At 33.9% G+C, this 144,179-nt stretch overlaps 1 protein-coding gene across 1 annotated transcript; it reads left to right on the top strand.

The window, feature by feature from the left end:
- The first annotated feature begins 55,517 nt into the window (after positions 1–55,517).
- On the top strand, positions 55,518–109,211 carry LOC120187691. The gene is made up of 5 exons (XM_039191349.1): positions 55,518–55,687; positions 56,497–56,555; positions 108,642–108,705; positions 108,802–108,912; positions 109,113–109,211. Exons 1-5 carry the CDS (start codon positions 55,571–55,573, stop codon positions 109,209–109,211), a joined length of 450 nt encoding a protein of 149 aa, XP_039047280.1. The 5' UTR covers positions 55,518–55,570.
- Positions 109,212–144,179: the final 34,968 nt, after the last annotated feature.

Below are 144,179 nucleotides of genomic sequence, written 5' to 3'. Positions count from 1 at the left end.
CGATACTACTCATTTGGTTTTGACTTCAAATTTTAACAGAATCTCATAATGGTATTGATACCACGGTCAGTAGTATCGATACTCCTTGGGCGATATCGATACCGTTGGCTTCCAACGGTCAAAATATTTGAATTTATAACAGGTAGTATCAATACCCCTTAGTGGAGTACCGATACAAAGATGCTCCCAATAGCTATTTCTGATGGTTAGAGGAGGTGAGCGTGTTGGAGGAGATGAGCGTGGAGATGTAGTAGAAATTGGGGAAAATGGAAGTCAAGGGTTAAGGAATAAGGCAAGAGAGGGGATTGAAAATGGGGAATTAAGGATTGAAGATCGAGAAGGGGAAATGATGTACTTACCCTCTGGAGCAGATCAAATCGTATACCCAGTTCAAGTTGAAGTGGAACAGCCTAAGTCTTCAGCCCAGAACGAGTGGAGCAGCCCAAGTGAGATGGCCCAAGTACCTGAAAAGTGAATGAAGAGAATATTAGTCTGTTATAATTTGTTACAAGGACAACCAGCTGGTATCATATCTATTTACGTTTTAGCCCTGTAACTAAATAAGACTGGATGAGATGTAATTGAATTCTCAGATTATGAATGAAGTATTTTTCTATTCTCTAAAATTCTATCTTCTTCTATTACCTCATTCTATCATTCTCCTTTAATTCTCTCAAACTACAACAAATTGGTATCGAGAGCCTCGGTTTCTGGCAAGTTCAGTGGGCATGACCAAGAAAAATCAGAACATGGCTGAAGCTGATTTAGCTGGTTTACAGAAACAGATGGACGAGTTAATAGCATTGGTGAAACATGGTAAAGATGACTCTAATCCACCTAAATGGTGGGAAACCCAAAAAAAATATAATCATGGCATTGGAATCAAGGATGAATACTAATCAAGGGTATGTAGAGGAGCCGTTAAAAATATTGACTGGCAGAAATAGTGAGTAGGAAACTTCTATTGGTGAACAGGTACACACCCCTAACAACTCTAAAAATGAAGGGAAGAATCCTGTTTTGACAACTCTAAAAATGAAGGGAAGAATCCTGTTTTGGTTACTGTAGTGAAGGATAAATCCAAATTTACTTATAAGACTGATGAACCTGGAATTTTAAAAGCTAAACCTAATGATTGTGTGGTTCTTAAGAATGATAATCAGATAGGTGAAAATATTGAATCTATACATGTTTTGTTGGGGTCTGAAATAAAAAGAAGAGGTCTAGGGAGTTCTTTCATCAGTTCAGGGTCTATATGGCATATACCTAAAATTGATTTTCCATTCTTTGAAGGGGTCAATCCTAGGGGGTGGCTTCAAAAATGTCTCAAATATTTCTCTCTGTGTAATGTTCCTACAGAGCAGAGGGTATAAGTAGCCACTATGTACTTAAATGGGAAAGCAGAAGTTTGGTTTGATGGGTATATTATGCAGAAACACCATGTCACATGGCATGAATTTAAAGCATATCTTTGTTATAGATTTAGTGACAAGTCTTTTTCTAATATAGTAGAGGAATTTACTAAGCTGACTCAGAAGGGGACTGTTGAGGCTTACCAATAACAATTTGAAGAGTTACAACCTTATATGTTATTACAAAATCCTACACTAAATGAGGATTTCTTTGTGTCACTCTTTATCAGCTAACTTAGGGAGGATATTAAACACATGGTAAAGGCCTTAGATCCTATAAATTTACCTGAGGAATATAAACAAGCAAAACTTTATGAATTATCTGTTGACTTTGAAAATAGAAGATGGAGACCTTCTTTCAAAAACCCACTCTACCCAAACCCCATTATTAATTCTAAACCAGTTTCACTGCCAGTAATTACCAAGAACACATCAGTTTCAAATCCTAAACAGAACCTTATGGATTATATAAGACAAAACAATCTTTCTTTCAAATGTGGGGAGAAGTTTCTTCCAGGGAATCAGTGTAAGAAAAGGAATTTAAATATAATGATTGAAGAAGAATCTGTTGTTCCTACAGATACAATTCCTATGGAATTAGATCAGCATATGATGTAGGAAGATGAGAGTCTAGAAATCTCTATGAATGCTATTACTGGTTGCATTAGCCATAATACACTAAGGATTGAAGGAACAATTCAAGGCAGACCACTCAATATTTTGATTGACAGTGGGAGTACTCACAGTTTTCTCACTCCACAGTGGGATGATGCTGGTATACATTTGCTTACCCCTTATCCTTTGGCCATTACAGTAGCCAATGGATAACAACTTTATAGTTCAGCAAGGTGTAATAAAGTGAAGTGACAGATGCAAGGGCATTCTTTTGTACATGATTACAGACTCCTGAAACTAGGTAGGAGTGATATGGTGTTGGGGGTGGATTGGATGAAATTATTTAGTCTTATTTTGATGTATTTTAATCAAATGACACTGAGTTTTCAATATCAAGGGGAAAATATTATTATACAGGGACAACAACCATCTAATTTTTACATCAAATTTCAGGGGCTACTCTATTGAAAATGACAGCTTCAGATTCATTTATTTTGGGACATGTGGTTTTGTTGACTATGTCTGAAGAATCAAAACATATTCCAACAGCTCTTCAACCTCTTTTAGAGAGGTATCAATTTATTTTTGCTGAGCCTACTAGTTTACCATCTACAAGGACTCATGACCATGCTATTCCTCTAAAGTCTGATCTATTCCTATTAATTTGAGACCTTACAGATTTCCACACAATCAAAAAGAGGAAGTGGAAAAACAGATTGCTAGTATGCTTTTATCCTCTATTATTCAGCCTAGTAGGAGTCCATTTGCTTCTCCATGCCTTCTTATAAAAAACAATGATGGTACTTGGAGATTCTGTGTGGATTACAGTAAATTAAATAACATGACTGTGAAGGATAAATTTCCTATACATGTGGTTGAAGACCTATTAGATGAACTACATGGAGCAGTTTATTTCTCAAAGATTGATCTAAGATCTGGATATTGACAAATCAGAATTAAGTCTGAGGACATATACTAGACAGCATTCAGAACTCATCAAGACCATTATGAATTTAAGGTAATGCCTTTTGGGCTTACTAATGCTCCTGCTACAATTCAAGCCTTAATGAATGAATTATTTAGTTCATTCCTTATAAAATTTGTCTTGGTATTTTTTGATGATATCCTAGTCTATAGTACTTCTATGAATGATCATGTTACTCATTTACAACTAGTTTTAGAAGTACTGCAAAAGAATCAGCTATTTGCCAAGTTGTCCAAATACTTCTTTGGACAGACTCAAGTTGAATACTTATGTCATATTATTTCAGCTGCTGGAGTATCTACTAATCCTAATAAGGTAGAAGCTACGAGTAATTGGCCAGTGCCTAAATCATTAAAGTCTTTGCGTGGATTTTTGGGATTAACAAGCTATTACAGAAGATTTATAAAGGATTATGGGTCAATCAGCAAACCTCTGACTCAAATGCTTAAAAAAGATAGTTTTAAGTGGACTGATGTAGCTTTGACTACTTTTGAAGAATTGAACAAGGCTATGTGTGTTGCTCCAGTTTTAGCCTTACCAGATTTTGGTAAGAGTGTTTATTTAGAAACAGATGCCAGTTCAGGGGGTATTGGAGCAGTTTTATCTCAAGATGGTAGACCTATTGCCTATTTAAGTAACGCTCTAAGTCCAAGACATGTAGCACTCTCTATTTATGAAAGAGAGTATCTTGCTATACGTTTAGCAGTCTCTACGTGGAGGCATTACTTAGAGAGTAAATCTTTTGTGATTAAAACAGATCATGAACCAGTAAAATATATATTGGAACATAAACTTACTACTGCCATTCAAAAGAAAGGATTGACTAAGTTAATGGGGATGGACTACAGTATTTAGTACAGGAAGGGCAAGTCAAATGTTGTTGCTGATGCCATATCTAGGCAGTGGGAAGATCATGGCCAGTGTCTTTCTATGGGCACTACCCTAATCATTCTTAGTTGGGTTCAGGATGTGGAAGGAAGTTATAAGGAAGATTCTATAGCTATGCAATGGATTTCAGTCTTATCTATTAATTCCTAATGTTGATCTTAAGTGGAAGTATTCAAGAGGTATCCTTATATTTAAGGATAGAGTATATATTGGGGTTGTTGGCTCTCTTAGATTACAAATACTTCAGACACTACAAGAATTACTATGGACTTCATTGAGGGTTTACCTACATCATTGAGAAAGAATTATATTCTTGTGGTGGTTGACATGTTTACTAAATATAACCATTTTTGGGCACTAACACACCTTATACAGCAGTTGAGGTGGCTAAATTATACCTAGCTCATGTCTATAAGCTCCATGGCTAGCCTAAAATGGCTATTTCAGACAGGGATAAGACTTTTACTAGCCTCTTTTGGAGAGAGCTAATAAAGCAATTAGGGACTAAGACCTTATTTAGCACTGCTTACCATCCTGAAACTGATGGACAGTCAGAGAGAGTAAACCAATGCTTAGAACAGTATCTAAGGGGTCTTTGTTTTTTCTAACCTAAGCAGTGGGCTAAGTGGTTTCCTAATGCTAAATGGTGGTATAATACTACCTACCATATTGCTCTAAAACTGACACCTTTTGAAGTTCTATATGGCTATAAGCCTCCTACAATGGTATGGTAGACAGATAATCCAGTGCAAGCAATATCATAATTAATGCAAAGCAGAGAAGATATCAGGCAATTAGTTAAGTTTCAGTTAGAACAGGCTCATAATAGAATGAAGCAGCATACAGATAAAAAAAGGACAAAAAGAACTTTTCAGGTGGGAGATTCAGTTTACCTGAAATTGCAACCGTACAGACAAACTTCCCTTTCCCTGCGAAAGAATTTAAAGTTAGCAGCACAATTTTAGGACCTTACAAAATTATTGAAAAAATTAGAGAGGTGGCCTACAAACTGGATTTACCTGAGCACTCGTGTCTACACCCAGTTTTTCATGTGAGTCTTCTGAAGAAATACGTGGGTAACTTAGTCGTTTCTTCAATGGAGCCTTCTTCAATAGACGAAGAGGGTCAAATTCGAATAGAGCCTATAAGGTTTTGGGCAAACGAATAATAAATCGACACAAAACTTGTCAGTTAGTGTGAAAAACCTTGATAAAACCAGTGATACGTTACATTGTCCTCAGAGGTCAGTTTCCAGGCATTGATCCTTAGGGACAAGGATCGTTTCCACGGTGGGTACTGTGATGGTTGGAGGAGATGAGCGTGTTGGAGGAGATGAATGTGGAGATGTAGTAGAAATTGGGGAAAATGGATGTCAAGGGTTAGGGATTAAGACAGGATAGGGGATTGAAAATGGGGAATTAAGGATTAAAGATCGAGAAGGGGAAATTATGTACTTACCCTCTGGAGAATATCAAATCATATACCCGGTTCTAGTTGAAGTAGAGCAGCCTGAGTCTTCAGCCCAGAACGAGTGGAGCAGCCCAAGTCAGATGGCCCAAGTACCTGTAAAGTGAATGAAGAGAATATTAGTCTATTATAATTTGTTACAAGGACAGACAACTGGTATCCTCTCTATTTACGTTTTTAGCCCTGTAATTAAATAAGACTGGATGTGATGTAATTAAATTCTCAGATTATCAATGAAGTATTTTTCTATTCTCTAAAATTCTCTCTTCTTCTATTACCTCATTCTATCATTCTCCTCTAATTCTCTCAAACTACAATACTATTTTGAGTGGAAAACATTACCCAAAGGCTCTATTGACTACAACAATAATTCCAACATTCATAATTGATCAAAGAAGTATATAAACAAGTTTTTGAATCCATTGGTGATCAAGAGAATAACAAGAAATAAGAGAAACAATTGAGAAAGCCTTAAACATCAAGTTTGAGCAAAATCAAGTTAATATTCATTCATATTCATTTTGCTTTCCAAAGACACTACTTGTGCTTATTTGTATTCATTTCTTGAGTGTTCTTATTTGTTCTTGAATTGTGCAAACAATCTTTCCTTGTGAGGTTTCTAATAAGTTTGTAAATTTGTAATTTTCTCTTTGAGAGAGAGTGTCTCAAGAATTTGGGTATAATTCTTGAGGGAGTTGTAAGGTTACTCTTTGTCCTCAAAAGAAAGACAAAATAGTGAATTAGTGGAAATCCTTAGTGTGGATAGCTAAGGTAGTAGACGTAGACTTTGGTTGACAAAGTCGAACCACTCTAAATTGTTATGCAAATTATTTCTATTTTTTCTGTCAAGCTTCCACAAAATTTTTAATTGCCAATTCACCCTCTCTTGGCTATTTCATCCTATTGATAAACTCAACACTTTCAAAAATCAAAATTGAAGATTTGGAAAAAGAAAATATTGATTTAAAAGTTAAGTTTAAATGCTTAACAAAAGAAAAAGAAAACATTCTAAACAATTCATCTTGTTTAATAATAACAAAATGTTCACATTGTCATTATCATGGTCATAGTCAACATTCGTGTCCTATTAAAAATATAAAATATTTTAAAATAGACAAATATTATTTCCTAAGGGAATTAGAGACATTATTACTAAATCACAAAGACATAAAGTAATTTGAGTACCAAAATCCAAATAAATGTCTCTTATAGGTGTGTTAAAGCAAAGAAGAGAAATGTTAAGACATTTGAATGCTCTGGTCACAGAAAATAAGGAAGGTAACCTCTAAACTTAAAGTTTATTGTTTTTGTATATAGGTTGCCTATTTATTTTTATGCGTGCATGAGTATTAAGACATTGAATATTTTTTTTAAATAATTTTCATTACTGTTTTATTCATCATAATGATTTTTTTCAATTTATGTTTTTCATTTTTTTAAATGATTTTGAATATCTTGACCTTAATTTAAAATGTCTATGCATGTGCTTCCACTCACAAATAATATATCTATAACAACTGATATTCATTTTCAAATGCATAACATTTTATATTGCTTTATGCATATGAGTTATAATATTTAATTTCTTGATATTGCATAAAGTATGATAGACTTGGATTTATTGAATTTCGTATGTTATTAACATGTTTATTCGTCTTTTCTAAAATTCAATATATTTTAAGCGTTAAAGTTTTTGTGACAAAATTCTTAATGGAATGCTTTTATTTTGGGGAACTTTGATTTTCAACTGGTTTTTCATTAAAATGTTTTCTTTACTCTCTATTGTTATTTTAAACCAAAAAGTTTAATTTTTTATAACAAAAAGAGAAGTATATGTTTGAAAAATCCAATTTCAAAAGGAAAAAGGTGAGCCAAAATATTTTTCTTTTTCAACAAATATTTTTTAAGGGAGAGCTTTTGACAAAAACCATTTTTCAAAGGTTTTGTTATATAAAAAGGGAGATTGTTAAACCTATATTTTGATATAACAAATTAATGGAAAAATATTTTTGGACTTGATTGAATTTGCTCAAATATTTCAAAAATAATTCAAAGTCCATAAAACTAGAATTTGAACATAAAATATTTTTTTTGGGTAAGTAGTACTGATACTAATCTTACAGTATCGATAGCGTATGAACAATATCGATACCACAAGTAAGATAAGTAGTGATACTCTCTTGGTAGTATCGATACTACATGTTGTTTTCTAAATTGTTCAAGTTCCAGAATGCAAAACCGATACCGATACTCTAAAAGCAGCGATATTGTTTTACATAGTAGTATCGATGCTATGAAACCCTAGTATCGATACTGGTCAAGCCCAAAGGTAATTAATGACTAGTTTATTTAAATATTATAAAGGAAGTACCGATATTTCCTTAGGCAACACTAATACTTCGTATCCTTGATAGTTTTATTTTGTACAAAAAACAAGTCCTCAACGGCTAGAAACAACCACAAACACATTCCAATTTATAAAAACAAGTCAATGGCACTTGGAGAATGTTCCAACACCTATCCAAGCAATATAGATAAAGAGAAAAGTCATTTCACTTTTTATCTTCTATTTTCTCTTGTACATAGTGTTTTTAGCTTAATTGCAAATCTTTAGGATTCATTCTTATGTTCTCAATTCTTGTAAATATATACCGTTAGAGGGTTTTTTGTTTACATATTTGTATCCTTTATAAAAGGAGTTTGGTTTTAGTTTAACCTTTGAAAAACTAGAGAATTTGTAAAGGTTACTCTTGAGCCTAGAAAATAAAGAACAAATTAGTGAATTTGTTAAAAATCCTTTTTAAAGAGCCACGATAGTAGATGTAGACTTTATTGAGGATGTTGGACCACTATAAACTGTTGTACAATATTTTATCATTTTACTTCCTTATGCAAAGGTTAATTCATTCCCTCTTGACATTTTCTTAGTTGTTCATAGAGCATAAAAATCTCAATAGCTTCAATTTGATCCTTAACCAAGATACCATATTTTTAAAGATGATTAAGTTTGTTGTGATAATCATCGTACGAATTACAAATTGATGGTATGACAGTGTATGTGCAAACCTTTTTAAAATTTTAGAAAGCCACCTAAGCATGAATATAAGTTATGATTTGTTAATGATTAATAAGTATGTTGATTCTCTATTGAATTAAATATACTATTATTTCTTATATTATGTCATTTGTTTATCTTTTTTTCTTTAAGTTTTTTTTTTATATTTTGAATAAGAATCTTTGTCCTCATGATACGCTTTTCTCTACTCATGTGGTACGTGTTTTCTCTAGTCTTGTGGTACGATCCTTATGGCTTTTGGTATGTTTTTTGCATACCTTTGTGGTCTTTTTGTTGCTCACACAAACGATGTTATTTTTCTGATTGGTTTGTTAGTGATCAAGTATAGTCAGATTCCCTTTGGTAAAAGGTTGTTTGCCGATATAATCAAAATTGTGTTGCAAAGCAGTCTGCAAGATAATTTGGTTCGCTCGCAACTCCTTTATCATTTTGTAAATTGTCTCATTAGACAGACAAAGAGTTTTTTATGAACGTTCTGGATTCTTTTGATGGTACTCGCCATTCTCAAGGGAAGATTTCATTTTTTTCATATCTTTGGGCTTAATTTTTATTTTTGTTTGACTATTGTTCCCATTTTCTCTCTATGATTAGGTGCAATGTAATTTTGATTTCTTCTTGTAATTTTGATATATATATATGGCTCAGTTCAATTCCTGTATTAAAATTTCAACTTTGGTCCTTGAATTATCATAAGACTTCTGTCGTAACCGATTTTTATTCGGGCACAAAATGTTTACTTGGCGAGAAAATAAAAATGAATAAATAAATAATTTTGATTTAAAATAAAATATTTTGGGAGTCGCTATTGACCCTTTGGGTTAGGTAGGTCAAATACTTAAAAATAACCTTTTAAAATAGTTTTTAAGAAAACATAATTTAAAAGATAAACTGATCTGTGTATAACCTAAAAAATTTAGTAAAGAAGGGATTCGTGGTCGATTACGTTTAGGGAAGGATTAGCACCCTATAACGCCCAAAATTGGTACTCATTAATTATAAATTGCCTCTATTATTGGAAATTTCAAAATTCAAAAATATATTTAATTCATAATCCTATTATTTCAAATTTATTAATATAATTTTAAGAAAATATATTAATATCTATATATATTTTTATTTTATAAATAAAATATTTATTTACTTAGAAATATCAGAAAATAATTTCTACGTGCTTTAAGACATCCAATTTCTTAATATTAAAAAATAACTAAATATTAAGAAAACATTTCTCTAAAAATAATTAAAATAAATTAATATATAATTTATAGAAATAGGATATTTATTTATTTAAGAATATTAGAAAATGACTTCTAGGTGCTTTAAGACAGCCCATTTATTAATATTAATAAATAAATAAATATTAAAATATGACTATTTTTCTTAAAAATAATTTATATAAAATTAAATTTATAAATAAGATTTTTATTTAATAGAAAACAAATAAACAAATAAATATTATTTATTATATATACATATATATTTATATTTATATGACTAAATAATAATAATAATAATTAAATATATTGAAAATAAACATATAAAATTAAAACAATAACTAAAATAAATGAAATTAAAACTATAATATTAAAATATAAAAAGCAATAAAACTAGTAATTAAATGAAAGTATTAACATTAGTGATTAAATTTATAACATATTAAAATTAAATATCCTAATTTGTAATTAGTTATTTAAAATTACAGTTACTAAATATGCTATTTTACCCATTTATTAATTTAAGGACTAAAATAAACTTATATCAAATTAGAATATTAAATTAAAACAAATTAAAACATGTTGTTTGTGATTAACAAATTAATTAATAAAATTACAAGGGCTAAATAAAGTATTTACTATAAATATATATAAATATTGATAATGACTAAATTATAATTCAATAAAATTCAGAAACAAAATCAAAATGCACAAAAAAATCAATTCCAGTGTCTAAAATAGAATTTTATAAAACATGGAGTATTGCGGGTATGATTTTTCCAAGGGGAAATTACTCACAAGCCCCTCCCCAAAACGACGCCATTTGGGAGGGGTATTTAAACCCATTAATCGGCCCTAAAGGGCCATTAAGCTTCATTTCTTCTCTTTGGTTCTCTCTCTAAGAGAGAGAACACTCTCTCTTCCCTCTAGACTCTCTCTCCATAGAGAGAGCCGGCCACTGGCTGACAACCATGATACGCCATGATACGGTGGCTGGAATTTACAAAACCATACCAAATCAAAGCTTTTTTAACCCTAAAGCCAAATCTGGTATCCTTTTCTCCTAAAACCCCCTAGTATTTCCTAGATCTAGGAAATTACCTTCGAAGTCCGAAGGTTTCCAGCGATGTTTCGAAAGCCTCCGATGGTAGAGTAAGCTCTCTCTTCTTCTTCTTGTTTTCTTTCGAATGGTTGCTGTGTTGCTCTCTGTTGCTATATTACTTGTTGAGTTTCTCTCCTTTTTTTTTCTTCCGTTCTTCGTTGCTGTGTTGCCTCTGTCTTACCCTCTCTCCTCTTTTTTGTAGGTAAGTCGAGGCTTTTATAGCCTCATTGAGACGTTCATCGAACCGGGTAATGGAGCGGTCTTCGGTGAGTCACCAAGCTATGGTGGTAACTCACCATAGATCTTCAATGTGGGTAGCCATTTGGGTCTTCTGGAGCATTCTGGCGAGGCGACGACGTCGTGGCTGAAGCGGGTTGGGTCACCTGGTAGTGGGAGTGTCGGCAGTGTGGACGTGGGGCGGCTGGAACTCGCGGGAACTCTTGAAGCGACGACTGGGACGTTGCCCTAGGGTATCATACCCTAGGGTTTTCATCGTGTGCATCTGGGGACCCTTGGATCTAATCAGATCCAACGATTGATAGAAGAGACGACTGTTGGAATGAGACATAAAACCTAATTTGGTTTAGGGTTTCTCTTGGGCTCCTGGATTTGGGCCGGTCACTGTTGGGCTTCGGGATTGATATCTTTGGGTCGTGTAACTGGGCCATCTGTTGGGCTTCCAGATTTGTAAAATGGGCCTGTAATATTTATTTAATAAAAATAAATAATAATAATAATAATATAACAATAATAATAATAATAAAATGAAAAAAACTAGTGTCTTCAGCTGCCCCTCTTTGCTCATTCTTATGTTAATAAGAATAGGGCAAAGACGAAAAGACAATAAGTTTTTTTTTTCATTTGACTTCACTTGATTAGGATGGAAATGTTGAACATGTTCTTCTTCTTCGGGATTAGTTCTTCTCATTACGAACTTTTCCATTGGGGATGATAATTTATCTCCTTCTGTGATATAATCTAGAAAAAAGTTGAACAAATTCTTCTTTTTCAGATGAGTTCTTCTCATTATGAACTTTTTCTGGAAATGCTGATTTTTAAAAAGAGGGGTTGTTAATTTGGATTCATTTGTGATGAATTAAGGCAAGGTTGAACAAATTCTTCTCATTATGGATTTCTTCTCCTTCTTTAGATGAGTTCTTCTCATTATGAACTTTGTCGGAAATGTTGATGCTGATCTATCTCCTTCTGTGATAGAGTCATGCAAAGGTTGAACAAGTTCTTCTCATTATGAACTTCTTCTTCCTCTTCAGATGAGTTCTTCTCATTATGATCACTTCTAGAAATGTTGATGCTGATATATCTCCTTCTGTGATATAGTCATGCAAAGGTTGAACAAGTTCGTCTCATTATGAACTTCTTCTTCCTCTTCAGATGAGTTCTTCTCATTAGTAACACTTCTGGAAATGTTGATGCTGATCTATCTCTATCTGTGATAGAATCTAGCAAAAGGTTGGACAAGTTCTTCTTATTATGAACTTCTTCTTCCTCTTCAAATAAGTTCTTCTCATTATGAACTTCTTTTTCTTCTTCAGATGAGTTCTTCTCATTTTGAACTCTACATGGCCATGCTGAAAACATTCTGCCCAGAGGTCTTATGAATGGCCCTGAGGTCTTATCATCTTGCACTATAGGTCTTGCAGATGACCATGAGGCTTTAAAAACATCAAAAAGCTCCCGAAGGCTTTTTGAAACATCCCGCAGTGTAGGTCTTATGGATGACCCGTAGGCTTTTAAAACATCATGCACTGTAGGTCTTACAGATGTGGGAAATAGTTTACTAAGTAAGAAACTATGGAAATTGTTTTCTTACTATTCAACAATTTCATTTTTAGAAAATATTAAATGAGAAATTTTGGAAATCGTTTTCTCATTGAGATAACTTGTTGATTGGGTAACATGCCCCATTTCAAAATAATGCTTCTTTTATGGATTGTGATCATCTATTCTTCAAATATTTGTGTGATTCTTATATTTGAGGTTTTGAATTCTACCTTCTTCTTGTAAGGTATTTTCCATAATTAATCTTCTTTTTCAAACGAAGATATGTAAAACTTCATGTTTGGATGCAATCAAATGTATCGATGTAATGAATTATCTATTATGCAAATGATGTTCTTATGAATGCATGAATGTTGATGCAATCTTCATTTGACTTCAAAATAGTGAACTTGGCATTCCTTCACTTGATTATTTACTTCTAGGGTTACCATTGGATATCAGTATAGCAACCTATGCTATATTTATGAAGAACCATCTGATTAACTTGTATCTTTGTGTCTTCTTTGCTTCATTTAAGTCTCATAAGAAATGTTTCATTTATGGAACTCTTGCCGTAGTCAGAATTATGACCTTGATGCCCCATTTTTGTCTTTGATAACATTGACTTACTTTGTCTGGACTTGTGTAGAAATCCAATAAAGCATTCATCTTTGAAAAGAGAATCTATCAACTTTGAAGAGAAAATCTATCATCTTTGAAGAGAAAATCTATCATCTTTGAAGAGTGTGGATTTAGATATGCCTGACTTAGCAGAGATTAATCAGGAGATCCGCGTCTATTCTGATTTGAATCTTGAAACACATCATAAAGAGGATTTATCCTAATTCCTTTAATATCTCCATATCTAATCAGATCTCGAACAAGGCAACTTGGACCATATCATGTCGAGATTCTTAACAACAATTTGTTGTTCAACCTTAGTTGGCTAAACTAGTTTCTTATTGTTCAAATTTCTGCTTCCCTTCTATGGAAAGAAATCTTCATCATGTCTCACTTCTAACCTTTGGGTTGAAAAAGAAAAACTTTATCCTGGGTCCATAAATGAAAACACCATATGATCGTAACATTGTTTTAGCACCATAATAACTGGTTTGTATTCTGCTCAGATGTTCGTAAAAAATTTGACAACACATTCATCCTTTCCTGTGATTTCTGCACAGATTTCTGTAAAATATTTGACAATACATTCATCCAGCTGTGGCTTCTGCACAAATTTCTGGTCAATGAAGCTCTTTGCACAGTGTTCAAAGCTTTTGTATGATGTTACAAGACCACTTGAGAACAAAACTCAGTGGGAATAGAAGTGAGATATTGGTACGTTTCACAACCAAAATGTTGGTCAAATTCAGAAAATATGCTATTTCCGAATTGAATAAGAGATACTAATTGATCTTGATATCATCTCTGGCAAGGGAAAGTGTGATACCGATCACGTTTTCTTCCATAATGAGCATTTTTGGAAGTAGAAACACATCAGCTATAGGATCCATGTACAGAGAAAGAGGTTCATGGAATTTTTACTACTGATAAACAAAATAGATGAAAACTCATTTCACCCTGGCTGGCAATGATAATCCTAGTAACAACGGGAATAACATAAGCTAAGCCTCTTTCTTTGATGTTATCAAGTAAACAAAAACTGATGTGTAAAACAGCTTCGTAATCCCAACAGTATGGTTGAAACTAACTGCCAGGAATCTCAAAGAAATATTTCCAATCATCACCGACATAGAGAATACAAAATTCAAAGCCGAGATTTTGAGGAACTGAACCTTGGATTGAATGGTCTACCTGGGGACCATCTTTATTCATGTAACCGTGACGTAGCTTAACAAAGAACATACTGTCATGTGACACATGGTTAAGAAGAATGGGTATTTGAAACCATACTTGCTGAGTAAATATTTGTTCAACAACATGACCCTAATGTAATTGTTTGGTGAATGAAGCAGTTATGTATAGTCGGCTCCACTGTCAATGTTTTAACATTTTCATTCTTCATTCCTTTCTGTCTTATTGGAAATATTTGCTCAAAGCAATGACCTTTTCATAAGATGATATGGGCCTTCAGCATGCCCTAACATTTTGATACATGCACCACACACCCTAAAGCTAAGGATGATGAATTTACTATACCACTTGGCCCTATCACACGAGGCCAGACCAAAACTTCTTAAAGACAAGCTTCAAATCGCAGTTCAAGCATTCATCCGTAAGGGTCTAATAGTAGAAGATTTGAAATAACGTTTTGAAGGGGATCCAGTTGTTATCCGGTCAACATGTATTCTGGAGATACAACCGTATGTCTCTTATCTTTCCAACGGTTCTTGAATCGCATCAATCCTATATCGGGAACTCAAGATATAATTTTACTGAAGGCGGTGCATGCAGGAAATCCAATACGGGATTAATACGTGATTTTGTAAATATTACGAATTTTCAATATTTATATTGATTATTTGTAATATGATTTAATATAGGATCAATTATCTTTTAGGATCAGATTTGATATTTTATTAGGAATTAAGGTTGGGTTAAAACAATATTTTTAGTTATTATTATTTTATTAGGAATTAGAGTTAAAACATGTTTAGTTTATTATTATTTTATTCTCTAGTTATTTAGAACCTTTAGGATTCAGCCCCTATATAAAGGAGGCTTCATTGAACTTTGTAAATCAGATTTCTTTGATCAATAATACAACGAGAGTTTGTTTTTGCAAGTGCTGATTGCCTTGTGCCTTCGAAACTTCTTCTCCTGGAGTTCTTCAAGTTCTTGTGAGGGAGATTAATCTTCACACTCCAATTTGCCTTTTCATTGCGACTAGGAGGGTTGGTTAGAGCCATATTATCGTGTTTTCCTTTTCATTGCGACTAGGAGGGCTCGATAGGACATTATCCATCGATTTTCCACATATCCATCCACACCATCAATCATCTTTACCGTTCACTTTCACAAGGGAGATCTTTTGATTTCTGGGTTATTTTTTTATTTTCAATTCTTTTATCTTTTATTTATCTTGTTTCCAGCACCAAAAAGAAACCCTAAAGAACCTTAGCTATTACCGCCACCTTCCCCATTCATCCCTTATTGTTCTTCATCGAGTCTAGATCTTTTCTAGTTTTGATTCTTTAACAAGAGCAACGTTCATCAATCAGCCACCGCTTCCCTATCACATTTGCTGATACAAGCGTTCAAAATGCGTCAATATTCTTGATTCTTATTGAAAAGAGCTTTCAGTATGCCCCAATATTTGCTTCTTATTGATGTGAGCTTTCAAAATGCCTTAATGTTTTTTTCTCATACTGATGTGGGCCTTCAAAATGCCCCACATGGATCTGTCTGAAGTGGCTTTAAAAATGCCCCAACATTTTACTCTGATTCACTCTCAATGTCTGTTTGACTTGAATATCATGATCCCTACGAGGTCCAATTTTGACAATGCACTGTTATAGGTACTTGTAGCTTTATATGTACCCCAATTTGTTAATCTTGAATGCTCTCCTTTTGGTGTTACAAAACAACAGTGTTTTCAAGTAATTTGAGAAATTCTCTTTATGTTGTCACAAACTTAAGAAATAATCAATCATTTTGACGAAAATGTCTGAGATATGTGCCTCTTCTGAATGAGGTGCCCATTTTTTGATCTGGAGGGATCTAGTCGGACAGAGTGGTATAAATCACTTGGTAATTTATTCTAGGCTGACACAGTGAACATTGTTTTCAGTGAAGGCTATTTCTGAAATATACTTTTCTGTGGGAGAGAAACCAATTTATGTGAACAGTAATCTGATATAATAGCAAGACTACATATACAGTGGTACATGCTCTTGAAAAATCCGCACCCATGCAACATGTTGATTCTTATAACTACTCATCTGATTATGAAGTAATCTTTCAAGATGATTTCACATATATTGATAGTTCTTCAGATACCGAGGAAATCCTGAATTATAATTCTGATGAGGAGAATAAACTGTTATACTTGATGAAAATGGGGTACTCAGAGGCTGAGGCTTCAATAACCATAGAGAGATGTGGTCTAGATTTATCAATTGTAGAGTTGACAGATTTTATATGTGCTGCTCAAATTGCTAAGGCTACTGACGCACTTCTTCCAATAAAAAATAGGAAGCCATTATGCAATGACCCTAATTACAAGAAAAAGCAAAACTCGGGCTATGATTTTTAGAAAGGGAAGAAGCAGAGGAAGCTTGAAAAGAAGCTTCTTAATGACAACGATCATTCAGTTCATCTTCCAAATCCAATGATTGGTTTTGGGGTTCCTACCTAACCAGATCAGATAACTCAAAGAACACTTCCAGAAGATGCTATTGGGCCTCCTTATTTTTACCACGAGAACATGGCACTTGCTCTAGTTGGTGCTTTGATCGAAATGTCACGGTACTTATACGATGTAGAGCCAAAATTTGTAGATTCGAAGTATTTTTGTGCTGCTGTATGGAAAATGAACTATATTCATAATCTGCCAATTGAGAACATATTTCCTCTTATTTTGCTTCCTTCACGCACCATACATGATGTTTTTCCATTGAAAAAAAATGATGGCCTTCCTGAGATCCAAGAACAAAGTTAAACAGTTTATGTACAGGAAGTTCCAAATTGACAGAAAGGATCCGTAAGGCTCTTGAAGCTTATGACGATGAGCCGCCTTCGAGTGTCCAGAAGTATGTTCTTGATGAGTGCCGAAAATGGAATCTGGTATGGGTTGGAAAGAATAAAGTTGTTCCACTTGAACCTGATGAGGTGGAAATGCTTCTAGGTTTCCCTACAAACCATACACGAGGAGGAGGATCTGCTAGACATGTTCCCTGGTGGTATCAATGTCATGTCTCTTTTCTCTGGGATTAGTGATGCAGAGGTTGACTTCTACTGTCTTGGCATACCTTTGAAAATAGATGCGCAAGAACTGAATGGTGATCGGTTGGAGCAATTAACGAGTAGATTTGGTAAATTCGACCTTGTTGTCAGTGGTATTCCGTGTAACAACCTTACCGGAAGAAATAAACATCCTCAGGATGAACTATAAGATTTTTATGGGTGCATTTTCTTGCAATGGCTGCTACAACAACTTTCTTTTCTGTAACCCCAAGATACGCATTGCCATGTCTCACTCTTCCTGAAACATGGAAAGGTTTAGTTGATGGCAAAACTTGGTTATCTCTATTTTTGAAATCCTGTAACTAAGGTTATCCAATATGAAATATCTATAAGTGTAGAATTTGTTCTAATGTCTTATTTTGTGCCATAAGTTCTCAAATTCAAGTTCAACAATCTTCTGAAGGACATAATGGATATAATCCTGACAAAGAAAATGATCGACATGGAAAAGGCAGCAATGATGCATCAAGATCTGAACCAGAGTGCAAGTGATGACTTGTTCATTCCCATAATACACCTTAATGGGACTTATGACTTTGTGATTGGAGAATCTGCTAGAGACATGGATTGATGGCTGGGGAAAATAATTTGTCTGGTGATGCTTATCGCCCTCAGCATGAGATAAGTGATAATCTTTCTTGATGGATTGCTAATGATGTCACATGAGAGCGTTAAAAGTTCAATTCTCCAAACTTTCTGGCTTCTTGGACCACTTACTTTCAAGAAAGTGAAATGCTTCATCATTCTGGCCTCGTTCATTCTTTTTCTTCAATAGAGGTAGAATAAGCAACAACTTGCTTCAATGACCTTCCTCATTTGAGACTGTTTTGTTTGAAAATGTTTTTCCTCCTTTCTTTATCGAAGAATGAAAGAATTTTGTAAAATGTTATCTTTCAAAGAATATCAAAAGAATCATCAACTCTTAAATGTTTGAGAATTATAGCTCTTCGACAAATATCAAAATTTGGGTTGGTTTCAGGATGGCTTTCCTATTTTCTATGGTTACATCTATTTAAGATGTCACTCCTCTCTCACTCTTTGTGAACCTTGTCACATTCCTCACTTTAAGGACTTGGTATTTTAACCGGATGCGTACAAAATGACACAATCTAGCATAATGGTTACTAGACCTTCTAGAATACTTCCATTTTAATTCTCTGAAATCCTTGATAAAACAATGTGAAAAATCGATCTAATAATGAAATTTCTGAGTGCTAGTGTGAAGTTGACTATAACATGTGTGAAGTTGACTATAATAGGTGTTTCGCAACTCCCTTAGTCAATTTTTATTTAGTGATTTTTTTCCATTTTGGCTAGCTGAATTCAGCTTTATTGAATATAATAATATAATCACCTTTATCAGGCTAGTTGAAACTTATCTATAAAGCCGGGGCAATTAACCAATTGCTCTAGAGGGGCAGTTTTATTGCATATAATATAATAGATTAGTTGAATATTATCCATAAAGCCAGGGCGATTAACCAATTGCTTTAGGGGGATAACTCAAGCATAACAAACTAGCTGAATATTATCCATAAAGTCGAGGCTATTAACCAATTTCTTTAGGGGATAACTCAAGATTTATTATATATATAATAGTATAACATGGGTATCCAAATTTCTTAAGCTTGTTAAGAATAACCTGTTATAGTCTAGGTATTTTGGTGGAATTCAGAAAATCTTATTATTTTAGACTAGATTTGTCAAAGTTTCATCATCGAACATCATCAATAGAAAAACAATCTAGTCAGCTTTGCAATGTTACATAAGATGCCCCACATTGTACACCTTTATATGTAAATACCAAGCCTTTTTATAATTTCTTTCAATAGTAGAAGGTTATCTCATATTTGTGGAAAGGGTAGTGTTTGGGTATATTTTTTCTGAGGTAAGGTCAAGGGTCCTTGTTTTTCTGGTTTTCAATCCTGATATTTTGTCAAAGATTATAACTCTAATCATTAAGAGCTTTTTAAACTAGTTGATATTCAAAGAACTGCAAGATTGCAAAATTGATTCAATGCTCTAACCTTAAAAGCAACACAAATTTATTTATTGCACAAAAGGCGGAGAAAGGAACAAAAAATAAGCTTAAACAGGATGCTGAAAATAGGAAGATACTATAGTGGTAGATAACAACTTCCACTTATTTATTTAGCCTACCCCATCATTCCAGTAATGTTGGGTGTGTAATTGTGCCAAGATTTTTTTCCCTCATTTTCCCCCCATTTCTTGATTATCTTTGTGTCAACTCCTTTGGGTAAGCCTTCAGATACACAACTCTTTGCTTGATTCTAAGCAGTCTCCATCGTCATTTTTTTCTTTTCTAGCTGGAAATTGAGCTCATTTTTAGATTCAGAACAACTTTTACTAAGGATGATAGCCTTGTCCTGATCCTGAACACATATTGCGGCTGTAATTAGAGTAGTATTCACCAGACTCTTTGTATCCAGACCATTTGTATTGCCCACTGCCTCATTGGTCTTTAGAAAATCTGATACAGGTGTTTAAGGTTTCTTTAGAGTTGCATCTTTCCCATTCATTCTTAAATATGTGGGCGGGTATCGAATTACCTCTCATTTTACTTTTTTATCATTTATAATCAGAGAGGTATTAAAAATTGAACGTTTTATCTTTGGCTCAAGTACTTTGTTTTCCTCGTTCTCTACGGCATGTACTTCCTTGTTTTGATATTATCATCTCCACTTTAGGGTTTACTTCCAGATTGGTTGACCAAAACAAACTGACTAACATCCACTTCTATGATTCCCTAAACCAAAAGGTCTTGAACCACTCGTTTGAAGTTACCACAATTCTTAATGGAGTACCCTCGTGTTCCAGCATGATAGTCACAGAAGACTTTCTCATTATACCATCTCGAGTAAGGAGACAATAAAGGCTTAGACTGATATGGGGCAATAATTGTGGCTTTGAGTAACTCAGGATATAACTTGTTGTACGAAATTGAAGGAAACTTGGGTAGAATTCCCCTTGACATGACTGTCTCCTTACAATTGTCTACTTTGCTCTCTTGAAGACCATGTGACTGATGATCAAAATGTTTGCTTTGAATGTTCGATTCTTGACCATCATCATGAGACAGATAGTAATACAAACATTTCTCTTTTTCTACCAGTTCTATGTTTTTTAGGAGCTTAGGTTTCCCATCTTCAAAACATAAGAATCCCTCTGTTATAAGATCTTGGACTTTTAATTTCAAAGTTATACAATTTTCTGCATAGTGAATGAAATATCCAGAATGATAATTGCATAATTCTTTGACATTTTGCCAACTTGGTTGCCAAGAATAAGCTCTAGGAGGAATGGGTGTTATGAGATCATTTTCAAAGAGAAAAGGTACCAAGTCTAAATATGAGATTGGAATTGGAATGAGAGGTATCACTTTATTTTTGCCTTTCTTAGCTTTTTTCAATGGCTTTTGAACCTCTTCTATACTTCACTTCAGCTTGATCTCTATCGCTTTTTCTGGGAGCTTTATTGGATTTCCATATCTCTTGACAAGTTCTTGGTCATATGTTTCTATTGCATCAGCATATCATTCATAATCTCATTCAAATCTTTCACAACAGGATCCTCTAAGGGTTTTTCTCCATGAATTACAATATTCACCAGGTCCATCAATTTGGTCAGTTGTTCCTTTGAATCATCCTGGAACTTTTTTACTTGATCAGTCATCTCTTGTTGTGTCTCGATAAATTGCTCTTGCAGTTTCTCGATTCTACCAACCCTTGCTAAAATCTCATTCACGGCTATTATCCTTCTTTAGGAAGACCAAGTTAGCTCCACTTTGATTTCAAAAATTCTAGCATGGAATTCTCCACGAATTATTCCACGTTGTCATGATTAAATGCATGTAAAATAGTTTGAAATAAAATGTAATTATGCAACGATGCAAATGCAAAAATGAAAATATAAATACAAACGTAAAAATGAAAAAATGCAAAATGCAAATGCAAATGTAAATATGTTAATGTAACAATAAAAATGCAAATTGTACAATACAAAAGCAAACATAAAAGTATAAATGAAAATACAAAGATGCAAAATGCAAATGCATGTATGAAAAGGTGTTACTCAAGAGTGATCATCTTAGAACAGATTTCATTGAACACAAAAGTTTATGTGCATCAAACAAAACTTTACATATATGGGACAACTTTCAGTCCTAACTTCAACAAAACTTTACATATAGGGGATAACTTTCCCTCCTAACTTCTCTAAAGCCAAGTTAGTTTCCATTCATGCTCAACAGTTGAATTATCAGTCTGCTTCAATTCATTGTAAAGTCAGTTTGGTTTATCAGCTTATGGGCCATATTGCTTGTCTAGACTGCAACTTCTTCCATGACATTCTCTTTTTCCTTCATCTTCTATGTAAATTCTTGGAGTTTCTCATTTTCCCTTGTAAGAGAACCTTAATGTCCAAGAAGTTCTTGGATAAGATCTTTATATATGTTGCAGTTCTTTTTCAGTTTGGTAACCCCTGTTATCCACTCTTCTGGAGTATTTCCTATGCCAGCTTTTTGAAAGGCTTGACTGATCTTTTGGAAATCTTCATGCATGATTTCCATTTCTGTGCTCAATTTCTTATTTTGATCCTTCAAATAACATACTTGAGCTTCATAAAAACCTCATCTACTCTGCGTGTCCCGACTGATACTCTTACCGTAGACTGCTTTTGGTATCAATCTGGCAGGATCTTTGTGTAATACTTTTGGTATTAATATAACAGGATCTTTTAATGCATAACTTGCTTCTATCCTCGGGGTTTCCTCAGGATGTCTTTCCTTGGTCGCGTCATATTTTGTTTGATCATAAAACTTTTTGTCCATTTATGAAGTCTTTCCAATTTGATGAACAGTCTTTCAAGTCAACACCTTTTGGTTATGCCATGATCATGCAATGCAAAAAAAGGAAATCAATATAAAAAAGTTAAAGTGTTGATAACATTTTGATATTTCAATATAACAAATTAAGTTAAATGAATTTTAAGATTTTCCAAAAAGATTTTCTAAGTATATTCAATATAATTATTCGAATATCAAAATATTACTCCAAATCTTTCAAATGTCATTTTTAATCCTTACTCAAGTGTAAAATTAAGTTTTAATCTTAAAATAATTTCAAAACAATTTTACAAAATATTTCGAACCATTTCAAAGCCAAAAATTCCAGATTGCTCAGAGGGAACCGATTCCCCCTGAATGGTTTGGCTCCGAGAATTCCAGTATGCTCAGAGGGAACCGATTCCCCCCCCAGGGGGTACCGATTCCCCCCACTATTCAACGGTCGAAATATTTGAATTTTACACTTAGGGAACCGATTCCCCCTATGGGGTACCGATTCCCCCATGCTCCAAGTTGTTTTATTAATTGATTTCACACTAAAACGACTATATTATCTTCATTAATGATCCCCAACATTTAGAAGTGATTCAATGTGTATTTAAGCAAGCTTAGAAGCCATTGATCAAAAATAAGAAACATCAAGCAACTAGAATCAAGAGAGAATCAAAGAGAAAGCATCAAACCTCAAGTTTGAGCATTTCAAGCCTATTTTTCATTCAATATTCATTTTGCTTTCAAGAACACTTATTGTGCTCAATTGTATTCATTCTTGAGTGTTCGTTTCTTTGTTCTAGAATTATGCAAACAATCTACCTTGTGAGGATTTCCTTGTAAGTTTGCAAATTTGTATTGTTCTCTTTGGGATAGAGTGTTCTCAAGAATTTGGGGTATAATTGTTGAGGGCTTGTAAGGTTACTCTTTGTCCTCAAAAGAAAGATAAATTAGTGAATTTGTGGAAAATCCTTAGTGTGGATAGCTAAGGTAGTAGAAGTAGACTTTGGTTGAGAAAGTCGAATCACTCTAAATCGCTGTGCAATTTCTTCCAATTTTCTACAAAAGCTTCCACCAAAAATTTTATTGCCAATTCACCCCCCTCTTGGCCGATTCCGTCAATCGATTAACTCAACAATTGGTATCAGAGCCTAACTCATTTGAAGGTTTAATCGCATCTTGAGTCGATTCGGGAAGAGTTACATCGATAATCAAAGTCATCAATGGCCTCTACTTCAAACTTCGACTCCGGTCTCGATTCGATGCCTATCAACAAGCCTCATTTCTTCAATGGGGCTAATTATGCCTATTGGAAAAATAGGATGATGTACTTCATTCAAGCAAGTGACATGGGAGCATCGAATATTGTAGAAGAATGATACTTCAAGCCTCTCACTCATCCAAGATTATGGAGTGAAGGAGAGACAAAAATGTTCCAGCTCAACTCCAAAGCCATCCATATCATATTTTGTGCTCTTGGACCAAATGAATACGGAAGAGTTTCATCTTGTACAACCGCCAAAGAAATATGGGACAAACTTCAAGTCACTCATGAAGGTACCGATGAGGTAAATAAATCTAAAATTAGTATTCTAACGCATAGCTGTGAAAATTTCAGGATGAAACCAAATGAAGATATCAAAGCTATGACGGATAGATTCTCAACGATTGTCAATGGTCTCAAATCATATGGAGAGATCATTTCAAATGAAAAAATTGTGAGGAAGTTAGTCTACTCCCTACAAAAATCGTGGCAATAAAGAAGACGGCAATCATCGAGTCTAAGGATCTAACGTCCTTAACTCTTGAAGAGCTAATCGGTTCACTCCTCACTCATGAAATGATGCTTGAAGATGAGGTGGACCTTGATAAGATTGAAGAGACACCAAAGGAGAAGGAGAAGAAGAAAAACATTGGAGTTGCTCTCAAATCCACAAAAAATGAGAGTGATTCAGATGAAGATGACGATGACGATGACGAGGAAATGACATTGTTTGCCAAACGGTTCAGAAAAATGATGAGACGTTACCGAGGAAGAAAATTCAAACGAAATGAAGGCCTAAAAAATGAACCAAAAGAGAAGGACCCGATCATTTGCTATGAATGCAAAAAGCCAGGGCATGTCAAATATGATTGCCCTCAATTGAAGAAAAATAGTCAATCAAAGAATAAGCACAAGGCTCATGTGGCTACATGGAGCGATGAAGAAGGTTCTGATGAAGAGGAACAAGAACTAGTAAACTTGTGCTTGATGGCATTCGGGGAAGATTCTAAGGTAACCTCTAACTCATCTGATTTTGATGATTTATCCTACGATGAGTTATTAGAGGAATATAATGGGTTGGCTTCGGATTATGAGAAATTATTTTTAAAATATAAAAATGATGTTTCAAAATTGAAAAATGAACATAAACTCATATCCAAAACCAACAACGATCTTGAAAGTAAAATCAAATATTTGCAAATCAAACTAGAAGAGTTTGAAAAGAAAAATTTGGATTTGCAAAATTTACTTTCAAAGGTCAATGATGATCATCAAAAGAAAATTGATGATCTTAAAATTTCTTTTGATAAAGTTGGAACAAAACGTTTTGAAAATGGAGAAAATTCAAAATCCAACTTTGTTAGAAAAAAGTTCTAAAAACTACAATCATAGAGGTCCCCAAAGAACCTCTAATGGAAAAATCATTAGAAGTATATGGGTTCCTAAAGAGTTTATTACTACTAAAGATAAGGATATCCTACACAAAAAGATACCTAAGGGGACTAGGATTTTGGAAACTAATGAATATGGACCCAAAAGAATTTGGGTACCAAAAATTAGAAATTAATTTATGTTTGTAGGAAAATGAGCATTGCTACAAGGCACGGGAAACAAATCCAAATTCATGGTACCTTGATAGTGGATGTTCAAGACACATGACAGGAAACAAAAACCGGTTCATTGAGCTTAACGCCAAAAATGGAGGAGAAATGACTTTTGGTGATGATTCAAAAGGTCACATTGAAGGTATTGGTACTATTGGTAATACCTATTCCATACAAATTAAGAATGTTTTATATGTGAATGGATTAAAGCATAATCTATTGAGTATTAGTCAATTTTGTGATAAGGGATTCAATGTCATGTTTCATATTAATGGTTGTAAAGTCATTGACATTGCATCTAATCGGATTATGCTTGTTGGTCATAGAATAGGAAACATATACATGGTGCATTTAGATTCTATTGATATGACTAATTTGTGCCTAGTTGCTAAGGATGAACATGATAGTTGGTTATGGCATAGGAGACTAGAACATGCTAGTATGAGTGTTTTGCAAAGGCTAACTCAAGGTGATTTAGTTCGAGGGTTGCCTAAGCTTAAATTTGATAATGATAAAATCTGTGATGCTTGTGCTAAAGGAAAACAAAAGCGAGTTTCTTTTAAATCCATTAATGACGTATCAACTAGTAGAGTATTACAATTGATCCATATAGATCTTTTTGGGCCAACTAGGACTACTAGCATGGGTGGAAACAATATGCATTTGTCTTGGTAGATGACTATTCTAGTTATACTTGGGTTCTATTCTTAAGTACTAAAGATAAAGCATTAGAAAAATTCATCATGTTTTCAAAAGTAATCCAAAACGATAAAGGTTACTCTATAACTAGTGTTAGGAGTGATCATGGCACTGAATTTGAAAATCTTGGATTTACTGAGTTTTTTAATTCTAATGGTATTAGTCACAATTTTTCAGCACCTAGAACCCCTCAACAAAATAGAGTTATTGAGAGGAAAAATCGAACTTTAGAAGAAATGGCTAGAACCATGCTTTGTGAAAATAATTTGCCAAAATATTTTTGGGCGGAAGCCACAAATACCGTTTGTTATGTTGTAAATCGAGTAATGATTAGGCCTATTTTAAAGAAAATTCCATATGAAATTTTCAAAAATAAAAAGCCTAATATTAGCTATTTTCATCCTTTTGGATGTAACTGTTTTGTTTTAAACAACGGTAAAGAAAACCTTGGCAAATTTGATGCTAAAAGTGATGAAGGAATTTTTCTGGGTTATTCCTTAAATTCTAAAGCTTATCGAGTATTTAATAAAAGAACTTTAGTTGTAGAAGAGTCTATACATGTTGTTTTCGATGATAATCTCCTTCCGAGGAATGATTATTGTGTGAATGATGATGTAGGTATTATAAATACAAATAAAGTTAGACATGACGTTGAAGAATCATCATCAAAGGAAGAAACAAAAGATGAGGTAACTCATGATCCTCTTGAGAATCCAACCATTGAAGAAAGGGAAGTATCTTATCCAATAGAGTACAACTATGTCAAGGATGGTGAGATTATAGGTGATCCATCCAAAGGAGTAACAACTCGATCTTCTCTTAGAAATATTTGTAATTATGTTGCATTTATTTCATGCATAGAGCCTAAGAATATTAAAGAAGCATTAAAAGATGAACATTGGATTATGGCTATGCAAGAAGAATTAAATCAATTTGAGAGAAGTAAAGTATGGACATTAGTTGAAAGGCCTAGTAATAAATCTATTGTAGGTACTAGATGGGTATTTAGGAATAAGCTTGATGAGAGTGGTAATATAGTGAGAAATAAGGCTAGACTTGTTGCTCAAGGGTATACTCAAGAAGAGGGCATAGACTATGATGAAACATATGCTCTCGTAGCTAGGATGGAAGCAATTAGAATGTTATTAGCATTTGCATGTTTTCATGAATTTAAATTATATCAAATGGATGTTAAAAGTGCATTTTTAAATGGTTTTATAAAGGAAGAAGTGTATGTGGATCAACCTCCAGGTTTTGAAGATTAAAAATTTCTGGATCATGTTCTTAAATTGATAAAAGCGCTTTATGGTTTAAAACAAGCTACTAGAGCTTGGTATGAAAGATTGTCAAATTTTTTAATTGAAAAAGGTTTTTCAAAATGGAAGGTTGACAGTACATTTTTTTTAAAGCACAAAGGTAAAGATTTATTAGTAGTTCAAATTTATGTTGATGATATAATATTTGGTTCTACTAATGATGTTCTTTGCCAAGAATTTTCTAAGCTAATGCAAAGTGAATTCAAAATGAGCATGATGGGGGAGCTCTCATTTTTCTTAGGACTCCAAATCAAGCAAAGAAAAGATGGCATCTTCATCAATCAAGCTAAGTACATCAAAGATATGCTCAAAAAGTTTGGACTGGAAAATGGCAAACCTCACGACACTCCAATGAGCTCTTCAACAAAGCTTGACTTAGATGAAGGAGGTAAATGTGTAGATGTTAAATTATATAGGTCAATGATTGGCTCTTTGCTTTATCTAACTGCAAGTAGACTGGACATTATGTTTAGTGTTTGCTTATGTGCTAGATTTCAATCATGTCCTAAGGAATCACATTTACTAGTTGTTAAGAGAATCTTTAGATACTTTAAGGACACTCCTAGTTTAGGACTTTGGTATCCTAGAAACTCTAGCTTTAGCTTGCGTGCCTTTTCTGATGCGGATTATGGAGGATGCAAATTAGATAGGAAAAGCACCTCTGGTACTTGCCAATTCCTTGGAAATATGCTAATTTCTTGGTTTTCAAAGAAACAAAATTGTGTTGCATTATCTACCACTGAAGCCGAATATATTTCAGCTGGTAGTTGTTGTGCACAAGTTTTATGGATGAAAAAACAACTTTTTGATTATGGAATTGAAGTAGGTGCCATTCCTATCAAGTGTGACAATACTAGTGCCATTTGTCTCACTAAAAATCCCATCAAACACTCTAGAACTAAGCACATCGAAATAAGACATCACTTCATTAGAGACCATGTCACTAAGGAAGATGTAATTCTATAATTTGTTGATACTTTGCACCAATTAGCGGATATCTTTACAAAACCTTTAGACAAGGAAAGATTTTGGACACATATGAGAGAATTAGGTTTGACCAACCTATCTTCACTTAGTGTTTAAAATAATTATAGCACTTTTAAGACTAAATGAAAAATGCTTAATTTTTTGATTGCATTCATTGCTATTAGTTAGGGGGAGTTTATGATTCTTGATGAAAATTAATTTTATGTTCAAATATAGTTTAAAGATTAATTTGATTGTTTGAACGTGATTAATTTTCAATATATGAGTTGCCAATACCACTAGAGAAAATTAATTTAGTATTTTGTGTGTTTAAAATCGGATTTTAGCATTTTGGTGCAGAGGGAATCGATACCCCCATGAGGGAACCGATTCCCCCTTTGAAGGGGAACCGATTCCCCCCATAGGGGAATCGATACCCCCCTAGGGTTCTGGTTTTATCAGGCAGAACCCTTGGTTTTTGCTCAAAACCTCTCATCTCATCCACCGTTATTCCCCTCTACTCACTCAAATCTCTATTTTGCCTCAAATCTACGTTTTTAATCGAAATTCACTTCAAATATCATCTTCTAAACCTGCTAGCATCATTAAAATCATGCAAACAACATCAAAATCCACTCAATCTCATCTTTCAAGGTAAATTTTTCTAAACTCTCTATTTAATTGATTTTGAACATATAAATAGTTTTAATTAGTTCTAGATAGAAATAGTGATCGGGCATTGATTATTTAGTGATTAGAAACTAGATATTACAACTAATTTCATCAAAAACACAAGAATTTTCCAAAAATTTAGAAATTTTAGAAATAAAAAAAATGTTTTTCAAATTATTGTGTTTTAATTGAATTATGTTGTTGTTATGAAAACTATACATATATTGTTTTTCAAAATCTTATTTTTCAATAGTTTTCAAAAACTTTTCCCATTAGGATTGATTTAGTGAACCTTGAAATATTGAGGACTCAATTGAGTTTTGGGATTGATTGAATTGCATACATGTGTTTTCTAAATTGCAGGTTGTCCATTCAATTCCGATTTCCTAAATCATGTCCAATCCTAAACGTGCTAGGTCATCATCTAGTCTCTCACACCGTCAACCAAATCCACCTCCAAATCCTCCTCCTATTCTTGAAATTCCAATTCCTAATCCTAATCCAGTTGATCCTAATTTAATTATCCAAAATTCATGCTTCAATCATCCTGGTCCCAGAAATCATCATTTTTGGTATTATCAATATTTCGACTCTTACAAAATTAGAGAAGAACGTATCCCTTCTCGTCAAGCTATGTTAGATATTAATTTTAAATATCTTTCTCTTTTACAAGAGTGGAAATTCGATAAACTTTGTGACCTTGAACCTATTGTTTACCATCAACTTGTTCGAATCTTTTATTCTAATGCCGTTTGTGTCAAAAAACTGAGCTCAAACTGAGACCATAGAAGTTCGTTCCTACCTCCAGGACAATTCTTACATATTAACTCGTCTTACATAGCCAAGGCACTAGGATTAGATAACGATGGTATTTCAAATGAAAAAAAATTAGGTTCTCGTTATAAAAGAAGGGATAGTGCGAGTGTCTTAGACCTTCATGAACGTTTTCTTCACCTAATGATTTCTTGGTGGTTTCGACCATCCGGAGGTTGTTATTCTACTCTTAGAGCCTTGGATCTTTGGTGGTTCATTGTTTCAAAAACAGTATTAAAATAAACCTACCTCAGATCATTTTTGCTGAATTGTTGAAACCGTAAATCTTGTTCCTAACAAGAAACTCTATTCATCTCTAGTTTACGGTTGCCTTTTGAGTAATCTTTTTACTAAAGCCGGGCTTAGAGTTAGTCTAGATGCCTCCTTTCCTCTAAAGAAACAAATTAATCTTCTTTCCTTAACGAGAGCGGGATGGATAAAGGATAAGGAAACCGGTGAATGGGTTCGATTGTCTAAAAATACTCCGGGAGCTAGTTCTTCACGAGCTCCACCAGAAGGTGACGATGATCCCGAGCTTCAACAATTAATATGAGACATTGATGAAGCCGAAGATGAGCATGAACAGCCCGAGGAGCAAGCACAACAAACGCATCAAATGCCTCCATATTTTCAATCTTTTATGGAGACATTCGATTTCCGATATGCTACCATGGATTCGCACTTTACTTCTATAGAGTCTCATTTATCCACAATGGGAGCTCAACAATTAGAAATCCTCCGAAAGATGCGGACAAACAATGCTTCGATGAATGAACGTATTGATGCACTCTCACATGAGATGGTCGCTATGCGAGCTCGTTTTCCTCCTCCCGATCCGGATGTTTAATTCTGTGTTTAGCTTTAGAACTTTGAACTAAAAGATTATTGTTTCAACATTTTGAATATTTTGGAATGTTTGATTTTGAGGATTGTTAGACTTTGGATTTGTTTGGATGTTTAAATTTATATATTTGGTTTAGTTAAATTTATTGCATCATTTAAATCATGTTAGATATATGACCAATTTTGCCATGTCACATTGTTTTTTAATATTGATTATGAAACTAATGGCTAACGTTTCTCTTGATTGTGATCTTAGCAGCTTAAACTATATATAATCAAATTGGCTACATGATTTGAAAACCTTGTTTAAATTATTTTCAAATGTCCTTTTGATTTAACAAAAAGGGGGAGAAGCGTTGTTAAATGTCTTAAATGGGAGAAGTGTTAAAGTAAGGGGGAGTAATTTCAAAACTTGATTTCAAAATCTTAAAATTACTAAAATGTTTTGTTATATCAAAAAAGGGGAGATTGTTGAAAACATTTTGATATTTCGATATAACAAATTAAGTTAAATGAATTTTAAGATTTTCCAAAAAGATTTTCTAAGTATATTCGATATAATTATTCGAATATCAAAATATTACTCCAAATCTTCAAATGTCATTTTTAATCCTTACTCAAGTGTAAAATTAAGTTTTAATCTTAAAATAATTTCAAAACGATTTTACAAAAATATTTTGAACCATTTCAAAGCCAAAAATTCTATATTGCTCAGAGGGAACCGATTCCCCCTGAATGGTTTGACTCTGAGAATTCCAGTATGCTCGGAGGGAACCGATTCTCCCCAGGGGGTACCAATTCCCCCCACTATTCAACGGTCGAAATATTTAAATTTTACACTTAAGGAACCGATTCCCCCCACGCTCCAAGCTGTTTTATTAATTGATTTCACACTAAAATGGCTATATTATCTTCATTAATGATCCCCAACGTTCAAAAGTGATTCAAGGTGTATTTAAGCAAGCTTAGAAGCCATTGATCAAAAACAAGAAACACCAAGCAACTAGAATCAAGAGAGAATCAAAGAGAAAGCATCAAACCTCAAGTTTGAGCATTTCAAGCCTATTTTTCATTCAATATTCATTTTGTTTTCAAGAACACTTATTGTGCTCAATTGTATTCATTCTTGAGTGTTCTTTTCTTTGTTCTAGAATTGTGCAAACAATCTACCTTGTGAGGATTTCCTTGTAAGTTTGCAAATTTGTATTGTTCTCTTTGGGAGAGAGTGTTCTCAAGAATTTGGGGTATAATTCTTGAGGGCTTGTAAGGTTACTCTTTGTCCTCAAAAGAAATACAAAATAGTGAATTTGTGGAAAATCCCTAGTGTGGATAGCTAAGGTAGTGGACGTAGACTTTGGTTGAGAAAGTCGAATCACTCTAAATCGATGTGCAATTTCTTTCAATTTTCTGCAAAAGCTTCTACCAAAATTTTTATTACCAATTCACCCCCCTCTTGGCCGATTTCGTCAATCGATTAACTCAACATAAAGCAAAATAAAAAATAAGAAAGGAAAAAATAAATTGGTTAGTATCAATTAATAGAAAGAAAAGATCATATCTATCAAGGTATAAATCCTAACCTTATGCTTTCTAGTTCCATGCTTTGTTTGGAAAAATTAACCTAACTGCATGTTTTCTAGTTCACATGCATTTACTCAAGAAAAAATAAATAAATAATTAAAAGCTAGAGTTTATTTCTCCTTTGTGTACACCTACGGACAGAGGTTCAATACAGTCTTAGATCGGGAGAATTTCTAGGGTTTATTATATGCAGGGTTTTAGTTCTAAGAGTAAAGGTACTCGAACTGTCCTTGTTGGTGCCCTTTTGGGCTGTCAAACCCTCAATCCTAGTCAATCATAGACTTAAGCGGATTGAGTTCAATTTGAGGGGACACATTTCTCTATACGTGACACAGAGAATAAATTCTCACGAAGACATAGAGCATATGAACCTCGAAAGCTACTTGCTAGGTCTAACATAGAGAATAAATTCTCACGGAGACGTCGCTTTCACTCCCACTTAAAAGGGACAAGCTTGATTATAAAGCTTATGTTATACAATGTACGTGTTGTGTGTGAGGAGAAATTTTCAAACCTTTGACAAACAAATAAATAAAAATTTAATATTTGAAAATAAAATAAAAACATTAATAAAAAATAATATATATAAATATTATGAAAATAATAAGTATATATAAAAAATTTGAAAGGAAAGAATTATAAATTAAATATATGAATTTTTAATTTCTAATTAATAGAGACAATTTATAATTGATTTTAAAGCTTGACCAGGTCCCCAGCAGAGTCGCCAAGCAGTCGTAACCGGTTTTTGCCCGGGCACGAAATTTTTACTTGGCGTGAAAATTAAAATGAATAAATAAATAATTTTGATTTAAAATAAAATATTTTGGGAGTCGCCATTGACCCTTTGGGTTAGGTAGGTCAAATATCTAAAAATAACCTTTTAAAATAGTTTTTTAGAAAACATAATTTAAAAGATAAACTGATCTGCGTATAACAAAAAAAATTTAGTAAAGAAGGGATTCGTGATCGATTACGTTTAGGTAAGGATTAGCACCCCTATAACGCCCAAAATTGGTACTCATTAATTATAAATTGCCTCTATTGTTGGAATTATAAAAATTCAAAAATATATTTAATTCATAATCCTATTATTTTAAATTTATTAATATAATTTTAAAAAAATATAATAATATCTAGATATATTCTTATTTTTATAAATAAGATATTTATTTACTTAGAAATATTAGAAAATGACTTCTAGGTGCTTTAAGACAGCCCATTTCATAGTATTAAAAAATAACTAAATATTAATAAACCATTTCTCTAAAAATAATTAAAATAAATTAATATATAATTTATAAAAATATGATATTTATTTATTTAAGAATATCGTAAAAGGACTTCTAGGTGCTTTAAGACAGCCCATTTCTTAATATTAAAAAATAAATAACTATTAAAATATGATTTATTTTTCTTAAAAATAATTTATATAAAATTAAATTTATAAATAGGATTTTTATTTAATAGAAACAAATAAACAAATAAATATATTATTTATTATATATATATATATGACTAAATAATAATAATAATAATTAAATATATTGAAAATAAACATATAAAATTAAAACAACAACTAAATAAATGAAATTAAAACTATAATATTAAAATATAAAAAGAAATAAAACTAGTAATTAAATGAAAGTATTAACATTAGTGATTAAATTTATAACATATTAAAATTAAATATCCTAATTTGTAATTAATTATTTAAAATTACAGTGACTAAACATGCTATTTTACCCGTTTATTAATTTAAGGACTAAAATAAACTTATATCAAATTAGAATATTAAATTAAAACAAATTAAAACATGTTGTTTGTGATTAAAAAATTAATTAATAAAATTACAAGGGCTAAATAAAGTATTTACCATAAATATATATATAAATACTGATAATGACTAAATTATAATTAAATAAAATTCAGGAACAAAATCAAAATGCACAAAAAATTCAATTCCAGTGACTAAAATAGAATTTTATAAAACATGGAGTACTGCGGGTATGATTTTTCCATGGGGAAATTACTCACAGGCCCCTCCCCAAAATGACACCATTTGGGGAGGGGTATTTAAACCCATTAATCGGCCCTAAAGGGCCATTAAGCTTTATTTCTTCTCTTTGGTTTTCTCTTTAAGAGAGAGAACCCTCTCTCTTCCCTCTAGACTCTCTCTCCAGAGAGAGAGTCGGCCACCGGCCGACAACCATGATACGCCGTCAAGCACCGGAATTTACAAAACCATGCCAAATCAAGCTTTTTAACCCTAAAGCCAAATCTGGTATCCTTTTCTCCTAAAACCCCATAGTATTTCCTAGATCTAGGAAATTACCTTCGAAGTCTGAAGGTTTCCGACGATATTTCGAAAGCCTCCGATAATAGAGTAAGCTTTCTCTTCTTTTTTTTCTTTTGAATGGTTGTTGTTTTGCTCTCTGTTGCTATATTACTTGTTGAGTTGCTCTCCTTTTTTTTTCTTCCATTCGTCATTGTTGTGTTACCTCTGTCTTGCCCTCCATCCTTGTTTTTGTAGGTAAGTCGAGGCTTTTATAGCCTCGTCGAGACGTTCATCGGACCGGGTAATGGAGCGGTCTTCAGTGAGTCACCAAGCTATGGCAGTGACTCACCATAGATCTTCAACATGGGTAGCCATCTGGGTCTTCTAGAGCATTTTGGCGAGGGGGCGGCGTCGTGGCTGAAGCGGGTTGGGTCACCTGGCAGTGGGAGCGTCGGCAGTGTGGACGTGGGGAGGTTAGAACTCGCTGGAACTCTTGAAGCGGCAGTTGGGACGTGGCCCTAGGGTATCATACCCTAGGGTTTTCATCAGGTGCATCTGGGGACCATTGGATCTAATCAGATCCAATAGTTGATAAAAGAGGCGGTTACTGGTATGAGATACAAAACCTAATTTGGTTTAGGGTTTTCATTGGGCTCCTAGATCTGGGTCGGTCACTGTTGGGCTTCGAGATTGATATCTTTGGGTCGTTTAACTGGGCCATTTGTTGGGCTTCCAGATTTGTAAAATGGGCCTGTAATATTTATTTAATAAAAATAAATAATAATAATAAAAAAATGAAAAAAAACTAGTGTCTTCAACTTCAATAAAGTCTAATTATGAAATCAACTTGTTATTTGAGTAATGGATAATAAACATAGATGATTTGATTTGAATTCATGATTATAATATGATTTTGGTTTATATTGTGTTTAAAATGTGAAATTATGCATGCTTTCTAAATGTTTATGTTCAATTTAAGTTTCAGTGACATTTTCGATCTGGTTTTCGTCTCGATCGGATTGTAGGGGTTATGTTTTCATTGAAAACAAGTTTCAAAAAATAATTTTTGCAAAATGAATTATATTTCTTAAAATATTTTTATGAAAAAACCCCATTTTATGGTGTTTGGATAATATTGTGTAAATCTTTTTTCACTAGTTAAAAATTTTTCTAGAAATTATTTATTATAAACATTAAATATAATAAATAATATATTTATTATAAAAAACCATAATAATATTATTTTTAAAATATAAGAATTATTTATTTAATATGATTTATGTCCATATGATTATTAGAAATATTAATTTTATAATTTTATAAACAAAAATATTAAATATATATATAGTGTTAAAATATCGTAAAAAGGTTGCAAGTATCATATATGGTCGGAGGAACAAATAAGATTTTGGAATGACTGGTGGATGAGGGCATGTCTCAGGAAAGGTGGGTTAATATACGGCGTTACCGGATACATTAAAAGATATTTAATAAATTCGGTTTAGCGCTACCGGAAATGTTGAGTAATAATATTATAGTAGGTCTAAATCATGAAGAAATATTAAAAAAATTGGCAACCAGCAAACTTAGCTTGTCGGTTTATGTCGATACTTTATAAAAAAATATCGATCCACATCAATATAACAGGAAAAAATATGACAAAACCGGTAAAGCGCTACCGGATATATTGAAAGTGTCGATACTTTAATATAAGTATCCACACATTGTGAATTTAAAGGAGAAGCAGTTTTAGCACCTATAAAGTGTCGATTCTTTATAAATATGTATCGATCCACAACGATATAAGAGGTAAAAATATAACAAAACCGGTAAAGCTCTATCGGATATATTTAAAGTGTCGATACTTTAATATAAGTATCGACACATTGTGAATTTAAAGGAGAAGCCATTTTAGCGCCTATAAAGTGTCGATTCTTTATAAATATGTATCGATCCACAACGATATAATAGGTAAAAATATGACAAAATCGATCTCGAAAAGACAAAACCGGTAAAGCGCTACTGGATATATTGAAAGTGTCGATACTTTAATATAAGTATCGACACTTTGTGAATTTAAAAGAGAAGCAGTTTTAGCTTATATAAAGTGTCGATATTTTATAACAATCTATCGATCCACAACGATATAACAGGTAAAAATATGAAAAAACCGGTATCTAAAGGACAAAACCGTTATAGAGGGACCGGATATATTGAAAGTGTCGATACTTTAATATAAGTATCGACACTTTGTGAATTTAAAAGAGAAGCAGTTTTAGCGCCTATAAAGTGTCGATACTTTATAAAATGTATCGATCCATAACGATATAACAAGTAAAAATATGACAAAACATGTATCTAAAGGACAAAACCGGTATCTAAAGGACAAAACCGGTATAGAGCGACCAGATATATTTAAAGAGTTGACACTTTAATATAAGTATCGACACTTTGTGAATTTAAAAGAGAAGCAGTTTTAGCGCCTATAAAGTGTCGATACTTTATAACAATGTATCGGTCCACAATGATATAACAGGTAAAAATATGACAAAACCGATCTCGAAATGACAAAACCGGTAAAGCGCTACCGGATATATTGAAAGTGTCGATACTTTAATAAGTACGCGTAATAAATTATCGATACTTTCAAAAAAATAGGTAATTATACTATCGAAAGTATCGACACATGACATAAAAGTATCGACATTTTTGTAGTTGTATTGATTAAATATAAATAACATGTCCGGTGAAAATATAAAGGGCATAGTTAAATATCCTTTGAAAAATAGATAGAACGGACGAGTTTTTGAAATCGAAGCGTAATTGTTGCTGTATTTCAGAAGGCATTTCTAAAGCAGAGTTTGTTTGTTTGTTTGTTGCTGCAGTCGAATCGAAAAGTTCGTTGTCGAAACCCTAGTTTTTATTATTACAGTAATTAGAAATTGGGTTTTTATTTGTTATTTGGGGTTTTAGAGTAAAGAAGCATCTGGGACCGATTACATGTATAAAATGATATTCTAGGTAAAATATAAATATCGATACTTTTATTAAATATTATAGGTAGAAAATGATATTATAGGTTGTATAAATGTGTCGATACTTGGAGTATTAAGTGTTCTCATTCGTTTAAAGGAAATAGGGATTAGGGTTTTTAGGTTTGGTTTGGGGATTTTGAATCGAATCCAATAAGGATTTGGGACCGATTATATAATATTATAGGTAGAAAATAAATATGGATACATGTATATAATATTATAGGTAGAAAATGATATTTTAGGTTGTATAAATGTGCTGACACATTTTGTACTGGCCATTCAAATTCTTTTGAAGAAACCCGTTTTACCACAAGAGTAGTTATCTATATTTGTATATTGAATAAAGTGTATGTAACAAGTATTTGATTTGATTTGCGTAAACTGATATATGAAGGAAAAATGGAGTCAATGGGTGGAAATATTGTTGGTGGCGCAGATGACTTTGAAATTGAGGTCGAGACTCAAAAGCAACCAAAGGGTGGATATATGTACTTCTAGTAAGTATCAATGTCTTTTTTTTATTATTGTTGAAATGGTAATTGGATTAAATTATTTAAGAACTTTAAATTGATGACAAATTTTAAATGTTGACAGTATGACCGAATGCAAAAGGATGAAGGAAGGTGGTGAACACATCGGTTCGGTATGTAAATTGAAATTGACATTGAGTATTATTTTGCTTTAATGTATTGATAAAAAATGTTTATGCTTAATATTAGGTGAAAAATGATGTGATGGAGAAATGGAATTCGATTACTGATGCTGAGAACGAACCTTACATCGCACAGTCAAAGATGGATAGTAAAGAATACAAAGAATGGAGGAAAGCACATGAAAAAAATGTATTCATTAAACTTGTAAATACGTTGATACAAAATATATAAGAACTATAACATTATATATTGTTAAAAAATGTAGAAAGTGTCGACAAGGTACAGCATTAAAAGGGTGAATTCATTAATTATACACCTTAAGGAGAAGGGTCAGTTGAATGTGCTGGGACAAATAGGGTTTGGATCATTGGTAGGAGTAAGGGATCGACCTATTCGGATGGAATTGTGTCGATCCTTGATGGCGCAATTTGATGTCAAACAATGTATTGCTAAATATGGTGATTTTTCATTTCCTCTCGGGATCCCATGTGCTGCAGCCGTCTTGGGGGTAGGAAATGAAGGCAAAAGTGTTGTAGAAGTCTCTAAGAGTAAGAACTAGAAAGCACTTGCCTCCAAATATGGTTTGAAGTAGAAGGTGACATATGCTGAACTTGAAGAGGAAATCAAAAGTGGATTTTACGGGGGGATAGTTGAAGGCCCGAGTTCTATTGTACCTTGTCGGGATCTTCCTTTGTCCAACGGGTGATACGTCAACGAACAAGGACTATATGAAGCTCATTTGCGATGAAGGCTTGAAGGGTGAATTCAATTAGGCTGAATATGTCCATTTGAGATTGATTGAATCAATAATCACCTTTAAAAAGGATAGCCAGAGATACCTCAAAGGGTGCATAGCAATCTTAGAGGTAAATGAGTTGAAGAACGTTTTTGTGTTTTTATATAAAATGATAATATAGTTATTATATGAAATTATAAATTTTATTATAAATGTAGGTTGCACTGTTTGATTTTTGGTCGGGCTATAAGGCAGTGCCGGCTTATGAAAGAACCGGATGGCACGCATCCGTGCATGGGGAAAGAAAGAGGTGGTTAGAGTGATGGCAAAGTTGAAGTTGGATAGACCGAGGAAGCAAGAAAGGGTAATAAATGTAATTAAATAATATTAAGAATATAGTCAATGTCTTAATATTGTAATTTAATTTTGAAGGTTGTTGGCAAGGATGTAGTGGAGGCAGTAGAGGTAGAGGAGAAGGAAGAAGAGATGGTTGTATTGGGGGATGACGGTGAGGGAAAACAGAATAAATTCGACATTTTGATGTCTGAATTGGCTTATATCAAAAAAATCCAATTTGATATCATGCAAAGACAATCAAGAGTCGAAGAGAAACTTGAGAGAGTCGAAGAGACACTTGAGAGGCATAAGGGGGAAGTGAAAGGAAAAATAGATAGAGTGGTGAAAGAAGTTGAGGTATTGAAGGGTGAAATGGTGAAAGAAGTTGAGGTGTTGAGGGGTGAAGTGGTGAAAGAAGTTGAGGTGTTGAGGGGTGAACTTAAGATGGTGAGGGGTGAAAAAATTGATGGAGTGATGAAGGAGGTTGTGAAATTGAGGAGTGAACTTACGGGGGTGAAAGGGGTGGTTGATGAATACTTGGATGAAGGGGAAAAATTGAAGGGTGAAATAAAAGAGACGAAGAACTATGTAGAGCAAAAATACGATGAACTGAAAAAATATGAACAAGAAAAGAGGGAGGAAGAAGAAAAGAGAGAGGAAGAAGAAAAGAGAGAGGAAGAAGAAAAGATTGAGGAAATGAGGAGGAATGATGTCGATGTGATCTATACACCGGAGAGTGTTATAGATGAAGGTAAGTTGAATAAAAGAAAACTTAATTTGATCTTTATCATGTTGTGACAAAAATTTGTATGCAATATTTTAGGTTGAAAAAATGGATATTCCAAGCGGAATTGATGACATCGAAGCTGCAATTTGTGATTATTTATGGAATATTGGGTTAGAATCGGGGTAAGTGAAATATATTGCTTTTTGAGTGATATTTATATATTTCATGACAAGATATTAATCCTAATGATTCATACAGATATTATGTAATCTAAATGGGAAATCAATTCACTAATATATCCGACGTTGCAACGTTGAAGCCTACGGAATGGGTTGGCAGTGTGGCAAGTAAAAAGTACAAAATGTTGAAACCTATTGAATATGTTTTGATTGTGTAATTAATTTTGTTATGTTATTGATTTGCTATCCTGGACAGTATGCTACGATTCGAAAAAGTCACTCATGAGGATTAGCTACCTTCCATACCACTTAGCGGTGAGTTAAATTAATAAATGTCGAAAAGTAGTGTTATAGACGGTAAATTAATAATGATTATCACGTAATTACAGCAACAGGAGTTGGATGCCAACAGCAAAGTAAGTGTTGAGAGTATTGCTACCTTTTGGGGTCCCATATTGGGTAACTATGTGAAATTCACCGACTGTGAGAAGGTAAGACACCATACGAATTGCAAATGATGTTTTCGGATATATAATGTTGAATTTTGTCAAATTGGGTGTGAAATTTGTTACAGATCATGATCATAATAAACTACCTTAATTCACATTGGTATCTGTTGGTGTTGGATATGGTAGATCAAGTTGCAACAATATATGATAGTCTGTTTACATCTAAAGTAGCTAAACAGAGAGTGAATGATGCTGAGAGATTGGTATGTATAAAAGGACATTATGTAAATTATAATGCATATTTTGTTTGGATCATAACTTCATATTTTTTAATGCAGATGAAAATATTAGATAGTTCTAATAAGAAACACAATTAGGTAGAAGAATATGGATCTCTAGGAAAGTTCCCCTTGAAAAATTTCAAATTTGTAGAGTATAAGAAGAATGAGCAATTGAATGGGTATGAGATGTTATCATAAATTAAAAGCTTAATTTATGAAGGTTTCATAATTGACATGTGTGGTTTTCAAATTTTGTTACAGATATGATTGCGGCATGTATGTGATGATGTGGACGAAATTGATCGGTTCTACAGGGGTAACTGGTGATTTTGTAAGTGGAATTAAAAATTCGTTTGCGGTTAAACTGTTAAAAGTCATAGATTGAATGATGTGGTTTACAATACTTAACGTACTGACAATTTGAATACAGGTTGTTGGAGAGTGGGATCGATCGCGAATATTAAACGATCTCGTAAGCCACAATCAAAATAAACGAAGATATGAGATAAAAAAAGCTACCATGAGAAACAAGAATAACAAAATGAAGCGATGATGTAAATGTAGAGTTAATTTTGTATAAGATTTATAATTTTGTATACGATTTATAATTTTGTATGTGGATGTAATTATGTATAAGATGAGAAAAGTTAGTAGTAGGTTGTTGTACATGTTTCTTATACACAGTAAGAGTCATGTTGATACTTACGATATATGGAGATCTTTGTCTGCATTATTCCAAATGTTATCATAATTGTGATCATGTGCGGGACTGAATGGCATTCCATATAGAGGGTATGTACAATAACTACAAAATTCAATAACTTTAAAGTAAAAGGTAAATTTACAATGTAGTTGGTAAAAATAGACTTTTTTAATGAAAAATTAATAAACACAAAGATTTGTTTCCAACATTTTGTCTAGTATGGTTCCCAAATGTTAAGTTTCCAAAAAATAGGTAAGCATATGTGTCGATACAGTTATAAAAAGTGTCGATCTCAAAAACATCGTAACCCATAATTATAATGTAATAGGTAATTTTGTAATATAACCAGTATAAATATATCGGTTTTATGTGAGAATAGGTCTACATAATGTATCGACACTTTTTCAATATGTGTCGATACTTTTTGTCCATAATAAATGCCCAAAATGATGAACGCATAAAGTGTTGATACATTTATTGAAAGTGTCGATCCCATAAACATCGAAACTCATAAATATAATGTAATAGGTAAATTTACAATATAACTAGTATAACTAAACCGGTTTTATGAAAGAATAGGTCTACATAATGTATCGACACTTCTGGAATTTGTGTCGATATTGTTTGTCCAGAAGGAATGCCCAAAAAGGGTGCACGCAATAAGTGTCGATACATTTATAAACAAGTATCGATCCCAAAAACATTGAAACCCATAATTATAATGTAATAGGTAATTTTTCAATGTAACTGGTATACATATACCGGTTTTATAAGAGAATAGGTATACAATATGTATCGACACTTGTGTAATTTGTGTCGATACTTTTGGTCAAGAAGGAATGCCCAAAAAGGGTGCACCATTAAGTGTCGATACATTTATAAAAAGTGTCGATCCCAAAAACATCGAAACCCATAATTATAATATAATAGGTAATTTTGTAATATAATCGGTATAAATATATCGATTTTATATGAGAATATGTCTACATAATGTATCGACACTTTTTTATTTTGTGTCGATACTTTTTGTCCAGAATGAATGCCCAAAATGATGAATGCATAAAGTCTCGATATATTTATAAAAAGTGTCGATACCAGAAACATCGTAACCCATAAATATAATGTAATAGGTAAATTTACAATGTAACCAGTATAACTATACCGGTTTAATGAGAGAATAGGTCTACAACATGTATCGACACTTGTGTAATTTGTGTCGATACTTTTTGTCCAAAAGGAATGCCAAAAGCGTTGCACGCATAAAGTGTCGATACATTTTTAAAAACTGTCGATCCCAAAAACATTGAAACAACGCATAAAGTCTCGATATATTTATAAAAAGTATCGATACCAAAAACATCGAAACCCATAAATATAATGTAATAGGTAAATTTACAATGTAACCAGTATAACTATACCAGTTTAATGAGAGAATAGGTCTACAACATGTATCGACACTTGTGTAATTTGTGTCGATACTTTTTGTCCAAAAGGAATGCCAAAAGCGTTGCACGCATAAAGTGTCGATACATTTTTAACAAGTGTCAATCCCAAAAACATTGAAACCTATAATTATAATGTAATAGGTAAATTTCCAATGTAACCGGTATAAATATACCGATTTTATGAGAAAATAGGTAGTCATAAAGTATCGACAATTATTAAATTTGTGTCGATACCATTTTAAATATCGCGCGTTTTTTCCCCTTCATTATTTATAGATTATAATCTATACAAACTCCATAACAAGAAACTCTAAACCTAAAGGCAGAAGAGAACTTTTCCTCTTCGACGAATACTAGCGTTATAATAATAGTGACGATCAGATGTTCAGGTAAATTTATCATTATTTTATGGGTTTGATTGATTTCCACATTGGAATTTTTTTCTTGAATGTGTTTGTGTTCCAATGTAATAACATCCACACCCAAAATGGCTCCAAAATGTCATCGTCAGAAGCATGGTATTTCTCAAAGCTCTTCCCAACCCAAGTCTTCTCAACCACAACCTCCTTCTCAAACAATCGCTTCTTTTGAGGAAATCAGGTCGTTCGAAACTCTGAACTTTAGATCCGATACAGAGAAAGAAAGATGGCAGACGAGTTTTAAAGTAAGGAAGATTTGTCCTGAACGTGTCATTAATCTGGGTTTCTTGTTTGATGATAAATATGCATTTAGTTTTAAATCCATATTTACATCTTGGGGTTGACTTGAATTCCTTGGTGTAGAACCAAAATATTACCCCAACCTAGTTAGAGTCTTCTACAACAATGCTTTCTTATAACACGAGCCTAATAAGACTAATATAATAGGAATTAATACTCATGTCATGGGGAAGGATATATATATATATATATATATATATATATATATCCGAAAACTATTACGGAGGGTCTAGGTGTCGAGAATAAAGGGGATTTAGATGAAAATAATTTAGATACTACAATACAACGGGTTGCTAGAAATAGCCCAATTCACCTAGATGTAGAGTCGAGAGTGTTTCACAAAATGCTCTCTTGGTATATCCGGCCTACTGGGGGAAAACATTCAATGCTTCGAGACAACGATTATTGGTGGATAGCAAAGTATAAATCCAAAAGGGCTCCAAACATTGCTAAACTAATATTTAATACAATTGTATATATGGTCAGAAAAGGAGCAACAATTTCAACTTCACTACCATATGGATATGTCATCACTCATCTGTTGAATAAGAAAGAAGTTGATTTTTCGCATGATTCCCCTGTTTGATTAACCCGCAAGATTGACATGTTATTTATTAAAATAACAGGATATGATTTTGTTGAAAAAGTCGGTTGGAAGCGTGTCAAGGAGGTTGGATTAGATCAAGAGAGGGAGGAAATAGACCCCATTGGCCATGAAGACGACCAACCAATTGGAGACACAATGATGGAAGAAGCTCCAGTTGGAGAGGATGTCACAATTAAGACGGTGATGGAATACATGGTCAATTTTCGGGAGCATATTGATTCCCTTGTGAGTGGAATGTGAGCCGATATTTCATCATTGCGCAATGAAGTCTCCATGTTGCGTGACGAATTACGTCAACGAAATCAAATGAGTTAGGTAATGAATTATTTATGTTTCTAAACATTTACACGTTCTGAATGTATTTTATTTTCTTTTAACAGTTGTGGACAACCAAGAGGTCAATGAATATGAAGATGACGATGAAGATGATGATGATTATGAAGATCCAAACAAGTATATCATGTCTGCTACGCCGCCTGCAAGAAAACTTATAATTTTTTATGTTAATGGTGTCCTTGCCTACATCCCAAGACAGCCAAATGGTTTTAATTCTGTTCTTTAGTATCCATTATTTTAACATATAAGCGTAGAAATTTAATCTCATTTTCTTCATGTTGTAGATGTTGTCCTCATAAGAGGATTATATGAATTTATGCATTTTTGTGTAGACAATTTTGTTGTTGCCATTTGGTCTTCCAATATGAGGTTAGAACTATTGAACAATTGAATTATTGTAGCCAAAATTGTTAATATACAATTAAATGTTAACATTCAAACTTGATTTCAATCTCAGGCATAACATCGACCCTGTACTTGAGAAACTACCTTTGTTGTCTGACCATTTTCTATTCACTTGGGTAAGATGAATCTCATTAAAGTTTGCTAACTTTTATTTGTCTATGATTCCTACATATTTATGTTCGACTGTTTGTGAACATGATCAAGCAAATTGCAAAACATACGATAATGTTACCTACTGTAAAGATATCAATGATGTTTGGAACGTGTTTCCTTATTTTAACGACCTAAATACACTGTTGGTCGATGATTCACCAGAAAAAATGATTTATAATCCGGTAAGTTAAATTTATGTAATATGTTTTTCCAGTTAAATAGGTGTTCATACATTGATTGATTAACAATTTATGTGTTTATATAGAAATACAATTACATATGTCCACATTTCTTTGACTATGCTTCCCATTCGAGCGACAATGCTCTAGGTATGACACAAATTTATTCCTGCTTATGCGAATTTAGTAGTAAAATTACACCTCATTAGTTTGATAATTGAAATTATTTATATATGTCCTCAGAAAAAGGCGGTAACATACGAGAGTATTTGGAAAATTTGTTGAAGGCACCTAATGTTCCGGACTTCGTTAGAAATAACCCTTTTTCATCGGATTAATTTCGTTGTGGGTACATTATTTGAACATTGTTATGTATAAATTTCTTGTGTATGTATGTTTTGGTTTGATTATATTGTGTGTATATCTTCATTCAGATGGGATGCGATGTGCATAACAAAACAATCTATATTTATCTCTTCCATGTGAGTACTTTATTCCCACCATGTGACAAGTGTGACAACCCCATCAACTCACAACTCAGCTTTGAACTCAATCAATATTGTCTTTTACCCGCTTGATGGTTCATAACGTATGTTACTTGAACAATATGAATCAATTATACAATTTCATTTATAAGGTAACAACTTACCTTTTTCAAAACTTATTAACTTAGCTAATATGCATATTATCATTGATTATTTCATATTTGCTTCTCTGTATACAGATACATTTGAGGATTCTTGAAATATCAATACTAGTTATTAATGTATTTTACATATGCATGCAAATGTATCGAAACACATTATTAAAGAATCGTTTTCTATAATCTCCACAACAAAGTTTTCATACATAAAGTTTCCAAACTTAAAGTTTCCCATAAAGTGTCGATACAGTTTGAAAAAGTATCGATCCCAGAAACATCAAAATCCGTAAATATAATGTAATAGGTAAATTTACAATGTAACCAGTATAACTAAACCGATTTTATGAGAGAATAGGTCTACATAATGTATCGACACTTCTGGAATTTGTGTCGATATTTTTTGTCCAGAAGGAATGCCCAAAAAGGGTGCACCCATAAAGGGTCGATACTTTTTAAAAAAGTATCAATCCCAAAAACATCGAAACCTATAATTATAATGTAATAGGTAATTTTGTAATATAACTGATATAAAAATAACGATTTTATGTGAAAATAGGTCTACATAATGTGTCGACACTTTTGAATGTTGTGTCGATACTTTTTGTCCAGAATGAATGCCCAAAGGGGTGAATACATAAAGTGTCGATACATTTATAAAAAGTATCGATCCCAAAAATATCGAAACCGATAATTATAATGTAATAGGTAAATTTACAATGTAACTGGTATAAATAAATCAGTTTTTTGAGAAAATAGATATACATAATGTATCGACACTTTTGGAATTTGTGTCGATACTTTTGGTCCACAAGGAAAATCCAAAAAGGGTGCACCCATAAAGTGTCGATACATTTTTAAATAGTATTGATCCCTAAAACATTGAAACCCATAAATATAATGTAATAGGTAATTTTGTAATATAACCGGTATAAATATACCGGTTTTATGTTAGAATAGGTCTACATAATGTGTCGACACTTTTGAATGATGTGTCGATATGTTTTGTCCAGAATGAATGTACAAAAGGGTGAACGAATAAAGTGTCGATACATTTATAAAAAGTATCGATCCCAAAAACATCGAAACTGATAATTATAATGTAATAGGTAAATTTACAATGTAACCGGTATAAATATACCAGTTTTATGTTAAAATAGGTGAACATAATGTATCGACACGTTTTAGATTTGTGTCGATACTTTTTGTTCAAAATGAATGCCAAAAGGGTTGCACGCATAAAGTGTCGATACATTTTTTAAAAAGTATCGATCCCAAAAATATCGAAACCGATAATTATAATGTAATAGGTAAATTTACAATGTAACCGGTATAAATGTACCAGTTTTATAAGAAAATAGGTGAACATAATGTATCGACATGTTTTAGATTTGTGTCAATACTTGTAAATAACACGTTTTTTCTTCCTTCATTATTTATATGTAACGCTACAAACCTTAAATCAATAAACTCTAAAGGCAGTTCTCTTTTCTTCGTCTGTGACGAATACCAGCGTTCGTAACAATTACGATCAGTTATTCATGTAAATTTCTCGATATTATAGTATTAATTTCCAGATTGGACACTTTTTTCCCTTCTTGTGTTCGATAGGTATGTTGTTGAAACCCTAATTTTTTAGAAAATCTTTAAAAAGAGGGGTTAGGTTTTAAAGTTTGTTGTTTGTGAATGATTATAGGTTGCAAGTTCAATCTTTGTACGTGAAGATGATGACCTTCAAATCTCTACAGTCTTACTGAATGCGAAAGGATAAAGGAAGCTCATAATCATGTTGATAGCATAGCCAATAAAACCCCTTGCAAGGTCCAAATGGTAAGCTAGTAATTGGTAAGGAAAGCTTCTTTTGAGAGTTTAGGGTTTAGAGCCCTCCAACGTAAGGAGTGCATGATTGAACATTACGTATAATAGTTGTATTCAGTTGTTGAAGAATTGTTCTTAATTTTATATAAGGATAGTTGTTATGATATACGTTCACATTTCGGGACCAATTAGTTATATGCGTGCAGTAGCCTATATCCTCGAGGCAGAGCACAAGAAATCTAGCACTTAAAGATTTACCAAGAGCGGTAGCTTTTACTCTACATGAAGACCGAACCTAGAATCAACTTTGCAATTATGCCTATGATGCTGAAGAGAACCTGATGAATAATAGGATTTGCACACAACTGCAAGCATTTTAAACCTTAAACCCAACTACTCACATTGAAAATTATGCAACATATATGTCAATCATTTTATGGAAAATTTTTCATGTGAGGAGTTGGGTTTAACGTTTAAAATGCTTACAGTTGTGTGCAAATCCTATTTTTCAGTAGTTTCTCTTCATCATGATAGGCATAATTGCAAAGTTGATTCTAGGTTCGGTCTTCATTCAGAGCAAAAGCTACCGCTCTTGGTAAATCTTTAAGTGCCAGATTTCTTATGCTCTGCCTCGAGGATATAGGCTACTGCACGAATCTAACTAATTGGTCCCGAAACGTGAACGTATATCATAACATCCTTATATAAAATTAAGAACAATTCTTCAACAACTGAATACAACTATTATACGTAATTTTCAATTATGCACTCCTTACGTTAGAGGGCTCTAAACCCTAAACCCTCAAAGGAAACTTGCCTTACCAATTCCTAGCTTACCATTTGGACCCCTAGGTTTTATTGGCTATGCAGTCAACATGATTAACCTGGATAATCCCAGTTACAGAATTGATTCCAACCATGATTGCGGGAGACTATAGTCTACAGATTGTTTGGCATTTATGTGATGATGCGGATGAAATATTAAACGGTCTCGTAAGCCACAATCAAAATAGACTAAGAGAGGAAAATTTGTTAATGTAGGGTTATTTTTGTATAAGTTACATACGATTTATAATTTTGTATGTGAATGTAATTATATATGAGATGAGAAAAGTTAGCAATAGGTTGTTGTACATGTTTCTTATACACAATATGAGTCATGTTGATACTTACGATATATGGAGATCGTTGTCATCATGTGCGGGACTGAATGGCCATTATATTCTGTCTTCGAAAAAATCAGTTGATGGATGTGTGCTTGTATTCAAACTGAGCTTGACTTTAGGACATGTTAGTTTGTTTTTTCCCTCACCGTTGCAGTACTCACATCGCCTAATTTTCTTCTCGACCTTGTTCTTCGGTATTTCTTTTCGCTTACGTTGTTTTCGTTGAGGGTCATGAACGTTGTTTACTAAACTGTTCTGGTTGACTGAATCATTCAAACCAAACGAGTTTTCAAATTCTTCTATTAGTCTTTTTATCTCATCTCTTGCAGTTTTGAAAAATGCGTCTATCTTTGATGCAATGTAGTATAACCTACTTGACGTTGAACGTAGAGTAGCGAACCTTGCCATTTGCATCACTTCTGGAGGCACATTCAAGTCAACATAACTCGGTGCAGAATCCTTCGCATCCTTAGTCCACCTACTTTGAATAAAAGTCCCGGGAAAATATGTGTAATCCAAGTGCTTCAAAATGTGAAGTTGATGGCGACACGGAAGTCCAACAGTCTTGAATTTTTTGCAGGAGCAAATTAGGGTTTTCGTACGAGAATCAAAACTAATTTCAAATATCTTATTTTTTTCTTTTTACTTTGTCAAAATATAAAATTGACATTCATCTGACAAGGACTGAATCTCTTCCTCAATCTGGTACAATGTCTCCCGTTGAAGTTCATCTTGGAACGCACGAAAAGTTTCGTGAGTAAAAATCTCAGCAGCATGGCTTTCAAGTTCGACCAGTTTTGTGATTTGGAAGGGCTTTGTCTGGGAACTTAAGTAATCCGCTTTCAACTTGTTCATACACATTCTACTAATTCCAACTTCAATTGCACGAACAACATCTAAATATGTCTTCTTGTGTTTCAATACAATCGCTAGTGAAGCATTCATAGACTTACACCTTTGTGTTGAGCGAATATTGGCAAATAAATGACCGGTTAGATATGTTTGTGCCCATACGTGCCAAGTATTTCCCTTCTCAATCACCCATGGATGTTTTTTGACGTTGGATTCTGAAACAACCGAACGCCATTGAATATCGAATTCCTCGGTTGTCCACCAGGAAGCCATGCATTTTGAAAATGCTGCTGTAAATTTTGGGTCACCAATGTTAGCTTGTGCATTGCGAGAAAGATGCCAAGAACATAATCTGTGCTTAGCATAAGAGATAACAGATTTGATAGCCCTCTGCATTACCCTATCCCCATCGTTGACAACTGAAATAGGCGATTTATTCATCATGGCTTCTAAAAAATTCTATAGCACCCACTCGAAAGATTAGGACGTCTCGTCAGCGATTATGGCAGTGGCAAACACAATTGTGTTATGGTGATGATTGACATCGACAATAGGCATAATTTGTCAACCATAAAAATTATCTTTGTACGTTATGTCGAACGCAATTACATCACCGAAGCATGTGTAATTTGATCTCGATGTAGAATCCGACCAAATAAGATTATGCAATGCCCTTGATTCGTCTACCGAGTGTGTCATAAAAAACCAGGGATCATCATGTTTCTTATAATCAAAGTATGCAATAAGCGCATTCACATCCCTATCGACGATTTCCTTTGCTTTACTTCTTTGAAGTGCATTGTAGAGGTTTTTATGTGTAAATCCAACATTATGATAGCCCCCTGCCTGCTGCGTTAAATAGTTCATTACTTGTGACGTGCCAACACCGACCTCTTTCAATGTTGTTGCCTCATCGATATCAGCCTTACTTACAGCTCTATTAGAACGCATAAATGGTGTCATAGCAGGTGTGCACAATGCATGATTATGTTTCTGATAAGACTTACTTATAACCCTGTGATCGTTTGTATTTGTTGATGTAACTACAACTCTAGCCTTGCATCCTGTTCTTGTGACTGGCGTATGAGCACGTTAACGATCAACAGTATTGCCTTTTGATACTCGAAACCCTTCTTTGGAACAACAAAATTCTTTTGTCCTCAGATTCCCTTCCACGTCAAGCCGTGTTGTTCCCTTACGTGCACTAAACCCATGTTCCCGTGTGAATCCCTTGTAAAAGTACCAAGCTTGATCACGTGAAGAGAAGAGCTGACCAACCAATCTGTCAGATTCATCAACATTATGTACTTCATGGCATTCCTCGATTGGCTTAACATTGTCTGCATCAGTATGATACATGGAAAAAATTTTGTTGTGCAAGTTCAGTGGTCCCGAAGTTGATGGAGATGTAAGTAAAGGTTTATTCAACATGTTTCAGTCGTGCTTTCAATAGGATGTGGTATTGGTAGTGGTAGTTGACGGGTGGGTACAACATTAAATTCACGTGACATATTTAGGTGTGTACAATAACTGTCTAAATATGTGTCGATACTTTTTCTAAAAGTATCGACCCAAAAAACATCGAACCCAATAGTTATAATGTAATAGGTAAATTAACAATGTAACTGGTATAAATATACCGGTTAATTAGAAAATAGGTATATATAATGTATCAACACTTGTGTAATTTGTGTCGATATTTATTGTCCAAAATGAATGCCTAAACAAGGTGCACGCATAAAGTGTCAATACAATTATTAAAAGTATCGATCCCAATAAAATAAAAACCAATAATTATAATGTAATATGTAAATTTACAATGTAACCGGTATAAATATATCGATTTTTTTGAGAAAATAAGTCATCATAAAGTATCAACACTTATTAAATTTGTGTCGATACATTTTGTCCATAATGAATGCCAAACGGGTGCACGCATAAAACGTCGATACATTCATTAAAAGTATCGATCCCAAAAACATCGAAACCGATAATTACAATGTGATAGGTAAATTTACAATGTAGTCGATAGAAATATATCGATTTTGTGAAAAAATATATCTAAATAATGATCGACACTCTTTAAGTTTGTGTCGATACTTGTTTCCAGAATAAATGCCGAACGAGGTGTACGCATAAAGTGTCGATACATTTAAAATTGTATCGATCCAAAAAACATCGAAACCGATAATTATAATGTAATAGGTAAATTTACAATGTTACCGGTATAAATATATCTGTTTACTTATAAAACAAGTCAATATAAGCGCTATCTATTATATTATATAAGTGTTACCTAATATGTTATTTTACTTGATAATATTTCCGGTTAAATGATATAACATAACCAGTCTAAATTTTAACCGGTCACGTTGTTTTTAGGCGCCGCACAGTAAAATTACTGTGTAGATGGGGAAAGTACAATTAATAGAGGAATATCAAGAAATAGATGCTAATAAAAACGAAAAGGTAGTTCACTTCATTACGGAAGAAAAATACTGAAATCTACAAAGAGCTACAGAAATAGTCTTAGGAAAACAATCAACCAAATTCGGAGTACTCTGATTCTGTTAATGAAATCTGGACGAGAAGAAGATAAGATAAAGACACTCAAAATGAAAACTACACGGTAAAATTTTCATTGAATCTATTCTTAACAAAGAACAGCAGATCAACAAAGTTAGAATTATGATTGGATTTGGAAGGTGGAAGCCACGAAACACATCAGAGTCTTTATTTGATTAAGCAAACTAAATAAGTTAAATACGAAAGAGATCAGAGCTAGAAAAACATGACGCAAAATGCTAATTGAAAAAAATTGTCACTGTGAAACATAGACACTAGAACATATCCTAAGAACCTGCAAAATGACAAAACTCGTTTAAGAAGAAATCAAAGCACACTACAACGATGACCAATTCAACATTAGGGCCTTTAGTGATTGGCTGAATAGGAACTGTCATTCTAGAAAAATATGTAATGATGGGATTCATTAGGGAACTCTATTCTCATTAATCGTATGGGGATTGTGGAAGGCTATGAACGAGACGATTTTCAACAATAATAATAAAAACCTTGCAAGGGGCATCAAGAAAACAATGGAAACGTCACACACAAAAATTAGCAGAGAACTTCATTAGGCGAGGTGGAGGAAACCACTAAGGTAGCTGGAATTTTAACACAAATATGACTTGCAAAACGAACACCGACATGACTTCGACGGGGGCATGATTAGAGAATGAAAATCGGGATTCAATGATTCATAATGAACATCAAAAAAATTATCAGTGCCATGATTGAAATTTGGGGAATCAGACAAGGTTTGATTCTCATGAAATCCCTGGGTGCGATAAACTTAATAGTTGAAGATGATGCAAAATGAGTAGTCGATATGTTAAACAAGAAAAAAAAACAAGACCTACAAAAAGAGGTGCTTTTCAAATACTGTGAAGAAATAAGAAAGGAAGGTTGGATAACAGAAATTAAACATACATAGAGAGAAGGGAATCGTTGCGCCGATCACTTGAAAAACTCGACTTTTATAAGAGGATTCACATCATTTATGATCCCCGATTGAACTAACTCATCTACTTCAGGAATATATCAACGGATAAGCTTCTCTAAGAAGGTAGATTACAAAACGTAGTCGTTCTAATGTACCAAAATATATTTTAAATTATATTATATCTTTATTAAAATAAAAATATTATATTTTATTAATAAATAATGAATATTATTAATTATATTAAATATTTATTAAAATAAAATATTATTATAATACTGAAAAATATAATATTAAAATAAAAAATATTATATTATATTTTAAAATTTATTGATATATTTTAAATATTTAATGATTTAATAATTTTATTTTTATAAAATTAGTATTAAAATATTATTTTAAAATTAAATATATAAAATAATATCATTTTAATTATTTAAGTATTAAAGGAAAAGTTAAATTATAATTATTTTAAAAAAATATAAAATATTTCTATTAATTTAAAAAATAAATTATATTAATCATTTATTTTTCACTAATCAAACACTAAAAAGTAAGAAAAATAGTATTCTAGAAATTCAATGACAATAAACACAAATGGGTTAATATAAAAATAATTATATAAGTTATACTCAAAATTAAATTTTTGGTGTCTAAATCATTTTTGGTTAAATATAATTGTCTAATATTTTCTCTGTTACACTTTTAGGTACCTATCGTTAAAAAATATCAAGTGAAATTTGTCACGTTCAATTTTTTTTAAATAATATTTTATCTGTTAAAAAATTAAAAAAATAAATTTGACACATGTCACTTTAGAATTTTTTAACGGTAGGCACTTAAAGTGTAACGGAAAAAACATTAGACACTTATTTTTAACAAAACAAATTCTTTATGCACCAAAAAATAAATTTTGAATATTGTTTAGACACTTACAATCCGTTTGGTTCTAAAAAATATAGCTATTTTCATTTTCATTTTCCTCGAAAATAGAAAACGTTGAAGAATGTGTTTATTTGTGAAATTAGAAAATAATTTCTGAAAAATGAAAACAAAAACAAGTGAAAATATGAAAACATAAAAAATGAATTTTCAGTGTTTTAATTAAGATTATTTTGAAAAATTAGAAAATAAGAGAATATGGGACTTAGATTTTTAACTTAACTTAAATGACTTCGAATCCTTCTAACATTTTTTTTAAATTAACAGTATATAAAATTATCAATTTTAAAAAAAAAATCAAAATGGTCCCTGGATTTTTTTTTACATTAATTTTGTAGTATTCTTATATTTAATGTATTTAATATCTTAATATTTTATTATATTTTAAAATTAAATAAGTCCTCAATTTTTTTAAATAATCAATTATGCCCTCAAACTTAGCCAAAAAAACAATTAAGCTCATATATCACATAATTGTTTATCGTGTACTATCATAACAATATCGTGAACTATCACATCAAAATGTTGTAACTTTCGTCGGTCAAAAGGTTAGATTACTTTTTCTTCTTCTTAGTATAAGGATCACATTAAGTGCAAAAAGTGTGTCAGGACTACACTAGTTTTCCCCCCAAAAAGTTTGAGTGTCTTAATTATCACTAAACATATTTTTATTTTGATAACATTTCTATGTGTTTTTGTTTACAACAATATTTTTGTTATTTTTTAAATTTAATTGATGCCTAGACGCATTAAAATTATATTCTTATTAAAAATTAAAATAATTTTTATGTTATGAAATCTCTTACCAATGATAAATAATTTTGTGTTATGAAATTTCTTAACAACTTTATCATTTTATATTTACATAATTCATATGTTAAAATTATGTAATAATTTTTAACAATTATAGTTTTATTTAATTATTTAATAAGTATTTGTTCATTTTTATTTTAAAAAATTAAATATCAAATATATTTTTATCATTTTTATTTCTAGATTCAAATTTTCATTTATATTAATTAAATAATTTTTAATTTTAGAAAATTAAAAATAAAAACTATTAAAACAAAAATAAAAAATAAAAAATATTTTCTAGAATTAAAGTAACCTATTTTTATATTAAGCCAAAATAAATTAATGCGCAGTCTCAAACTAATTACCATTTGATTCGATTAATAAATTATTTAGTTTTTACACATTGGGAAACCCTAGACGTTTCAACAATCATCTTTCAATCTCCAATTCAAAATCCCGTCTTCCGCTGATACATTTTCCCTCTCGTTTCAGTGTTGCTTCCACCCTTCTACGATCAACTCTCATCATTGTCTAACACTGCGCACCTGAAAACCACGAAGATGCTCCACGGTAGTTTTCGGATCTCAAAGCTTTGGCAATCTCCGATATCTCCGCCGTTCAGCTTCCCTCATCGTTTGCTCATCAAATTTGAATTCTCCTCTTTATTTCAAGCTATGGTTCTTCATTTTTTTTCTGTTTGGTTGCCGAGAAGATATAGCGAAATCTCAAGTAGTAATGTGAATGCATTCGATATATGATTTTTTATAGCACCTGCTATATGTGTGAATATATTTATGCGTTCGTGTAATTTTTAGTTTTTTACTCGTTAATCAGGAAATTATTAGCAAAGTATTACGATAATAATATTTGTTGAAGATCATGGCTCTCTAGCTACTTGGATCTGGCTTTAAAAAACTTGAATTGACTCAGTTATTATTGAGTTGAGCTTGAGCAGCTCGAAATATTGACTGGACTTGGGTAGCTCACGATCTTATCAATACTTGAGCGGCTATTGAAAATTTTCAATTTAAACTTGAACACGAGATTAAGTAAAAATAATTGAGTTGAGCATGAAGTCTAGTGCGGAAATCGAGTAACTGAGCTCATTTTTTACTTGCTAAACGACTCTAATTCTGAAACTTGATTAAGTTTTGACTGAGCTTTGAGTCTCTAATTTCTAGTCAAGCTTGAGGTTCTTACAGACTGAGGCTCTGAGCTAGGCTCGATAGAATTGCATCCATAGTTGAAGTATTATAATCTTATATAATTGGGATAAAATTTACCGAAAAAATCTATAACTAGAGGTTTATATTATAGAGTTATGTGTCCATTGGTCATATATTGTCTAGAATGAAAATAGATACTTTGCTGATACTTTGCTGTTTTCCTTTAATCTGTTTTTTATTAAATAATTGTGGAGGTAACAAAATCGTAGGGCTTAAATACTTTGGATGAAGGAAGTAATGAATTTTTTCCTTGACTGGAGCGAAGGTCTGGGACTAAGATTTCTTCAGTGCTTTCGATTGGAAAATCCCCATATGGCAGGTTATTTCAATTTGTTTGTTTAGTTTTTAGTTCGGGGTTAACTTCATATTAATTTCAATTTGAACTTTTATTTTGTTTTTTTATGTTATGTTGTTCAATATGTTTATATCGTGTTTAGGTTGACAGTAGAGAATTTTAGAATCATACTTAATTATCAATGTTTGAAAAGGTGCATCTTTCGCTGAGGTGCAAGGCAATGAGTCCAAAACGTATAATTTTGGATAAGGCGAATTTAATAAGACACTCAAGGCATGCGAATTAGTTTAAATTTTGTTTCTTATATCTGCTTGTTTGTTTTTGTTTTAGGATAAATTATACTATTTTTTCAATTTTTCTAATTTAATCACTGAACATTAGAATTATTACTTTGAATTATTTTATTATTATTTTCGTGTGATGTGGTAGTTTTTTATTATTATTTAATATAAAAATAATTTAAAATATAAAATAAAAACATAAGGTGACTAGATGTCATCGTTGGCTGTCGTCAATCGCCGTAGATAGTGGTCGATTGGTCCCAAATTTCAATGGGTCACTTCGTCACGACTCCCTGAGTATGATTTGCTACTGCCGACTGCCCATGCTGCCGCCGACTGATTCTCCTATGCACACAGTGACTTTATCAATCAAAAGCAAAGAAAGCAGGAGTCAAAACTCATTAGATCTAGGATTTTATTCAAAGCCTTTGTATTTTTACATGGGTTATAAAAAACCGATTGAAATGTAAAGAAAAAAAACTTTTTACTCAACAATCAAAATCAGAACTTAATATTTGAAGGTATTTTATTTTTTTTCTATTTTCATTCTATGCTAGTTCGATGTTTCTAAAAAAAATAATAAGAATTTTGGTTTACCTTGCTGTCGCGGAGGAGGTAGAGATCGGGCTAGGTTGATTGAGGTCGCAGTGCCACCGTGTGTGGTGGCCTGCCTTATGTTTTGGCCCTCTCGACTAAGGAGGGAGGATTAGGTTTGGTTTTCGTTGGGTCTGCTGGCGAGGTGCTTAATGGCGTCGATGCTTATTAATCGGGGGTAAATGGCCACCATTATGTGGCGGCCGGAGCAGCTGATTCTTAGGGGGAAAGGGGCTATCGCTGTGAGTGATAGAAAAGGGAGATAGAGGGTTAGGTTTAAACCATCGGGTAGATTGGGTTTGAAAAAGGGAGATGTGTTTTATTTTGGATTTTGGGAAAATTACACCAAGGTCCTCATACCTTCAGTGTGTTTTGCATTTAGATCACTAAATCATGGAATAATCACGCATAAGTCCTCTAACCTTAAGAATACCATGATATTTTGGTCACTAGTTTATGGGTAAATTCCTTCTTCGGTCCTTGTCTTTAGCAGATGTAGCTTTTAGGTCGAATGTTAGTGGGTAAATCACCTTTAGCTCTCTATATCTTTCCCTTGTTTTAGTGTTTTAGTCACCTAGTACTTCATTTTGATTTTTTTTTCTGGATTTGACATTATGGTTCATTTTATTACAGTTTAATCATTATATACTTTGTTACTTCATTAAACTTTGCCACTGTTTTTATGTACTTTCATTTTAGTCCTATATATTTATGTTTTATTACGATTTTGGGGCTCATATTATCTAATTTTCATGTTTCATGCCTTGAAGTTTGTTTTGTTTATATTTATGATCTCAAATTTACTATGCATTTATTTTTGTCACTATGTTACAAATGAATACGTGGATATTATTTTATATTGTACCATCAAGTATGTTTTATGTATTACGTATTTATTTTACGTATATTATTATGTATTATTTTACGTACATTATTTTATGATATGTATATGTAATATTGTATGTAGAGCCTTGTGTAAATATTATATTTTACATTTTATTATATTTTAGAATATATATTATGTTCTATGTTTAATATCATATTTAGAAAACAAATGTATAGATTTATAAGGTAAAATAGAGTTTAAAAACCTAATTTTTTTTTATTCCATATGTATATTTATAATTTTTCTTTAAATGCTTTAATTTACCATTTTAATTTAATTATATTTCATTTAGTCATTCATATTTAATCATGACATTTTATTTCACCTAAAATCTTCATAAGCATAACTCAACCGATTCATAATTGTATTAAGGGTAGTATTTATTTATTTTAAAATATTAAGAAGGGACGGTCTTAAAGTAACTGGATGTCATTTTCTGATGTTTTAAAATAAATAAATACCCCACTAGAAAAACCTAAAAAATTAATTAAGTTTGAAAGGAAAAGCAAATATTCACTTATTTAAACTTATCTACACAATTCGCCTAATTTTATTAGGGATCAAGTCTCGATATTTTTAAATATTTAAATAACCCTTATCTTTTCTAATCATATAATTTGTTTAATTTGGCTTAATTTTTTTATTTGGTCGAATCAAATTATTTTAATTTCAAATTCTTGAGAGAAATTATTGTATTCCTTTTACTTCAGCTGGAAAGAGAAATATTTGTCCAAGTATTTTAGGGATTATTTTCTCTTTGATTGAAAATATTGAAATATTTTTAAATTTTTCTTTGGAATTTTTCATTCAATAAAAATTGTATGGTTGAATTTGGAATAATGGGATCGTAATTTAAATTTATATATGAATTCTTAGATTTCCACAATTAGAGACAATTTATAATCGATGGGGTACCAATTTTGGGCGTTGTGGGGGTGCTTATCCTTCTCCACATGAATCGATCCTTGAACCCTCTTTTATTTCAAAAAGTATGAATCTCTGTTACACTTTCAAACTGAATTATAAAAAACGTGTCGACAACTTGGCGGATCTGCTGGGGACTTAGTGGATCAAGCCCTAAATCGATTATATATTATCTCTATAGTTGGAAATTGAGAATTCAATTTTATTTAATTCATGATTCTTTTGATTCCTTCCAATTCTTTTATTATTATTCTTTATTATTTTATTTTATATCCTTGTATATTAATGTTTGTATTTGATTGATTTTTAGATATTGAAATTTTGGGATTCGCTTTAGTTCAATTTTTGTGTCGTTGTTTGTCAAAGGTTTGAGAATTTCTCCTCACACACAACACGTGCATTACATAACATAATCTCTATACTCGAGCTCTTCCGTTTTAAGTGGGAGTGAAAGCGACGTCTTTGTGAGAATTTATTCTCCATGTCAGACCTAGCAAGTAGCTTTCGGGCTTCATATGACCTATGTCTTCGTGAGGATTTATTCTCCGTGTCAGGCATAGAGAAATGTGCCCTCTAGAATTGAACTCGATCTGCTTAAGCCTATAATGGGTGAGGATTGAGGGTCTGGCTCGCCTAAAGGGGCACCCGACAAGGACAATTCGAGTACCTTTCTCCTAGAACCAAAACATTGCATGTAGTAAATTGTAGAAACACACCCGATCTAAGACCGTGCTGAAACTCTGTTCGTAGGTACCCAAATAAGTGTACACAAAGGAGAAATGAATCTAACCTTCGCCTTTTAATTTATTCGATAAATTCTTTTTGAATAATTGCATGTGAACTAGAAATTATACGGTAGGGTTTTAATTTCCTCTATGTGTTTCATTCATTGTATTTTATGGTTCATTTACCAGTTGAATTTAATTTTTCATATTTCACTGACATACATTTCATCTCTTTGATTATTATTTTTGCTAACATCTTTTCCATTTCCTATTGCTTTATTTGTGTATAAACATGTTTTTAATACCTAAGGTAATTATCAAAATTAGAAGGTTTTTAAAATGACAATGCCACACGAAGGGATAAATATTTTATCTGCTTTGACATGTGGGGACGTTGTGAGTTCTTTGAAAGTTGTTCTAAGATTATTTGTTTGAAATTAACATATGTTTCATACATATCATGTCATAGAAGGTATTGATTCTTGAGTTAATAGTCCCATTAGAAGGCTTTTAATACGACAATGTCACTCGAAGAGGTAGAATATAAATGCAAAAGCGCCTCAATGGCCGAAGGGTACTCCAGGAAACAACTGAAGAGCTACGTCAAGCTGGAATACATGAAGCTCAAATGATGTAGTAAAACAAGTTTTTCAAAGGTGCTACGACGATGTTGATACAACTAGCCAAAAAGAAATAATTTGTTTGAAGTAATAAAGCAACAATGATAGCCAACATGAGACAGTGGATGATGTCAATCACATATGGTTACTCAACAAATGTATTTCTGGAAAATAAGTCAAAGCGTTGGAATTTTTCCATCAAGCAAGGATAAAAAAAATATTGTTTCCTGCATATTCAATCAAAATTGAAGAAGTCGAGAAGTGTGATATGGTTTGTAGTTTCCATTTGTCTCGATGTATTGAGATATTATGTGTTCTTTGGGAGTTGTTTTATGACGATTACTTTGGAATCAACACCTTCGTTGCATTTGCATTTTTGCTTTTGCATTTACCTTTACACTTAACCTGTTGCTATATGTCCTAACTTGTTTTTTCTATCTTTCTTTTTCTTGCACCATATGGTCATGACATACACAAAAAAGTGTTGATTCTAAGTGGTTACCAATTAAAAGGTTTTCACAATAGACAAGGGGTTTCATGATCAGGTAGGCCACGATACAACTAGGAAATGGCATCTGAAAGAAGTTTCAAGTAAAGTAGAGAGTCGTACGTCCAGAGATCGTATGTTTAATGAAGAGAAAGTGAATTGCAACAAATCAGGGAGCAAATGTCCAAGATGATGGATAGAATAGTTGTGTTGACCAAAGGAAAAAAGACTTCTACGCAAAGAAATAAAGAACTTGACAAGAATAATTCTGTAATACAAAAGGCTACTTTTGAACTAGGTAATCTAAGCGAACTTGAGGATCCACGTGCAATCATTGTCTGCATTAATAAGTTGTCAGGAAGTACAAAGGAAACAGTGACAACGGTAAAATTGCAAGTAAATGTGGATGAAAGGAAACCACATGATCATTTCAAACGGGGTAAATTCGTGTTCACTAAAAATCTAGATGCCACCAAAATACCTGTGAATATGAATATAAATGATAATAGGAATCTAACGGTTCAGTGTTTGAAGCCAGCTTTAAAAACTAATGTTCGCTCAATAGAGACTCACCATATGGATGATCGAAAGAAAGAAGGTAGTGACCTTGACTTTGATCTTGCTCCTATCTCATATGGAGATTTATATAATAAGTTGTTAGAAGCACGAGAAGTGACCCCACACTATGTTTACAACCTCCATATCCGGAGTGGTATGATGCCAATGCCTACTATGAATATCACGCAGGAGCTCAAGGACATTATATCGAAACCTGTGTTGCCTTCAAGCGACGAATTTATTGCCTGCTAGTGTATGGAGTATTGGAATTTGAGAATGAGGGTCAATCGGGTTCAATAGTCGAATTTCTGATCGAGGCAAAGCCGAGTGAGTCTAAGGACAAAAGAATCAGTAAGGGTATCCAAAACGAAGAGTGTCTGTTGAAATATGAAGCCCAAATACTTCAATTGCAAAACAAAAATGACATTCTAAACAAAGAATTGAAAGCCATGCAAGATAGTTTTCAAAGAATCAATCAAACCTTTCAAAATGTTGGGTTAGGCAATACTCCAGAAGAGTGGGCAAAAGAAGCCTCTAAATTAAAGAGTGGTGTCAAACAATGGAAAAGAAATTGTAAAATGCACGAAGAATGAGCTAAGAGGTGCTCTCGTGATATGCACATTGCAGAAAATGAACGTAAAATAATCTTACAAGAGTTGGGGATATGGAAAACAAAGAACGAAATGTTGAGAACAACCCTTACAGACGCAGAAGCATCGTTTCAAAACTACAATCGTAAGAAAAATGTTAAACTAGAAACAAATAGAACCGACAATAAAATAATGACAGAGTTGGTACATGATTATAGAAATCTTGCACGAGAACTTCATGACCGCATCGAGTCTCTTACGAGAGACAATGGTCAATATTGCCTACAGCTTCAAAGGTTAAAATTTTGGATGGAGAAAAAAGACAATGTGATGAATGAGGCGATTACTCAAGCAAGCCACGTGGCTCATAATATGGTCGAATTAGTTGTCTTTGTAAGAGATTTTATGTAGATTGATGGCTCATCACCATATCAAGCTTAGAAGATAACCTGGCTCATGAACGAGATAGAAAAGCTAGGAGCCAAAGCTATTTATTAGTTGTAGTTTGGCTATTTGATGTACTGAAACTGTTTGTGTTCAAAGAAAATCATTTAAGATGGTTACTCTGGATTGACACTTTTTTTTATGCATGCATCACATTTGTATTGATTAATTTTTAAATCATGCATTAAAATATTCATTCATTCAAATACATAAAATAATAAGATAAGGTTTCTGATCATAGTTATATGAGTTCACAATAGTAGCAAGAATTCTTATCATTTGCACGACGATAGAAAATGCCTAAAGAAATAGAGGATAAGTTAGCCAGAATTGATAGAGAACAGAAAGAGATGCAAGAAGAAATGAGGAAAAAGTTGACACAATTGGAAGCTAATATCACAAACTCTCAGCTCGATCTGCTGAGCAAGGTGGAAGAAATCTTTAGGAGGCATGTGACCTCTGGAAAGAGTCTTACTGAAGACCCCACACATCCTCTAGGTTTTACACCTATCCATATTCCTAAACACACCTCTGGGCATCAAGAAATTTAACCACCAGCCTGTTTCACTGTTGAGAGAAGCCACAATATCATACTAGAGCTCCATTCCCCACTGATTATCATGCTACATCTGGGTTGAAACCATAAGTTTTTTTGCTGATAATGAGATCCCTGACCTGAATGATTTAGCTGAGAAGGAAAAATTAACCCAACGATTGAAAAGTATAGAAGAGGTGATAAAATCAAGGGAGATGGTCGGGTCAGTCTATGGGTTGGATGTGAAAAAGCTAAGTTTGGTCCCTGACATGATTTTCCCACCAAAGTTTAAGATTTCAAATTTCGAGAAGTATAATGGGACCACATGCCCTTCATCCCACATTACCATGTATTGTCGTTGGATGGTTGGCTATGTGGAGAATGAGAAGTTGATGATCCACTATTTTCAAGATAGTCTATCTGGACAAACTTCCAAAAGGTATAACCAACTAAAGCATACTCAAATTCGTTCTTGGAAAGACTTAGCTCAAGCCTTTTTGGGTCAATACAAGCACATGACGGCTCTGGCCCCTGATCGAATCATGCTACAAAACATGGAGATGAGACATAACGAGAGCTTCCGATAATATTCGTAATGAATGAGGGACATTGCTTTTCAAGTGCAGCCACCAGTGATAGGAACTACCACCAAGAATTTATATGACATTGTCATGTATGGGGAAATGATCGAAACAACTATAAAGAATGGCAAGATAAGAGGCTCTGACATTATTGTTATCAAGAAAGGAGTCGAGGTCAATACAGTGAGGTCTTATTCAGCTAATCATGGGACCAAACCTTATAGAGTGACCTGAGAGAATACCTTTATTGCTAAAATTTCGGTGACATGTGAAGAGCTTCTCCCAGTCCTAGTTCAGAGGAATCCCGTGACTCCAGTTCAATCTAAACCGAAAGAATCCCCATTTTCTAAGGGGCATGATGCTAATGTAGCATGTAGCTACCACGTGGGAAGCTCGGGGCATACCACTGAGAATTTTAGAGCATTGAAGCGCAAGGTTCAGTATTTAATTGATTCAGGGGCATGGACATTCGATGAATGATGGGGCATTCTGATGCAAATCGAGAAAAATCATTGCAACCACTAGAAACTTTTGATGCACTAGCATATTTCCTTGTTTTAACTTCTAGGATTTTATTCAAAGCGTATGTATTTTTACATGGGTTATAAAAACCTGATTGAAATGTAAAGAAAAAAAAGACTTTTTACTCAGCAAACAAAATCAGAATCTAATATTTGAAGGTATTTTAATTTGTTTTTTTTCTCTATTTTCAATCTATGCTAGTATGATGTTTCTAAAAAAATAATATATAATAATAAGTATTTTAGTTTACCTTGCAGTCGGTGTTTCGTTGGAGTAGTAGTGTCGTCAGGGAGTAGGTAGAGATCGGGCTAGGTTGATTGAGGTCGCAACACCGCCGTGTGTGGTGGTCTGCCTTATTTTTAACCCTCTCGACTAAGGAGGGGACGAGAGGATTAGGTTGGGTTTTCGTTTGGTCTGCTAGAGAGGTACTTCATATCATCGATGCTTGTTAATCGGGGGGTAAATGGCCACCATTATGTAGTGGCCGGAGCCAATGATTCTTAGGGGGGAAGGGGTTGTCGTTGTGAGTCATGGAGAAGGGAGATAGAGGGTTAGGTTTAAACCATCGGGCAGATTGGGTTTGAATAGAGGAGATGTGTTTTTTATTTTGGATTTTGGGAAAATTATGCTAAGGTCCTCACACCTACAGTGTGTTTTGCATTTAGGTCACTAAATCATGGTATACTTATGTGTAAGTCCTCTAACCTTAAGAATCCAATGATATTTTGGTCACTAGTTTATGGGTAAATTCCTTTTTGGGTCCTTGTCTTTAGAAGATGTAGCTTTTAGGTCGAATGTTTGTGGGTAATTCTCCTCTAGCTCCCTATATCTTTCCCTTGTTTTAGTCACCTAGTACCTCATTTTGATATTTTTTTGAATTTGACATTATGATTCATTTTATTGCAGTTTAGTCATTATTTACTTTGTTATTTCATTAAACTTGGCCACTGTTTTTATGTCCTTTCTTTTTAGTCATATATATTTATGATTTATTATTATTTTGGGGCTCATATTATCTGATTTTCCTGTTTTATACCTCGAAGCTTGTTTTGTTTATATTTGTGATCTCAAATTTACTATGCATTTATTTTTGTCACTATGTTACAAATGAATACATGTATATTATTTTATGTTGTACCATCAAGTATGTTTTATGTATTACATATTTATTTTACATATATTATTATGTATTTATTTGACGTACATTATTTTATGATATGTGTATGTAATATTGTATGTACAGCCTTGTGTAAATATTATATTTTACATTTTATTATATTTTAGAGTAAATATTATGTTCTAGGTTTAATATCATATTTAGAAAATATATGTATAGATTTATAAGGTAAAATATAGTTTAAAAACCTTAAAATTGTTTTTATTCCATATGTATATTTATAATTTTTCTTTAAATGCTTTAATTTACCATTTTAATTTAATTATATTTCATTTAGGCATTTGTATTTAATCATGACATTTTATTTCGCCTAAAATTCTCATAAGCATAACTCAACCGATTACATAATTGGATTAAGGCTAGTATTTATTTATTTTAAAATATTAAGAAGGGGTGGTCTTAAAGTAACTAGATGTCATTTTCTTATGTTTTAAAATAAATAAAATACCCCACTAGAAAAACCTAAAAAATTGATTGCATTTAAAATTAATTAAGTTTAAAAGGAAAAGGAAATATTCACTTATTTAAACTTATCTAGACAATTAGCCTAATTTTATTAGGGATAAAGTCTCGATATCTTTAAATATTTGAATATCCCTTAACTTTTCTAATCATATAATTTGGATAATTTGGCTTAATTTTTTATTTGGTCGAATCAAATTATTTTAATCTCAAATTCTTGGGAGAAATTATTGTATTCCTTCTATTTCAGTTGAAAAGAAAAATATTTGTCCTAAAGTATTTTAGGGATTATTTTCTCTTCGATTGGAAATATTGGAATATTTTCTATTTCTACTTAGAATTTTTCATTTAATAAAAATTGTATGGTTGAATTTGGAATAATGGGATCGTAATTTAAATTTATATCTGAATTTTTAGATTTCCACCATTAGAGACAATTTATAATCGATGGGTAACCAATTTTGGGCATTGTATCCTTCGCCACACGTAATCGATCCCTGGACACCTTTTCTATTTCAAAAAGAATGAATCTCTGGTTACACATAGAATGATTTATCTTTTAAAATGATGTTTTCTTAAAAACACTTTTAAAAGAAAATTTTTAGGTACACGACCTACCTAACTCAAAAGGTCGATGACGACTTCAAAACCTTTCAAAACCTTTTCAAAAGAAAACCTCCAAGTCGTGCTAAGTTTTTCCCCACCCGGGCGAAAAACGGTGTCGACCCGGTAACCCAGCATCACCAATTTTCAAAACTTGTAATCACCAATTTTCAACTGGCCCACTAACCCAGCATCCGACTCAGATCCAGACCCAACTTGGGATCCGACTCGGTCCCCAGGGGTTTCTGAAACCTTACCCTAGGAGTATGATTTGCTACCTTCGATTGCCCATGTTGCCGCTGACCGATTCTCCTCTGCACACAGTGACTTTATCAATCAAGAGCAGAGAAAGCAGGAGTCAGAACTCATTAGATCTAGGATTTTATTCAAAGCCTATGTATTTTTACATGGGTTATAAAAACCCGATTGAAATGTAAAGAAAAAAAGACTTTTTAATCAACAATCAAAATCAGAACCTAATATTTGAAGGTATTTTAATATGTTTTTCTCTCTATTTTTGTTCTATGCTAGTTCGATGTTTCTAAAAAAATAATAAATAATAATCAGAATTTTAGTTTACCTTGATGTCGGTGTTTCGTCGGAGTAGTAGTGTTGTCGGGGAGGATGTAGAGATCGGGCTAGGTTGATTGAGGTCGCAGAGCCACCATGTGTGATGGCATGCCTTATGTTTTGGCCCTCTCGAATAAGGAGGGGACGAGAGGATTTGGTTTGGTTTTCATTGGGTCTGCTGGCGAGGTGCTTCATGGTGTTGATGCTAGTTAATCGAGGGTAAATGGCCACCATTATGTGGTGGCCAGAGCGGCTGATTCTAACGAGGAAAGGGGTTATCCTTGTGAGTGATAGAGAAGGGAGATAGAGGGTTAGGTTTAAGCAATCGGGCAAATTAGGTTTGAAAAGGGGATATGTGTTTTTTATTTTGGATTTTGGGAAAATTATGCCAAGGTCCTTATACCTTTAGCGTGATTTGTATTTAGGCCACTAAATCGTGGTATAATCATGCATAAGTCCTTTAAGGTTAAGAATCCCATAATATTTTGGTCACTAGTTTATGGGTAAATTCCTTCTTGGGTCCTTGTATTTAGCAGATGTAGCTTTTAGGTAGAATGTTAGTGGGTAAATCACATTTAGCTCCCTATATCTTTCCCTTGTTTTAGTCACCTATTACCTTATTTTGATATTTTTTCAGAATTTGACATTATGGTTCATTTTATTACAGTTTAGTCATTATTTACTTTGTTATTTCATTAAACTTGGCCATTGTTTTTATGTCATTTATTTTAGTCCTATATATTTATGTTTTATTATGATTTTGGGGCTCATATTATCTGATTTTCCTATTTCATGCCTTGAAGTTTGTTTTGTTTATATTTATGATCTCAAATTTACTATGCATTTATTTTTGTCACTATGTTACAAATAAATACATGGATATTATTTTATGTTGTACCATCAAGTACGTTTTATGTATTACGTATTTATTTTATGTATATTATTATGTATTTATTTTACGTACATTATTTTATGATATGTATATGTAATATTGTATGTATAACCTTGTGTAAATATTATATTTTACATTTTTTTATATTTTAGAATAAATATTATGTTCTATGTTTAATATCATATTTAGAAAATATATGTTTAGATTTATAAGGTAAAATAAAGTTAAAAAACCTTAAAATTGTTTTTATTCCATATGTATATTTATAATTTTTCTTTAAATGCTTTAATTTACCACTTTAATTTAATTATATTTCATTTAGGGGTTCTTATTTAATCATGACATTTTATTTCGCCTAAAATCCTCATAAGCATAACTCAACCGATTACATAATTAGATTAAGGCTAGTATTTATTTATTTTAAAATATTAAGAAGGGATGGTCTTAAAGTAATTAGATGTCCTTTTCCAATGCTTTAAAATAAATAAATAACCAACTATAAAAACTTAAAAAATTGATTGCATTTAAAATTAATTAAGTTTGAAAGGAAAAGGAAATATTCGCTTATTTAAACTTATAGTCCCGATATTTTTAAATATTTGAATATCCATTATCTTTTCTAATCATTTAATTTGGATAATTTAGCTTTATTTTTTTATTTGGTCGAATAAAATTGTTTTAATCTCAAATTCTTGGGAGAAATTATTGTATTCCTTTTATTTCAGTTGGAAAGAGAAATATTCGTCCTAAAGTATTTTAGGGATTATTTTCTCTTCGTTTGGAATTATTGGAATATTTTATATTTCTCCTTAATTTTTCATTCAATAAAACTTATATGGTTGAATTTGGAATAATGAAATCGTAATTTAAATTTATATGATATTTTCTTAAAAACAGTTTTAAAAACTTTTTTAGGTATTCGACCTATCTAACTCAAAAGGTCGATGACAACTCCAAAACCTTTCAAAACCTTTTCAAAAGAAAACCCCCAAGTCGTGCTAAGTTTTCCCCCTCCGCAAAAAAAATGGTGTCGACCCGGTAACTCAGCATCACCAATTTTCAAAAGCTGTAAACACCAATTTTCAACCGGCCCAATAACCCAGCATCTGACCCAGATCCAGACCCGACTCGTGATCTGACCTGGTCCCTTAGGGTTTTGAAAACCTAACCCTAGGAGTATAATTTGCTTCCGCCGACTGCCCATGTTGTCGTCGACTGATTCTCCTATGCACATAGTGACTTTATCAATCAAAAGTAGAGAAAACAGGAGTCAGAACTCATTAGATCTAGGATTTTATTCAAAGCCTGTATTTTTACATGGGTTATAAAAAAGACTTTTTACTCAGTAATCAAAATCAGAACCTAATATTTTAAGGTATTTTAATTTGATTTTCTCTCTATTTTGATTCTATGCTATGCTAGTTCGATGTTTCTAAAAAAATAATAAATAATAATGAGAATTTTAGTTTGCCTTATTTTCGGTGTTTCGTTAGAGTAGTAGTATTGTCGGGGAGGAGATAGAGATCGGGCTCGGTTGATTGCGGTCACAGCGGCACTGTGTGTGGTGGCCTGCCTTATATTTAGGCCCTCTCGACTAAGGAGGGGACGAGAGGATTAGGTTTGGTTTTTGTCGGGTCTGCTGGTGAGATGCTTCATGGCGTCGATGCTTATTAATCAGGGGGTTGATTCTTATGGGAAAGGGATTGTCGCTGCGAGTGATAGAGAAGGGAGATAGAGGTAGGTTTAAACAATCAGGCAGATTGGGTTTGAAAAGGGGAGAAGTGTTTTTTAGTTTGGATTTTGGGAAAATTACGCTAAGGTCGTCATACCTTCAGCATGTTTTGCAATTAGGTCACTAAAGCGTGGTATAATCACACATAAGTCCTCTAACCTTAAGAATCCCATGATATTTTGGTCATTAGTTTATGGGTAAATTCCTTCTTGGGTCATTTTCTTTAGCAGATGTAGCTTTTAGGTCGAATGTTAGTGGGTAAATCACCTTTAGCTCCGTATATCTTTCTCTTGTTTTAGTGTTTTAGTCACCTAGTACCTCATTTCGATATTTTTCTGAATTTGACATTATGGTTCATTTTATTACAGTTTAGTCATTATTTACTTTTTTATTTCATTAAACTTGGCCACTATTTTTATGTCCTTTCATTTTAGTCCTATATATTTATGTTTTATTACGATTTTAGGGCTCATATTATCTTATTTTCCTGTTTCATGCCTTGAAGTTTGTTTAGTTTATATTTATGATCTCAAATTTACTATGCATTTATTTTTTTTCACTATGTTACAAATGAATACATGGATATTATTTTATGTTGTGCCATCAAGTATGTTTTATGTATTACATATTTATTTTACGTATATTATTATGTATTTATTTTATGTACATTATTTTATGATATGTATATGTAATATTGTATGTAGAGCCTTGTGTAAATATTATATTTTACATTTTATTATATTTTAGAATAAATATTATGTTCTATGTTTAATATCATATTTAGAAAATATATGTATAGATTTATAAGGTAAAATAGAGTTAAAAAACCTTAAAACTGTTTTTATTCCATATATATATTTATATTTTTTTCTTTAAATGCTTTAATTTACCATTTTAATTTAATTATATTTCATTTAGGCATTCATATTTAATCATGACATTTTATTTCGCCTAAAATCCTCATAAGCATAATTCAACCGATTACATAATTAGATTAAGGCTAGTACTTATTTATTTTAAAATATTAAGAAGGGACGATCTTAAAGTAACTAGATGTCCTTTTCCGATGTTTTTAAATAAATAAATACCCCACTTGAAAAACCTAAAAAATTGATTGCATTTAAAATTTATTAAGTTTGAAAGGAAAAGGAAATATTCGCTTATTTAAACTTATCTAGACAATTCACCTAATTTTATTAGGGATAAAGTCTCGATATTTTTTAATATTTGAATATCCCTTATCTTTTCTAATCATATAATTTGGCTTAATTTTTTATTTGGTCGAATCAAATTATTTTAATCTCAAATTCTTAGGAGAAATTATTGTATTCCTTTTATTTTAGTTGAAAAGAGAAATATTTGTCCTAAAGTATTTTAGGGATTATTTTCTCTTCGATTTGAAATATTGGAATATTTTCTATTTCTACTTAGAATTTTTCATTCAATAAAATATGTAAGGTTGAATTTGGAATAATGGGATCGCAATTTAAATTTATATCTGGATTCTTAGATTTCCACTATTAGAGACAATTTATAATCGATGGGTAACCAATTTTGGGCGTTGTATCATTCACCACACGTAATCGATCCTGAACACCTTTTTATTTCAAGAAGAATGAATCTCTAGTTAGACGCATACTGGTTTATCTTTAAAATGATCTTTTCTTAAAAGCAAATTTAAAAGAAAATTTTTAGGTATTCGACCTACCTAACTCAAAAGGTCGATGGCGACTCCAAAACCTTTCAAAACCTTTTCAAAAGAAAACCCCCAAGTCGTGCTAAGTTTTTCCCCACCCGGGCGGAAAACGGTGTCGACCCGATAACCCAACATTACAAATTTTCAAAAATCGTAATCACCAATTTTCAACTAGCCCAATAACTAAGCATCCGACTCGGATCCAGACCCTACTTTGGATCCGACTCGATCCCCTAGGGTTTCTGAAACCTAACCCTAGAAGTACGATTTTCTACCACAGACTGCCCATGCTATCGTCGACTGATTCTCCTCTGCACACAGTGACTTTATCAATCAAAAACAAAGAAAGCAGGAGTCATAACTCATTAGATCTAGTATTATATTCAAATCCTATGTATTTTTACATGGGTTATAAAAACCCGATTGAAATGTAAAGAAAAAAAGACTTTTTAATCAACTATCAAAATCAGAACCTAATATTTGAAGGTATTTAATTTGTTTTTCTCTCTATTTTCATTCTACTCTAGTTCAATGTTTCTAAAAATATAATAAATAATAACGAGAATTTTAGTTTACATTGATGTCGGTGTTTCATCAGAGTAGTAGTGTCGTCGAGGAGGAGGTAGAGATTGGGCTAGGTTGATTGAGGTCGTAGCGACACCGTGTGTGATGGCCTTCCTTATGTTTTTGCCCTCTCGAATAAGGAGAGGACAAGAGGATTAGGTTTGTTTTTCGTTGCGTCTGCTGGCGAGGTGCTTCATGGTGTCGATGCTTGTTAATCGGGGGGTAAATGGCCAGCATTATGTGGTGGCCGGAGCGGTTGATTCTTATGGGGAAAGGGGTTGTCATTGCGAGTGATAAAAAAGGGAGATAGAGGGTTAGGTTTAAACCATCAGGCAGATTGGGTTTGAAAAGGGGATATGTGTTTTTTATTTTGGATTTTGGGAAAATTACGCCAAGGTCATCATACCTTCAGCATGTTTTGCATTTACGCTATTAAATCTTGGTATAATCATGCATAAGTCCTTTAACCTTAAGAATCCCATGATATTTTAGTCACTAGTTTAGGGGTAAATTCCTTCTTGGGTCTTTGTCTTTAGCAGATGTAGCTTTTAGGTCGAATGTGGGTAAATCACCTCTAGCTCCCTATATATTTCCCTTATTTTAGTGTTTTAGTCACCTAGTACCTCATTTTGATATTTTTTTCTGAATTTGACATTATGGTTGATTTAATTATAGTTTAGTCATTATTTACTTTGTTATTTCATTAAACTTGGCCACTGTTTGTATGTCCTTTCATTTTAGTCCTATATATTTATGTTTTATTACAATTTTGGGGCTCATATTATCTGATTTTCCTGTTTCATGCCTTGAAGCTTGTTTTGTTTATATTTATGATCTCAAATTTACTATGCATTTATTTTTGTCATTATGTTACAAATAAATACATGGATATTATTTTATGTTGTGCCATCAAGTATGTTTTATGTATTACATATTTATTTTACGTATATTATTATGTATTTATTTTACGTACATTATTTTATGATATGTATATGTAATATTGTATGTAGAGCCTTGTGTAAATATTATATTTTACATTTTATTATATTTTAGAATAAATATTATGTTATATGTTTAATATCATAATTGGATTAGGGCTAGTATTTATTTGGTTGAATCAAATTATTTTAATCTCAAATTCTTGGGAGAAATTATTGTATTCCTTTTATTTCAGTTGAAAAGAGAAATATTCGTCCTAAAGTATTTTAGGGATTATTTTCTCTTTGATTGGAAATATTGGAATATTTTCTATTTCTACTTAGAATGTTTCATTCAATAAAATATGTATGGTTGAATTTGGAATAATGGGATTACAATTTAAATTTATATCTGAATTCTTAGATTTCCACTATTAGAGACAATTTATAATCGATGGGTAACCAATTTTGGGCGTTGTATCCTTCGCCACACGTAATCGATCCACAAACACCTTTTTTATTTCAAAATGAATGAATCTCTGGTTACACGCAGACTATTTATCTTTTAAAATGATGTTTTCATAAAAGCACTTTTAAAAGAAAATTTTTAGGTATTCGACCTATCTAACTTAAAAGGTCGATGGTGACTCCAAAACCTTTCAAAACCTTTTCAAAAGAAAACCCCAAGTCGTGCTATGTTTTTCCCTGCCCGAGTGAAAAATGGTATCTACCCTGTAACCCAGCATCATCAATTTTCAAAAGTTGTAATCACCAATTTTCAACTGGCCCAGTAACCCAGCATCCGACTCGGATCCAGGCCCGACTTGGGATCCGACTATGTCCCCTAGGGTTTCTGAAACCTTACCCTAGGAGTATGATTTGCTACCGCCGACTGCCCATGCTACCGCTGACTGATTCTCCTCTGCACACAGTGACTTTATCAATCAAAAGCAGAGAAAGTAGGAGTCAGAACTCATTAGATCTAGGATTTTATTCAAAGCTTATGTATTTTTACATGGGTTATAAAAACCTGATTGAAATGTAAAGAAAAAAAAGACTTTTTAATCAACAATCAAAATCAGAACCTAATATTTGAAGGTATTTTAATTTGTTTTTCTCTCTATTTTCGTTTTACGCTAGTTCGATGTTTCTAAAAAATAATAAATAATAACGAGAATTTTAGTTTACCTTGCTGTCGATGTTTCGTCGGAGTAGTAGTGTCGTCGAGTAGGAGGTAGAGATCGGGCTAGGTTGATTGAGGTAGCAGTGCCACCGTGTGTGATAGCATGCCTTATGTTTTGGCCCTCTCGAATAAGAAGGGATGAGAGGATTAGGTTTTGTTTGTATGATGGCGAGGTGCTTCATGGTGTTGATGCTTGATAATTGGGGCCTAAATGGCCACCATTATGTGGTGGCCGGAGCGGCTAATTCTTACGGGGAAAGGGGGGATGTCACTGCGAGTGATAGAGAAGAGAGATAGAGGGTTAGGTTTAAATAATTAGACAGTTTTGGTTTGAAAAGGGGATATGTGTTTTTTATTTTGGATTTTTGGAAAATTACGCCAAGGCCCTCATACCTTCAACGTGTTTTGCATTTAGGCCACTAAATCGTGGTATAATCATGCATAAGTCCTTTAAGCTTAAGAATCCCCTGATATTTTGGGCACTAGTTATGGGTAAATTCCTTCTTGGGTCCTTGTCTTTAGTAGATATAGCTTTTAGGTCGAATGTTAGTGGGTAAATCACCTTTACCTCACTATATCTTTCTCTTGTTTTAGTGTTTTAGTCACTTTGTACCTCATTTTGATATTTTTCTGAATTTGACATTATGGTTCATTTTATTACAGTTTAGTCAGTATTTACTTTGTTATTTCATTAAACTTGGCCACTGTTTTTATGTCATTTCATTTTAGTCCTATATATTTATGTTTTATTACGATTTTGGGGCTCATATTATCTGATTTTCCAGTTTCATGCCTTGAAGTTTGTTTTGTTTATATTTATGATCTCAAATTTACTATGCATTTCTTTTTGTCACTATGATACAAATAAATACATGGATATTATTTTATGTTGTGCCATCAAGTATGTTTTATGTATTACATATTTATTTTACGTATATTATTATGTATTTATATTACGTACATTATTTTATGATATGTGTATGTAATATTGTATGTAGAGCCTTGTGTAAAAATTATATTTTACATTTTATTATATTTTAGAATAAATATCATGTTCTATGTTTAATATCATATTTAGAAAATATATGTATAGATTTATAAGGTAAAATAGAGTTAAAAAACCTTAAAACTGTTTTTATTCCCATATATTATATTTTTTTCTTTAAATGCTTTAATTTACCATTTTAATTTAATTATATTTCATTTAGGCATTCATATTTAATCATGACATTTTATTTCGCCTAAAATCCTCATAAGCATAATTCAACCGATTACATAATTGGATTAAGGCTAGTATTTATTTATTTTAAAATATTAAGAAGGGACGATCTTAAAGTAACTAGATATCCTTTTCCGATGTTTTAAAATAAATAAATACCCCACTAGAAAAACCTAAAAAATTGATTGCATTTAAAATTTATTAAGTTTGAAAGGAAAAGGAAATATTCGCTTATTTAAACTTATCTAGACAATTCACCTAATTTTATAGGGATAAAGTCTCGATTTTTTTAATATTGAATATCCTTATCTTTTCTAATCATATAATTTGGCTTAATTTTTTATTTGGTCGAATCAAATTATTTTAATCTCAAATTCTTAGGAGAAATTATTGTATTCCTTTTATTTTAGTTGAAAAGATAAATATTTGTCCTAAAGTATTTTGGGATTATTTTCTCTTCAATTGAAAATATTGGAATATTTTCTATTTCTACTTAGAATTTTTCATTTAATAAAAATTGTATAGTTAAATTTGGAATAATGGGATCGTAATTTAAATTTATATATGAATTCATAGATTTCCACTATTAGAGACAATTTATAATCGATGGGGAACCAATTTTGTGCATTGTATCCTTCGCCACACGTAATCGATCCCCAAACCCCTTTTTTATTTCAAAAAGAATGAATCTCTGGTTACACACATACTGATTTGTCTTTTAAAACGATGTTTTCTTAAAATTACTTTTAAATGAAAATTTTTAGGTATTCGACCTACCTAACTCAAAAGGTCGATGGAAACTCCAAAACCTTTCAAAACCTTTTCAAAAGAAAACCCCCAAGTCGTGCTAAGTTTTTCCCCGCCCGGGCGAAAAACGGTGTCGACCCGGTAACCCAGCATCACCAATTTTCAAAAGTTGTAATCACCAATTTTTAATCGGTCCAGAAACCCAGCATCCGACTCGGATCCAGACCCGACTCGGGATTCGACTCAGTCCCCTAGGGTTTTTAAAACCTAACCCTAGGAGTATGATTTGCTATCACCGACTACCTATGCTACAGCCGACTGATTCTCCTCTGCACACAGTGACTTTATCAATCAAAAGTAGAGAAAGCAGGAGTCATAACTCATTAGATCTAGGAATTTATTCAAAGGCTATGTATTTTTACATGGGCTATGAAAACATGATTTAAATGTAAAGAAGAAAAAGACTTTAATCAGCAATAAAATCATAACCTAATATTTGAAGGTATTTTAATTTGTTTTTCTCTTTATTTTCGTTCTACGCTAGTTCGATGTTTCTATAGAAATAATAAATAATAACGAGAATTTTAGTTTACCTTGCAGTCGGTGTTTCGTCAGAGTAGTAGTGTCATCGGGGAGGAGGTAGAGATCGGGCTAGGTTGATTGAGGTCGTAGCACCACCGTATGTGGTGGCCTGCCTTATGTTTTGGCCCTCTCGACTAAGGAGGGGACGAGAGGATTAGGTTTGGTTTTCATTTGGTCTGTTGGCGAGGTGCTTCATGGCTTAGGTTTAAACCATCGGGCAGATTGGGTTTGAAAAGGGGAGATGTGTTTTTTATTTTGGATTTTGGGAAAATTACGCTAAGGTCCTCATACCTTCAGCGTACTTTGCATTTAGGTCACTAAATCGTTGTATAATCTTGCATAAGTCATCTAACCTTAAGAATCCCATGATATTTTGGTCACTAGTTTATGGCTAAATTCCTTCTTGGGTCCTTGGCTTTAGCAGATGTAACTTTTAGGTCAAATGTTAGTGGGTAAATCACCTTTAGCTCACTATATATTTCCCTTGTTTTAATGTTTTAGACACCTAGTACCTCATTTTGATATTTTTTCTGAATTTGCATTATGGTTCATTTTGTTTCAGTTTAGTCATTAATTACTTTGTTATTTCACTAAACTTGGCCACTTCCTTTCATTTTAGTCCTATATATTTATGTTTCATTGCGATTTTGGGGCTCATATTATCTGATTTTCCTGTTTCATGCCCTGAAGTTTGTTTTGTTTATATTTATGATCTCAAATTTACTATGCATTTATTTTTATCACTATGTTGCAATTGAATACATGGATATAATTTTATGTTGTACCATCAAGTATGTTTTATGTATTTCGTATTTATTTTACGTATATTATTATGTATTTATTTTACGTACATTATTTTATGATATGTATATGTAATATTGTATATAGAGCCTTGTGAAATATTATATTTTACATTTTATTATATTTTACAATAAATATTATGTTCTATGTTTAATATCATATTTAGAAAATATATGTATAGATTTATAAGGTAAAATAGAGTTAAAAAACCTTAAAATTGTTTTTATACCATATGTATATTTATAATTTTTCTTTAAATGCTTTAATTTACCATATTAATTTAATTATACTTCATTTTGGCATTCGTATTTAATCATGACATTTTATTTCGCCTAAAATTCTCATAAGCATAACTCAACCGATTATATAATTGAATTAAGGCTAGTATTTATTTATTTTAAAATATTAAGAAGGGATGGTCTTAAATTAACTAGATGTCATGTTCCGATGTTTTAAAATAAATAAATACCCCACTAGAAACACCTAAAAATTTGATTGCATTTAAAATTAATTAAGTTTGAAAGGAAAAGGAAATATTCACTTATTTAAACTTATCTAGACAATTCACCTAATTTTATTAGGGATCAAGTCTCTATATTTTTAAATATTTGAATATCTCTTATCTTTTCTAATCATATAATTTGGATAATTTAGCTTAATTTTTTAATTTGGTCGAATCAAATTATTTTAATCTCAAATTCTTGGGAGAAATTATTGTATTCCTTTTATTTCAGATGGAAAGAGAAATATTCGTTCGAAAGTATTTTAGAGATTATTTTCTCTTCGATTGGAAATATTGGAATATTTTCTATTTCTCCTTAGAATTTTTCATTCAATAAAAATAGTATGGTTGAATTTGGAATAATGGGATCATAATTTAAATTTGTATCTGAATTCTTAGATTTCCACTATTAGAGACAATTTATAATTGATGGGGTACCAATTTTGGGCGCTGTAGGGGTGTTTATCCTTCCCCACACATAATCGATCCCTGAACCCCTTTTTTATTTCAAAAAGAATGAATCTACACAGACTGATTTATCTTTTAAAATGATGTTTTCTTAAAAACACTTTTAAAAGAAAATTTTTAGGTATTCGACCTACCTAACTCAAAAGGTCGATGACGACTCCAAAATCTTTCAAAATCTATTCAAAAGAAAACCTCCAAATTTTAGGATTCGCTTTAGTTCAATTTTTGTGTGGTTGTTTGTCAAATGTTTGAGAATCTCTCCTCACACACAACACATGCATTATATAACATAAGCTTTATACCCGAGCTCTTCTTTTTTAAGTGGGAGTGAAAACGATGTCTTTATGATAATTTATTCTCCCTGTCAGACCTAGCAAGTAGCTATTAGGGTTTATATGCCCTATGTCTTCATGAGTATTTATTCTCCATGTTAGGCATAGGGAAATGTGCCCTCTTTAATAAAACTAGATCTGCTTAAGTCTATAATGGGTGAGGATTAAGGGTCTGGCTTACCTAAAGGGGCACCGACAAGGACAATTCGAGTACCTTTACTCCTATAACCAAAACTTTGAATGTTGTAAACTGTTGAAACCCACTCGATCTAAGATCGTTCTGAAACTCTGTTCGTAGGTACCCAAATAAGTGTACACAAAGGAGAAATGAACTCTAACCTTCGCCTTTTAATTTATTCGATAAATTCTTTTTGAATAATTATATGTGAACTAGAAATTATGCGGTAAGGTTTTAATTTCTTCTATGTGTTTTATTCATTGTATTTTACGGTTCATTTACCAGTTAAATTTAATCTTTTCATATTTCACTGACATACATTTCATCTCTTTGATTATTATTTTTGCTAACATCTTTTCCCTGTCTTATTGCTTTATTTGTGCATAAACATACTGTTAATACTCGAGGTAATTATCAAAATTAGAAGGTTTTTAAAAGGACAATGCCACACAAAAGGATAAATATTTTATCTGCTTTGACATGTTGGGACGTTGTGAGTTCTTTGAAAGTTTTTCTAAGTTTATTACTTTGAAATTAACAAATGTTTCATACATATCATGTCATAGAACGCATTGATTCCCTAGTTAATAGTCTCATTAGAAGGCTAATATGACAATGTCACTCGAAGAGGTAGAATAGAAATGCAAAAATGCACCAATGGCCCAAAAGGGTACCCGAGGAAACAACTGAAGAGCTACATCAAGCTGAAATACATGAAGCTCAAATGATGTCGTAAAACAAGTTTTTCAAGGGTGCTACGACGATGTTGATACAACTAGCCAAAAAGAAATAATATGTCTGAAGTTATCAAGCAACAATGATAGCCAACATGAGACAGTGGGTGATGTCAATCACATATGGTTACTCAACAAATGTATTTCTGGAAAAGAAGTCAAAGCGTTGGAATTTTCCATCAAGCTATGATAAAAGAAGATTGTTTCCTGCATATTCGATCAAAATTGAAGAAGTCGAGCAATATGATGTGGTTTGTAGTTTCCATCTATCTCGGTGTTTTGAGATGTTGTGTGTTCTTTGGGAGTTGTTTTATGATGATTACTTTGGAATCAACACCTTCGTTGCATTTGCATCTTCGCATTTGTGTTTACCTTTAAACTTAACTTGTTGCTATATGTCCTAACTTGTTTTTTCTATCTTTCTTTTTCTTGCACCATATGGTCATGACATACACAAAAAGGTGTCGATTCTAAGTGGTCACCAATTAAAAGGTTTTCACAATGGAAAAGGGGTTTCATGATTACGTAGGCCAAGATACAACTAGAAAATGGCATTTAAAAGAAGTTTCAAGAAGAGTAGAGAGTCGTATGTCCAGAGATCGTTTGTCTAATGAAGAAAAAGTGAACTGCAACAAATCAGGGAGCAAATGTCCAATATAATGGATAGAATAGTTGTGATAACCAAAGGAAAAGAGGCTTCTACACAAAGAAAGAAAAAACTTGACAAAAATAATTCTGTAATACAAGAGGCTACTTTTGAACAAGGTAATCTAAGAAAACTTGAGGAGCCACGTATAATCTTTGTCCACATTAACAAGTTGTTAGGAAATACAAAGGAAACAATGACAACGGTAAAATTACGAGTAAATGTGGATGAAAGGAAGCCACGTGATCTTTTCAAACAAGGACAATTCGCGTTCACTAAAAATTCAGACTCCACTAAAATACCTGTGAATATGAAAATAAAGGATACCAGGAATCCAACGGTTCAACGTTTGAAACCAACTTCAAAAACTAATGTTTGCTCAGTAGAGACTCACCTCATGGATGACTGAAAGATAGGAGGTAGTGACCTTGTGGAGATTTATACAGTAAGTTGTTAGAAGCACGAGAAGTGACCCCGCAGTATGTGACACCTTTGTAACCTCCATATCCGGAGTGGTATGATGCCAATGCCAACTGTGAATATCACGCAGAAGCTCAAGGACATAGTATCGAGACCTATGTTGCCTTAAAGCGAAGAATTTATTGCCTGCTAGAGCATGGAGTATTGGAATTTTATAATAAGGGTCAACCAGGTTCAATAGTCAAACATCTGGTCGAGGCGAAGCCGAGCGAGTCCAAGGACAAAAGCATCAGTAAGGGTATCCAAAACGAAGAGCATCTGTTGAAATATGAAGCCCAAATACTTTAATTGCAAAATAAAAAGGATATTTTGAACAGAGAATTGGAAGCCATACAAGATGGTTTTCAAAGAATCAATCAAACCTTTCAAAGTGTTGGGTTAGGAAATACTCCAGAAGATAGGGCAAAAGAAGCCTCTAAATTGAAGAGTGGTATCAAACAATGGAAAAGAAATTGTAAAATAAACAAAAAATGAGCTAAGAGGTGATCTCGTGATCTACATATTGTTGAAAATGAACGAAAAGCAGTCTTACAAGAGTTGGGTATATGGAAAACAAAGAACAAAATGTTGAGAACAACCCTTACAGACGCAAAAGACTCATTTCAAAACTACAATCGTAAGAAAAATGTTGAACTATAAACAACTAGAGCCAATAATAAAATAATGACATAGTTGGTACATGATTATAGAAATCTAGCACGAGAACTTCATGACTGCATCGAGTCTCTTACGAGAGAGAATGGTCAATATTGCATACAGCTTCAAAGGTTGAAATGTAATATGGAGAAAAAAGACAACATGATGAATGAGGTGGTTACTCAAGCAAGCGACGTGGCTCATAAGTTGGTCGAATTAGTTGTCTTTGAAAGAGATTTGAAACAGATTGATGGCTCATCATCAGATCAAGGTTGGAAGATAAACTGGCTCGTGGACGAGATAGAAAAGCTAGGAGCCAGAGCTATTTATTATTTGTAGTTTGGCTATTTGATGTACTGAAACCATTTGTGTTCAATGAAAATCATTTAAGATGGTTACTCTGGATTGACACTTTTTTATGCATGCATCGCATTTGTATTGATTAATTTTCAAATCATGCATTAAAATATTCATTTATTCAAATACATAAAATAATAAGATAAGGTTTTCGATCGTAGTAATCCAGGTTCACACTAGTAGCAAGAACGCTTATCATTTGCACGAAGATAGAAAATGTCTAAAGAAATAAAGGATAAGTTAGCTAGAATTAAGAAAGAACAGAAAGAGATGCAATAAGATATGAGGAGAAAGTTGACACAACTAGAGGCTAATATCGTAAACTCTCAGCTCGATCTGTTGAGCAAGGTGGAAGAAATGTTTAGGAGGCATGTGACCTCTGGAAAGAGTCTTGTTGAACACCCCAAACATCCTCCAGGTTTTACACCTGTCCACATTCCTGAGCACACCTTTGGGCATCAGCAAATTCAACCACCAACCTGTTTCACTGTTGATAACCCACAATATCATACTGGAGCTGCATTCCCCACTGATTGTCATGCTACATCTGGGTTGAAACCAGAAGATTTTTGTGTTGGTAATGAGATCCCTGACCTAAATGATTTAGCTGAGATAGAAAAATTAACCCAACGATTTAAAAGTATAGAAGAGGTGATAAAATAAGGGAGATGGTTGGGTCAGTCTATGGGTTTGATATGAAAAAGCTAAGTTTGGTCCCCGACCTGATTCTCCCACCAAAGTTTAAGATTCTGGATTTTGAGAATTATAATGGGACCATATGCCCTTTATCCCACATCACCATGTACTATCGTCGAATGGCTGGCTATGTGGAGAATGAGAAGTTATTGATCTACTATTTTCTAGATAATCTATCTGGATCGGCTTCCAAATGATATAACTAGCTAAAGCTTACTCAAATCCGTTCTTGAAAGACTTAGCACAAGCCTTTTTGGGTCAATACAAACACATGACGGGTCTGGCCCCTGATTGAATCACGTTACAAAACATGGAGATGAGACACAATGAGAGCTTCCGATAATATTCGCAATGATGGAGGGATATTGCTTCTCAAGTGCATCCACCAGGGACCGAAAAGGACGTCGCTGCTATGTTCATCAATACGTTAAAGCCTTGCTATATTGATCACATGATAGGAACTGCCACCAAGAATTTCTCTAACATTGTCATGTGTGGGGAAATGATCGAAACAACTATCAAGAATGGCAAGATAAGAGGTTCTGACAGTATTGATGTCAAGAAAGGAGTCAAGGTCAATACAGTGAGGTATTATTCAGCTAATCGTGGGACCAAACCTTATAGAGTGACATGAGAGAATACCTCTATTGGTGAAATTTTGGTGACATATGAAGAGTTGCTCCCAGTCCTAGTTTAGAGGAATCTCGTGACTCTAGTTCAGTATAAACCGAAAGAACCCCCATTTCCTAAGGGGCATGATGCTAATGCAATATGTAGCTACCATATGGAAAGCTCAGGGCATACCACTGATAATTGTAGAGCATTGAAGCGCAAGGTTCAATATTTAATTGATTAAGGGGCACAGACATTCGATGAATGATGGGGCATTCTGATGAAAACCGAGAAAAATCATTGCAACCACTAGAAACTTTTGATGCACTCGCATATTGCCTTCTTTGAACTTGTTTTTCTTTTTCCTACATTTAAATTTTTGTAAGTCACTTGACGTTCGAACGTTTTAAATAAAATGTTTCCTTCTTAGGAAATGAACAATTAGCAAATTTTAATATTGAAATTCCTTGAATGTCATCTTAATTAAAAGTTTTTTAATAATTGAGGTTGTAAATCTATGACAAATGACAAGATTTAACCCCAGAAAAAACAAGGACCCCTCGATCCTACTCCAGAAATACACTACAATTCATACCCTTCTCTTGAAGAGTCCAATCTAGTTTTCTCCTTGCATGCAGAGCCAATCAAGGGTTTGGCATTCAGGTATGTGTTAGGAACTGACAAAATGGGGCAACTTGTATATTAAATTCTAAGCTAGCTAATCGGATCCTACTTATGTTAATGACGTTCAATGATGATCATGATCTTCGCAGATGGAATGGTCAAGTAGGTGAATCTAGTTTAGGTCAGTTGCTTGGGAATTGAACTCTAACGATGAGTTTCTATGACCTCCAAAAACACCGGGACTATAACAGATTTTTCTTGACAAGCTTAAGAAATTGAATCCGTATACCCATAATATATATATATATATATATATATGTATATATATATATGTATATATGTATGTATACAATAAAACTGAGCTATTCCGCTAAATTAATTGGTTATAGAGGAAACTCGAAAACCCTGGCTTTATGAATAGATTACATTCAAACCATGACGTTGATCAAGTACTTGGCAATTCGGTGTTTGTTCCACTGTGATAGTCAGATCAAAGACTCTTTGATGACATGAATCCATCAGTTATCCAAACAAAGGCAATTATAATATTTAATGTACAATAAAACTGATTTCAACTAGCCAAAGAATGGAAAATTGAGTCGAATTTACTAAATAAGGAGTTTCGGTGAATATGTACTAAGGGAGTTGTGAAACGCCTGTTATAGTCGAACTCACACGAGCACTCAAAAATCTCATTTTTTTAGACCGATACTTCTTCAATACCTTTGCTAGAGGAGCCTACAAAGCTTGAACAAATAGAAGATTTCAGAGAACTGAAATATAAGTGTTCTAAAAAGTCTAGCAATTGACTATGTTAGTTGCGACATTTTGTCTGCCTCTGATCAAAATGCCAAACTAAGAAAGAGGGGCATGTCCTAATTTTCACAAGGACTGAGAAAAGGAAAAAGGAAGAATAGAGGAAACAAACCTTAGAATTTAGGTAGCCAACCCCAAAACCAACCTTTTGATCTTGATATTTTTTAAAGATTTGCAGCTATCAAAGATTAAAAGAGCAATTGATTCTTTTTATATCCAATGAACTCCTATTTTATGATTTGTTTCAATTGTGAAACTTAGAAGGAGGCAATATTTTTCAAAATCCTTTTCGATATTTTTCAAAATTTTGAAAATAAAAAGAAGAAGAAGAAAAAAAATTTCAAGCAAGATAATCTCTGGAAGCATATCTTGGAATTCAACGAATATCCCTCCAAAGGTCAAGATTGAAGCTGGGGTAAGGGAAAGCCAAATTTTTGGGCTAAAATTTGATGGGGCAAGGGAAATAAGTTATCTCATATCGAGGTTTGCAAGAGTACACCCTGGTGGTAATAAAGACAAACTAGAATCAGGGATAGACTAAATACTGCTCTCGTGACCATTCCCCTCACAGATCAACATATACATGCATCAACACATACATACATGAGACACAAAATTTGCATATTTTCATTCATCATCGTGTGTAATAAAGATTTTGATTTTCCCTCTCTTGAGGACAAATTCACTAATTCATCAAATAAAATACAAACTTCATTATGACACCCATAAGCATCCTAGATAGGCAATTATAAATACATAATTTTGATCTTTCGGGAAATAAAAGCTCGAAAATGACCAAATGTCTTCAACCTGAAAGACCAATTCTATCCACAGATTTGACTTCTTGAAGTCAACAATCAGATCTACTGAAGACATTTCCTCAACATAGAGGAGTGGGCAGTTTATATTCCTTTGAGATCACCTCTCTCAGAACAAACTCTATCTCACTTGAGAAATTTTGCCAAAATTTTGAAATATTTAGAACAAAATTAATCTCACATGAGATAGTTTTCCTAAGAACAAATTTTGTCTCGCTGGAGATAATTTTCCTTAAAAAAAAATTAATCTCACTTGAGATTGTTTTCTCTAAAAAATGAATTTTGTCTCACTTGACACATTTTCCTTTCAGAACAAATTTTGTCTCTCTTGAAACCAAAATCTTTGAATATGTTTCCCTTGTAAAAAAGTTTTTTGTCTCCCTTGAGACTGTTTCCCTTGAAACATAAACTTTGAAAACGTGTCTCTTGAAATAAATTTTGTCTCTCTTAAGATAGTTTCCCTTGAAACAAATTTCATCTCCCTTGAGACAGTTTCTATTGAAACAAAGTTTTGTCTCTCTTGATACAGTTTCCCTTGAAACAAATTTCGTCTCCCTTGAGACAGTTTCTTTTGAAACGAATTTTATCTTGCTTGAGATAGTTTCCCTCGAAGCAGAAGATTTATCTCACTTAAGATTGTTTTTCTTAAAACAAACTACACTTCACTAGAGAGACCAACATTTCATTTGCTCGATTAACAACACTTCGAATCAGCCATGCCTCACATGACGGACCAACATTTCCAGTAGAGAATTCATAAAGAAGAGCTTGCTCAACCTCAATTATTACTTTTAAAAAGAGTGAAAAGTTCATAATAAAAAAAATTCGGAGCTAGAGACTTGTTAAAAGATGAAAATTGGTGTTTTACGTCTTTGCTCTATTCCTATTTCACGTCAACGAGCATAGAGGGGCAGCTGTAATCACTAATTTTCAACCGGCCCAGTAACCTAGCATTCGACCCAGATCCAGAACTGACTCGGGATCTGACCCGACTCGGGATCCGACCCGGTCTCTTAGGGTTTCTGAAACCTAACCCTAGGGTATGATTTGCTACCATCGACTGATTCTCCTCTACACATAGTGACTTTATCAATCAAAAGTAGAGAAAACAGGAGTCAGAACTCATTTGATCTAGGATTTTATTCAAAGCCTATGTATTTTTACATGGGTTATAAAAACCTAATTGAAATGTAAAGAAAAAAAGACTTTTTACTAAGTAATCAAAATCGGAACCTAATATTTGAAGGTATTTTAATTTTTTTTCTCTATTTTCGTTCTATACTAGTTTGATGTTTCTAAAAAATAATAAATAAGAATAAGAATTTTGGTTTACCTTGTTGCCGTTGTTTCATCGGAGTAGTAGTGTCGTCAGGGAGGATGTGAGATCGAGCTAGGTTGATTGAGGTCGCAGCGCCACCGTGTGTGGTGGCTTGCCTTATGTTTTTTCCCTCTCGACTATAGACGGGACGAGAGGATTAGATTTTGTTTTCGTTGGGTCTCTACTAGCAAGGTGCTTCATGGAATCGATGCTTGTTAATCGGGGGGTAAATGGTCACCATTATGTTGTGGCTGGAGCGACTGATTCTTAGGGGAAAAGGGACTGTCGCTGCGAGTAATAGAGAATGGAGATAGAGGGTTAGGTTTAAACCATCAGGTAGAGTGGGTTTGAAAAAGGGAGATGTGTTTTTTATTTTGGATTTTGGGAAAATTACGCTAAGTACCTCATACCTTCAATGTGTTTTGCATTTAGGTCACTAAATCGTGGTATAATCACGCATAAGTCCTCTAACCTTAAGAATCCCATGATATTTTGGTCACTAGTTTATGGGTAAATTTCTTCTTGGGTCCTTGTCTTTAGAATATGTAGCTTTTAGGTCGAATGTTAGTGCGTATATCATTTAGCTCCCTAAATCTTTCCCTTGTTTTAGTGTTTTAGTCACCTAGTACCTCATTCTGATTTTTTTCTGAATTTGACATTATGGTTCATTTTTATTACAGTTTAATCATTATTTACTTTGTTATTTCATTAAACTTGGCCACTGTTTTTATGTCCTTTCATTTTAGTCTTATATATTTATGTTTTATTATGATTTTGGGTCTCATATTAACTTATTTTCCTATTTCATGCCCTGAAGTTTGTTTTGTTTATATTTATGATCTGAAATTTACTATGCATTTATTTTTTTCACTATGTTACAAATGAATACATGGATATAATTTTATGTTGTACCATCAAGTATGTTTTATGTATTACGTATTTATTTTATGTATATTATTATGTATTTATTTTACGTACATTATTGTATGATATGTATATGTAATATTGTATGTAGAGACTTGTGTAAATATTATATTTTACAATTTATTATATTTTAGAATAAATATTATGTTCTAGGTTTAATATCATATTTAGAAAATATATGTATTGATTTATAAGGTAAAATAGAGTTAAAAAAACCTTAAAATTGTTTTTATTCCATATGTATATTTATAATTTTTCTTTAAATGCTTTAATTTACAATTTTAATTTAATTATATTTTATTTAGGCATTTGTATTTAATCATGATATTTTATTTCTCTGAAAATCCTCATAAGCATAACTCAACCAATTACATAATTGGATTAAGGGTAGTATTTATTTATTTTAAAATATTTAGAAGGGACGGTCTTAAAGTAACTAGATGTCCTTTTCCGATGTTTTAAAATAAATAAATACCCCACTAGAAAAACCTAAAAAAAATTCATTGCATTTAAAATTAATTAAGTTTGAAAGGAAAAAATATTCTCTTATTTAAACTTATCTAGACAATTCACCTAATTTTATTAGGGATCAAGTCTTGATATTTTTAAATATTTGAATATCCCTTATCTTTTCTAATTATATGGTTTGGATAATTTGGCTTAATTTTTTTATTTGATTGAATCAAATTATTTTAATCTCAAATTCTTGGGAGAAATTATTGTATTCCTTTTATTTCAGTTGAAAAGAGAAATATTCATTATAAAGTATTTTAGGGATTATTCTATTCGATTGAAAATATTGGAATATTTTCTATTTCTCCTTAGATGTTTTCATTCAAAAAAAAGTTGTATGGTTAAATTTGGAATAATGGGATCGTAATTTAAATTTATATGCAAATTCTTAGATTTCCACTATTAGAGACAATTTATAATCGATGGGGTACCAATTTTGGGCGTTGTGGGGGTGCTTATCCTTCCCCACACGTAATCGATCCCTAAACCCCTTTTTTATTTCAAAAAGAATGAATCTCTGGTTACACGCAGACGGTTTATCTTTTAAAATGATGTTTTCTTAAAAACATTTTTTAAAAAAATTAGGTATTCGACCTACCTAACTCAAAAGGTCGATGGCGACTCAAAAACCTTTCAAAACCTTTTCAAAAGAAACCCCCCAAGTTGTGCTAAGTTTTTCCCCGCCCTGGCGAAAAACGGTGTTGACAGCTTAGTGACTATGTTGGGGACTTAGTGGATCAAGCCCTAAATCGATTATATATTCTATCTATAGTTGGAAATTGAGAATTCCATTTTATTTAATTCACGATTCTTTTGATTCGTTCAAATTCTTTTATTATTTTTCTTTATTATTTTATTTTATATCCTTGTATATTAATGTTTGTATTTGATTGATTTTTAGATATTGAAATTTTTGGGATTCACATTAGTTCAATTTTTGTGTGGTTGTTTATTAAAGGTTTGAGAATTTCTTCTTACACACAACACGTGAATTACATAACATAAGCTCTATACCCGAACTCTTCATTTTTTAGTGGGAGTGAAAGCGACGTCTTCGTGAGAATTTATTCTCCGTGTCAAACCTAGCAAGTAGCTTTCGGGGTTCATATGCCCTATATATTCATGAGGATTTATTCTATGTGGCATGAATATGGAAATGTGCCCTCTCAAATTGAATTCGATCCACTTAAGCCTATAATGGGTGAGGATTGAGGGTCTGACTCACCTAAGGGGCACCGACAAGGACAATTCTAGTGCCTTTACTCCTAGAACCAAAACTATGCATTTAGTAAACTGTAGAAACCTACCCGATCTAAGATCATGTTGAAACTCTATCTGTTGGTACCCAAATAAGTGTACACAAAGGAGAAATGAACTCTAACCTTCGCCTTTTAATTTATTCGATAAATTCTTTTTGAATAATTGCATGTGAACTAGAAATTATGTGGTAGGGTTTTAATTTCCTCTATGTGTTTTTATTCATTGTATTTTATGGTTCATTTATCAATTGAATTTAATATTTTCATATTTCACTGACATACATTTCATCTCTTTGATTATTATTTTTGCTAGCATATTTTCCTTGTCCTATTGCTTTATTTGTTATAAACATGTTGTTAATACCCGAGGTAATTGTCGACATCGTTTTTCGCCCGGGTGGGGAAAAACTTAGCACGACTTGGGGGTTTTATTTTGAAAAGGTTTTCAAAGGTTTTGTAATCGCCATCGACCTTTTGAGTTAGGTAGGCTGAATACCTAAAAAATTTCTTTTAAAATGTTTTTAAGAAAATATCATTTTAAAAGATAAATCTTTAGGTATTCGACCTACCTAACTCAAAAGGTCAATGGAGACTCCAAAACCTTTCAAAACCTTTTCAAAAGAAAACCCCCAAGTCGTGCTAATTTTTCCCTGCCCGGGCGAAAAATGGTGTCAACAGCTTGGCGACTCCACTAGGGATTTAGTTGATCAAGCCCTAAATCGATTATATATTATCTCTATAGTTGGAAATTGAGAATTTGATTTTATTAAATTTACGATTATTTTAATTTCTTTCAATTCTTTTATTATTTTTTATCATTGTATATTAATGTTTGTATTTGATTGATTTCAGATATTAAAATTTTGTATTTTGTTTTAGCTCAATTTTAGTGTGGTTGTTTGTCAAAGGTTTGAGAAATTCTCCTCACACACAACACATGCATTACATAGCATAAGCTATATACCAGAGCTCTTCCTTTTTAAGTGAGAGTGAAAGCGATGTATTCCTGAGAATTTATTCTCCGTGTCAGACCTAGCAAGTAGCTTTCAGGGTTCATATGCCCTATGTCTTCGTGAGGATTTATTCTCCGTGTCAGGCATAGGGAAATATGCCCTCTTGAATTGAACTCGGTCAACTTAATCCTATAATGGGTGAGGAATGAGGGTCTAGCTCACCCAAGGGGGCATCGACAATGACAGTTCGAGTACCTTTACTCCTAGAACCAAAACTCTCCATATAGTAAACTGTAGAAACCCAACCAATCTAAGACCATGATAAAACTCTGTCCATAGGTACCCAAATAAGTGTACACAAAGGGGAAATGAACTCTAACCTTCATCTTTTAATTTATTTGATAGACTCTTTTTGAATAATTATATGTGAACTAGAAATTATGCAGTAGGATTTTAATTTCCTCCATGTGTTTTATTCATTGTATTTTATGGTTTATTTACCAGTTGAATTTAATATTTTCATATTTCACTAACATACATTTCCTCTCTTTGATTATTATTTTTGCTAATATCTTTTCCTTGTCCTGTTGTTTTATTTTTGTGCATAAACATGTTGTTAATACCCAAGTTATTTATCAAAATTAGAAGGTTTTTAAAACAACAACGTCACACGAAGGGGTAGATATTTTTATCTACTTTGATATATTAGGACGTTGTGAGTTCTTTGAAAGTTGTTCTAGGATAATTACCTTGGAATTAACACATGTTTCATACATGTCATGTCATAGAAGGTATTGATTCCTGAGTTAATAGTTGCATTAGAAGGCTTTCAATATGACAATCTCACTCGAAGAGGTAGAATAGAAATGAAAAAATGCATCAATGGTTCAGAAGAGTTCTCGAGGAAACAACTGAAGAAGTACATCAAGATAGAATATATGAAGCTCAAATGATGTAGTAAAACAAGCTTTTCAAGGGTGTTACGATGATGTTGATACAACTTTCCGAAAAGAAATAATATGTTTGAAGTCATCAAGCAACAATGTTAGCCAACACGAGACAGTGGATGATGTCAATCGCATATGGTCGCACAACAAATGCATTTCTGGAAAAGAAGTCAAAGCCTTGGGAATGTCCATTAAGCCATGAAATAGAAGAATAATGTTTTCTTGTACATTCGATGAAAATGTATGAAATCAAGCAATATGAGGTGATTTGTAGTTTCTATCTGCCTCAGTGTATTGAGACATTGTGTGTTCTTTGGAAGTTGTTTTATGACAATTACTTTGGGGGTCAATTCCTTTGTTGCATTTACATTTTGCATTCCCATTTTTACATCTTTGAATTTGCATGTACATCTTTGCATTAGCATCTATACATTGTACATTGTATTATATACATTTCATCTCAAAATGTATTAATCATAGATCCTGGGAGTAACCCGCAAAATCTTTTGAGGTAAATTGAAGTTACCCCTTCATCCCTAGAAAAGAATTGAGAGCTAAAGACGTGGTGTTAGTGTCGTCTGAAGTTCGAGGCACATAAGAACAAGGTCCAGAATTTGTTTAACCTAGGGGTATTGACCTTTAACGAGTCATGAGACATCCTAGTGCGAATAAAAAATTCTTTCATCCACCGTGAAGCCTTTTAGCACTAGCTTTGTCCTTTTTTATTGTGTTTTTATTTTCTCAATAAATATTTTGCTAATTGAACTTACGTCATTTTCTAAGGTTATGAGCAATAAATCAAGTTTTAACTTATAGTTTTTTTAATATCGAATGAATAAAGGTTCTTTTACTACTTCATTAATTATATATCTTTGACAAGGGGAAATATTAGACCTTCCATACCACATCTAAAGCTAAAAGAACGACTGTTGGGTTCCATACCCGAAATAAAACAAATTTACTCCCAAAAGACCAAACCTTTACATCACTTCTCTTTGAAATAATAAAGTCAAGCCCTTATCCCTGAGGCACCAAAACATGTACTTTTACATTCCCAGACAAAGATAACATTTCCATAACATTACCTTTTTCAGAATTATGATTTTATATTCACACATTTCTCTTCCTAAACACGGAACCAACATTCATTTCCCAACCTCGATAAATCATGGGGGCATAACAAGAATCATTCCTGCAAGAAATATAGAATGGAGTGGTGCACATCGAGTTATTGAGAATTTGAATAATTGCGGCATCATAGGAGAAAAAAGAAGAAGAAATAAAGAGAATCATTGAAATAATTCTATCATGCATTAATTACATTGTTTTCATGTAAATAAGGTTAATCTTGAATACTCATCCCCCCGGGGATACCTCTTTTACAAAGACTTCCATGTATGGGATGATGAATAGCTTTGTTTCATTTATCCTTTCAAACATATGTATATATCCCTTGTTTTCCCCTTTTGAGCCTATAGTATTTTTCTTCTGATTTAACCCTAACCAAGAATCACCCTCTATATCGGGGGACAAGGTGAAGGAAATCTACTTGCAAGAATGAAAGCCATCAATCCAAACTTTGTTACAGAGGCAAGTCACATGGAGAAATAATATGATACCGCAAGGTAGACCAAATACGAAGTGCTTTAAGATCAAATTGTGTTGACAACACAGAGAGAAAGAAGAAAAGATATAGCAGAAAGACAAAAAAGAGAGATGAAAAAATATAAAACAGAAGAAAAAAAAAGGAAAAAAAAAGAAGAAAGAAAGCCGATCAAACATTTCAAGACTAGCGGTTCAAATATCTCAAATTTATTCACCAGAAGATCAGAGAACATCAAAAGAAAATAAAATAAAATACACGCAAGAATATTCAAATTAGGCAGAGCAAGAATGAAATGGCAGAAACAATTAATCCTTGGTTCGATAACCCTTAAACACTTATTTGGGCCTATTTATCCTTTTCTTTCATAACCATGAGCCCTAGCCTACATTACGTGCCTGAAAAGTCCCTTCTAATTATACATGGATTTCTAAGTGGTGAGACTATCTTCATATTTCATTCTGCCCCTCAGGGTTAATTTTATTTGCAAAAAATAGTTTTCTAAAATTTTTAATACATGATAGGGAAAAAATAAAAGGAGCGTTCAAGATGTAAAATTTTAGATAACGTCTTGAAACCAAAGAAGAATTTAAGTTGAAAACCTGAGAAGGTGACTCGAACACGAAGATTGTCAACCACTGCGCAGAAGACGATCTTATACATTTTGATAAAGCATTGCATAGTCCAAAGGCACTCACGAGGGCTAAGAACCAGTAAAAATTTCCATAAGAGAAGCATGATGGTTGCTTTATCAGGTCAATGAACACCATAGTCAAGGACGCAAAAAACTAACCTGAAACACATTACCTTCCCAAAATTAACCTGAAACACATTACCTTCCCAAGTCAGCCTAAGCCTTTTATCAGCATTAATCTTCACACTTTTCAAATGTATATAATTTTTGAAGGATTAAGAGAAGATTTGACTTATTTGATATTCAATGAACTCTTGTTTTACAATTTGTTTTGATTGTGAGTCGGAAGAAAATGACAGCACTTTTGAAAATTATTCAACAATTTTTTTTCACATTTTTAAAATAAAAAAAGTAAAAAAACATTTTCAAACAAGACAATCTCAAGGGAAAAAGGTCCTTGAGGCTTATTTTTCCTCTATCGAAGAAAAAACAAACGATGCCAGAATCACGAAGTATTTCTTGAAAGCAAATGGTTTGAGATGTCAGAAGGAATAGAGAATAGAACTTCTAACACTTCTTTGTGACATTGTCGATAACCCATCAAGAAGCAGATGATCGCCTTAGTTGAAAACGACACATAACCCCACTCACAGCAAAAATGAAAAACTGTTATGTTAGAAGAATTAATCACTTCTTAAGTGTCAATCTGATTGTGGCGTCATAAAAGGAAAGCCCCAAGTTATTCGATAACAGTGTTGATTGGCGACACAAAAGTGATATCATTCGAGATAAAGATCTTAGCGTGAAGAGAGCCATGAGTACCCACGTTGGGGCATTACCAAAACCAGATCGCTGAGATAACAATATTCAAATCAAACAAACATGGTGAATGAGCTTCGCCATTTGGGAGTGCCAAGGGTAGATTGAGGACAAGAAGAGTTTATCTCACTGTTTCTGATAGAACCATTGAAATAGAACCAGAAAATGGTATCAATATTGTATGCCTGATTACATGAGAGCATTTCTTCTAATACTGTAACGGAAAAACCAATTATAGAAGACAGAAAGACAAATTGCTCAAGGTAGTCAGATTACTCCTTAGAAGATGCAAGCTTAAGCTGATAAATTACCATTAAGGCAAAATACATTCAAGATGATCAAAGTAAAGGAAGAATGAGATCACTTTGGGAACGAGAATAAGAAGAATTAACATTTATGCATACAAGAAAGTCAAGCATTACATTTAGATTCATTTAATTACATACATACATACATACATACATAATTCTTACAAATTTCCAAGGAAATACGAGAAAAAGAAGAAAAAATCAAAATTCAAGCCTCAAAGGGAGGGAATTACATTAAGAGTGGCAGAACCTCAAGAATTGAGGAACTAAATACACAGAACAATCATCATTTTGAAATAGGGCAAGTTACCATACTAACGCGATTTTTTAAGAAACTAAGTCTGATTTTTGGAAGTTTCTTGATTATTTTTAAATGAATTTGAAAGAAACTAAGTCCAATTTTTGGAAGTTTCTTGATTATTTGATATTTCAAAAGAAATTAAGCCTAATTTTAAGGAGTTTCTTAATGTTTTCAAATGAATTTGAAAGAAACTAAGCCTAATTTTTAGGGGTTTCTTGATGTTTTCAAATGAATTTGAAAGAAGCAAAGCCTAATTTTTAGGGGTTTCTTGATGTTTTCAAATGAATTTGAAAGAAAATAAGTCCAATTTTTGGAAGTTTCTTGATTATGTGATCTTTCAAAGAAATTAGGCTTGAATTTCAGGGGCTTCTTGATGTTTTCAAATGAATTTTACAAAAACTAAGCCTAATTTTTAGGGGTTTCTTGATAATAATTGTAAACGAAAGTTTTTAAGAAACTAAGCTTGATTTTCAAGGGTTTCTTGATGAGTAAGTCCTTCGGACCATCAGTAAGCCTTTTGAGCATGACGCTTAAATCCTTCGTCTCATCTATAAGTCTTTTGAGCAAGATGATAAGTCTTTCAGGCCATCCATAAGACCTTCGGGCAAGATATTTTCAAATGAGTTTTTAGGAAGCTAAGCCTAATTTTTAGGGTTCCTTGATGACAACTAAAAATGAAAGATTTTAGAAACTAAGCCTAATTTTAGGGGTTTATTAATTTTTTTAAATGAATTTTTTAAAGAAGCTAAGCCTAATTTTAGGGGTTTCTTGATAACTGCAAGTGAATCTTTTTGAAGAAGTTAAATTTACTAAGGATAAATTTTTTTTACTGGGGCAAGATGCGCCCATTCACAAGTCAAGATTCGAAAGAATACACTCAGACGCAACAGGTAAAGAAGACAACCAAACCAGGAAAAGAATAAAGACTACCCTAGTAATGAAGATTGCTCTTGTAACCATTTCTAACAGATCAAGAAAATCTACATTCATACATGAATTTGCATCTTTGCATCTTTGCATCATACATTTCATCATTTCATATACATGATAAATTTTGATTTCCTTCTCATAAGGATATCTGTAAAGTCTATTTTGAAAAATTATTTTATCCTTCTTAGGATCATTTTTCTAGAGAATTGTTTAAGTCCTTCTTAGGACCATTTTTTTGGGATGTCGCATTAGTTTTTCTTAAGAATTTTCCCTAGAAGCATTTTCAATTATACTTTTCTTCAAACTTTACTTTTCTAGGTCACTTCAATGATAATGACCAGTGTCATTTCCAGGATGGACCCAACAAAGACAAAAACTCAGTAATCTGCAACATTAAGGAATTCAAAGAGCCAACAAAGATTTCATTTCACAACTTCAGCAAAGAATCAATCCATATTTTTCACCATTGAAAGAAATGAATCTCAGCAAAATTCAAGGACTTTTGGGTCAATACCTTTGGGTACTTCAAACACCATTATTACTGACATATGATAATCTTTTGCATGTTTAAAACTCTTCAAAGAGAGGGAAAACCAATCAACATTTCCAATGGAGAGTTCATAATGAGAAGAACTTATCCGATAGAGGGAGAAGAAGTTCATAATGAGAAGAGTTTGTTCGGCCTATAACTCGATTCACGACATTTCAAATCAGTGACGCCTCGCTTGAGGGATCAACATTTAAAATGGAGAGTTCATAATGAGAAGAACTCATCCGATGAAGAAGAATAAGTTCATAATGAGAAGAGCTTGTTTAACCTATCACTCGATTCACGACATGACGCCTCGCTTGAGGGATCAACATTTCAAATGGAGAGTTCATAATGAGAATAACTCATCCGATGAAGGAGAAGAAGTTCATAATGAGAAGAAATTGTTCAACCTTAGCTCGATTTGTCACATATGGAGTTGAATCAGCAACACCTCACTTGCGGTCCAGCTGCAACAATTATACCCAGAACCAGCCAACCGAAGCCCAATCCAGCAGCCGGATGACCCAGATTAAACCTGAGGTCCAACTGAAGCCTAAAACGGATCCATACCCGACTCAGGATCCGACCCGGCCCCCTAGGGGTATGATTTGATGCCGTCTCCTATTCTCCATTGTCACCGCCTGCCTATGTTGTTGCCGACTGCCCCATCTGCACCTACAGAAACTCAAAACATAGCAAGAAGGCAACGCTCAATCCAAGTTCACACGCAAATGACATATTATTGTAATGATTTCATAGCAAAAAAATATAAAATATTTTTAATACTTCGGGGCTTATAAAAACCCCGAACAAAGCATGTAATAGGGGATTATTTTCCTCTCATTTTTTGAGAAAAATAATAAAAAAGCAAGAAAGCAAAATTCAAAAACATTTTAATCCTTTTATTTATTTTCCTAAAAACTACTTTCAAACCGAAAAAAATTAAAAATAAAAAACCTGCTAAGAAGATGAGCATTTTTCGAACAAGAGTTAGGAAGTAAGAGAGATGAGCAACTTAGCTTACATGTGGGATCGTCAGGTATCCGAGGGATCGCCGGAGCCGAGGGATTTTCATCAGATCTAAGGCAATAAGGGAAGATTTTGGCCAATCGGGGCTCAGATCCTTGCTCGGGGTGGAGAGAGGCATCGAACAGTGGTCAGGTCTCATTTTTCTATCGCCGGCAAGTGGCGGTCGCCATTGATCAACGACAGCTCCCATGGTAGAGCTCTCCGCCGGCTGCTGAAGAAACAAAGAGAGAGGGGAGAGGATTTATGAGAAGAGAGAGAGTAGAGAGAAAAAATAAAGGAAAAAGAAGGGAAATGGGTTTTTATAGCCCAGACCAAACGACGTCGTTTTGGCTCCCCCGTATGCACGTGTTGACCAAAAGGGTCTAATCCCTTCCGAAATCCACCACTTTTCCTACGTCTATAATTTAGTCACTTATTTCAGGATTAGTTTCTTATTTATTTAGAATGTTGGTCCTTATTCTGTTATCTTTCCTTTTTACGTTCTTATGCTAACCTTTGGTTTATTTCTTTTCAGGTCCTTGTATGTTTCCCATATTTTACAAACTGGTTACATGTTCACCCTTTTTATTATTCTACTTAAATGCATGTACTTAGGCTGTAATTTTACATTTAATTAATGCTTCTAGTTGAAATTTATGGGTTAAGCGTATTTTAGTCCCTGAACCTTAGGCGGGTTTTACATTATAGTCTCTAGGAGCCTTGTTTTATTCATTTTTCTGATTCTGATATTTAATTTTGTTTTATTTTAATTTAGTCATTACACTGCCATGTTATTTTTGAAATTAGTCACTGATTTTTATTTTATTTCATTTTTAGTCCTAATTAGTTCCTTCTTTATCTTATTTATGAATATGATTCTATAGTTTCATTTTTTTTGTTTTAGTCACTTTTTATTTCTGATTTGGCTATTGTTTGTTGTTTTATTATATTTTAGTCTCATGAGTATATATGCATGTTTCATATTTTTTATCACATTGAATGCCTAATTTTACTATTTTGCATTTTGGTCTTTACGTTGTTGTATGATTTTATTTTATTTAACCACTTATATTTGTGTGATAATTATTTTTGTGCCTTTTATTTTTATTGTGTATATGTTTTTACCATTCTAGTTTAAACTTTCATCATCTAGCATGATTAATATAATTTGGATTAATTGGCTTAATTGTTTTTATTATTTATTTTTTTCTTTGATCGAATTAAATTATTTTAATCACAAATTCTTGGCAGAAATTATTGTATTCCTTTTATTTCAGTTAGAATGAGAAATATTCATCCTAAAGTATTTTAGGGATTAATTTCTCTTCGATTGGAAATATTGGAATATTTTCTATTTCTCATTAGAATTTTTCATTCAATAAAAATTGTATGGTTGAATTTGGAATAATGGGATCATAATTTAAATTTATATCTGAATTCTTAGATTTCCACTATTAGAGACAATTTATAATCGATGGGGTACTAATTTTGGGCGTTGTGGAGGTACTTATCCTTCCCCACACGTAATCGATCCCCAAACCCCTTTTTTATTTCAAAAAGAATGAATCTTTATTTACACGTAGACAGAATTATCTTTTAAAATGATGTTTTCTTCAAAACTCTTTTAAAAGGCGTTTTTAGGTATTCGACCTACCTAACCCAAAAGTTTGATGGCGACTCATAAACCTTTCAAAACCTTTTCAAAACAAAACCCTCAAGTCGTACCAAGTTTTTCCCCCGCTCGGGCGAAAAACAGTGTCATCAGTAATTATAAAAATTAGAAGGTTTTTAAAACAACAATGCTACACGAATGGATAAATATTTTATCTTCTTTGACATGTTGTGTGATAATTATTTTTGTGCCTTTTATTTTTATTGTGTATATGTTTTTACCATTCTAGTTTAAACTTTCATCATCTAGCATGATTAATATAATTTGGATTAATTGGCTTAATTGTTTTTATTACTTATTTTTTTCTTTGATCGAATTAAATTATTTTAATCTCAAATTCTTGGCAGAAATTATTGTATTCCTTTTATTTCAGTTAGAATGAGAAATATTCATCCTAAAGTATTTTAGGGATTAATTTCTCTTCGATTGGAAATATTGGAATATTTTCTATTTCTCATTAGAATTTTTCATTCAATAAAAATTGTATGGTTGAATTTGGAATAATGGGATCATAATTTAAATTTATATCTGAATTCTTAGATTTCCACTATTAGGGACAATTTATAATCGATGGGGTACTAATTTTGGGCGTTGTGGAGGTACTTATCCTTCCCCACACGTAATCGATCCCCAAACCCCTTTTTTATTTCAAAAAGAATGAATCTTTATTTACACGTAGACAGAATTATCTTTTAAAATGATGTTTTCTTCAAAACTCTTTTAAAAGGCGTTTTTAGGTATTCGACCTACCTAACCCAAAAGTTTGATGGCGACTCATAAACCTTTCAAAACCTTTTCAAAATAAAACCCTCAAGTCGTACCAAGTTTTTTCCCCGCTCGGGCGAAAAACAGTGTCATCAGTAATTATAAAAATTAGAAGGTTTTTAAAACAACAATGCTACACGAATGGATAAATATTTTATCTTCTTTGACATGTTGGGATGTTGTGAGTTCTTTTAAAGTTGTTCTAAGATTATTACATTGAAATTAACACATGTTTCATACATATCATGTCATAGAAGGTATTGATTCCTGAGTTAATAGTCGCATTAGAAGGCTTTCAATACGACAATGTCACTCGAAGAGGTAGAATAGAAATGCAAAAATGCATCAATGGCCCAGAAGGGTACTCCAGGAAACAACTGAAGAGCTACGTCAAGCTGGAATACATGAAGCTCAAATGATGCAGTAAAACAAGTTTTTCAAAGGTGCTACGACGATGTTGATACAACTAGCCAAAAAGAAATAATCTGTTTGAAGTCATCAAGCAAAAATGATAGCCAACATGTGACAGTGGATGATGCCAATCATATATGGTTACTCAACAAATGTATTTATGGAAAAGAAGTCGAAGCATTGGAATTTTTCATCAAGCAAGGATAAAAGAAGATTATTTCCTGCATATTCGATCAAAATTGAAGAATTCGAGCAGTGTGATGTGGTTTGTAGTTTCCATCTGTCTCAGTGTATTGAGTTATTGTGTGTTCTTTGGAGTTGTTTTATGACAATTACTTTGGAATCAACACATTCGTTGCATTTGCATCTTCGCATTTACATTTACCTTTACATTTAACCTATTGCTATATGTCCTAACTTGTTTTTTCTATCTTTATTTTTCTTGCACCATATGGTCAAGACATACATAAAAAGGTGTCGATTATGAGTGGTCACCAAAGGTTTTCACAATGGACAAGGGGTTTTATGATCAGGTAGGCCATGATACAACTACGAAATGGCATCTGAAAGAAGTTTCGAGAAGAGTAGAGAGTTGTACATCCAGAGATCGTATGTCTAACGAATAGCAAAGCGAACTGCAACAAATCAGGGAGAAAATGTCCTAGATGATAGATAGATAGAATAGTTGTGTTGACCAAAGGAAAAGAGGCTTCTACCCAAAGAAAGAAAGAACTTGACAAGAATAATTCTGTAATACAAGAGACTACTTTTGAACAAGGTAATCTAAGCGAACTTGAGGAGCCATGTGCAATCATTGTCCGCATTAACAAGTTGTCAAGTGTACAAAAGAAAAAATGACAATGGTAAAATTATGAGTAAATGTGGATAAAAGGAAGCCATGTGATTATTTTAAACGGGGTTAATTGACATTCACTAAAAATATAAACGCCACCAAAATACCCGTGAATATGAAAATAAAGGATAACAAGAATCCAATGGTTCAGCGTTTGAAGCCAGCTTCAAAAACTAATGTTTGCTCAATAGAGACTCACCTCATGGATGACCAAAAGATAGGAGGTAGTGACCTTGACTTTAATCTTGCTCCTATCTCATATGGAGATTTATACAATAAGTTTTTAGAAGCACGAGAAGTAAACTTGCGGTATGTGAAGCCATTGTAACCTCCATATCCAGAGTGGTATGTTACCAGTGCTAACTTTGAATATCACGCAGGAGCTTAAGGATATTATATCGAGACCTGTTTTACCTTCAAGCGACAAATTTATTACCTGCTAGAGCATGGAGTATTGAAATTTGAGAATGAGGGTCAATCGGGTTCAATAGTCGAACGTCTGGTTGAGACGAAGCCGAGCGAGTCCAAGGACAAAAACATCAGTAAAGGTATCCAAAACAAAGAGCGTCTATTGAAATATGAAGCCCAAATACTTCAATTACAAAACGAAAAGGACATTCTAAACAGAGAATTGGAAGCCATGCAAGATGGTTTTCAAAGAATCAAACAAACCTTTCAAAGTGTTGGGTTAGGCAATACTCCAGAAGAATGGGCAAAAGAAGCCTCTAAATTGAATAATGGTGTCGAACAATGGAAACGAAATTGTAAAATGCACGAAGAATGAGCTAAGAGGTGCTCTCATGATCTACAGATTACAGAAAATGAACGTAAAATAGTCTTACAAAAGTTGGGGATATGGCAAACAAAGAACGAAATGTTGAGAACAGACCTTACAGACGTAGAAGCCTCGTTTCAAAACTACAATCGTAAGAAAAATGCTGAACTAGAAACAAGTAGAGCAGACAATAAAATAATGACAGGGTTGGTACATGATTATAGAAATCTTGTACGAGAACTTCATGATCGCATCAAGTCTCTTACGAGAGAGAATGGTCAATATTGCCTACAGCTTCAAAGGTTGAAATGGAAGATCGAGAAAAAAGATAACGTGATGAATGAGGCGGTTACTTAAGAAAGCCACGTGGCTCATAAGTTGGTCGAATTAGTTGTCTTTGCAAGAGATTTGAAGCAGATTGATGGCTCATCACCAGATCAAGCTTGGAAGATAACCTGGATCATGAACGAGATAGAAAAGCTAGGAGCCAAAGCTATTTATTATTTGTAGTTTGGCTATTCGATGTATTAAAACCATTTGCGTTAAATGAAAATCATTTAAGATGGTTACTCTGGATTGACACTTTTTTATGCTTGCATTGTATTTGTATTGATTAATTTTCAAATCATGCATTAAAATGTTCATTCAATCAAATATATAAAATAATAAGATAAGGTTTCTGATCGCAATAATCCGGGTTCACACTAGTAGCAAGAATTCTTATCATTTGCACGATGATAGAAAATGCCTAAAGAAATAGAGGATAAGTTAGCCAGAATTGAGAGAGAACAGAAAGAGATGTAAGAAGAAATGAGGAAAAAGTTGACACAATTGGAAGCTAATATCGCAAACTCTCAGCTCGATCTGCTGAGCAAGGTGGAAGAAATGTTTAGGAGGCATGTGACCTCTGGAAAGGGTCCTGCTGAAGACCCCACACATCCTCCAGGTTTCACACCTGTCCACATTCCTGAGCACACCTCTAGGCATCAAGAAATTTGACCACCAACCTGTTTCACTGTTGAGAACCCACAATATCATACTGGAGCTCCATTCCCCACTGATTGCCATATTGCATCTGGGTTGAAACCAGAAGATTTTTGTGTTGATAATGAGATCCTTGACCTGAATGATTTAGCTGAGACGAAAAAATTGACCCAACGATTAAAAAGTATAGAAGAGGTGATAAAATCAAGGGAGATGGCCGGGTCAGTCTATGGGTTAGATGCGAAAGAGATAAGTCTGGTCCCCGACATGATTCTCCCACCAAAGTTTAAGATTCTAAATTTCGAGAAGTATAATGGAACCACATGCCCTTCATCCCACATCACCATGTACTGTCGTCGGATGGCTGGCTATATATATAATGAGAAGTTGTTGATCCACTATTTTCAAGATAATCTATCTGGACCAGCTTCCAAATGGTATAACCAGCTAAAGCGTACTCAAATACGTTCTTGGAAAGACTTAGTTCAGGCCTTTTGGGGTCAATACAAACAAATGAAAGATCTGGCCCCTGATCGAATCACGTTGCAAAACATGGAGATGAGACACAACGAGAGCTTCCACTAATATTTGCAATGATGGAGTGACGTTTCTTCTCAAGTGCAACCACCAGTGACTGAAAATGAGGTTGCTACTATGTTTATCAATACATTAAAACCTCCCTATATTGATCACATGATAAGAAATGCCACAAAGAATTTCTCTGACATTGTCATGTGTGGGGAAGTGATCGAAATAGCTATCAAGAATGACAAGATAAAAGGTTCTGACAGTATTGACATCAAGAAATGAGCCGAGGTCAATATAGTGAGGTCTTATTCAGCTAATCGTGGGACCAAACATTATAGAGTGACTCGAGAGAATACCTCTATTGGTGAAATTCCAGTGACATATGAAGAGCTACTCCCAGTCCTAGTTGAGAGGAATCTCGTGACTCCAGTTCAGTCTAAACCGAAGGAACCCTCATTTCTTAAGGGGCATGATGCTGATGCAGTATGTAGCTAACACATGGGAAGCTCAAGTCATACTACTAAGAATTGTGGAGAATTGAAGCGCAAGGTTCGGTATTTAATTGATTCATGGGCATGGACATTCAATGAATGATGGGGCATTCTGATGCAAACTGAGAAAAATCATTCCAACCACTAGAAAATTTTGATGCACTCGCATATTGCCTTGTTTGAACTTGTTTTCTTTTTTCCTACATTTAAATGTTTGTAAGTCACTTGGCGTTCGAACGTTTTAAATAAAATGCTTCCTTCTTAGGAAATGAACAATGAGCAAATTTTAATCTTGAAATTCCTTGAATATCATCTTAATTAATAGTTTTTTAATAATTGAGGTTGTAAATCTATGACAAATGACAAGATTGAACCCCAGTATAAGAAGGACCCCTTGATCCTACTCCAGAAATACACCACAATTCATACCCTTCTCTTGAAGGGAACAATCTAGTTTTCTCCTTGCATGCAGAGTCAATCAAGGGTTTGGCATTCAGGTATGTGTTAGGAACTAACAAAATGGGGCAACTTGCACATGAGATTGCTAAGCTAATTGGTTCCTACTTTTGTTAATGATGTTCAATGCTGATCATGATCTTCACAGATGGAATGGTCGAGTAGGTGAATCTAGTTTAGGTCAGTTGCTTTGGAATTGAACTCTAACGATGGGATTCTCTGACCTCCAAAAACACTGGGACTATAACAGGTTTTTCTTGAGAATCTTAAGAAATGGAATCTGTATACTTAGAATATATATATATAATAAAGTTGAGCTATTCCGCTAAAGCAATTGGTTATAGAGGAAAATCGAAAGCCCTGGCTTTATGAATAGATTACATTCAAACCATGACATTCATCGGGTACTTGGCAATTCAGTGTTTGCTCCACTGTGATTGTAGATAAAAGACTCTATGACACCATGAATCCATCAGCTAGCCAAACAAAGGAATTATAATATATAATATACAATAAAGTTGATTTCAGGTAGCTAAACAATGAAAAATTAAGTTGAATTTACTAAATAAGGAGTTTCGATAAATATGGACTAAGGGAGTTGAGAAACACCTGTTATAGTCGAACTCACACGAGCACTCAGAAATCTCATTTTTAGACCGATATTTCTACACTACCTTTGCTAGATGAGGCTACAAAGCTTGAACAAATGGAAGATTTCAGAGAACTGAAATAAAAGTGTTCTCAAAAGTCTAGCAATTGACTATGTTCGTTGCGACATTTTGTCCTCCTCTTATCAAACTGCCAAACTAAGAAACAGGGCCATGTCCTAATTTTCACGAGGATCGAGAAAAGGAAAAAGGATGAATCGAGGAAACAAACCTTAGAATTACAGCTATCAAAGATTAAAAGAGAAATTGATTCTTTTTATATCCAATGAACTCCTGTTTTATGATTTGTTTCAATTGTGAAACTTAAAATGATGCAATATTTTTCAAAATTCTTTTCCATATTTTTCAAAATTTTGAAAATAAAAAGAAGAAGAAAAACATTTCCAAACAAGATAATCTCTAGAAGCATATCTTGGAATTCAGCAAATATCCCTCTGAAGCTCAAGATTGAAGTTGAGGTAAGGGAAAGCCAAATTTTTGGGCCAAAATTTGATGGGGAAAGGGAAATAAGTTGTCTCGGATCGAGGTTTGTAAGAGTACACCCTAGTGAAAATGAAGACAAACTGGAATCAGGGATAGACTGAATACTGCTCTCGCAACCATTCCCCTCACAGATCAACATATACATGTATCAACACATACATACATGAGACGCAAAATTTGCATCTTTGCATTCATCATCATGTATAATAAAGACTTTGATTTTCCCTCTCTTGAGGACAAATTCACTAATTCATCAAATAAAATACAAACTTCATCATGACACCCATAAGCATCCTAGATAGGCAGTAATAAATACATCATTTCGATCTTTCAGGAAATAAAAGCTTGAAAATGACCAGATGTCTTCAACCTGAAAGACCAATGCCATCCACAGATTTGACTTCTTGAAGTCAACAATCAGATCTGCTGAAGACATTTCCTCAACGTTCAAGAGTGGGCAGTTTATAATCCTTTGAGATCGCCTCTTTCAGAACAAACTTTTTTCACTTGAGACATTTTCCCAAATTTTTGAAATATTTAGAACAAAATTGATCTCACATGAGATAGTTTTCCTAAGAATAAATTTTGTCTCGCTAGAGACAATTTTCCTTAAAACAAAATTAATCTCACTTGAGATTGTTTTCTCTAAAAACCAAATTTTGTCTCACTTGAGACATTTTTCTTTCAGAACAAATTTTGTCTCTCTTGAGAAAGTTTCTCTTGAAACCAAAATCTTTGAATATGTTTCCCTTGTAACAAAGTTGTGTCTCCTTTGAGATTGTTTCCCTTGAAACATAAACTTTGAAAAAGTTTCTCTTGAAACAAATTTTGTCTCTCTTAAGACAGTTTCCCTTGAAACAAGTTTTGTCTCCCTTGAGACAGTTCCTCTTGAAACAAATTTTGTCTCTCTTGAGACAGTTTCCCTTGAAACAAGTTTTGTCTCCCTTGAGAGTTTCTCTTGAAACAAATTTTGTCTCTCTTGAGACAGTTTCTCTTGAAATACAAAATATTTGAATTTGTTTCCCTTGAAACAAATTTTGTCTCCCTTGAGACAGTTTCTCTAAAGTTTTGCCTCTCTAAAGACAGTTTCCCTTGAAACAAATTTGACATGTGAGTTTTGTATCAGTGGAAGATAAAGAAGAAAACATGGGTGAAAATTAATTCTTTATCATATATAGTGATTATATTTAAATTTTACATATCATAAAGTTTGCTGATAAAAGAGAGAGGAACAGCGAGAGAGATCAAATGTACTAGAAAAGAGAGAGAACAATACTTCCAAGTATGTCTTCAACGCTGGAGTTGAAGATCTTAAGAACGTATCTTATCGTTTTATTTTTGTCTTCTTTTATTACTCTTCTTTTGGATTTTTGGTTCACTTTCTGATGTTATGGGCCGCTTTGTGTAGCCCATAACAGTGTGCTAAAAATAACAAAACAAAAACAAGCTAGTAGACAAAAGAAACAGAAAATTTAAACTAAGCGTTGAAAGGCAGCTCATGCGTCTTTTGAGCCTCACTCGTCTCGCCCAGACTCAATTAAGCATTTTGGACTCCCCGCCTTGCGCCTCTGCTCCTAGGCGTGCCTTTTTAAACGCCGTGTCAGACAATGGTCGATATCATAAAATTTTAGGACTATGCTTTACTATTTAACACGGAGGTGAATTTGTGGAAGGAAAAAGTTGAATTTATATGTATCTTGGCAGTACATGGAAATAATCAAAACTGGGAAATCCTATGGGCACACCACTTATTCTCGTTTAATGTGTGATATTGGTGCCAACAGTTCTGATACATGTTATTTTGGGGAAATAAAGTATCAACCAAAGTTTTTAGATATTGCTTTAACACTCATATTGGAAGTAAGTGAAAATCCCTTTGTTTCAACATTGCTGTTTGGTTGAAAATAGTCTCTTCTCTGTAATAGCATGGACAAATCTATGGACCTTAGTCGGATAGCGTATAATGCGGTGTTTTCATCTGGTTGCATTTATTGACTTACAATTGTGAGATTCCCCTGACTTCTTTAGATCGAATGATTGTCCTGAAATTGCTTGCTTTTGTAATAGTAACATTTTATTTGAAGTAAAGAGGCAGTCTGACAGCTAGAATCCTTTAAGAATTGAGAATAAATAAGTGTAAATGTCCACCAAAATGTCCATTGGACATGTATGCATTTTTAGTTAAAATGGTATATGCATAAATTTCAGAACATTGGTCAGTTCCAGATAGGTAATGGTAGGCATCAAATCCACTTACCTCCCCTTTCTTTCAACAAATAAGTTTTATTCGGTCTTATAGCTCTGCTGGGTGGAAGATTCCACTTGGTGATGTGGAAGATTCCATTGCAAATTTTGAAAAAGATTTGCTTTATTTCAAAGTTGATTATTAAGGAAATGCGATGATTGAAGTTAGTGTATTCAAATTATGGAGATTCACATACATTTTTAGATGATACTTGGGAGTAAATGGAAGGGCTTTGCGCTACATTGGCCCTTAACGGAATAAACCAGCCTAACTGAACAGTTCCTAGTTGATGTGATTGTGTGTTTGATGCTGTCTATTTGAATGCGCAAGTATTGCGTAGTGCCTCTTTCCATTCCTAAATTTCCGGACATGGGTGATGATAAGGAGAGTGGTTAAACCAAAAAATAAATAAATGAAAATCCTGATGCAATTCCTCGATGCATTTCTCAGCTAATCTGTCATTTTGGGAGGCATCAATCCTTTTCTGTTTCAACTTAGGGTTTGTGGGTTGTTGATAGAATTTGATGGATTTGCTAAGAGTTTCTGTATTTGAGTTTATAAAAGATGCCGTGTTGATATTAAGATGTACTTGAAATCTTATATTAGTTCCTTTTCTCACCCTTGTGTTAGACCATGTGAGTGCATGTCTGCAGGAAAGAAGGTTCTGGAAAGAAGAATACTGCAACGAAGATCAAATGGTGAAATTAACGAATTGTGATCCCATTTCGCAATCTAAAGCGAACCACGAATTAGGTAACACTAGCATTGAGTAAACAAGGTTGCATACAGGGGAAGGTTGCATACAGTAATTTAACACCATGGATACCTCTCCAGATAAAAAACATTGTTTGCCTTGCTCTGTAGTTATCTTTCATTTTAAGCCCTAAAGTGTTTTGCTTCTGAAAACATCCTTATTCTTCTTTAAATCCCTTATTGCAGGTCACTTTTTGCTTCTGAAAACATTCGAAGTGGGGACTACATACTGAAAGTTCCTTACAGCGTGGTATATGATTTACAGTTCTTTATGTTTAACTCTTATTCGATTGCTTAAACACAATGAGGATCTCAAATTATAATTTTTTTTCTTTGAATCTTTCTACATATAAAACCAGACAATCTTCTTCCAAAGCTTAAAGCTTTACTAAGTGATAAAATCGGGATTATTTCAAAGCTAGCTGCTGTCCTTTTAGTTGAGCAAAAAATGGACCAGGTAACAAGAATATTATTCTTTTAATCTTCTTCAAAAGAGAAAATTCCTATGAATAATTGCTTGTGCTTTGTTTCTGCATCATTATGTATTTAATGGGAGTTTATGGTGGTTTGTAGAATTTGTCTTTAGTTTCAATGTTTGATGTTTTGTTTAAAAGAAACATCCTGAATCAAATGACATAATTATATCTTTTACAATAGGATTCCGGATGGGCCCCTTGCATCCATTGCCTTCCTCGACATGGGGAAATTCATAGTACGGTAAATGTTTCTTCATCTTTTGGTTTTGAAGCTTTTTGATCCGTATGCCCAGTAGAATTTAAAATTTTGGCATGAAATCCATATTGATGTAACTGTCTTAAAGATCTATGTTGATCTGAATCTTCAATTTTCTTGTTGTGATCATGTTAGGTATGCATATCATGATTGTAGGGATATGACCGACCAAGGGCCCTCTAGATATATGGAAAACTTGAAAAAAAATTGAGCATACCAATTTCATACTTATACCCGTATCTGACATTCCCACCCGAGACGATTGGGTATTTCCTTGAGCAGCGGAGCAATTCTTTTTGTTATTACATGTTTCCTTTAACTTTACAGTTCTGACAATCAGAAATTGTTGGTATAAACAAATAATATTATTAGTAATGTTCCATTTTTCGATTTAAACTTTATGAATACCATTGTTATGGTTAGTTGTGGCATTGTCAAGTAAAACATTTTGAAGTAGATGCTTGTTATGGTTGCGAGAGAATAGAGAAACACAGAAAAAAGAGCATAGGAAGAAGAGAAAGAGATGAAGAATTCAGATTTCATTCAAAATATGCTTGTTGATTCAATTACATGTATTGCTTACAATAGTAGTAGAGAATCTATCTTGGCCAAGTGGTTGTCCTTGCTAACTGAATCGGTTATCTTCAGCAGGAGACGGACTTCCAAGTTTGGGCTAGTTATGTGGCTTCTAGATCAGCTGGAATTAAATCTTACCGTGCCTCTCACGTGCCAGGTGATTTAATTCCCAATTTCCTCTTTCAATCCCTAACCCTTGCCTCTCTATCCCCCAATTCTTCTTCGATCCCTCATCCTTCTACTCCTACTGTGACAATACCCGCCCCTTGAGATGATCCTTGTCCCCAAGGATCAAATGTGGGAAATTGACCTCTGAGAACGGAGAAATCTTCCCAGGTATCATTCGTTACATCTAGGTTAGTCCATCGAACGAGCAATTGAGTCACTGGTTTGTTGTGTCGATTAACAATTCTTCTGCCTAATATCTTAGAAGGCTCGATTCTGAACTGACCTTCTTCATCCACTGTAGGAGGATCTATTGTGGATTTTGTCGATTCACCAATAAGTTTCTTCAAGAGACTCACATGAAAAAATGGGTGCATTCGTGATGTCGCTGGTAATTCTATATAGTATGCAACTTCTCCAATTCTTTCTGCAATCTTGTAAGGACCATAATACATGGCTGTTAATTTCAGATTTTTGCGCAAGGCGAGGGAAGTTTATCGGTAAGGTTGCAATTTGAGGTAAACTTTATCCACAACTTCAAAAACTCTCTCTGATCTTTTCTTGTCTGTCTGTTGTTTCATGCTATTTCTAGCATTTTCTAATTGTTGTTTAACTAGCTGTCTAATTTCTTCTTTGCTGCGCATCAACTCACTTATAGTCTGTACTTGTGATTCTGTGTGTCATACCATTGTAGGAGGTTTGTAGCCATATAGAGCCTGAAAGGGTGTGAGTTTTAGGGTAGTGTGGTATGTGGTATTATACCACAACTAAACATGAGGCAACCATTTTGCCCACTATTTTGGTTAAAAAAAACATAGGCTTCTTAAATATTGTTCGAGACACTGATTGACCCTCTCTGTTTGTCCATATGTTTTTTAATGGTAAGCGGTACTAAATAGGGTTTTAATTCCCAATTGCTTCATTAGCTCTCTCCAAAAGATGCTAGTGAATGTCTTGTCTCTGTCTGAAATGGCCATTTTAGGCTGGCCATGTTGCTTATAGACATTATCCAAATATAACTTAGCTACATCAGCTGCAGAATAAGGGTGGGACAGGTACAAAAAATGGTTGTATTTAGTAAACTTGTCTACCACCACCAGAATATAATTTTTCCTTAAAGATGTAGGTAGACCCTCTATAAAGTCCATTGTAATTATCTCCCAAGCTTGCTGAGGAATAGGTAGGGGTTGTAGCAGGCCTGGTTTTGCTATATGCTCCTATTTAGTTTGTTGACAAACTTCACAGGATCTTACATAAGTTGTCACCATAGCCTTAAGTCTAGGCCAATAGAAATAAGATCTAATCCTGTCATAAGTGTCATGGGTTCCTGTATGACCTCTATGAGGTGAATCATGCAGAATTTGAAGAATATGTAGTCTAAGAGACCTAGCAATACCAATATAAACCCTGTCCTTAAATCTAAGGATACCTTTTGATATTTCCATCTAGGTTCAACATTGAAATTGACAGTCAATACTGAAATCCATTCAATAGTCAGTGTGTCCTCCTTATAAGTGTCATATCCTTCCTGAACCGAGCTAGGTATTAATAAAGTAGTTCCCATAGCCAGACACTGACCTTGATCTTCCCACTGCCTAGATAAAGCATCTGCTACCACATTTGACTTGCCTTTTCTGTATTGAATGTTATAGTCTAGCCCCAGTAGTTTAATCAATCCTTTCTTTTGAATGGTGGTAGTTAATTTTTGCTCTAAAAGATACTTCAGGGGTTCATGGTCTGTCTTAATGAAAAAAGGTTTGCTCTCTAAATAATGTCTCCACTTAGAGACTGCTAATAAAATAGCAAGATACTCCCTTTCATAAATGGAAAGGGAAGAATGTCTAGGACTTAGAGCTTTACAAAGATAGGCTACAGGTCTTCCATCTTGAGAAAGTACAACACCTATACCTCCAGAACTGGCATCTGTTTCCAAATAAAAACTTACCAAAATCTAGTAGAGCTAAAACAGGGACAACACACATGGCTTGTTTCAGATCTTCAAAAGCAGTCAAAGCTTCAGGTTTCCATTTGAAACTTTCTTTTTTAAGCATCTGTGTCAAAGGTTTACTGATGGTGCCATAATTTTTTATAAACCTTCTGTAGTAGCCTGTTAAACCCAAAAACCCACGCAAATATTTTAATGATTTAGGTACAGGCCAATTCCTCATTGCTCCCACCTTGCTAGAATCAGTAGCTACTCCTGCAGCTGATATAATATGTCCCAAATACTCAACTTGAGTCTATCCAAAGAAACATTTGAATAACTTGGCAAATAACTGGTTAGCTTGCAAAACTTCCAAAACCAATTGCAAATGAGTAATATGGTTTGTCATAGAGTTATTGTAGACTAGGATATCATCAAAGAACACCAAGACAAACTTTCTAAGGAAGGAGATAAACAACTCATTCATTAGTGCTTGAAATGTAGCAGGGGCATTAGTGAGACCGAAAGGCATTACCTTGAATTCATAATGGCCCTGATGAGTTCTGAATGTTGTTTTGTAAATATCTTCAGCCTTAATTCTGATTTGCAGTAACCTGATCTTAGATCAATCTTGGAAGAGTAAACTATTCCAGTTAGCTCATCCAATATATCCTCCACCGCAGGAATAGGAAATTTATCCTTCACTGTCATATTGTTCACTTGTCTGTAATTAACGCAAAATCTCCAAGTACCATCTTTCTTTTTAATTAGAAGACATGGAGATGCAAATGGGCTTGTGCTAGGTTGAATAATAGAGGAGGAGAGCATACTAGCAATCTGTATTTCCACTTCAGCCTTCTGATTACGGGTAAATCTGTAGGGTCTTAAATTAATAGGAATAGACTCAAGTTTGAGTGGAATATAATGATCATGGTTTCTTGTAGGTGGTAGGCATGTAGGCTCAGCAAAAATAGAATTATATTTCTCCAATAGAGGTTGGATTGCTGAAGGAATAGGTGGTGAATTCCTTGTCATACACAGCATTACCACATGACCCAAAATAGGTGAATACGAGGCTTTCATTTTCAACAATGTGGCCCCTGAGATTTGGTGCAAAGTATTAGATGGTTGTTAGCCTTGTATAATAATTTATTCTCCTTGGTGTACAAAACTCAGTGTCGTATTGTTGAAGTCCACCAAGATTGGACTAAATAATTTCATCCAGTCAACCCCTAACACCATATCACTTCCACCCAATTTAAGTAGTCTGAAATCATGTAAAAAAGAGTGTTATTACATCTGCCATTCTACTTTGTTACGTCTAGCTGAGCTGAAAAGTTGTTGTCCATTATCTACTGTAATGGCCAAAGGGTAAGGGGTAGTCACCTGAATACCAGCATCAGCACACTGTGGTGTTAAAAAACTGTGAGTACTACCACTGTCAATCAAAATGTTTAATGGTCTTCCTTGAATGGTTCCATGAATTCTCAATGTATTATGGCCAATGCAGCCAGTAATAGCATTCATAGATATTTCTAGGCTTTCCTCTTCTTATAACAATTGTTGATTTGAATCATTGGGTAAGGGTTCTGAAGGTATAGTAGCCTCATCCTCAATCATCATGTTTAACTGTCTTGTCTTACACTGATGGCCTGGAATAAACTTCTCCCCATACTTAAAACATAGGTTATGTAATACCCCAAATAGCATGTCAGGGACTATATTGAAAAGATTTAAAAATTTAAGATTTCTTTGAATAAGTGATAAAAGATGAGAAAATGATTTGGAATAGTGTTTAGACTAATTTGAATAATAGATAAAGTAAGAGGGAACTTTGGTTTCTTATGAGGGAAAATGAATTTTAAATATATCCCTTATTAGGGATTGTAAGAGGGGAAAAGAGGAAAGTAAGCTCTTTCTATTCTTTTTCTTCTTCTCACGTGGGTAGGGCTCTCCTCTCTAGCATAATGTAAACTTCCATTAGCTAGTTCTTCCTTTAAATTATGGGTTGCTTTGGTAACATTAAGTGATATGTAAGTTTAAGGAATGATTAAAGAAGGTTAAAACTAAGTGGTGAATGTTTTATAGGAGATTTAAAGAAATGGGTTTTTGAATGATACGTTGATATATGTGTTTTTATTGAGTTTTATTAGTAGAATTGACTTGTCAAATGATTGAATAAGAGATTAGAAGCATGAGATATGATTAAAAACATGATTAGAAAAATGATATGATTCTTGAGTTGAGATGTTCCATGAAGATGTTAGATGTTAAAGGTGGAAAAATGAAGTAAAGTAGTTGGGTTAAGTAAAAAAGGAGTTAAATAGTATTGTTGGAGGTAAAAGTATAAGATTAGAGGTGAAAATTAAGTGAAAATCGAGCTGAAAAATGGTAAATCTGGGCAATGCTATCGGTACTGATATAACAGTATAGATACTATAGGTGTAAATAGGTAGAAATTGGATGAATAATATCGGTACCGATGCAAGTGGTATCGGTACCGATGCAAGTGGTATCGATATCGATGGTGTATCGATACTAACAAAGGGAAGTATCGATACCATGGATCCAGAATGTCAAAATGGTATCGATACTGAAAGACAGTATCGATACCATAGTATAGTAATATCGATACTGAGAGAAGGGTATCGATACCATGCAACACATAATATAAAAATGGTATCGATATTTAAAGGGGGTATTGGTACCATAGTATAGAAGTATCGATACCAGGGTAGAAGTACTGATACTAATGAGCTTGGAACTATAAGATAGATTGAACTTATTATAGAAATTTAAAGAATGATACTTTCAAGTATTAAAGTATAAATGTTAGGGAATATACTAACATTTGGTATGGTATATGCTTGAATGAATGATTGTGTAGATCATAACCAAGCTCCTGAATCTAGCAATCAAAGGAGGGGGAATTAAGTCATTGATTAGTCAGATATCTCTACATCTTATTAGCGGGGATTATCAGGTGAGTACCTTATTGTAATTATTTGAGATGAAGAAGATGCAAATTAGAATGTTTAAAATTATGTATGTTTTATAGTATTTATTATGTTATCATTATATGTATGGAAAGAGTAGTATGAATGAGTTCTAGAGTATGAACTGTTCTAAACCGAATTCATAAATAAAAATGCATGAAAGGATGCATTAAGGCATGAAATGATGCCATAAATAAAAATGCATGAAAATATGCATTAATGAATGAAATGATGACATAAATAAAAATCCATGAATGGATGCATTAAGGCATGAAAGGATGCCATAAATAAAAATGCATGAAATGATGCATTAAGGCATGAAAGGATGCCATAAATAAAAATGCATGAAATGATGCATTAAGGCATGAAAGGATGCCAAAACTAAAAATTCATGAACGGGTGCATTAAGGCATGAAAGGATGCCAAAACTAAAAATGCATGAACGGATGCATTAAGGCATGAAAGGATGCCAAAACTAAAAAAAATGAATGAATGAATGCATTAAGGCGTGAAAGGATGCCATAAATAAAAATGCATGAACGGATGCATTAAGGCATGAAAAAAGGTAGAGATTAACTGAGTAAGGAGTGCAGCTGTAGTAGCAGTGATCATCAATTCAGGATGACTCATCAGTAACAAAAGAGGCAATCTAGTTATTTTGTAATAACTTATTTGACATGTAATTAAAGTATTAAAAGTGCTCTGAATTTTAATTAATTAGAATTTTGTAATAGATTACAATCAATGTTTTGCTTTATCTTAAAATGTTATGTTTTCATAAATCAAAAAACAAAATTTTATGGGCTTTCAAATAAAGAATTGTTTTAAAAGTGATGTGACATATGTATCTTATGTACAGAAAAGTATACGGGAGATATTTATTATATTTATTGGTATTAGAGTTACAGGTTTAGTCGATTCTAGGCCGAAATTGGTTTTATTTTAAAATAGAAAAGGGAATTACATGTCATAAAGATTGTTAGTGTTACTGGTATGGTGTCATTAAAGTAAAATTGATGACACTCCTTACTAATTGTAATGTTATTGTTATGTATATTATAATAGATGTCGAAATCTTCGAATTTGTGAAGAGATGGGGAACAATAGATGCAAGAAGGATCTAGTAGTGAAAGTTATAAGGCTAATAGTGAACAGCCTCTCCCCTCTAAAAATGCAAGCGCACCTGCACATCAAGGGATTTCGGTGCCTGAGTTTGGAACTTTCATGCAAGTCCTTGATGTCATACTGACTCGATTTGAACCTCCCCTGCTCCTCCAGCACCAAGAATGTTAATCCCAAAAGAGCAGAAGAGTTTGGGAGCTCTAGAGTTTCGGGGAGAAGAGGGTAAGGGTCCTATGGAGGCTGACTTATGGCTAAATGATGTTATCATAATGCTCGAAAGTCTTCAATGCTCGGATCCAGAAAAGTTAGGAGGAGTTGTATCGTTACTTAGAGGATCAGCTCAAGTATGGTGGTCAAATACTATAATGTATGCACCCCCGGAGCAAGTGACCTGGAAATTCTTCTTGGAAGAATTCAAGAACAAGTATATGAGTGAACAATTCAGATGGGCAATGTTGTTAAAGTTCCTTAATCTGAAGCAAGGTGATCGAGTTGTACATGAGTTTGAGGCTGAGTACAACAAGTTGATTCGTTTTGCTACTGAAGTAGTTCCAAATGATAAAGTAAGACGTTATTGGTTTATAGAGTGTTTAAGGCCAAAGTTGAAAGAGATTACGTTGGCTTTGAACTTGCCGAGTTTACAAGAAGTTATAAACCGAGCCAAACCTATTGAAAGAGCTCAAGAGGAGACGTTAGTTGCGGAGCGGAGTTTACAGACGGGGAAAATAGTGAGAATGCCATCCACTCCCCATCTTGTTAAAAGAGGCAAGGGCTCGAGTTCCAGATATACTGCTAGAGATAGTTCTGCAGCAGCTTCACAGAAAAATAGACAATCCAGTCTTTTGTTGCTAGCTCGGGTAGAGCATCTGGGAAAGAATTCCATGCCAAACATGTGATAAATTGCATAGTGGAGCTTGTTTCCAATGTGGTGATACTGGTCACTTTGCTCGAAATTGTCCTAAGAAATCTGGGGACAATTCGATGCAATATGAAAGATCAGTGGCAACCTCAAATAGAAGCAGAGGAAGGGGTAGATCCAGGGGACAATCACATTCAATACAGAGACAAAGAGACTCGGGGAGTTGCTAGAATTTATAATATTAAGACTAATGAGGATCGAGATGACCCTAAAATCATAACAGGTATTTTTCATCTTTTTGAGGAGTCTGTATTTGTTTTAATTGATCCTGGTTCTACACACTCATACATCAGTACAAAATTGGTTAGAGCTTGAGGAATTTCTTTAGAACCAATTGTTAGTGAGATGATAGTAGTAAACCCTATGGGTCACAGTGCGAGAGTAACTCGAGTATGTAGAAAATACCCTATAAAGATCCAAGGGATTTTATTTCCAGCAAAACCACGAGCATTATCAAGGCAAAACCGAAATGTTTTTGAGTTTTTGAGAAGAACCAAAAGGTAAAGTCCATATCTTTCTTCGTTTTGGTTGCTTGCATGTCATTGTGTTGAGTTTTTTATCCCAAAAAAGCATTTTTCGACCGATGAACGAAGTGAGGCTATTCTTTCCGAAAACTATTTTCTAGATCTATGCTTTTCCAAGAGGTTTTTTGAAGAATCACTTTGCTTTTTGGGTTGTGTAAAGAAAGGGCTTTTAAAGTAATATGGGTTTCGATGTGGACCTCCGCCGATGAGCGGCGGCGAGGCGGTGGCCACTGGCTGAAATCTGGAATCCCACGGCGGTGTTCATCCCAGGGGATGAACAAATCAGAGAAAAAAGAGATGGGGGCACTCGGTTTCAAATGAGAAAGAATGAGAAATTAAAACAGGCTTTTGAGTTAAATACCAGACCCGATGATCCTATTACGACCCACGCGTCGACCCGGTGGGTCTTTTGACTCATGTGTTTCTGTATGGTAAAGGGTAAAATACAATTTTAGTCCTACTGGTTTTTAAAACCTTCTATTTTAGCCTCAAATCAACTTTAATACCCCCGTTTGTTTCGAAATTTAGCCCCAACTTTGTCTTTTCTTTCATAGCAATCCCTTATTTATTATATACGTATTTTCATTTATTTCTTTTTGTTAATTCATATTATTAAATATATATATTACTTTTTTTTTCTTTTTTATGTTTTATATATCGTTTTACATGTATATATATTTTTAGTAGTTTATAAACTTTTTATTATTACACGTATATTTTAATTATCTTTGTTTAACTATTTTTCTATTGCGTTTTACCACTATATATACATATGTATACCATTATCATTTTATCTATACATCTATTATAATACTATTTTTTTTTTAGATTTTATTTGTTATTTACTTCGTACTATAAATGTACATATTTTTAGTTTTCCATTTGTTTTATCTTTTTATTCTATATATGTCTTCCTTCATTTTTTTTTTCTTTTCTGTACATTTATCTTGTTATTGTTCTGTTTCCTATGCTATTTAATTACCATTTTTCTTTAATTAATTTTGTTTGATTTTCATTTTTTTTTCATGGCGTATTTATTTTATTAGGATTATTATTATTCTTTATACTTGTTTAATGTTGTGCGTTTATTTTTTGTTATTTATTTTCCTTTTTATTTGTTTACTTATTATCGTTTTCTTGTTACTTGATTTCAGCTACCCAATTTAATTTATTTTACTTTACCTAACGCTACTCGTAACTTTTTAAGGATGCGTTTTCAAATCCATCAGGGGTAAGTAATTTGGATCGTCATTTTACCTTTTGATTTAAATTTACAACTTTCTTAATAAAGACAACTGGAAATTATGTAGTACCGAAAGGACGGTTCAAGGGTGCTAACCCTTTCTTGACCGTAATCGACTCCTGAATCCGACATATCACTGGTAAGACGCAGATCAGGTAAGAAATAAGGTATCTGATCAAACCATTTAAAATAAAATAAATGATCGGTGGCGACTCCCAATTCGTTTAATCCAAGTCGAAGCCCAATTCCGGACCCAACCGAAAGACGATTCCGACAGCTTGGCGACTCCGCTAGGGACACAGGTAAGTGAGTCAGGCTAAGGTAATTTCCAGTTGTCTTTTTAACGAAAATGGTAAGTTTAAATTTTAAGGTAACATTTCGATCCTTTTACTTACTTTTGATTATATTTTCGAGTAAATAGTTGTACTAATCGTTTTCTAATGGTTTCAGCCATCAAAGTTCGCTTTTCACTTAAGGCTCTAAACCCGAGCTCCGAACCCATTTTAAGTGAGGGTGAAAGCGACGCATTCTTGTGAATTTATTAACCGCATATCCCTAGCAAGTAGCCTTCGGGATTCATATACCTTATGTCTTCGTGTTAATTTATTCTCCGCATAGACATAAGGGAATGTGTCCTCTCGAGTTTAACTTAGTCCACACAAGCCTGTGATGGGTTTAGGACTAAGGGTCTGGTAAGCCCAAGGGGGCGCCGGCAAGGAGAACTCGGGTACCGTTTTTTAGAACCTAAACCGGGAGACTATGAAGAATTAGAGCCTACCCCGAAACCACATTCCAAAACCTAGGATATTTTTACCCTAACCATGTTTCTTTTTTGTTTTTTCCTTTTGTCATTTTATATTTATTTATTTATTTTTATTGTACTAACTTTTTGCCTGTGTTTATTTTTTAGCATTTGCATCATAACAAGAGGCCATTGATCCTTAAAAAAAGCATTTATTACACAAAATAATATGAACAAATGGACAAAAGTGTTGTAATACAAGAGATTAAAAACCCTGAGGTACGACTATGGTCCGAGAAGACTCAGAAGGAAAAGGGAGACAGTCTTCAAGGAAGCTATGTGTCAGAGCTAGTCAGCTATGCCTCTATCAGCCTAAAGCAGAATGACGTGCAAGAGCTCCGAGATATCTGGGACAATTGGAAGAATGATCAGAAACAGAAGTTCAGCCAACTGTACGGTGACATTGTATTTTTACTTCATATCAAGACCGATGAGCCCTTAATCAGAGCCTCGGTTCAATTCTGGAACCCGAAATACAGCTGCTTTACTTTTAATTAGGAGGACATGGTGCCCACCATTGAAGAATACACTACACTGTTACACTGTGAAAGTATTAGACTAGAGAGGGCCTACCTTAAACACATCAAAAGCGAATCTTTCAAGAATGCACTAGCCAAGGTTGCCGGGGTTGACGAAAAATGGGTAACTAACCGGGATCGATGTAAAGGCAATGGGGAAAGAATTGCTTGGCTTTATATCAAGCAATTTATGAAGAACCATCCCGATGAGTGGAAGGCAATAGACCTGTTTGCACTGGGTCTGTATGGTCTGATTATATTCCCAAAGACTTTGGGTTACATTGATGTTGTTGTGGTAGAGCTGTTTGAACAACTCCCAAAGCGAGTCAACCCAGCACCGATCATCTTAGCAGAAACTTTTCGATCTCTCAACCATTCCAGAAGAACTGGCGGAGGAAGGTTTGTTGGGTGTACTCAGCTCCTTCAAGTCTGGATTCACAGCCACTTTTGGAAGACTAATGGGTTGGACTATCGCCGATTCAGCACTACATATTCACCTTTGGGAGAATTCATCACTAGAAAATGGCATGAAAGTGCTTCAAAATAAAAATGGATGAAAGTCTTTACACATCTTCAGGATCGAGATATTACCTGGAGAGCCCCTTGGTTGTTCCTCGGTGATGTTCTTTTTCGGTGCGGGGATTCTGACACTATGACCTTACTTGGACTTTGGGGTACAATTGGGTATGCTCTGTTGCTAGCACTTAGACAGTATGGGGCACATCAGTTTGTCCCGGTAACATGTGGGCTAGCTAGATCAGAGTTTGTGTATCATGGTGACAGTTATAAGAAGATGATCAAGGAAGCATCATATTCGTGGAATAAAGTATTTTTAATGGATGTCGTTGCTGCCAGAGACATGCTTACTCCGGATTATATGGAGTGGCGAAGATTGAGAAAGAATGATAACATCCCGGTGCCAGACTGTGAAGACACCCGGACTATAGAGGAACATCTCAGGCTTGTCCCTTCTAGACTTGAGATAGCCAAGGCAGAGTTTAAAGCTGTGAATAACGAGCTGAAGCAGAGGGTTAAGGAACTTGAAGCTGAACGTTATCAGTGGAAACTAGATTCCAATTCTCAAAAAGATAGAGCAGACAAACTGGAAAGAGAACAAAAAAGAGTCTGTTTTGAGCTCGAAGATTTGAGAAAGGGGTATCAAGATAAAGTCAAGGATAACTCCAAGTTGAAAGTAACCTCTGAATATTGGAAAGACGAAGCTCACAGTCTAAAAATGAAGTTCGAGGGGCCTGATGAAAGAACTTGGAAGGAACAGCTGAAGATTGCTTGGCAGATAATCAACATCAGAAACAACGCTTGAGAGTTCGGGTGGCTGACTTAGAGAAACAACATGAAAAGGATAACAAGACAATAGCTAAGTTAGAAGCTATTGTAGATGGGTTCAAGAGGCAAACGAACGAGCTTCAGATAGTGCCCTTCGATGGTGGTTTACAATGGCATTTTTGTTGGGAGCAAGCACAACAAAGGGTAAAGGCCAGAGATGCAACCATCTGAGATTTCCTGGATCAAGTACAGAGGGCGGCCCGTCATCTTCACAGCCTGGCAAGGGAAGCAGGAGTGGTTCGACAAGGCATCCAACCAGTGACAGGTGAAGGCGAAAGACTTGTCAACCTACTACAAGCTGTTAGGAGTCTAGAGGATTTAGTCCGAATGTACCTTTAATTTATTTTTATGTCTCTTAAAAGATAAAATATTTTTGTCTGAATAAGGATTATTTATAATAATGAACACTTTTTTGGATCAATGCCTCCAAATTGCATACATCATACATTGCATACTTTACATTTTATACATTTCATGTTTTTTTATTTTATATTTTCTATGTTTTTACATTCGTATTAACTAATAGAACATGTCTCAGACACCAAGCTTACCACCGCAAGCATTAGATACGCATCACCCACACAATACTCGAGCAAAAAGAGACAAATGGAGGCCATAATAGAGAAGATCGAAGAGAACATGACAAGACTGCAGAAAGAATTGGAGGATAAAATGGCTCAGAATAGTCAAAGTACCATGGAGTCCATCAAAAAAAGCCAGGAATCCTTAGTCGATCAAATCGTGGCTAAGTTGTCTGGCATACAACAACAGGCAAGTGCACCCGGAGTAGGTGCATCTGAGGGGATAACCATACCACCGACCCCACAGGTGGTTGTCTCATCCGAGATCTTACCCGGACTGCAAGGTGACTCATCTGCCGCTAAAGGGAAAGCTGTATCAGTGGTAAATTTACAGGCTTTTGCGGCAAATCCTGACAATCATCCGGACGACTGCCCTATCTCAGATTTTGACGAGGAGAATAAGGCAAAGAAGATGGAAGAGAAGATCAGGATGCTAGAAGATCAAATGAAGATGGTCAAAGGGGACCAATATTATTATGGGGTAGACGCAATGGAACTGAGCCTGGTTCCTGATTTGGTGCTTCCACCTAAGTTTAAAATTCCTGAGTTTGAGAAGTTCGACAGGAACAGCTGCCCTTCAGCCCATATCACTATGTTCTGTCGGGAGATGACAGATACGGAGGGAATGACCAACTCCTGATCCACTGCTTTCATGAGAGCCTGTTCGGTTCAGCTATCCGGTGGTACAACCAGTTCAGCCGAACTCATATCAAGACATGGAAGGACTTAGCCAAGTCTTTCTTAGAGCAGTACAAACATATCAATGATATGAGACCAGATCCAGTTATGTTGCAGAGCCTAGAAAATAAGTATAATGAGAGTTTCCGACAGTACGCACAGAGATGGAGGGATTTATCTGTGCAAGTTCATCCACCCTTGGATAAAAAGGAAACTAGAAAGTTGTTTGTACAGACCCTGAAGGCACCTTACTTCGGGAACTTGGTAGCAATCACGTTGGGAAGTTTCTCAGATTTAACCATGGCCGGTGAGATGGTTGAACTGGCCATAAAATAAGGAAAACTTGAGGGAGGTGACTCCAGTAAAAAGCCTCCCATGAAGAACAAAGAGCGAGAGATCAACAATGTCAACACATACAACACCAACAAAGGTGTTACGGTCCCAAGTTCAAAAATAACTGCAGCTGTTTCATCCGGTACTTCTAACCAAACTCAGAGAGAACCAATGAGATAGAGGGAAAGGGAGCAGTTCGATTACATTCCCATGACCTATAAAGAGTTATATCAACAACTCTTCGATACTCACGCAATATCACCCTACCCAATAGATCCGATAAAGCCCCCATATCCGAAGTGGTATGACAAAAACACCTACTGCGAATATCATGGAGGTGTGCAAGGGCATTCAATCAAAAATTTTCTCGCATTCAAGAGGCTTGTACAATGAATGTGGAACAAGAATTGGATCCATTTCAACTTCGGAGCACCGAACATCGCCCAGAATACCATGTCTAATCATCCGGAGGCAGGAATCAACGCAAGCACCACTGAAAACGGCAGGAGAATTAAAACCTGTGTTTCGGAGATTAAAGCTCCTTTGGCTTGGGTATGGAGCCAAATGGTAAAAGCGGGGCTCCTTACACCCTATTCGTATGCAATAAAGATTGAAGATGGTAACCATTGTTGTTACCACAACGAAGAGGGGCATAATGTGAAAGATTGCCCCGATTCAAGTCATTAGTCCAGCTCATGATGGACCGGAAAGAGCTGGAATTTTACGAAGAAATTCATTATTCTTTGGAAGCAGATGTTTGTGCCACCGGAGAATCATCAGACAAAAGATTCGGTAGGGGTAGTCCTTTGATAATTACCCCTAAGGCAAATATGACAGTAACAACACCATCCAAGATGGTGATCACATCACCTCGGCCTTTTTAATACAAGGACAATCGGCAAGTGCCATGGAAGTACGAGTGTCAGGTGAGTACTTCCAAATGATGTGATAGCAAAGTGGGGTAAAGACCACTTGATCCATTCGAAGAAGATGTGTTAGTTGTTAATGAACCTATAAAGGAGAAAGAAGCTAAAGAATTATTCAAGATCTTGAAACACATCGAGTACAACATTGTATAATAGCTCCACAGCTTACCTACACGTACTTCAATGCTAGCACTATTTATGAACTCAGAGGCACACCGAGAAGCACTGTTGAAAGTTCTAAATCAAACGTTCGTGCCACAGGACATACTAGTCAGCAAGATGGATCGACTGGTAAACAATATTCAAGCTGATAATCTCATCTCATTCTCAGATGATGAGATTCCATCCGGAGGAAGAGGCCGAACTAAGGCGTTACACATCACTACCTACTGCATGGGGCATGCCTTACCGAGTGTGTTGATCGATAACGGCTCAGTCTTAAATGTGATACCTTTCGCTACATTGAAGAGGTTACCGGTAGATGCCTCTCATATGAGAGCCTGTCAGAACGTGGTCCGAGCATTTGAAGGGACCAAAAGAGAGGTAATCGGTAAGATCGAGGTACCGTTGACCATCGGACCAACTACTTGTGATGTTGAGTTCCTTGTGATGGATATCATGCCGTCCTATAGCTGTCTTTTGGGAAGGCCATAGATTCATCAAGCAGATGAAGTACCCTCCACGTTGCACCAAAAAGTTAAATTTGTTATTGACGGGGCCTTAGTAATTATCAATGATGAGGAAAATATCGTGACAAGCGTGACCACGGAGGCCCCATACATCGAAGTAGACGAGAAAGCAGTAGAATGTTCATTCCGCTCCTTGGAGTTTGTGAATGCCACATTTGTGGCGGAAGGAAAGAAGATTCCAAGACCCCGACTCTCCAAATGCATGAAGATGGAGATCAAGCAAACCCTAGGCCGAGGCGCCAGGACTGGGAGAGGTTTTGGGAAATATTTGCAATGAATGATTAATCATGTCCTTCCTGTTTCAAAATTAGACCAGTTTGGGCTCGGTTGTCAGCCCAGTTATCATGAAAAGAGAAAGGAGATCCAAAAGAACCAGGAGAGAAGATTAGCCAGATTGACTGGAAACGAACTCCAATGGAAGCCTATAACATTCCCGCCTCTTTACAAAACATTCAAGTCGGGTGGTTATGTGTTTAAAACCACCATATCCGAGTTAGAAGAAGCTCTGGAAGATCTGAACATCAATGCCGTGACCACAGAAGATGTTGACAACGGAGATAGATCCAGGATATGCCCTCTGCCACCTGGGTTCGTGCCTAGCAGTTGGTCGGTGGAAGAACTACCTGTGGTTTACAAGACTCTTTCAGAGTAATATTCAAACTATCCCTATTTTCCTATACCCATGGCAATAGGTGATCTTTTGTAAGGGTGAATAAACATTTTGCTTAAATTCAATAAAAGATGCATTTTTTTCCTTTCCATGGCAAACAAGTTTTCTTATTTTCATTTTTTTTTTGAATTCATTGTTTATTTTCTTCATTCCAGTGCCCTATTCTATTCTCTTTCAAATTTAATTCTTTAACTGTTTCATGTGGGATATTTCCTTTCACACACACATATCTTTTTTGTTCCAACAGGACCCCAAATAATGATAATGTAAGCACTGATGATCTTGATCCGAAAGTGGATTTTGAATCAGCCATTTGTCTCAGGGAATTTGATGAATGCGACACTGGAGAGGAGTATAACTTGCCTACCAAATTATTGAGAATGGTAGAAAGAGAAGAGAATCAAATACTACCATATGAGGAGGCAATCAAAATCTTAAATCTAGGCACTAAAGATGATAGAAATGAGGTTAAGATCGGCACAACTCTCTCAGCTGAAGCAAGACAAAACCTGATAGTCTTACTTCAGGAGTATAGAGATGTGTTCTCCTGGTCATATCAAGACATGCCGGGACTAGACACAGATATGGTAGTTCATAAGCTGCCAATTAATCCAGAATGCAAACCCGTGTAACAGAAACTGAGAAAAATGCGACCATAAATGCTCTTTAAGATCAAAGAAGAGGTCAAGAATCAATTTGATGTCGGTTTTCTTCAAGTGGCCAAGTATCCGGAGTGGGTGGCCAACATAGTGCCTGTTCCGAAGAAAGACGGGAAGGTTCGCATATGCGTCGATTACCGGGACCTTAACAGGGCAAGCCCTAAAGATAACTTTCCTCTACCTCACATTGACACGTTGGTAGACAATACAGCCGGGAACGCTTTCTTTTCATTCATGGATGGATTTTCGGGATATAACCAGATCAAGATGCATCCTGAAGACATGGAGAAAACCACGTTTGGTCACAATGTGGGGAACCTTCTGCTACAAAGTAATGCCCTTCAGATTGAAGAATGTCGGGGTAACATATCAGAGAGCTATGGTGACCCTATTCCACGACATGATACACAAACAGATCGAAGTTTATATCGATGACATGATTGTCAAGGCACAAACCGAGGATGAACATGTCAAGAATTTGAAGAAGCTCTTCTAGAGATTGAGGAGGTTCCAACTAAGATTGAACCCTAGCAAGTGTACCTTCGGGGTAATATCCGGGAAGCTATTAGGCTTCGTGGTCAGTAGAAAAGGCATCGAGGTCAATCCCAATAAATTTAAGGCTATTTAGAGTCTATATCCACCATAAACACAAAAAGAGGTCAGAGGTTTTTTGGGTAGATTAAACTACATAGCACGGTTCATATCTCAGTTAACCGACAAATGCGACCCAATCTTCCGTCTTCTCTGAAAGAACAATCTAGGAGCATGGGATGAAAACTGCCAAATTGCATTCGAGAAAGTAAAAGAGTATTTGTCTCACTCTCCTATCCTGATGTCCCCTATCCCGGGAAAACCTCTGTTCTTGTATCTCTCCATATTCGAGAACTGCATGGGGTGTGTCCTAGATCAACATGATGAATCCGGGAAGAAGAAAGAGCCATCTACTATTTAAGCAATAAGTTCACCGATTGCAAGGTCAGATCTCCTCCTATTGAGAAGGTTTGTTGTGCTCTAGTCTGTGCCACAAAAAGACTCCAAAAATACATGTTGTATCACACTACTTGGCTGATTTCCAAGTTAGATCTTTTAAAGTACATGATGGGTGTACATGCTCTATCTGGAAGGTTAGCCCGATTGTATATGCTCTTATCTGAATTTGACATCGAGTACATGAGCCAAAAAGCAATCAAAGGAAGTGTCATATCAGAGTTCTTGGCTAGTAGAACCGATGAGAATTACGAGCCATTGGACTTTGATTTTCCAGATGAAGACTTGATGGCTATCCCCTTAGAAGAAGCAAATACTTCAACGGACAATTCCTGGAGAATGCATTTCGACGATGCATCAAATGAATTAGGACATGGCATCGGGGCAATCCTAATCTCTCCAGAAGGGAATCACTAACCATTTACCAGTAGATTGAACTTCGGTGTCACCAATAACATGGCAGAATATGAAGCATGTGTCTTGGGAATCCGAGCTGTACTGGGGCAAAATATAAATACTTTACGGTTGTACGGAGACTCAGCCTTAGTAATTTATCAGCTCCGAGGAGAATGGGAAACTGTTGAAACATTTTAATATTTCGATATAACAAATTAAGTTAAATGGATTTTAATATTTTCCAAATGATTTTCTAAGTATATTCGATATAACTATTCGAATATCAAAACATTACTCCAAATATTTCAAAAATCATTTTTGATCCTTACTTAAGTGTAAAATTAAGTTTTAATCATAAAACAATTTCAAAATAATTTTACAAAGTATTTCGAACCAATTCAAAGCCAAAAATTCCAGATTACTCAAAGGGAACCGATTCCCCCCATAGGAGGAACCGATTCCCCCCTGAATGGTTTGGCTCCGAGATTTCCAGAATGCTCGGAGGGAACCGATTTCCCCCAAGGGGGTACCGATTCCCCCCTGTTCAACGGTCGAAATATTTGAATTTTACACTTAGGGAACCGATTCCCTATGAGAGGGAACCGATTCCCCCCACTGTCCAAGCTCTTTTATTAAATGTTTTCACACTAAAACGGCTATAATATTTTCTCTAATTATCCCCAACGTTCAGAAGTGATCCAAGGTGTATTTAAGCAAGCTTAGAAGCCATTGATCAACAACAAGAAATATCAAGCAACTAGAATCAAGAGAGAATCAAAGAGAAAGCATCAAACCTCAAGTTTGAGCATTTCAAGCCTATTTTCATTCAATATTCTTTTTGCTTTCAAGAACACTTTCTGTGCTCAATTGTATTCATCTTTGAGTGTTCTTTTCTTTGTTCTAGAATTGTGCAAACATCTTACCTTGTGAGGTTTTCTTATAAGTTTTCAAATTTGTAATCTTCTCTTTGAGAAAAGAGTGTTCTCAAGAGTTGGGGTATACTCTTGAGGGAATTGTAAGGTTATCTCTTTGGCCTCAAAAGAAAGAACAAATTAGTGAATTTGTTGGAAAATCCATAGTGTGGATAGCTAAGGTAGTGGACGTAGACTTTGTTTGAGAAAGTCGAACCACTGTAAATCGCTGTGCAAATACTTTCAATTCTCTGCAAAAGCTTCCACAAAATTTTTATTGCCAATTCACCCCCCTCTTGGCCAATTTCGTCATTCGATTAACTCAACAATTGGCATCAGAGCCTAACTCATTTGAAGGTTTTATCGCCTCTTGAGTCGATTCGGGAAGAGTTATATCGATTATTAAAGTCATCAATGGCCTCCGCTTCAAACTTCGACTCCGGTCTCGATTCGATGCCCGTCAACAAGCCTCCTTTCTTCAATGGAGCTAACTACGCCTATTGGAAGAATAGAATGATGTACTTCATTCAAGCAAGTGACATGGGAGCATGGAATGCCGTAGAAGAAGGATACATTAAACCTATCACTCATCCAAGGTTGTGGAGTGAAGGAGATACAAAAATGTTCCATCTCAACTCCAAAGCCATCCATATTATCTTTTGTGCTCTTGGACCAGATGAATACGGAAGAGTTTCATCGTGTACAACCGCCAAAGAAATATGGGACAAGCTTCAAGTCACACATGAAGGTACCGATGAGGTAAAGAAATCAAAAATTAGTATTCTAACGCATAGCTATGAAAATTTCAGGATGAAACCAAATGAAGACATCAAAGCTATGACGGATAGATTTTCAACGATTGTCAATGGTCTCAAATCATATGGAGAGATCATCTCAAATGAAAAGCTTGTGAGGAAGTTAGTCTACTCCCTCCCAAAATCATGGCAATCAAAGAAGACGGCAATCATCGAGTCTAAGGACCTATCGTCCTTAACTCTTGAAGAACTTATCGGTTCACTCCTCACTCATGAGATGATGCTTGAAGATGAGGTGGACCTTGATAAAGTTGAAGAGACACCAAAGGAGAAGGAGAAGAAGAAAAACATTGGAGTTGCTCTCAAATCCACAAAAGATGAGAGTGATTCTAATGATGATGATGATGACGAGGAAATGGCATTGTTTGCCAAACGGTTCAGAAAAATGATGAGACCTTACCAAGGAAGAAAATTCAAACGAAACGAAGGCCTCAAAAATGAACCAAAAGAGAAGGACCCAATCATTTGCTATGAATGCAAAAAGCCGGGGCATGTCAAATATGATTGCCCACAATTGAAGAAAAATGGTTAAGCACAAGGCTCATGTGGCTACATGGAGTGATGAAGAAGGTTCCGATGAAGAGGAACAAGAAGTAGCAAACTTGTGCTTAATGGCATTCGGGGAAGATTCTAAGGTAACCTCTAACTCATCCGATTTTGATGATTTATCTTATGATGAGTTATTTGAGGAGTACAATGGGTTGGCTTCGGATTATGAGAAATTGTTTTTAAAATATAAAAATGATGTTTCAAAATTGAAAAATGAAAACAAACTCATATCCAAAACCAACAACGATCTTGAAAGTAAAATCAAAAATTTGCAAATCAAACTAGAAGAGTTTGAAAAGAAAAATTTAGATTTGCAAAATTTACTTTCAAAGATCAATGATGATCATCAAAAGAAAATTGATGATCTTAAAACTTCTTTTGAAAAAGTTGGAACAAAACATTTTGAAAAAGGTGAAAATTCAAAATCCAACTTTGTTAGAAAAAGTTTTAGAAACTACAATCATAGAGGTCCCCAAAGAACCTCTAATGGAAAAATCATTAGAAGTGTGTGGGTTCCTAAAGAACTCATTACTACCAAAGATAAAAATATCCTACACAAATGGATACCTAAAGGGACTAGGATTTTGGAAACTAATGAATATGGACCCAAAAGAATTTGGGTACCAAAAATCAAAAATTAATCTATGTTTGTAGGGAAAGGAGCATTGCTACAAGGCACGGGAAACAAATTCAAACTCATGGTACCTTGATAGTGGATGCTCAAGACATATGACCGGAGGCAAAAGCCGGTTCATTGAGCTTAACGCCAAAAATGGAGGAGAAGTGACTTTTGGAGACAATTCAAAAGGTCACATTGAAGGTATTGGTACAATAGGTAATAACTCTTCCATACAAATTAAGAATATTTTATATGTGAATGGATTAAAGCATAATCTATTGAGTATTAGTCAATTATGCGATAAAGGATTCAATGTCTTATTTGAAATTAATGGTTGTAAAGTCATTGACATTGCATCTAATCGGATTATGCTTGTTGGTCATAGAATAGGAAACATTTACATGGTGCATTTAGATTCTATTGATATGACTAATTTATGCCTAGTTGCTAAGGATGAGCATGATAGTTGGTTATGGCATAGGAGACTAGGTCATGCTAGTATGAGTGTTTTGCAACGGCTAATTCAAGGTGATTTAGTTCGAGGGTTGCCTAAGCTTAAATTTGATAATGATAAAATCTGTGATGCTTGTGCTAAAGGAAAACAAAAACGAGTTTCTTTTAAATCTATTAATGATGTATCAACTAGTAGAGTATTACAATTGATCCATTTAGATCTTTTTGGGCCAACTAGAACTACAAGCTTGGGAGGAAAACAATATGCATTTGTCTTGGTAGATGACTATTCTATATACACTTGGGTTCTATTCTTAAGTACTAAAGATGAAGCATTAGAAAATTTCATCACATTTTCAAAAATAATCCAAAATGAAAAAGGATACTCTATCACTAGTGTTAGAAGTGATCATGGAACTGAATTTGAAAATCTTGGATTTATTGAGTTTTGTAATTCTAATGGTATTAGCCACAATTTTTCAGCACCTAGAACCCCTCAACAAAATGGAGTTGTTGAAAGGAAAAATCGAACTTTAGAAGAAATGGCTAGAACCATACTTTGTGAAAATAATTTGCCAAAATATTTTTGGGCGGAAGCCACAAATACCGCTTGTTATGTTGTAAATCGAGTAATGATTAGGCCAATTTTAAAGAAAACTCCATATGAAATTCTCAAAAATAAAAAGCCTAACATTAGCTATTTTCATCCTTTTGGATGTAAATGTTTTGTTTTAAACAACGGTAAAGAAAATCTTGGTAAATTTGATGCTAAAAGTGATGAAGGAATTTTTCTGGGTTATTCCTTAAATTCTAAAGCTTATCGTGTATTTAATAAAAGAACTTTAGTTGTAGAAGAGTCTATACATGTTGTTTTCGATGATAATCCCCTTCCGAGGAAGGATTCTTCTGTTAATGATGATGTAGGTATTGTACAAGCAAATGACGTTAGACATGACGTTGGAGAATCATCATCAAAGGAAGAAACAAAAGATGAGGAAACTCATGACCCCCTCGAGAATCCAACCATTGAAGAAAGGGAAGTATCTTTTCCAAGAGAGTACAACTATGTCAAGGATGGTGAAATTATAGGTGATCCATCAAAAGGGGAAACTACTCGATCTTCTCTTAGAATTATCTGTAATTATGTTGCATTTATTTCATGCATAGAGCCTAATAACATCAAAGAAGCATTAAAAGATGAACATTGGATTATGGCTATGCAAGAAGAATTAAATCAATTTGAGAGAAGTAAAGTATGGACATTAGTTGAAAGGCCTAGTAATAAATCTACTGTAGGTACTAGATGGGTTTTTAGAAATAAACTTGATGAAAGTGGTAATATAGTGAGGAACAAGGCTAGACTTTTTGCTCAAGGCTATACTCAAGAAGAAGGCATAGACTATGATGAAACATACGCTCCCGTAGCTAGGATGGAAGCAATTAGAATGTTATTAGCATTTGCATGTTTCAATGAATTTAAATTATATCAATGGATGTTAAAAGTGCATTTTTAAATGGTTTTATAAAGAAGAAGTGTACGTGGAACAACCTCCAGGTTTTGAAGATTCAAATTTTCCGGATCATGTTTTAAAATTGACAAAAGCTCTTTATGGTTTAAAACAAGCTCCTAGAGCTTGGTATGAAAGATTGTCAAATTTTTTAATTGAAAAAGGTTTTTTAAAAGGAAAGGTTGACACTACATTGTTTTTAAAGAGAAAAGGTAAAGATTTATTAGTAGTTCAAATTTATGTTGATGATATAATATTTGGTTCTACTAATGATGTTCTTTGTCAAGAATTTTCTAAGCTAATGCAAAGTGAGTTTGAGATGAGCATGATGGGGGAGCTCTCATTTTTCTTGGGACTCCAAATCAAGCAAAGAAAAGATGGCATCTTCATTAATCAAGCTAAGTACGTCAAAGATATGCTCAAGAAGTTTGGACTGGAAAATGGGAAACCTCATAACACTCCAATGAGCTCTTCAACAAAGCTTGACTTAGATGAAGGAGGTAAATGTGTAGATGTTAAATTATATAGGTCAATGATTGGCTCTTTGCTTTATCTAACTACAAGTAGACCGGACATTATGTTTAGTGTTTGCTTATGTGCTAGATTTCAATCATGTCCTAAGGAATCACATTTACTAGCTGTTAAGAGAATCTTTAGATACCTTAAGGACACTCCTAGTTTAGGACTTTGGTATCCTAGAGACTCTAGCTTTAGCATGCATGCTTTTTCTGATGCAGATTATGGAGGATGCAAATTAGATAGGAAAAGCACCTCCGGTACTTGCCAATTCCTTGGAAATATGCTGATTTCTTGGTTTTCAAAGAAACAAAATTGTGTTGCATTATCTACCACTGAAGCCGAATACATTTCAGCTGGTAGTTGTTGTGCACAAGTTTTATGGATGAAACAACAACTTTTTGATTATGGAATTGAAGTAGGTACTATTCCTATCAAGTGTAACAATACTAGTGCTATTTGTCTCACTAAAAATCCCATCCAACACTCTAGAACTAAGCACATTGAAATAAGACATCACTTCATTAGAGACCATGTCACTAAGGAAGATGTAGTTCTAGAATTTGTTGATACTTTGCACCAATTAGCGGATATCTTTACAAAACCCTTAGACAAGGAAAGATTTTGGACACTTAGGAGAGAATTAGGTTTGACCAACCTATCTTCACTTAGTGTTTAAAATAATTTTAGCACTTTTAATAAATCTTGAAAAATGCTTATAATAATAATTTTTGATTGCATTCTTGCTATTAGTTAGGGGGAGTTTGTGATTCTTAAAGAAAATTAATTTAATGTTCAAAAATCAATTAAAGATTAATTTAATTATTTGAACATAATTAATGTTTGATATATGAGTTGCCAATACCACTAGAAAAGATTAATTTAGCATTTTGTGCTTAAAAAATCGGATTTTAGCATTTTGGTGTAGAGGGAATCGATCCCCCCCTGAGGGAACCGATTCCCCCTTTGAAGGGGAACCGATTCCCCCCACAGGGGAATCGATACCCCCCTGGGGTTCTGCTAAAATCGGGCAGAACAACCCCCAAATCTCAAAAACCCTATTCTTCTCTCTTCGCCGTTTCTTCCCTCTAAATCCCTCAAATCTCCATTTTTGCCTCAAATCAACGATATTAATCGGAATTTGCTTCATAAATCATCTTCCAAACCTGTTGGAATCATTAAAATCGTGCAAACAACATCTAAATCCCCTCAATCTTCATATTTCAAGGTAAATTTTTCTAAACTCTTTATTTCATTATTTTTGAACATAGGATTAGTTTCAATTAGTTCTAGGTTGAAATAGTGATCGGGCATTGAGTATTTAGTGATTAGAAACTAGATGTTACAACTAATTTCATCAAAAACACAAGAATTTTTCAATTTTTTTTTAAATTTTCGAAATAATAAAAAAAATGTTATTTTTCAAATTATTGTGTTTTGATTAAATTATATTGTTGTTATGAAAACTATACATATATTGTTTCTCAAACCATATTTTTCAAAAGTTTTTCAAAAACTTTGCCCATTAGGATTGATTTAGAGAATCTTGAAATATTGAGGACTCATTTGAGTTTTGGGATTAATTGAATTGCATACATTTGTTTTAAAATTGCAGGTTATTCTATCTATTCCGATTTCCTTCACCATGTCAAATCCTAAACGACCTAGGTCTTCATCTAGTCGTTCTAGTCGTCAACCAAATCCACCTCCAAATCCTCATTCTATTCCAATTTCTAATCCCAATCCCACTGATCCTAACTTGACTATCCAAAATTCGTGTTTCAATCATCCTGGGTCTAGAAATCACCGATATTGGTATTATCAATATTTCGATTCTTACAAAATCCGGGAAGAACGTATTCCTTCTCGTCAAGCTATGTTAGCTATCGATTTTAAATATCTTCCCATTTTACAAGAATGGAAATTTGATAAACTATTTGATCTTGAACCCATCGTTTACCATCAACTTGTTCGTATATTCTACTCTAATGCCGTATGTGTTAAAAACCAAGCTGAAACCGAAACCATAGGAATTCGTTCCTACCTCCTAGGACAATTCTTATATTGACCCGGCATATATAGCCAATACATTTGGATTAGATAATGATGGTATCTCGAATGAAAAACAAATTTTAGGTTCTCGTTATAAAAGAAGAGATAGTGCGAGTGTTTTAGACCTACATGAGCGTTTTCTTCATCTAATGATTTCTTGGTGGTTTCGACCATCCGGAGGTCGTTATTCTACTCTTAGAGCTTTGGATCTTTGGTGGTTACATTGTTTCGAAAACCGTATTAAAATTAACCTACCTCAGATTATTTTTGCTGAAATTGTTGAAACCGTAAATCTTGTTCCTAACAAGAAACATTGTTCATCTCTAGTTTACGGTTGCTTTTTGAGTAATCTGTTTTCCAAAGCTGGGCTTAGAGTCGGTCTAGATTCCGTTTTTCCTCTTAAGAAACAAATAAATCTTCTTTCCTTAACGAGAGCGGGATGGGTAAAGGACAAAGAAACCGGTGAATGGGTTCGTTCTTCTACTCCGGGAGCTAGTTCTTCACAAGCTCCACCCGAGGCTGACGAAGATCCCGAGTTTGAACAATTAATGAGGGATATTGATGAAGCTGAAGAAGAATCTGAACAACCCGAAGAGCAGCCCGAGGAGCAAGCACAACAAACGCATCAAATGCCTCCATATTTTCAATCCTTTATGGAGACATTCGATTTCCGATACGCTACCATGGACTCGCGCTTTTCCTCTATAGAGTCTCATTTATCCACAATGGGAGCTCAACAATTAGAGATTCTTCGGGAGATGCGTGCAAACAATGAATCAACCAACGCTCGTATCAATGAACTCACACACGAGATGGCCGTTATGCGAGCACGTTTTCCTCCTACCGATCCGGATGCTTGATTTTATGTTTAGCTTTAAAACTTTAAACAAAATGAATATTGTTTCAACATTTTGATTTGTTTGATTTTGTGGATTGTTGGATTTTGGATATATGAATGGTGTGAACTTATATGTTTGGTGTGTTTTATTCATTTTTGCATCATTTACATTATCATTAGCAATATGACCAATTTTGCCATATCACATTATTTATGAATATTGATTTATGAAACTAATGGCTAACCTCTCTTTTGATTGTGATCTTAGCAGCTTAAGCTTATAATTAATAAATCAATTGGCTAAATGATTTTCAAAACCTTGTTTTACAATGTCTTTTTTGATTTAACAAAAAGGGGGAGAAGAATAAGTGTTAAATGTTTTACATGATAAATTGAAGAAGTGTTAAAGTAAGGGGGAGTAATTTCAAAACTTGATTTCAAAAATCTTAAAATTACTAAAATGTTTTGTTATATCAAAAAGGGGGAGATTGTTGAAACATTTTAATATTTCGATATAACAAATTAAGTTAAATGGATTTTAAGATTTTCCAAATGATTTTCTAAGTATATTCGATATAACTATTCGAATATCAAAACATTACTCCAAATATTTCAAAAATCATTTTTGATCCTTACTTAAGTGTAAAATTAAGTTTTAATCATAAAACAATTTCAAAATAATTTTACAAAGTATTTCGAACCAATTCAAAGCCAAAAATTCCAGATTACTCAGAGGGAACCGATTCCCCCCCATAGGAGGAACCGATTCCCCCCTGAATGGTTTGGCTCCGAGATTTCCAGAATGCTCGGAGGGAACCGATTTCCCCCAAGGGGGTACCGATTCCCCCCTGTTCAACGGTCGAAATATTTGAATTTTACACTTAGGGAACCGATTCCCTATGAGAGGGAACCGATTCCCCCCCCACTGTCCAAGCTCTTTTATTAAATGTTTTCACACTAAAACGGCTATAATATTTTCTCTAATTATCCCCAACGTTCAGAAGTGATCCAAGGTGTATTTAAGCAAGCTTAGAAGCCATTTATCAACAACAAGAAATATCAAGCAACTAGAATCAAGAGAGAATCAAAGAGAAAGCATCAAAACTCAAGTTTGAGCATTTCAAGCATATTTTCATTCAATATTCTTTTTGCTTTCAAGAACACTTTCTGTGCTCAATTGTATTCATCTTTGAGTGTTCTTTTCTTTGTTCTAGAATTGTGCAAACATCTTACCTTGTGAGGTTTTCTTATAAGTTTGCAAATTTGTAATCTTCTCTTTGAGAAAAGAGTGTTCTCAAGAGTTGGGGTATACTCTTGAGGGAATTGTAAGGTTATCTCTTTGGCCTCAAAAGAAAGAACAAATTAGTGAATTTGTTGGAAAATCCTTAGTGTGGATAGCTAAGGTAGTGGACGTAGACTTTGTTTGAGAAAGTCGAACCACTGTAAATCGCTGTGCAAATACTTTCAATTCTCTGCAAAAGCTTCCACAAAATTTTTATTGCCAATTCACCCCCCTCTTGGCCAATTTCGTCATTCGATTAACTCAACAGAAACCAAGGATGTAAAGCTGTTAGAGTACCGAAAACTAGTATTGGATCTGCTCGAAGAGTTCGACGAAGTCACCTTCCACTACGTGCCAAGAGAAGAGAATCAAATGGCTGATGCTTTAGCTACCTTGGCAGCCGCATTCAAGGCTGGCGGGGAGTCTGAAATGATGTCAATTAACATGCAGTCGTTTGAGTACCCGGCTCATTACTACCAAATTGAAGAAGTGAAAGACACTAAGCCTTGGTACTACGATATTCTACAGTATATCAAGCATCGGAGTTATCCAGAAGAAGTTATCGAAACTGATAAGAGAACCCTTAGAAGGATGGCAGCTGGATACGTCCTTGACAGAGAGGTTTTATACAAGAAAAGCCATAATCAAGTCCTGTTAAGTTGCATCGATGCTGAAGAGGCAAAAATGATAGTGGAAGAAGTACATGATGGAGTTTGTGGAGCACATACAAATGGACATATGATGTCAAGACAAATAATGAGGTGCGGATATTTTTGGTCCACACTGGAAACTGATTGCATCAACTATGCTAGAAGATGTCATAAATGTCAGATTTACGGAGATAAAATCAATGTTCCACCTCATCCACTTCATGTAATGACGTCGCCCTAGCCTTTCTCTGTGTGGGGCATAGACGTTATCAGGCAAATTCATCCAAAGGCTTCAAATGGTCACAATTTCATTCTCGTGGAAATTGATTACTTCACGAAATGGGTAGAGGCTACATCATATGCAGTGTCACTCAGTCCACTATTTGCAAGTTTCTGAAGAAAGAGATTATATGTTGGTATGGTCTACCTGAAAAGATCATTACCAATAATGTTACAAACTTGAACAAAAAGATGATGAATGTTGCTTGTGAACAGTTTAATATAAAACATCACAATTTCACTGCTTACAGACCAAATATGAACGGAGCAGTAGAAGCAGCAAACAAAACCATTAAGAAGATAGTGGAGAAAACGACTGAAACTTACAAAGACTGGCATGAGAAGTTGCCTTTTGCTTTGTTCGCTTATCGAACCTCAGTACGAACCTCGACTGGGGCAATTCCATTTTCACTAGCTTATGGAATGGAAGCAGTACTACCCATTGAAGTAGAGATTCCTTCACTTCGGGTCTTGACAGAGGTCAAACTGGATGACGCAGAATAGGTACAATCCAGATATGATCAGCTTAATCTGATAGATGAAAAAAGAATAAAACCCATTCATCATGGTCAAATCTATCATAAACGAATTATCCGAGCACGTGACAAAAAGGTGCGCCCGAGAATATTCCGCGAAAGAGATCTGGTACTAAAAAGAATTTTGCCAGTCCAGAAAGATTTTTGATGAAAATGGACGCCAAATTGGGAAGGACCTTATGTCGTGAAAAATTCCTTCTCCGAATGAGCCCTTGTCCTGGCTGAAATGGACGGACCTGAACTGCCACATCCCATAAACTCGGATACAATCAAAAAGTACTTCGTTTAGGATGAAAACCTGAGAGGGAGTCCTAAGTTGGAAAAAAGAAGGAAACAAACAAAAAAAAAACGTTTAGGGTAAAAACCCGAAAGGGCGTCCTAAATTGAAAAAGGAAAAAGAAAAAGAGAAAAAAGAGAAAAAGAACAAAAGAAAAAAGAAAAGAAAAATAAGGTGGGTTCAAGATGAAAACCCGCAAAAGGCGTCTTGCAACCAATGATGGGTCCAAATTGAAAACCCAAAAGGGCGATTTGGATATCAGTTCAAGAAATCCAGACAGTGGAAGCATCCCGACATCTGAATCTCCTACAAACTCAACAAGTCGGAGAAAGGTTGCACTCTCTAGAACGTTGTCACATTTTCAAAGATCCCTTGGCAAAGGTTGTGTTCAAAGTCACCATATGGCTTTTCAGCTCAGAAGTGCCCACATTATCGAGATCTCATACTTCATCATGTATTTATTTTCCAAAATGTTTGTCATGTATTATTTGTTCTTTTTCTCCTTTATGAATAAAGACAATCTTTTTCTCTAAATCAATTCCTTTCGAGCATCTTTAATTGAACTAAAACTCAATGATTTATCTACTTATGCAAAAGATAATCGCATATTACTGTACAAAGATTCATTGAAAAGTACAGGTACCCAGAAGCTGATCAAGGCTCATGCATATACTTGAGATGGTCGAGAAGTATTTCCCAGATCAAGGATAAAAAAAACAAAATATGCACATCAGATTTCAACATTTAAAGAATTCAAGATCATGGATCAGAACTTCAAGATATCAAAATCAAGAGTCAACAACAACAGGCCACTAGTGATCGAGATTTCTCTCCAGAGCCCTGAATAACATATGTTGCATATGCATTGTAGGCATACCTAAGAGCATTGTATTCGTAACATTGCATATATATGCATATCTTTGCAGGTTTTATCTAGAGTCAATTTCAACTTCGCAACGAAGGATATTGGACTCGGAACAACACAATTTGTTCGAGAGTAGATTTCAACTTCACGACGAAGGATATCTAGCTCGAAGCCAAACTTCAAAATAAAGGGGTCATCCACGGTTTCAACTTCACGACGAAGGGAATCGTGTCCACCCACAACATACAATACTTGGATTTCAACTTCACGACAAAGGATATTCAAGTCAATGCTCAACTTCACGACGAAGGGGCCATCCACGATTTCAACTTCACGGCGAAGGAAATCGTACACACACATCCACGATTTCAACTCCACGACGGAGGATATAATGCTATTTGAGGCTTAACTTCACGAAGAAGGGGCTTCCCAGTTTCAGAGCCAATTTCAACTTCACAACGAAGGATATTGGACTTAAGACAGCACAAACTCAACTTCACAGCGAAGGGGCGGATGACTGTCAACAAACAACTTCTTCAGTTTCATTCAGAGTCAATTTCAACTTCATAGCGAAGGATATTAGACTCAAGACAGCACAAGCTCAACTTCACAGCGAAGGGGCGGCTGACTGTCAACAAACAATTTCCCTGTTCCAAAACCAATTTCAACTTCACAGCGGAGGATATTGGACTCAGAACAGTACTTGGATTTCAATTTCACGACGAAGGATATCCAATCCCCCGGCTCAACTTCACGACGGAGGGGCCACCCGCGGTTTCAACTTCACGACGAAGGGAATCGTGCATGCAAGCAGCATCCATCTCTAGATCGGATTTCAACTTCACGACGAAGGATATCCAACTCAAAGAATGAATGTCTGTCAATAAATTTTCCAATTTCGGAGTCAATTTCAACTTCACAGCGAAGGATATTGGCCTCGAAACAACGCAACTTACATTGGATTTCAACTTTTCGATGAAGGATATCCAATCCCCCGGCTCAACTTCATGACGAAGGGGCCGTATACAATTCCAACTTCACAACAAAGGGTATTGTACCTCAACAGATCGACCCAACTTCACAACGAATGAGTCATCTGCAGTGCAGTAACACCAAAATCTTCAGGACAAGTTTCACCTTCACGACGAAGTATCTTGGGCCAGAAGACGATCCAGGAGCTACTGGTCAATGCTTTGAGTTTGATTTCGACTTCACAAGGAAGGATTTCGTGCTCAAAAGTCTCTAGTTCACCTCAACCTCACGGCGAGGGAGTCACTTCGACAAATCAGTCTTAATATCGTATTCCAACTCTACGATAGAGGATGTTTGTTATAGATAAAATTTGTGTCTTGTAATCTTTACTCCATTGTGGTTACACGATAATGAGCAAAGAGGGGCAGCTGAAGACACTAAATTTCATCCGTTTTAAATAATGTTATTATATTGTATAATATTTGCTAACTATATTATATAATATATATACTTATATATATATATATATATATTAATATATATATATATTATATATATATATATTTATGTTTGTGTACAGACCCTTTACAAATAAAAAATATCAACAGCCCACTACAAGCCCAACTGCACACTTGCAGCAAGACCCAACCCAATATTTAAGAACCCAAGCAGGTTAGGGTTTCTAAAACCCTAACCCTCATCACCCTCGGCACCGCAAGCCACTCCCACTCAGCTCGCACGCCTCTCCCTGTGCTTCTCATCAACAAGCCACGATCGTGACCGTATGGGACTCCAACCAATACGCCTTTCCCACAACCCCAACCGCCCAAGATTCACGGTAACATTATCAACACGCCAACAAATGTGGATACATGAAACACGAAGCATTAGTGTTCTGTTTGGATTAAATTCCCAAAAGTATAAATAGATGAACACTAAATATAATGTAATCCCTACTGTAATTTTTCACGGATTTCATATGAAATAAAAGCAGAAACTTTCGAGCAAAACCATGAGCATTATCAAGGCAAAACCAAAACATTTTTGAGTTTTTGAGAAGAACCAAAAGGTAAAGTCCATACATTTCTTCGTTTTGGTTGCTTGCATGTCATTGTGTTGAGTTTTTTATCCCCAAAAAGCATTTTTCGGCCGATGAACGAAGTGAGGCTATTCTTTCCGAAAACTATTTTCTAGATCTACACTTTTTCGAGAGGTTTTTTGAAGAATCACTTTACTTTTTGGGTTGTGGAAAGAAAGGACTTTTAAAAAATATGGGTTTCGATGTGGACCTCCGTCGATGAGCGGCGGCGAGGCGATAGCCATCAGCCGGAATCTGGAATCCCACGGCGGTGTTCATCCCAGGGGATGAACAAATCAGAGAAAAAAGAGATGGGGGCACTCGGTTTCAAATGAGAAAGAATGAGAAATTAAAACAGGCTTTTAAGTTAAATACCAGACCCGATGATCCTATTACGACTCGCGCGTCGACCCGAGACCCACGTGTTTCTGCATGGTAAAGGGTCAAATACGATTTTAGTCCTGCTGGTTTTTAAAACTTTCTATTTTAGCCCCAAATCAACTTTAATACCCCCATTTGTTTCGAAATTTAGCCTCAACTTTGTCTTTTCTTTCATAGTAGTCCCTTATTTATTATATACGTATTTTTATTTATTTCATTTTGTTAATTCGTATTATTAAATATATATATATATTACTTTTTTTCTTTTTTATATTTTATATATCGTTTTACATGTATATATATTTTTAGTAGTTTATAAACTTTTTATTATTACACGTATATTTTAATTATCTTTGTTTAATTATTTTTCTATTGCGTTTTACCACTATATATACATATGTATACCTTTATCATTTTATCTATACGTCTATTATAATACTATTTTTTTAGATTTTATTTGTTATTTACTTCGTACTATATATGTACATATTTTTAGTTTTCCATTTGTTTTATCTTTTTTTTTTCTATATATGTCTTCCTTCATTTGTTTTTTTCTTTTCTGTACATATATCTTGTTATTGTTCTGTTTATTATGCTATTTAATTACCATTTTTCTTTAATTAATTTTGTTTGATTTTCATTTTTTTCATAGCGTATTTATTTTATTAGGATTATTATTATTCTTTATACTTGTTTAATGTTGTGCGTTTATTTTTTGTTATTTATTTTCCTTTTCATTTGTTTACTTATTATCGTTTTCTTGTTACTTGATTTCAGCTAGCCAATTTAATTTATTTTACTTTACCTAACGCTACTCGTAACTTTTTAAGGATGCATTTTCAAATCCATCAAGGATAAGTAATTTGGATCGTCATTTTACCTTTTGATTTAAATTTACAACTTTCTTAATTAAGACAATTGGAAATTACGTAGTACCGAAAGGACGGTTCAAGGGTGCTAACCCTTTCTTGACCGTAACCGACTCCTGAATCCAACATATCACTGATAAGACGCATATCAAGTAAGAAATAAGGTATCCGATCAACCCATTTTTAATAAAATAAATTATCGGTGGCGACTCTCAATTCGTTTAATCCAAGTTGAAGCTCAATTTCGGGTCCAACCGAAAGACGGTTCCGACAGTAATAGATACTCGAATACCAAAAGTTAGAGTAAATGATATTCCCACGGTTAGAGAATTTTCGGACGTTTTTCCCGAGGAGTTACCAGGATTACCCCCAGATCGTGAGGTAGAATTCATGATTAAGGTTTACCCGGGTACCAAACCTGTTTCTATGGCTCCGACTGAATTGAGAGAATTAAAAGCCCAACTGCAAGAGTTACTCGATAAGGAATTTGTAAGACCCAATGTTTCTCCTTGGGGAGCACTTGTGTTGTTTGTGAAAAAGAATTATGGGTCTATGCGATTATGCATCGATTACCTCCAGTTAAATAAAGTAACAATAAATAACAAGCATCCTCTTCCAAGGATTGATGATATGTTTGATCAATTGAAAGGAGCAGCGGTATTTTCTAAGATAGATATAAGGTCGGGTACCATCAACAAAAGATCAAAGAGGATGATATTTTAAAGACAGCTTTTCAGACTCGGTATGGGCACTATGAATTTGTAGTGATGCCTTTTGGTTTAACTAATGCACCTGCAGCATTCATAGACTTAATGAACCGAGTGTTTCAACCTTACTTGGATCAATTCGTGGTGGTATTTATAGATGATATTTTGGTATATTCCAAGTCCAGAGAGGAATATGATGCTTATCTTTGAGTAGTTCTTCAGACACTTCGCTAAAAGAAGTTGTATGCGTGAATTTTAGTTAGCCAAAAATTAATTTATTTTATTTTATTTTATTATATAAATTTAAAGTAAATTTTAATTTAATATCATAATTTTATGTATAGATATTTATGAAAAAATTAGCACGTGCCACGTAGTATATAAAAATATAAAAGGATATTTTCGTGATTATGTTAGGTAGACGCTTGATAGGTTTTTAATCAAATCAGAATATATCGAGTACATCATTTTATCATCTATATTGTTTGATGTTGATTGGACTGGGAAGTAGAAAGTAGGGGGAATTAATTGTCATAAAACACGAGGGCTGTCCGATATTTTTTTTCTCAACTAATTGTCATAAGGATAAATATATTAAAATTATAAATGATACCATATCAAACGCTTAATATATAGATTTTAATTATGTTCAACTATATATTAAATTTTAATTTTAGTTTAATTGTACACAATTTTAATGATTTTAATTTAATTACACATATTAGGAAATAAATATGCTTATTTATTTTTTATGTTAAATAAATATATTACGTGTATACAAAG

This window comes from Hibiscus syriacus, unplaced genomic scaffold (genome assembly GCF_006381635.1).
Source record: "Hibiscus syriacus cultivar Baekdansim isolate YM2019G1 unplaced genomic scaffold, ASM638163v2 tig00113725_pilon, whole genome shotgun sequence".
NCBI lineage: Eukaryota > Viridiplantae > Streptophyta > Magnoliopsida > Malvales > Malvaceae > Hibiscus > Hibiscus syriacus.
Note: the sequence above shows the minus strand (reverse complement) of the source record. Positions and strands in the feature narration are given on the sequence as shown.

Bases quoted from the DNA above. Each gene is read 5' to 3' on its own strand.
- LOC120187691 (XM_039191349.1), top strand. From the start codon at position 55,571: ATGCTCCACGGTAGTTTTCGGATCTCAAAGCTTTGGCAATCTCCGATA. The intron at 108,706-108,801 runs GTATATGATTTA...TGAATCTTTCTA, and splicing joins TGAAAGTTCCTTACAGCGTG to CATATAAAACCAGACAATCT. The intron at 108,913-109,112 runs GTAACAAGAATA...CTTTTACAATAG, and splicing joins TTGAGCAAAAAATGGACCAG to GATTCCGGATGGGCCCCTTG.